We start from the raw sequence: 144179 nt of genomic DNA, 5'->3' as shown, positions 1-144179 counted from the left end.
CCATCGGTGTACAGGGATTGTGTCCTGGGGGGGGTGCAACGGCACTCCCGACTTTCTCTTCTGGGGACAACCCCTGGGACTTAACCCACTCCGGGGGCACATTGGAGACCGGCAGCAGAACCCCATACGTTTAGTCATCAATCCCATCAGAGGTAAAAGGTCACATATCTTCTGGGGGGCAGATCTCGGCACCAGTTTGGCTGATTGACGATCTTGTCCTCTTTTTACTCCTGGTGGCCAAGCCCTAGCCACCTGGAGCAATCTCCTGTCTCCTGGCCTCCCAGAGGATGTACTCCGCAAGGGGCAGTTTTCACTGGCTCCCTGCACCAGACTTTCATCTGGTTTCCTTTTCTGGGCTTCTCTCCTTGCAGAGAAATCCAGGATTTTCCTCATTGGTCCTGGACTCCCTCAGAGGAACAGTCCACATCCTTGTGACTGGGGGTTCCTCCTTCCAACTGCCCATGGCGTCAGCCTCTAGTACAAGTGTTCCTCAGCAAAAACACCCCAGAGAGCTCTGCTTCCCAGCAAAAGCCTTTTAATGAGAGGCAGAGGATGCTGGCAGGAATGCACCTCCGGCCATCCTGTAGTGCCACATAACTTCTCTGTTCCTGCTCCCACCTTCCTGCACAGGTCTCTGGGATACTTCTATATGGTGTCTTCCAGGAGTCCCCTACCACATGGTCTCTGAAAAGTCCAGTGTTCCCACTCGCTGACATCATGGCCTTGGCCTGATGCCTGGCACCATGGGACAGCTGCTAAATAAGGCCCTACAGCTTCACCCCATATCTCCTTCCTGGAGATAAGACCTTGACCCTGGGGAATCTTCTGTGCTACAACTTGGGGAGCCAAAATGGCAGGGTCACACAAGGCCTGGGCTCTGGTTCAGAGGTGAGTCAGAGGAACATGACATTTTTTGATGACCCATAAGTGGTACAGTTTTGCTTTTGGGCATAGCAGAATGGTTCTCTTCACACAACTTACAGTGTACTTTTGTGCATGTCTGGAGTTTGTACCTGCCAGTGCACCTGGTCTCAGATGGTGACCGTCGACCATTTACTGCTGCCATTAGCATTTCTGCTCCCCCTCCCTATTTGTTGACCAAGTGGTTATCCATCTGCCCTTGTTTGCTGAAAGCTATTTCTAAACTTGTTCCTTCCATTTCTGTACACATGCTTACGTTGCATAAAAAGAGTATATAAGGGCGATGGTCCGTGAGTTCAAGTGTACTACCTCCTGCAGCACTTGAGAGTGTTGTGTGGACGTGGTCCCACTCATGAGTGATTAATAAACGTGTTATGTTATTTCAACTCCAGTGCCGATCTCTATTTTGTTGGTCTTTGGACCCGTGGGCAAGAGGGCGACCCTGCACCAGTGTGCCCACTTTTAGGCACATTTCCACAGTTGGCGCCCAGTACGCGGGGCCCCATCAGAGACGCGGCTGTCCGAAGGAGTGGTCTCGACGGAGGATCGAAATATTACTGAGGATGCGCACTGCATGAGGAGACCCTTGTCTTTTCAGGCCGATGTGACTTTTCCGGTTTTCCCGATTTGACCCTCCAGTTGGTGGCCGGTCTCGACTGGGGTTTTTTATTTGGCGTAATTCTGCAGTGACCATTAGGTCGACCAGAGATTGGCAGGTGGACGTTGGAGACTTCTGTTTGGTAAAGTCGCTGAAGCGGCATTCTTGATTTGTTTTGCTTGGTTTTTGGTTTGGTTTTTGTATTCACTCTTTGCAAAGATTGAAGGCAGGTAATGTGGAGATTTTTCTCCTTTTGGAATATTTGTTTGGAGTAGTAATATTTTACATATACTTGTGAAACATGCCTGTACTCAGCACACTCCGTAAGTGGTGTTGCTGCTCTTGTGGTACCAAAGTTAGCTTGGAACAAAGTCAGCCGGCTCCTCCAGAAGGGACACCCAATAGAGATATGTATGTTAAACATGGTATTTCTCCCATAATTTACGGTTCATTGTAGAACAAATACACAAAGAAAGAGTCTGATTTACATTGGCCAGTGAATGGGTCATTCGATTTTAAAAAGATTCAATATGTATAACAGTGTTCATTTAAAAGAAAAAGTAGACAGGATATGTTTTATTGTGTGCGTATGTGGGATAAAGAAGTACGAGAGAGAGTGAAGAGAGCAGAAGCTATAGCAGAAAAAGAACAGCAGAAAATGATATATAAAAAAGCGTTAGAATAAAAAAATAAAGAAATGAAGGAAAAAATAGAAAAAGAAGATAGAGCATGTTGATTAGAGGTAAATGGCCAGTACCCTATAAGTGCCCCTGAGGATGAGGCTTCTGACGAGGAGCATTATTCTTCAGAGAATAAAGATAAAGACAGGCAATCTGGGTGACAGACCTGCTCTTCTTTGACTAAAGCAGAAAAAGATACATTTAAAACCGCTGCTAAAGAGGAAACTCGTCGAACTACTACAGCGACGATCCTCATAAATGTGGTTCAACCTTGAAAAGATATAGACCAGTTATATTTCGTAGAAACGTTCTGTTGGGAGGTAATATATGGTTGGCGGCATATTTCTGACGAAACAGAACCAGCTGATCTAAACGTTGATTATAAGCGGTTGGTAGATGGGACTTACCTTTTTTCAGATATACCTGATACAATTAGGCAAATAGTTAAATTACGAGATGAAACATTGCGTTTACGGAAGTAGCAAGAATTAGCTATAAAAAATAAAGTTGTGGAAACAGTTCAATCTCAGACAAAGAAAGTAGATGCTTGGGTAGATACGAACAAACCCAGTAGTAGTGAAGTTGCACCCCTGTATGTTCCTCCGAAGGGTGCGGGTACAAATGATGATAAAACTTCGGATGATGCAAAGGAATATTTTATATATAATTGGTACTACACTCCTTGGAGCAGAGCAGATGTTATGCCTCTTAATAGTTCAAAAGGACAGTGGTCTGGTGAGGTCAGAGATCCTCATGTAGCGGAGCTACAGTTATTGATTTAAGAAAACAATTCAATGGTATTGGTGATATGTAGAACTCAATTAGAAAACGTATGCAAGGACACAAGAAAGTAGAGGAAGGCATCACATTTTATTCAACATCATAAAATGGAGTCGCTTCCATTCCTACCATTTTTTGCATTTTAAGAAAGTGTATATTCTATATACAGTGCTCACACATACAAAAGTGAGGGTGCGTGAAGTGAAGTGCTTAGTGACAATAAAAACATTTCATCGCATTGTTAAGCAGGTCAAAAAGAACCCAATTGGTTTAAGCAATGTTAAGGGAACTTTGAAATTGAGGTCGACGGCGTTTCGATCTTAATGAGTCAAGATCATCATCAGGACAAAGTAAGTGCGAGCACGTTAGATCTAAAATGGGGGAAAAACAGTCAATTACTGGTGTGTCCTAGATATGCATAAATTACCAAGGTGGTACGTGTTGGTAATAGCGCAATAAGGCGTGTAGACAGAAGGCAACATCAAGGCAGTTAATGTGATGTTGAGTAGGTCGGGTGAATGACAATTTTGAACGAGGAATTTATCTAGGGAAGGAGGTGGTACCGCCGTTGCTAATTCGTGAAGTATTGGTGTGTCCAAAATCAGACGCGAGAATGAGTGCAACCGGTAGTGATGAAGGAGAGAGAATTACTGGTGGCGCTTGAGGAGGGGACTAGCAGAGTGAAGGAATGAGTCCAAGGCGCATGGTAAGACGCGACAATGGAGTGAAGACCCCCGGATAGGAATCAATGTGATCATGAGCAGCTCAATGCAGGGAACGAAATCGGGTGTTCAGAAAAAGGAAAGTGAAGTTCTCAGATTAAAAAAACTCACGATGGAGAAATGAACTTACTACGTGAGACCGTAGTGATAGAATCCAAGACCTGCACAGATGGTCGAGGAGCCCAAAATTCGGGAGAACGTCCGTGTTGGCAGTGGCACGGAAAGGGAGGAAGGTCCCAAGGCGCTGGATGCGGGAGCAGGAAGGGCGGAAAGGAAAATTAATTAATATGGAATGAGGCGGGGGGCGCGAATTCCAGAGCGGCAGCGTGAGTGGAGAGACTTACTTGTGTGGGCACTAATCACGAGAGAAAAGAACGGAGTGAAGCCGTTGCCAGTCCGTGTTCTGCGGCGTGGTATTAGATCCTAGGCGTGTGATTGACCCGGGAGTTGCGGCAGGCGAGAACGTGAATGTAGCAGTTAAAATTCTGTAAGGGGTTAACCAAGGGGGGGACTAAGTGGCAGCGTGAGGGGGCAGACTTACTTGGCAAGAAGCTTATTCGAGGTAGAATGAATCAGTTCAGGAGCGTGCTGGCAACAGTCCGGTGCGGGCTGTGTGTGCGTTCATCAATGGGAGATAAGTACGTTTGGGGAGGAAGAAGGCGCATGCGTGAGGCAACGCACGTGTGGACCGGGAGTGGTCATTACGTACAAGCGGAGTAAAAAGGCAGCCATGTTGAGTGAGGGGTGGTGCACGCAAGTATGTATCTACAATGCTGTATTCAGGGGTAAAAAATAAATAATAAAGCAAATCTGAAACAATATGAATAAAAAGGACATTTCTACAATAATTACTGTAAATTGTGTTAGCTTGTAGAAATATGCTACATACAGGGAAGACGGACAACATATTCAATGATAGAAATAGAGCTCTATTGTCATGCGAGTGAAGGCAGAGACAGCCTGAGTTCAGAAGCTTACAGTATCATGTTCCACTCGTCAATGCTATTGAGACCATGTTCGATTGAGCGACAGTTGAACATCCATTTGCATTCTAATCTGTTTAGAGTGAGAGTCTGGTCCCCACCTCTGCTGTTGGGGTGGAGCATGTCGATCACTAGCCATTCGAGATCATTTTCAGTGTGTCCTTTTTCAATGTAATGGTTCACCAAAGGGGCTGTTGTAACCCGGCAACGTATTCGGCTCCTGTGTTGTCCGATCCTGGCTTTGATTTTTTGCCTCTTAAGGCTGCTTTACCTGACCCCCCAGAAAAATCCTGCCGCCTTTTATGAGGAGGTGGAAGGAGCCATCAGCTCCTGCACTATGACCTTGACAGATATTGATATGTTTCTGGGCTTTTTCTGCCCCCTGATATGTGGAGAACAATACGTAAAATAAATGATGGTACGGCATTTGGTGACACCTGGGCGGAATTAGAACGAATAGATATGGAAAGGGAACCATGCTCAGAAACCCCAGCAGGCGATATTAGATCTCCCTAAAGCTATTGTGACTAAGACCCTCATACCCTTTAAGAAAATAGATTGGACTACGTTAGCATCCTGTAAACAGAAAATGGATGGGTTAGTTTCTGATTTCTTGTCAAGATCTGAAGAGACATTCCATGATTTTAGTGGTCAGTCATTGGCCGATGACATGGGTAAGCATTTGATTGTTGATAAATTTGTCGCTAATATGTTACCAGAAATAGCTAGTCGCTTAAAGGCCAGCGAGAGTTCTTGGACCACATCTTCCCCAGTTTCCCTTTTGACTATGGCCCGATATTATGAGCGGCAGGAACAGGAAGCGAAAGGCAGGGAGGATAAGAAGGTTAAAGAATTAAAGACAGAAGTTATGTTGGCTCAAGTCTATGGTCCACCATTTAGGGGAGGTGGAAGAGGCGGACGTGCAATGTATACACCTGGAGTGCCCCCCCTTCCTCGAGCAAATTTGTCCCCTGATCAGTGTGCTTATTGTAAATAGACTGGGCATTGGCATTCTGAGTGCCCACTTTTGCGAGGTCAGCAGTACCAGCGGGGAAGGGGTAGTATGAGAGGACGCCCAGGGAATTCAAGAAACAGGGGAGGTGCAGGAGCTCGTCCCAGGTTTGAAGCAGTTGAACAAGGAACAAATTACTCTAATACTTTTGATAGACCAAATCAATACCAAATGTCTGATTATTCTGCGGATGCACTTGCAGATTCCGATTATGCATAGGGATGCCTAGGATGGAGTAAGGGACCAGTTGAGGTGCCAGTAGATCAAATGGGTCCTTATGTTGATACAAATGTCTTGGGATCTACTGATCAGTTTCTGGTTGATACAGGGGCTACCCGTGGTGCTGTGTCTAAAAGATTCGTTCCCAGGGCTCCCCTGTCCGGCACAACGATAACATCGATAGAATTAGATGGAACACCTACACCTAGCCCACTTTCACAACCACTTGAATTAGGACTTGACAAATTCACTGTAGCATGTCCATTTTTGCTTTCCCCTAACACGCCGGACAACATTGTGGGTATCGATATGCTTTAAATATTTTTGTGCTACATTACGTTGTTCTCCGGAAGGTGTGTGTGTTATTTTAAATGACAATCATCCAATGGTCGAGAGATCCTGTCTTATCAAAGAGGATGCCGCTCTGGTGTCCTTGCCTTGCACTCTGTGGGCTAGATCAGATACTGAGGTGGGTCAAATGGTTATTCCTCCTGTAAAAATTCAAGTGAGCGAAGATACCCCTGAGCAGTGAAAAGAAGGAACACTGTTATTGTTATCATTTCTTGCATCACCTAATCACAAATTCTCGCAATATTGTAGACAGCAGGTTACCTATTTAGGTCACCTCCTGTCCAAGGAGGGACGTGTACTCATACCAGATCGTGTTCAGACCATTTTTAGATACTCTTGTGCCCCGTACTCAGAAGGATGTCCGTGCACTGATTGGCCTTACTTCTTTTTGTAGGCAGTGGATCCCCAGTTTTCTGCACATTATTATACCTTTGTTGTCCCTTTTGACTAAAGACACTCCGATGCCCCTCCCATGGACTACTGAATGTCAGAATGCCTTCCAATGTCAAACTTTTCACCAACAGCCAGTACGCATTTGGGGTGGCACACAATTTTGGTCGCTTGTGGAAAGAAAGGGGCTTCCTTACCTCACATGGGACACAGATAGTACATGGAGAATTAGTGCATAATCTTCTTACTGCCCTAACCTATCCTACGAAAGTGGCAATTGTTAAATGTAGTGCACACAAGAAAGTGATTGATAAAATAGGAGCAGGTAATGCCTTTGTAGATCACACAGCCCGAGAGACCGCGATGCAGCGAAGTACCACATCTATGTATGTGGTGAAGTCACAAGCTGACCGTTGGCATGATGCCAGGCAGGAAGTGCTGGACATGCAACAATCTGCCTCTGCTAATGAACTAGATCAATGGTCTAAGGAGGGAACATTGGATGATGAGGGCTGCTGGAGGAATCACAGTTAACTGACAGCTTGTCTTCTATTTATCAGCAGGTGCGGGAAGCTCTTCCTTCATGAGCCCTGCTGTGCTGACAGATCATCGCAACATTTTGGTCACCGAGACAGGATGAGCTGCGTCACCTGAAGGGCCTGAGGAAGTCTTCCCGGACCACACAATCCCTGATGCATCTAGATATCTGCTTCGATGCAGGAAAAAAGACACTTCATCACAAAAAGAGACTGTCTGAGCCACTGTCCTGGGTGGTTAAAGACTGACTACAAAGGGGGGTAGCCTTTTAGTGACTACTCGTCTCAATGTTAGTGAAGAAACCAAAGCCTGCCCAGGACCTTAGGGCACCATCTGTTTTGTTTCTTGTAGACGAGATGAACATACCTGAGGAGAAGAAATCAAATGCTGCAAAGATTTGTAGCGGCTGCACAATGTTTATAACTGGATTGACTTTGACTGCTGTCATCATTGCTAAAATAATATGGGTTGTGGAGGAAGTAACTCCGGCTCGAAATTTACTGCCTACTCCTGTCCCCACGGAACATTATTACTTCACACTTCCCTATTGTGAAAAGAAGCACCGAAAGGCATATCTCAATAACACTTTCTTCAAAGGTTGCATTAGACACACCAGCTAAGCAATGCTACTAACTGTGGGGTTTGTAGCAAGATTCCTCCTCATCAGAACATAAAAGGAATCCCGTTGTCACCGCTGCCATTCTCTCACAATGGCTCATGCCCAGCTTGGATTCAAACTTCTATATGCCTCTAAGTATTTAATCTCTCAGAAACATGGGATGTGGGTGACCTCAATGCCAAACTGAACAAAGTCTGTTACCCCAACGAAGATGGTGACCCACAAGCAAAAGGGACTGCTTAAGTAATGGAAGAATACAGTAAAGGAAGTGCAGCAACAAACTATGTGTATCCAAATTCTAGGTCGGCTAAAGGAAATGGACCCCCTGATATCTCTGTTGCCATGACCACTGGCCCCCCTTTGAGTACAGGCAATGTGCCAGTGGGCCAAAGTAACTGTACTACAGTGTTGCAGAGGTCTACGAGAGGCCGAAGCAGCTTCCTTGCATCACATCACACTTATTTTGTTAGTGGAACTAAGGCATACTACTTCCTACCTCCAGGCTGGTCTGGTACCTGTTACATAGCCTTCCTTCTACCACCTGTGTTTTTAGCTCCCCCAACCTACCACCAAGATTTGCAATTGTTCGATCACCAAGCTGGTAGTAGGGGAAAACGTGCAATCGATCTCTCTGTAGTCGACCAGACAGAGACCACATGGGAAAAATATACAGACTTTAACAGAGGATTCTTCTTCTTTGTTGGCCCAGTACAGAACAGTAAGCTGGTCCGTCGCCTCACCCGTACAGTGGAAGTAGCGATCAATCAGACAACTGCGGCCTTAGGGAACTTGACAGAAGAACAAGCATCGATCCGCATGGTTGCTTTGCAAAATAGACTTGTTCTAGATGTTATTCTGGCTGATCGAGATGGAGCATGCCGTATCATTGGAACCAGCTGTTGTGTCTTCATATCAGACAATTCACCTTCTGTATATGCGGCCATCTCCAAACTACATAAGATAGCCACCGAAATACATCAAGACCCAGGAACATGGACTTGGACTGGATGGTTCTGGAACATATTTTCTGTATGGGGTCTAAAAATATTGTCGGCCTTATTCATAATTATTGCAATACTCTTCTCTTGTTGTTTATGTATTCAGTGTGGGCCAATGCTCTGTTCCCTCTGTATTTCCACTTGTACTACTTGTGTATCGTCTAAAACGAATGTCCAAAATGCAAATGCCCGTTCAGCAATGGAACGAGAAATCTGTGATATAATGTTAATTGACATCCAAGATGTTTATCGTACCCCTTTTGAAGCATTAGAAAAAGTCTTAGCTTATGTTAAATGGGTCATCCGCGGAAAAGTGTAATATTTTACTTACATTAATCAAAAGCCATTTTGACTGTGGTGTCCATTTAGTTTCCTTCGTAATTCATTCATACTCTGCTGTTTGCCTTTTCACTCTGCTTGTGTCATCTATTTTAGCTGACCTCCTGACATGGCTAAGCAATGTACGTGCTGGGGGTTTGTAGCTGCCAGTGCACCATTTACTGCTACCATAAGCATTTCTGCTCCCCCTCCCTATTTGCTGACTAAGTGGTTATCCATCTGCCCTTGTTTGCTGGTAGCTCTTTCTAAACTTGTTCCTTCCATTTCTGTCCACATGCTTACATTGCAGAAAAAGAGTATATAAGGACGATGGTCTGTGAGTTCAAGTGTACTACCTCCTGCAGCACTTGAGAGTGTTGTGTGGACGTGGACCCACTCATGAGTGATTAATAAACTTGTTATTTTATTTCAACTCCAGTGCCGATCTTTAGTTTGTTGGTCTTTGGACCCGTGGACAAGAGGGTGACCCTGCACCAGTGTGCCCACTTTTAGGCACATTGCCACACCAGGGTATGAGGCTCTCCCACAGTAAAAGGCCAAAAATCAGGTGATCAAAAAGCAAAAAATCCAGGAGGCTCAGATGGTCAGAACCACCAATACACAGTTGCAGTCAATGGGGAAACATCACTAGAGACAATAGGTCACCTGCAGGTCGAGTTGCATAAAACCCACTGGGGGTTAAGGTGATGTGGTCCCAGGACCAGGCTACGACAGTCAGTTGAATTTTACCTGGCTTGTAGGGCCTGGGTGAAGAGCTGTCCTGGCTGTCCCTGGTGCTGAAGTAGTAGAGGCGGGGGGTGGCTTTACTGCTGAGACGATGTTGGTGATACAAAAAATCGACAACAGAGCCACTGAGGTGGCGAGTTGGAAGATGCTGCGGGATTCCCTCGAGGCGCAGTGTCGAACAAAGGTAGTGGTAGCTGGACTACCCACCAACCAGCCTTGTCAGCGGCAAGCTCCACTTGGAGTTCCTTCGACATCCTGGGGTGGTGGGGAATGGTAGCCACCTGAAACTTGCTGGATGTCAGGACTACTTTTCCCATAATTCTCTTGACCATTTACTATCGGGCGATCCCTCAGCAGGCCCAATAGCTAGTGATTCTTTTGTTCCAGGAACGTGCTTTTACCTGAGGGCTGCAGGGATTAGTGCCACTAGTCCAAGGAAGTTCTGGAGATGCCTTCAGCTTTCAGAGGGGTTCCTCATTCATGAGGAACCAGTCTCTGGTCCGGGTAGAGTCGCAGTTGTGAAATTGCAGGGTGGTTGCCACATGTGCAAAGTATCACACCTTTGTTTTGTGCAGGTCTGAAAGTTGCAGGCGCAGGTCTCTTTGCCCTCAGATCTGCGGTTCTGTTGCCAAGGGTGCCTCTTTTAATTCTAGATTTAGGGGTCTGGGTGAGAGTAGCCAATGGGTTAGTAGCTCCAGCAGCTAATCTGCCCCATAGTTGACTAAATCTGGGGGTGTGAGCCACCTTTGCTACCCAGAATCCTCTATTCAGCCACTTTAAAAATGGCAGAAACCTTCCTTGGCTGTGCAAAGCAGGTAGCCGACCCTAGGTGTCCAGTTAGCCTTCTGGGGGTGTACAACTCCTGACTTCATAATTCTCGTGCCTACCCAGGAGCCAACGTGCCTGGGAGCAGCAAGTTGGCCATTTCCTCATTTGGGAGGCAGCCTGGCTGCATATCAGAGGCGGTAATAGCTTGAAGCTCACTGCCTTGATGTGCCACTTGACTACCCATCCTGTCAGGGAGGGAGGAGTCACATCCTTCTTGGCCGGGCCTTTGTTTCTGACTCCTGGGAGTGTTCACCCTCCTGGCAAGAGGTCAGATTTTGTCTTGGACGCAGCAGCAGCTGCAAGCTGTCAGCCAGGGCACAGGAAAGGCGGGGGCAACCTTTAAGATAGTTACCTGGGTGCATGTCAAATCACATCCGACATGAGAATCATGTCAGGTTTGAAGAGACTAGTTGCTTGATAGCAAAAATGACCCTTTTCAGTGGGTCCATAATGGAGCTGACAACCTCAGGGTGCCCAGATGCCAGCCCATCTTATTCTAAAGCCCCCTGAACACTTAAAGTAGCCGTTGATAAAAAGAGACTATTAAAGAGACATATAAGCTTGCACCTGTGTGTCCACACCTTTAATAAAAATACACCCTGCCTCCTGGGCTCAGGAGGCCTACCATAGGAGAGACAGACCTTCTTTAAAAATAGTGTTGTGACCTTCCCACTCATGGTGAAGGGAAAGGCGAGTTTGCACTGTTCATGCAGTCTGCAATGGAAGGGCTGCCATTATCTGTTTACTTGAGTCACTCAGGGTGGTAGATTCAGTGCTTCAGGCCCTGGTGACTCCTTTAACTCACATGCCTTGTGTACCACTTGCCAGGGACTTATAAGGGGGTTAAAGTCCTTGAAAATTAGGTTTGAAAGTTCACATACATCATATTTAGGGAGATAGCACTGGCGCTGGGGCTTGGTTAGCAGTCATAACCATCAGCACTGGAGCAAAAAGTGTGGAGGTGACCATACAAAATGGGCACTTTCCTACAACTGGATGCACCCAACCTCTGAAGATGCACTGTAACCAAAGTGATCACATAAACTCCCAATGGGCACCGGAAAGGCCAAATGGTAGCGCCACAAACTTGAAATACTCCTGGTCCTCTGTGAACTACAGATTACTCCTGTTGACCTGCAGGACAGTAATATGGAAATAGGTGTCATGCAGGTTCAAGGCTACCATCTAATATCCAGGACAGATCAGGCCTAAGCCAGTGTGAGTATCCTGAATTTAGCCTTCCTCGGGAAGGTGTTGAGAAAAACAGCACAGCCAACCCTTTTTATTACCTACAAAGGCTTCATCAGGGCTGCAGACATAAAATAATACACACGTAAATCATAAATCGGACCACATATATACATGTCTATTTGCAAACAGACAAAATGCTGTTTACAAATACAAGACAAACATCAACACGTACGTTAAAATGTTATGTCTGCAGCCGTGATGAAGCCTTTGTAGGTGAAACACGTTGACTGTGCTGTTTTTGTAAACATACAATAAAAGAGTCTCCTGACGATCAAGTGCCACAAGCTTTTGTTCTATTCTAGTGTAACCTGTGTTCGTTGCCTCTCTCTTTTGTTGTAAAAAAAATATTTATATATCTCCTTTGTGGTCATTTACAGAGCAGAACGTCAATGCAGATCGAACAGCGCCACCTACCAGCACGCAGGAGTACTGCCAGATCCAGTTTAACACCTGGGGAATATTCACAAACTGAGAAATATATGGTTAATATCGATCACGTAATTTTAGGCAATTCCCAGCAAGTGAAGGGCAGCAATCGCATCTAAAAAATATTTCGCTTTTCTATTCATGTCTCCCCCCTCAACATCCACTTATCTATGTGCATCTGTCCCACAGGGCGGTCCACACCTCACAGATCTATACTTTCATTTTTTTCTTCATTTCACAATTCAATCACTCGATACAAGAAGTAATTTCCATGGCTGACTGCTGATTCTTTTCTCCTTCAAGAGTTTGGAATAGATGATGTCTGGTATATTATTCAGAATAAAGTACTGTGGATAGAAGATAAATTAAAGATTCAACAGAATGTAAACAGGTCCCTGAAGATGAACACTCCTAGAGATTAAAAATGAGGATCCCTGGAGACAAGGGAATCCCAGCTACTGTGGTAAGAGAACTCTGTAGAAAAGAGGTGGCCTTAGAACATAAGAAAGGAGCCTTGAAAAAGGGAATTGTGAAATATGCTGTAATAACTCTTTTTAGGTGGAGCCTATTAAAGGGCACAAGCTTTCTGGTTGCAAAAGACCTATTGTTAGCTTACCAAGATCTTTCAAAGGGCATTTATCCCAACCATTGGGTGACTGTCACTCATTTGCTTGCTTTTCATTTTATGGCTTGCCTTATGACTGACTGACTGAATATTTGTAAAGCGCGCTATTGCCGAGGCGTCTTGGCACTGAGAAATGTGAAAAAATGGAACAGCAGGAAAGATTAGAGTTGCGTAAAGAGCCAGGTTTTTATGTTTTTCATAAACAGCGTCCGGCAGGACTGAAGTCTTACTTGGACGGGGAGGGAGTTCCATAACTTAGCTGCTTGGAATGAAAATCTTTTTCCTCCTATCTTACTCTTTTTATCCTCGAAAGATGTGCCAGTCCAGTGTCAGTAGATCTTAGGAAGCGCGGTGGAGCATACCGAGGGAATAGAGAGTGTAGGTTTATTGCCCCTCCTCCATTATCAATCTTCTGTTTGTTCCCTCCATGTAGCATAATCTTTTCTGGTTTCCTTCTAGTGCTTACTTTTAGGGAACTGCTGGCTTTTTCTTGCTTAAACATGCCATGCGTTTCCTAGCCGTCTCCCTCATGTGCTGCTCGCCACTCTATGTTGCTCTCTCTGGTCGATCTGCTTTTTTTTTTAACCCTGCACTGCTCTCGCTTGACTATGTGCTTAAGAACTCCATGAGTGCATGTGTTTATCCAGCTGTCTTAGTGTGCGCTCAACTACCCTCTTCAGCTCAGTATGCTCTCTCAGGTCATTGTGCTCTCTTCACACCCCATATACTAAGCGTTGCCCTCTCACAATATGCTTCTGTGGTGTTCTCTGCCTGGTCCTCATTACACCCCAACCTCCAGAGCCCTTTTTGTTCCATTTGCATTTGGTCCGACTGCAAGGAACTGCATTTTAAAAGTTATTTTTGCAAAGTGCATATTTTTAAGTACTGTATGTTTTGGATATATAAAGATATTGGATATTTTTCTAAACTGGTGTGGTGTCCTTTTGTAGTGTTTTCACTGTATTACTGTTGGTTATGTGCAAATGCTTTACACACTGCCTCTGAGATAAGCCTGACTGTTCTTGCCAAGCTACCAAAGGGGTGAGCAGGACTTATTTTAGGAGTGTAACTCCCTTACTCTGACTAGGAAGAAGGGTCCCTACTGGGTCAAAGGGGTAAGCCAGTAGTTCCCAAACATTTTCTGACCAGCGGCTCTCTTGGCTACGGCTCCCCTTTATGTTCTTTTTTTTGGCGGGTAGGAGGAAGTAAGGGGGGGGGATTTAAACCCTGCCTCGGGAGTACCTCCATTTTTCTCCCTGAAAATAATTGGGATGAAGCCGATGAAGGTATTATAATCATAGATTTAACAAAATAAAAATATAACAGTTGTTTAATAAAAAAAACTTTAATTGGTTAAGTCAGAAACCATACTCTTCAGCACTGGGGTTTGCAGATGGAATTTTTAAAACTATTTTTTGTTTTAAAAAACAATAAAGTGAAAGTGGTGATGGCTTCGCTCTTCATCCTGAGTGAACAGTCCTCCAGTGGGAACTGTGAGGATTCAGATTCCAGCTATAATTTTTGTGCCAAAGCCAAGTTTCAGGCCAACAGGGGTAAATCATTCTGGCTGTGTCCAAGAGCTGAATGCCAATATTCAGACACATGCAGGGCAACTACTTTCAGGAAGTGCTTCTTGTGTGGAGATGTAACCTTGCAGGTGGTTTGGATGCTCTCTTTCCCACTACAGCCCCCAGCCAGAAATTCCTCACAGCATTGACAAGGCAAAATTTATTTTGTCCAAGTTGTGTCCCATCTGTGAACAGGTGCTGGGGGCTTGCCATCAGTGTATGTATGTAAACAAATATACACTCAACCATTTATCTATCACATCATTATTAAAGGCATTGATTTTTGGCACTCATTAATAATGGTTTACTTACTACTACTACACAGTGGAACCAATTTAATCAACCTTAGAATGGCAGTCAAAATTAAAACGTACATGGGCTGTAACTTTTTTTGGGGCAGTTTTATGTAGCGCATAGGTATTGGAGCGCTTTACACGAGCTTCTGTTACATTGCACAAAGACACATTAATTTGAGTGTTTTGATGCCCAGTAAGAAATACTCACCAGATCATGTCCAAGTGTCTTCTTCATAAAACCACAATTTGAAGCGTACACATTTCAGTTTTTAATTTACTATTTGGTACTTGTAGGACTGATTCATCATTATCAATACGTGACTACGAATCCCATAAGGCAAGAATATTGGACTATATGTCTTGCTAATGTGTGATGTTAGATAACGTGAAATTTCAGTTCTCTTTCTTTGGCTACTCAAAGACTCACTGCTCCCTGTTGTGGCCGCAAGGGAACTTGCATTAATATAAACATAATCGCACCAGGGGCAAAATTCGTCACTCTGGAGTTCCATTCTCTCTCAGAAAAAACACTGGAAAGTTGGTTACAAGAAGTAATGCACTCTTGTTTTTTTCTCGAACAGGTGTGCATTTTGCAGTGCACTCATTTAAGTAGTGAATTTTATCTGAATTTTCTGAATTGGAGTTACTTCAAACATTATTAATAATATAAAATAACATTAGCACCATTGAGAAAAGCGATACATTTGTTTTGTTCCTAATCACAAATATTATACTAGACGTAAAGAACTACACTGCATGACTTCACTGTTTAATAAAGTACACCCACAGCAAGTAATTCAAAGGGAGTGGCATACAAAGGTGGTTTCAGGGTTATGAGACAACTATCCACATGAATGAAGTCCCTGAAAAGAACTGGGTGGCAGAATTGTGGCCTCCTTTCCCAGAAGACTGGAAGGACACTTTAGTGGCTTTGGGTAAGGGGTGTAACCTCACCTATGCGGACATGAAGGAGGCCCTTCTCACCAGGTATGGTCTCACTCCAGAAAAATACAGGGATTAGTTTTGGTCCAGTAATAAAACTGATGCACACACTTGGTTAAAATGTGTGGATTCGCTCTGCAGGTCACTGGATGGCTCGGTGAAGTGCAGTAATGTGACAGATTTTCAGAGGCTCCACAGTATGATTGCATGGGAGCACTTGTTTATGTTTTGCAGAGCTGCACCAGCACTTACACCTGGAGGCTTGCTATGGAGGTGGACCGCTGGGTGAGTACCCAGGTCAACAAGAAAATGTTTGGGGGAGACTCAGCCAAATGAGCACAGGGTCCCCAGCAGAAGAGTTGGGGGGAAGGGGGGGGGGGGGGGACAAGGGTAAAACACAGGCGTTCTCGAAAGGTCCAGAAACCAACACCCAGGGTAAAGGTCCCCATCCTCCAGGAGACAAGAAAACAGTGGTCGCTTCAGGAAAGCCTGCAGAGACCGGCGCCTGCAAGGTGGGTCACTTCAAGGGGGATCCCCAAGTGTCCCAAGATGGCACAGCCACCCACCGGTGGGCAGTCCAAGGTGCAGGCTAGTGTAGCGCTTGGGGAGGAGGGGTACCCACAGGAGGGTGGGGATCCTGCAGAAATGACCCATGTCTCACTAGAAGGTCCATGAAAGCCAGGTGCCTGCTAACACCAAGAAATACAGCGCCTAGGTGACCGTCAATGGGAGAAGGGTAGAAGCTCTCATAGTTACTGGAGCCAGCATGAGCTCAGTCCTGGGTCACCTGGTCTCTGAGGAGCAAGTAGTCCCCGGGGCATTCAACCAAGTAGTTGCTGGGGACATCGCCATAGTCATTCCTGACGGCTACAAGATTACCCGCAGAGACCGCACTAACAGAGCAGGAGGAGGAATCGCCATCACCTACAGAAACATCCTCAGAATCTCGACCAGCGCCGACGACACCCTTAGCACTGCCGAACACCTGCACTTCCAGTTCCACATCGACTCCAACACCACCCTCAGAGGAACCCTCATCTACAGACCCTCCGGCCCCCAGTCAAAATTCAGCTACTCCATCACCGACTTCGTCAGCACGCACACCCTTGCGTCCTCGGTGACCTGAACTTCCACCTCGAGAACACAGACAACAGCAACTCCACCACCCTGCTCGACAACCTCGGACTCAAACAGCTCGTCACGACTCCCACCCACTCCGCCGGACACACGCACGACCCCATCTTCTCCGCCAGCAACCATGTCACCTTCTGCCACACCACCGAACTCCACTGGACCGACCACTGCTGCATCCACTTCACCTTCGAGAAGCCCATCGAGCACCACCACACTCAACGGGCCCCCCGCCGCTGCTGGAGCAAAGTCACCGAAGACCAGCTGAACACCACCCTCGCCCGAAACCCACCTACTAACACCACCGACACCGCCGCCCGCAACCTCAGGCAATGGATCGACGACTGCACCAACACTCTTGCCCCGATCAAGAAACCCTCTAACAGACACACCGACAGAAAGGCCACCTGGTTCACCGCCGACCTCCAGGCTTCCAAGCAGGCCTGCCGCAGGCTTGACAAGAAGTAGCTCCATGTACAGACTCCGGACAGCAATGCAGCCTACAAGAGCGCCATCCGCAGACACCACTAACTCTTCCGAACCACCAAAAGGACCGACTTCAAAGAACGCATTGACAACAACACACACACAACAGCAAAGAGTTCTTCAACATCGTGAAGGAATTCTCCAACCGCAGCTCCAACATCATCCTGCCATTGCAAGACCTCTGCGACTCCCTAGCCACCTTCTTCCATCGCAAGATCGCAGACATCCACGACAGCTTCAACAACCAGGCCCACCCAACAGATTCCAACACCTCAGACTTACCGCCCCTCAGCAACACCGACCCCCTGCTTTCCTGGACCCACGTCAACGACGAAGACACCATCAAAATCATGAACACCATCCACTCCAGCTCACCATCTGACCCCTGCCCGCACCACATCTTCAACAAAGCAAGCTCCACCATCGCACCCCATCTCCGCAAGATCATCAACAACTCCTTCGAGACCGCCACCTTCCTGGAGAGCTGGAAGCACGCCGAGATCGACGCCCTACTCAAAAAACCCAAGGCGGACCCCAAGGACCTCAAGAACTTCAGGCCCATCTCCCTACTCCCGTTCCTGGCGAAAGTAATCGAGAAGATTGTCAACAGACAACTGACTTCCTTCCTTGAAGAGAACAACATCCTGGACCCGTCCCAATCCAGATTCCGCAGCAACCACAGCACCGAAACAGCTCTCATCACCGCCACCGACGACATCAGAGCCCTGCTGGACAACGGAGAAACCTTGCCCCTCATCCTCCTGGACCTTTTGGCCACATTCGACACAGTCTGCCACAGCACCCTACGCACTCGCCTCCACAACGCAGGGATCCGCGACAAAGCCCTGGACTGGACCTCCTCCTTCCTCACCGGCAGAACCCAGAATGTCCGCCTCCCTCCATTCCGATCTAAAGACACCAAGATCATCTGCGGTGTACCTCAAAGATCGTCCCTCAGCCCGACACTCTTCAACATCTACATGGCACCGCTCGCCAAGATCGTCCGATCGCACGACCTCAACATCATCTCGTACGCCGACAACACCCAGCTCATCCTCTCCCTCACCAAGGCCCCCACCATCGCCAAAACCAACCTCCACGAAGGTATGAAGGCCATCGCCGAATGGTTGAAGAACAGCCGCCTGAAACTGAACTCCGACAAGACGGAGGTCCTCATCTTCGGATCCACCCCCTCTGCCTGGGACGACTCATCGTGGCCGGCCACACTGGGAGTTGCACCGACCAGGCACACAACCTGGGGGTCATCCTGGACTCTTCGTTGACTATGACCCAGCAAGTCAACGCTGTCTCCTCCTCCTACTTCAACACCCTCCGCAAGATCTACAGATGGATCCCCACTGAAACGAGGACGGTCACACAGGCCCTCGTCAGCAGCAGGCTGGACTACTGCAATGCCCTCTACGTGGGAACCTCAGCCAAACTCCAGAAACGACTACAACACATACAGAACGCCTATGCACGCCTCATCCTCTACATCCCCCGCCACAGCCACATCCCAGCCCACCTGAAAGGCCTGCACTGGCTCCCAGTCAACAAGAGGATCACCTTCAAGCTCCTCACCCACGCTCACAAAGCACTCCACAACGCTGGCCCAGCGTACCTCAACGAACGACTCACCTTCCACAGATCCTTTTCCCACCTTGCCGCCAAGACTTGGAACACCCTCCCCCCTACGACAGACCCAGAACCTGCTAACCTTCAGGAGACTTCTCAAGACCTGGCTGTTCGAGCAGTACCCTTCCCCCTCCGCACCTTGAGACCCTCACGGGTGAGTAGTGCGCTCTACAGATCGTCTGATTGATTGACATCTCAGAGCACCGGTGTATGGTGGCGCAGGCTCCCTTTGAAGGGGGGGGGGGGGGGTCTCAGGTCCCTTGAGAGTGGTTGTGAGCCCTACCATGCCTGTAGATTGTCTGCTAGGAAACTACCTGGAGCAGTGCTTGTGGAAGGATTTTGAGCTCAGGTCTCACGTGGAGACACCTGGGTTGCCAGAGTTGGCATGCGTGACTACTCGGTCAATGGCGGACAGAAAGGGTGATGTGAAGGACCTAAAGTCTGAAACAGTGGCTCAGGTTCCTGGGCAGAGGGCACAGGAAACACGCCCAAGGTTCCTACGGTCCGGGAGGAGCCTAACTTTGAGTGGGACGCCCAGGTACCTACTAGGGGAGCAGGTAGCTGAACTGGGGGAAATTATCTGAGCTGACCCATTGGCAGCAAGAAGGTGGTCCCACCAGGGAAGAATTCTGCAGGGAGCAAAAAGAATGCTCTTCTCTAGAAGGTTTACGGCAGCAGGCTGGATCACACTGGATCTACTAGGAGAATGATCACCTGTACAGCGAGCCTATGGTCACTGTGCCAGCGCATGTGCTGGTAGTACCCCAGTGCTTCAGGACCTTTCTACTGGGTCTGGCTCACGACGTGCCTTTGGCAGGACATTTGGGGTGGGACAAGATCTTTGACAGGCTTGTCACCCACTTCTTTTGGCCCCAAATGCAAAGTCAGTCAGATGGACATTGCCTGTCTTGGCAAACTTGCCAGGCAAGTGGTAAGAGTAGGTGGAAGTGTAGGGCTACTCTCCAACCTTTTCCAGTTGTTGGAACCCCTTTCGAAAGGGTTGGGGGGTAGGACATTGTGGGGCCATGGATCCCAAGACAGCCGTGGGCAATAGGTACATCCTAGTCTTGGTGGACCATGCCACTCGGTACAGAGATGCAATCCCTCTCACAAAAACGCAAATGGTTGGCCAGGCATTAATGGGACTCTTTTCCCGTTTGGGTTGCCCCAGAGAGGTGGTTTCTGGCCGTGGGACCAATTTCATATCCAAGTATATGACATCCCTGTGTAACCTCCAAGCTCACCACTCCTTACCACCCACAAGGTATTGGTTTGGAGGAGAGATGCAACCAAACCTTGAAGGGCATGATCATGGGTCTAACAGAACCCATGAGGCATAAGTGGGACGTCCTCTTGCCATGCCTTCTCTTTGCATACAGGGAGGCACCGCACTCTGCATCGCCTTGCTTCACCTCGCCGCCCTGGTCTCACCGACGCCGTTGCTGCTCTTCAACCGCTTCGCCTGCACCGCGATCTGTCAGCAACGCATCAAGCAACGCCCACCCCACTTCACAGCACAGCCCTGGTCACACCGATGCCGCTGGATGACCGCCATCGAGCCACTGCCTTCATCGTGACCGGAGGACTCCGCAAGGCACGCCACTATGCTTCGTAACAGCGACTGTTGCCACATCCTGCCACAATGAAAAAGGTACTGTTTATGAGTCTGTCGACCCTACCACTGACCTGCTCTGACCCGGTCAGCATGAACTATTGGATTCTGACGTTTTCAGTATCGCGGTAGCACCGGACGGAGCTACCGACTCCAAGGAACTGATTCTTGCAAAGTGCATATTTTTAAGTACTGTATGTTGGATTTGTGTCGTTTTGGGGACACATAAAATCATTGGATATTTGTCTAAACTGGTGTCCTTTTGTAGTGTTTTCACTGCATTACCGTTAGTTATGTGCAAATGCTTTACACACTGCCTCTGAGATAAGCCTGACTGCTCATGCAAAGCTACCAAGGGTTTGAGCAGGGGTAATTTTAGGAGTGTAACTCCCTTACCCTGACTAGGAAGAAGGGTACCTACTTGGACAAAGGTGCAAGCCATTGCCAGTTAGAGACCCCCATTTCTAACCCTAACAATAGAATGACGCAACAGACATGTACCTTTTTGTAATCTTGATGATGCTGTACAGCAAAGCAGATAGGCTCCAATGGGGAGACCTATAAGCGTCTCCAATGCTTGCTAATACAGACAATACTTGCAACAATAAATATATCATTGCAAGTTTTACCTGTACGTCCCGATGAGTCATTTAGATGTCAAAAATACATAACATGCTGTAATGTCATATTAATGGTGGTGTGTGCTGTACTAAAGCAAAATAACAATGAAGATACAAGTCATGGTCACATAGGAGCTGTAACAAAGAAATGTTTTCCAGATGAACACCACAATTGACACTAGAGAAAATCCATGGCGCACAGCTAGCACTTCACCAACAATGTTGCTAACTCCCAAATCACCTTCCACACTTGGCATTCTCAGACGACATTTCCATTCCATCCATCCATGTACGCATACCAAGAAGTCTAGACAGAATACAACTCAGAATATTCAAGCACTCTGTTTAGTTTAAGAAATGTATCTCCAAAAATGTAAGGGGGAGAAAGAATGAGCTGAAAGAAGAGTAGACGTTAAAAAGGGCTACATCTCCAGGTCAACGTGGGAAAGTAGGGGGCGTGGCCAAGATGGCAGCAAGAGCAGTCGCACTGGTTTGAGCTCCGCTTCGAGCCCGCCGCAACAATCCTGAGAAACGGTGCCCATACGCAGCAAAACATAATATTTTGGTGCCAGAGACTCCCTGGGACCGTTCCCATGCACGCTGTAGCTGCTGCTGGGGGCTGAGAGCGGGGGAGCTGTGTGGTGATTTCATGAACGCAGAGCCCGCACGGCCTGGGACTCCAATCGGACGAGAGCCGCACCGGCGCCCGCGTTAATTCCATCGCTGCTTTCCCTCGCTGGTAGCGCCGGCCCCCCTCTGGCCCCGCTGGTGAGCAGTGCATAATTACTGGGACTCTGCGTGGAAATAGAGTTCATCGAATGGAGGGTTGCAGACCCGCTGTTGAATGGCGTGGGGTGGATGACGCTACCCTGGCCTGAAACACCCTGGAGGCCTCAGCGTGAAGAGCAGGGACTGTGCGGAGAACCAACGCAGGAGGTGGGCGCATATTAGAAATCTGGCCTCATCGGCCCCTAGATCGGTAGAGCGGAGCTGCTTGCTGTGATCTCCTAGGTACATGAGATCAACGCTGCCTGGGCCTGCTGGCGGCCCGAGGAAATTACTGAGATGGTGCAGAGAGAAGGCGTATAAAAGACACTGCAGTGCTCCCTACGTAGGCCTGGTGTGAGTTACCTGCTAGTGCTGGAACAAGGTAATAAAAACTGAACAGGCGTCTGGGACCCCATTGTTGGTGCCGACATCGGGAGGGAATTATCCTTGGCCCGCCGTCCACTCCTCCGTCCCTGTGGTTCGGCCTGGCTGCGGACACACGGCGAAGGTCCTGAGACATCACTGCTGGCCTGCCCACATTACATTGGAGAGTATTCTTGTGGAACTGATAGAGAAGTGGTGGGATCCTTACTTGGCTCCAGTCGGTGGAGGCGAGCCGCATGACCATCACCTCACAGATCGCCATAACTACAGGCTCGTCATCGTCTTTCAGGTGGAGCACTCACAGGACAGGCCCACCACTACAGGGACGGGGCACTAACTCGGTCCCTTAAAACATCTCCTTTACACACATTGGAGAGGCCGGAAGCAAGACCCCTCAGTGGCGATCCACAAAAGAACCCGGACCCTTGTACTAAGCCCATCGATACACCCATACTCATTCAGCGACATAATGGGCAAACCTAGGATGGAGAAGCCCCAGACCCAGCCTCCTGAGACAGAATTGGTGCCCCCGCGAGAGACGGCTGCGGAATATCCGGGGTCCTCCACCTCCATGGACCAGCACGATCACTCGCATATATTCGACGAGTTGATGGTAGCGATCCTGGATATAAAAATCATCCTGGGTACAAAGATCGACTCCCTGAGCATCAACATGGGTTATCTCCGGGAAGACTACAAGAGATTGAAGGGCAGGGTTGAGGAATCAGAATCTACATTGGCGTCGTTACGCCCCACGGTGACCGCAGGGACCACCCAGTTGCAGTCCCTCCAGCAAGAAGTTGAATATCTGAGGGAGCGTGTGGATGATCAGGAGGGGCGCTCACGCCGTAACAATATATGTATTGTGAGACTTCCCAAACGAACGGAGGGCCCCAATATGGAACTTTATCTGAAAGAATGGTTCTCGCACGACATACTACAAGGCAAAATATCCAAGTTCTTCTCTATATAACATGCCCACAGGGTCCCAGGTGCCCCCCCACGACCTGGCACTCTCCCCAGGCCGGCAGTGGCGAGACTGTTCAACTACAGAGATAGACAACAATTCTGCAGGTCACCCGGGGCCCATGGCAGGTCGATAACTCCATGGCCCACATTTACCCTGACTACACTTTGCAGGTGCAGCGCCGTCGCTCCTCGTATCTGGAGGTCAAGAAGTGCCTAGGAGACAATGACATCCAATACTCACTCCAATATCCATCACGCCTCCGTATTCGCCACAAAGAGGGCACTGTGTTCTGCAGTACACATGAGGAGGCAAGGGCGTGGCTGGAGCAGCAGGGCTTGGGACACGGGCTGCGGGCGCCCTCCACAGACACTGGTCCAGCCTGGAAACTGGTTGAGCCTCGCAGGGGCCGCAGCACGAGACGGAGCCGCCGACCGACAAAAGCCCAACTGGCACAAGAACGAGCTCAGGCCATACAGACGGTGGAACATATGGACAGTCCTGCATTCTCCCACAGATTGGATTCGGACTCTGATGCGACAATAGACCGAACATTGCCTCTGACACAACAGGAGGCACTGTCGGGGGCGGACCTGCTCTCACTCCGCAGACTGCAAACACCTTGGGGTAAACACTTTGGGACTATGGAGACGTTCTCTGCGTGAACCTTCTGCCATACGCACATATGCAAGCTGCCAGGTTGAGTCATGTGTGGCGGCACGCCGAAGCCACGCTTCATCCAGCGAGCAATAAGTAGCTGATACAGCATCACAAAAAATATTTTTTATTGTTACTTTTATACGTTTGAATAGCATTTAAGTGCGAATGGCCTATTGCCCATTGGCAAGTCGGCCTGGGGTGGGATGTAGGGGATTCTTTTTCTTTAATTTGTTGAATGAGTCGATCTTCTTTACCATTATTGTACTGAAGCAGGAGACGTGGGTTGCCAAAGCCTTTGCATTTTCTCTTCTTATAAATGCTATGTATGGGGGGGGGTGCGGGGGGTGGGATGGATTGAGTGGTGGGGGTTATATTGTGGCACATGCCCTCTTCAACGTTGCGGGAGTGATGTCAGAGAATTACAGATTGTTGACTTGGAATGTGAGGGGTCTGCCGGGATGCGCTAAACGGCACAAAGTATACCAGTACCTACGAACACACAAGACTACGTTTGCAATGCCCCAGGAAACGCACCTCACCACACAAACACTTGCATCACTTAGTAAGCGCTGGATCGGCACGGTCATAGGCACTGCATATTCGGGATATGCTAGGGACGCGCTGATATGGGTGGCTCCAGGGTAGATACACAGGGCAGATACGTTGTCATGGAGGGTCAATTAAATGGGTCTCCATTGGCACTAGTCTCTTTATAAGCTCCAAATTCGGGCCAATCTCGGTTCTTACAAACACTTTCGCCATCCTTGCTAGTGGACCCCACATATTGGGGTGGACACTTTAATGGGGTATCTAACCTGGACTTGGATCGCTCCCGCCCCCCTGTCCTGGGAGCACAGTCCATTAAGCTGGCCCAATGCATGAGGGACTGGATCACAAACATGCAAGTCCATGACGCATGGCGTAGTAAACACCGACACGTACATAGTCGCATTATTCAGCAATGCACGCATTATCCACTAGGATAGATGTTATATAATGTTCAGATAATGCCCTGCATAACGTCATTCGGGCAGAGTATCTGCCGCGTACACTCTCAGACGATAACCGGTTAGCGGTCAGCCTCTCCTGGGGTGCAAAAAGACCTGATATATCGACTTGGTGACTGCCACGTGAGGCGCTTGCCGACTCATCATACCAGGCCACTCTATAGAACTCCACTGACTCATTTCTCAACGAATGCCGGTACTGCCTCTTCTAGAGGTACTGAATGGGAGGCTTTTAAGGCGGTCCTTCGAGGCCATGCAATTAAAACTACATAAGGGGTTCGTAAATCAATGACCGATGTACTCCAGACTCATGAGACAGAAATACAGAGATGTGAGCGTCTCATTCTCACTGACTCTCAGGTGGGCCCGTCCTTGGCCCACGCCCGACTGGTTTATAAGAGTGCAATGGACGATCGTTGAACGTTGGACAAGACATCTAGCGCGGCGACATGCAGAGGGGGACAAAGCAGGTAAGCTACTAGCATGGTTAATGAAATCAGATGCCTCTCAACCCACCATTACTGCCATACGCCCGTCCAACGGCGCCCTTGTCAATACACAGCAGATTAACCAATCCTTCCTAGCATACTACATGACGACGTATGCAACTCCAGTCGTCCCAAACCCTCCCCATATACACGACTTTCTTGATGGGCTCCACCTCCCGCAAATTATACCAGCGCATTACGATGCCCTGGAAGGACCAATCACTGTGTCTGAGATAGAGGAGGCATTCGGGCAGTTAGCGACCGGAAACTCGCCGGGGACAGATGGCTGGCCATCTGAGTTCTACACCACGTACACTAATAAGCTGGCACTACGATTGGCTGACATGTATACTGAAGGCTTCGAGACAGGTTAGCTCCCGCCCACTTTGAGGGAGGCCACAATGCTGGTCTTACCGAAACCGGGTCGAGACCATCTCTTAATGGCCTCATATCGACCGCTATCAATGTTAAATGTAGACTACAAGACTCTTGGCAAGCTACTGGCGAACAGGTTGATCGCCACCGTCCCCTTGCTGGTCCATGAAGACCAGAATGGTTTTATACCAGGGAGGAACACAGGATTGAATCTGCGACGTTTATTTACATTGCTGGAATGGGCGAGGGGTAGAGAGGCAGAAATGCATTCGATAGCATCCCTCGATATCGAAAAGGCATTCGATACATTGAGTTGGGACTATCTGCTGACGGTGTTGTCAAGGTTCAGTATCGGACCCAATTTCTTGAAATGGATACGATTACTGTATTGTAGTCCACAGACCAGGGTGAAAACGGGTCGAGTTTATTCCTCACTTTTTGCGATAGCGCGAGGTACACAACAGGGTTGCCCCCTGTCGCCGATACTTTTTGCCCTGGCTATGGAACCACTGGCATGTAGGCTACGCCAACGGGTGGCCGAGTGGGACATATTTGTAGACCGCCAATGGCACATGGTGTCACTTTGAGGACGACGCCCTGATTTATTTACGTGGCCGGACTGAGATACTTCAGCAGATAATGGACCTGTTGGACGCTCATGCATTGGTCTCGGGGCTGCAGGTTAATTGGTCCAAATCGGTGGTGTTCCCGATGACACCTATGTCAATAGCCCATAGACAGACCGCGTCACAAACTGTACTGGAATGAGCGTTTGATACATTTAAATACTTGGGGATATAGATATACCACTCGGGGACGGACATTGACGGCAACTTAGGGCGAGCCATTTCTAGAGCCCAGTCGACTATTCCATTCTGGTTGAGCCTCCCCTTGTCCCCAATGGGTCGAGTGGCGATATTCAAAATGCTGCTCTTATATTTCTTTCTATGCACTCCCCTATACCCTGCCACGAAAACTTTTCAGGGATCTGGAATCTCTTTTAATCTCTCTCATCTGGGGACACTCTAGAGCCAGGGTGGCTTTACATAAATTGTATCTTCCGCTATCGGAGGGTGGTCTGGGCGCCACAAACTATGAGCGTTATTACGCCGCAGATCAGTTGCTGTGGCCAATGAGATGGCTCGACAAGAGCAATCTTACAGAATGGATAGTTGAAGCCATTTCCTGGGATTGCCCAAAACTTTTGGAATGATTGTTGGGCGCCACAACACCAATCCAGAAACATCAGGGTAACATACTAATGATGGCGGCCAGACGCAGTTGGTCCAGATATACGCTCCCTAAGGGTTGGACTGCCCCATACGCCTCCAGCTTGCCACTGGAAGTACTTCCTGACACACTCATTTGCCATGAACGATCGGAGCTCGCCTCTTAGATGGAGAGAGGGTTGGACACGTGGGGAGACATGTTCGTTGACTCACAACTGCAAACGTATGAAGAGCTGGCAGATCCATACGGGATACCACAGGGTTCCTTTCTCCTATATGCCCTCCTTACTCGCCACTTCTTACCAACATGGGGTAACGATCGGACAGAAAGAGCACTGGGAGGAAGAATTATCCACCACCATAACTGACAAACAATGGGCACAATGCCTTGGACATACCAAAACGGTCTCAACCAATGTTAGGTTGGAATACACCCAATTTAACTACCTACACCATACATACCTTACCCCTCACGGGCTAGCCCGCATGTACCCAACATCCATTGATAGGTGCCCCAGATGCCATACCCCAGAGGCCACATTCACGCATATGGTATGGACTTGCAAAAGTATACAACGAAACTGGAGCGCAGCAGCAGCCATGCTCACAGAAGCAGTAGGGGCCCCGGTATCAATACAACCCATTCACTTCCTGCTCGGTGTCACAAAGCGCTCCGCGTCGCGTAAAGCTCTGAACACATTTCTGGACCTAGCTCTGGTACTCGCCAAACGTAAAATAGCCATGACGTGGAAAGCCTAAGCGGCCCCAGCGTACACTCTTGGCTGTTGGATCTTAGGAGGGCACTGGTATCGAAGCACACGAATCATCTAGCACAGGCCTCGCGGGCGCTGGCGCCACCGCGAAGACCAGTTGCCCATTGGGGCGGGAATACTGGTTGTTGATTGAGACCAAGTTAGCGGAAACTGACCCCCCCCCATAGGTGTGACCCTCCTCCTCCGCCCCCGTCAAGGCCCCCCACCACGCCCTTCACAACATGTTACATCATTCTCTTTTCCTCCTCATTCCATATCCTTGCCTGCTGCCCTCCCTCCCCCGTTTGTCCCGTTACCCCCCCTCGTAGCTCTCCCCATTGATGCACCCACGATGGGTGATGCATTGCGCACGCTTCTCCACACCTGCGACACCCTTTGACACGCTCTATGGTCTGGTACAATGGGCCCGGTACCCAAAGGTAGAGTTCGACTCATCGTTAGTTTTCTTTATAAATTGTTTTATATTGATGCCTGCCTGTGAAACTGAGACGGAATTGTATCGCTTTTACACGTGAGACCATTTGCTGAACAGCAATTCTGTATGCGATTTTGTAGGTAAAGGTACTTTAACATGCACGTGTATAAAATTATAGATTATACAAGGATTCATCCTTAAATGGTGACGGGAGTTTTCCGGGCATCCTACCCAAGCAATTCGAGTTAGTGTTTTTGTATCATCAATATACCAAAAAATTAACGGTTGTAATGTGGAAGTTACTAATGCTTTGTTGAGGAAAATCAATAAAAATCATTTTTAAAAAAAGTTTTTTTTTTAAAAACGTGGGAAAGTACTATCTTAAATAACCTGGGGTCCACAGTTTATTTGTTTTCGTTTCATACTAAATAAAACTTGGATCTAAAATGCCACTGCTTCTGAAGGGAATGATTTCTAATAGCATTGTTTCATTAGCAACATTCAGTTCTCCGATATCGACATCATAAACCGATGACTACCTAAACAGCTTAACCCAGCACTGCTTTGTCAATCATCTCCACTTCTGAAAATCTTTTTAAATCTGCCAAAAAACAAAGATTAAAAAGAAAACAAATGGCATACAAACAATCTTTTTTTTTGTAAACAAAGATGAATCCACACACATGGCACTGAATTTTTTAACAAGATTTACATCAACAAGGATGTTTTAAAGTAAAAGTAAGAGGCATGTTTTTATTGTATATATTGTGTTACAACGCATGTACTGAAATATTAGAAGTACACTTTGGCTGTAGAAGACATTTTTGGAGTCATTAATTAAATCTCAAATTTTGATCTTTCTATCTCTGATCCACTTACTTTGGAATACTTCAGTTGATATATATTCACAGATTTAAGAAGCAACATAACCCTGTAGACTATTCCTCTCCCTTCACAAAAGAGGTAATCAAACCATTATTTGGTGCTAGCGAAGCAAGGGGGGTACATTAAGTCACTTCAAACAGGTTAACCAGAGAACAGTATAGCATTATATCCCAAGGGGCTATTATGGTTATCAAAGGTCCTCTACCAGAGTTATAAGACTCCGCCATGAAAGGGGTCCAATTCCATAAAAATGGCCGTAAAAAACCAAGGTAGCCCAAGGAAAGGGTTCTAACGCTATTAGAACACTGCACCCACTAAGTGTAGAATGTTCTGAGTTACACTAGGGAAAACAGAGAAGCATTGGAATGTCCGAGCAGAAGGTCCATACCACTCACTATTGGCACTTCAACAACACCACTGTCTATAAAGGAGTGTTTGGCATTCCAATGTTATAATTGACATTAATGCTTACTTATCCGCCTGTGCGGGCAAATTTGTGCTTTTCCAATCAAGGTATAATCCTTCATTCATATCCTTAGAATAATTTTCAATTGCTCACAGTTTACTGTAGCAACAAGTTTGAAAATTCATCACAAAAATCAAACCACCTCCCCACCCATAAAACATGTTTCGGGCAGAAAACAGCACTTCTTCTGGGCTTCAGGATACAATAGTGGCAAACCAAGCCAGCCTCCTCATGAGAATTAATTACACTTGTAACGCAAATAAATCACTAATGATAATAACTTAATGATTCAATAATCAAGCTCATAACCATTGCGTTGAAAGTAAAGCAGGTATGTCGCTGGCTCTCATTTATCATTCCACCCTTCATTTGCAAGACAAATCAATGTATGTGCTGCTCCATGTTCATTCAAATTTCTCAGCTATGATTTAGGAGACAGTCATGTTATTATTTTGCAGAGTCATCTGTTGAATTTATCATTAAAACAGGCTTAGCTTCACTCTTAACTATCCCATATATTCCAGTTAAGGCATCCTAGTACACAAGTAAAAACCATTCTGGTGTTGACATGCATTCAAAAGAAAGAAAGGGATGGTCATATGAAACTCAAAACTTGTAATCATCTCCGAGACTGGTCTTTCGAATGCTGAAAGAAAAGAAAATATTTTGCCAGAGGCAGCACAAGCAGTCTGTTCCTGAAATGAGCTTAGATTGCTGAAAAGGAAATATAATTTGGACTACTGTTTGACAATAGTGCACTGTAAGGCGACTATACAAGATCTAGCTTCAATACACACAAGCAATCTGGAGAACGACAGAATATTTGATGAGTGCACAATAAACAAAGTTTGAGACCTCTTTTTACAACATTTAAAAAGATTTACGACCTGTGTTTGTTTTCGGGCCCAAATCGCTCATGGATTATACGTAGACACTGCTATACACATATGTGCATCTGCTGCAGACTATGTCACGGGAGTCTGAGTGTTACATGAGCTCAGGAAATTTTAACGATGGTTTAGTAGTTGGTGTGCATTTTAATTTTTATTTTAAAGCACCATCTACATACTGAAGCATGTGTGGCCATTCTTCACATTTACCAGAAACCAGTCTTTGCAATGGCTTCCCAATCAGTAAAACACGAAGCCCAAAAAAACGATGTGTCAAGGCACTGTCTTCTTCAAAAAAAGTTGTAAGCTGTAAAGGAACATTAGAAGGATGGTGTACTTTTAGTTTATAAAAATATACAGTGGCTCTTGCAGCTCGTAAAACAGCAAACTGTCCAAACTGCTCAAGGCATAGTTCTGAGGCATGGAGCAGCAGAAGTCCAGCACACTGTGCCTACTTAACTAGTTTGCTCAGCCTTTTTGGCTTTCTTCGGACTTGTCGCTTCTTCTGCCGATGTCTTTTCGCCACGTCTTTTCTTAAGGCCTTTTACTTTTCTTGTCTGCAATTTACCCAGGTCCTGTTTCTGCATATGGATTCGACCATAAGTTGTTCCTAATGTGTCACGAGATATATTTTTCTTCTTCTTGGCCTGCAGCAAGAAAAGGAAAATGTATAAGTTGACTCAAGAGAAATTACTTTGTCTGAAGAGTTGGCATAGGCTACACGCCTCACTGAGTTGCACTTGTGTATAGCGGTTAAGGTAAGAAAAATGTTGAAGTGTTTGAAACATTTAACAGCCTAGAGCAAATGGAGAAATGTCACGAGGGAAAAGCATTAATAAAGCAGGACTTCTAAAACACTTTACTGCCAACTGCTTGTGACACTGAGTAGCAGCCATTCCACATTTTACAATTCACCAGCAAATTCCCTTTCAGAAATACACAGCACCTTTCAGTGCATACCTACAACTTTTCAATAATTGAATGGCACTATCCCAGCCAGGAGACTTCCACTAATGAGAATTGTGCAACGTTTACTACTTTCTTTTTTCATATTGAGCAATGTTCTCTAGCAAAGATTGAGCTGAAGCAAAAAAAACACATTCATCTACATAAACGACTAGCTTGCACCTCCCGCAAGAGACAGCAGCTAAATATTTTAGAACAAGCATTGGGTCTGGGCTTAATGTGCTAACACAAGACTTCAGCACATTACACTGAGACAGACAGAAGGGAGTAGCAGGAACGGGCATAGAGGGCTGTGGAGTAAAGCATCATGCAGTTCACTTTCGGTGGAGGTTGAAGGCTACACAGTACGTGATGAATACACCACTCGTCTAAACCAAGACGTGAAAGTCTCAAGACAACAGAGGAAAGAGGCAGATCAAAGAAAACCGATGCGTCAAAGGACAAAACGTCTACTCTACTTATACTGTTAGCAATAGGTCACCTTGACAACTGCAGTTAGAACCTAGACCTAAAAAGAGCTGTGCTGAACACAAAAAAGTACATGTACATTTTAAGTGAATAAAACACGAGTGCGTAATCATGCAATCAAAATTATGGAAGAATGTGTGTGATGGTCTACAGTTTGTTATAGATTTTTTTTAACAGATGATTCATCCCTAGACAAAGGAGTTAATGATGACAAAGCAGTAGTTTAAAAAGTAAGAGAGAAATGACACGGTAATGCAGATTTTGAAAACTTTTAGAATTCTCAATAAACAATTTGCGCGTTTAGTTTAAAAAAAAAAAAAAAAAAACTTGGTTGCCCAGAAGGCAGTTGTTCATAATGCTATAGTGCTTCCACGATTCTGGGACTCGACTCATCGTGGTGTTCTGAAGAGCAACATCGAGAGAAAAAGAAACGATTAGCCCTTTAAATAGTTTAAATCTGAATAGTTAATATTACAGTAATTAAAGATTTAGTATAGGTGGTTTTGGATGACGGAACATAATTTATTTATCTATTGATTATTGAGTGTGAAGCTCAAGATTTAGTTGTCCCCCTCTTCTCACGATTCTTAAATTTGTTTTAAAATGTTTAATCTAGATATAAAAAAAGAACTTTTAAAACATCTGGGCTGACTTCACTTTACAATTTAGTCATTTTGAGCGTTTGAAAAAGAGAGTTTCATTCCTTGTATATCCAATCCTACGGATACCCAAGATCATACAGTACGCCATCCATCACGGATTCTAAAGCAAATTTGGGGTGCGCTCAAATGCAGGTTATCCCAAAAAGGTAATACCAGTTTGACTGCTCACAAAATAGAAATAAATAAGCTACGGCAAAGCCAATAGGTCTTGCCTTTGCTATTGGATGCTGGCCTTTTGGGTTTGCCAACGTGTTTTGCCTCTGCCCACAGATGCCGTCACATGTGTGAGCACATGCATATCAACCATCTTGTTATGGAGGTTTTTATGGTTCGTTTGATACACTTACAAGGTATACCATAAAACATAATGCAGCTATCTTGCACTGGAGTTTCTAATAAACATGAAAACTACATTACAGGATGGCTGCTGTATATGTGCTTGATTGCACTGCAGCCATTTTGGATTTTCCCAATCCTTGCCAACCACGGGAGGTTGTGAGAGGAGGGAGGGTGTCCCATTTTGCACTGTGGACACTTAACAAGAACAGCGTGCATGGAGGGTGGAAGTGCAGTGGAGAGGTTATCAGAGAGCACCATGCAACAGTCCACAAAATAGCCTGGCTTTAAGGACCGCCCGCCCAGAAAATGACAACTAAAAAAGAAATGCCAGCAGACAATGGCTGAAGGGTGCTGACCTACAGTCCACACTTTTGTTCTGTATTTATGTGAAGGTGTACTGATAACCTGAGGTCCCCAACAAAGAATCACAGCGGTCTGTGGACAAGAATTAAAAAGGGATGGCAGCCATTGCTTACACTTTCTGCCAGGCTTCTCAGAGTGGCCCATGCAAAACTATCACACCTGGAGGAATCTGGTTGGAGCATAAAATGCAGGCTATATTTTTTCCTCAAACCAGCACTTTGCCAGTGTCTTGTATTCGAGGTGTGTTTTTCATGAAATTTCACAAAACAAAAGTTCACATGCAGCACAAAGAGCTAAGCCAAGATGACATATTTTCGTAGGTGAAGTGGACATTTGGCCTACCTGTGGGATCAGAGTGCACAGAGGGTAAAGGCCATTCACCATACCGGAGAATGGCATATTCCGGGGAAACAAAAGGGTCGGAGGACGGTCAGAGCAAAGGCATTTTTGTTCTATGCACATGGTGACGGAGAGGGTGTTCTGAAGTGTAGAAGCTTGGACTAAAAGTGGCCATTACCTACATAGTCATCCTAAAGGATCACACAGCCAGTGAACAGTTGAAGGACCTTACCAAGCTGATGGCCTAGAATGTTTTACAGAAATTTGCACCAACTAACCATAGGCACAGTGTGCTTGATGAGAGGGGCGCAATGACTGGTATTTTATCTGGCTTTCGCCAGGAGTCAGAGATGAGCAGAAGAGGTGACAAGTTACTTACCTTCGGTAACGATACATCAGTAAGAAACATTAGTTAGTTATAGATTCCTTACCTTTGAATTAAGGTGTCAGACTGGATCTGGAAAGTTTTTTTTTTTTTCGTCAGCAGTACCTTTGCGCGTTGGAAGGTGGCGTCGGTCGGCTTAGCGTCAGTCGTTGGCATCGTGGTCGCCAGGATGACATCAGAGCAGCTACTTAGACGCCGCCCTCGTGCGCGGACATCAGTTCTGTACTCGACTATCCGCGCCAGAAACGCAGAGCCATGCAAGACAGTGACCACTGGTGCACAAAACTAGGGACCTGAAGGGATGTCCTTAACTCTAGAAATCAGCCTGCAGAACGGGGAGGATGGGTGAGGCGGTAAGGAATCTATAACTAACTAATGTTTCTTACAGATATATCGTTACCGAAGGTAAGTAACTTGTTCCTCTGAAAGAAACATGTTAGTTATAGATTCCTTACCTTAGAATAGATACCCCAGCAATACCAACCCCAGAGGTGGGTCTGCGAACCAAGATCACACCAGAAAATGCTGGAGAACAGAACAGCCAAAGAAGCCGTCCCTCCGGACTGGACTGTCAAGGCAGTAGTGTTTGGTAAATGTGTGCAGCGAAGCCCAGGTAGCTGCCTGACAGATGTCGTTGGGAGGCACTCCTGGCCCCAAAGCAGTAGTTGCTGCTGTCGCCCTGGTGGAATGGGCGCGCAGCCCCACTGGAGGCTCCTTCTTTGCCAGAGAATAGCAGGCTTTGATAGGAGGTTGTGCGCTTGTGTACGGCCCTACCTTTCTTGTCAACCACGTACCTGACAAAGAGCTGGTCATCCGCCCGGCACGGTTTGATGCGATCGAAATAAGAAAGCGCACGTTTTGGGTCCAGACGGTGGAGCCTCTCTTCCTCCTTCGAAGGAGGCGGAAAGAAGGTGGGCAAAGGGACGGTCTGCCCGATGTGAAAGGCAGTGACGACCTTAGGCAGGAAGGATGGACGAGTCCCGAGGACAACTTTGTATGGATGCACAGATAGAAAAGGAGGCTTAGAATAGAGCGCCAGGAGCTCACTCATCTGTCCGGCAGAGGTGATGGCCACCAGGAACGCAGGTTGGAGAGTTAAGAGCCTCAGAGGACAGTTGTGAAGCGGCTCAAAGGGAGAGCATATTAAATAAGTTAAAGCCAGGTTTAAGTCCCACTGAGGCACAACGAAAGGAATAGGAGGAAAGAGATGAGTTCTGCCTTTCAAGACGCGATTTACTACCGGGGACTTGAAAAGAGAAAGCTGATCTGGAAGCCGAAGGAAGGCAGGCAGAGAAGGCCGAGAGATAGCCCTTGATAGTGCCCTGCTGGGCCAAAGAAAGGAGAAAGAGGAGAACATCAAAAAGAGGGGCAGAAAGGGCATCCACAGCCTTTGCTGTGCACCATGACACAAACTTGTTCCACTGGCAGGCGTATACCGTCTTAGTGGAGGGACCCCTGGCTGCCAGAATTACATTGCAGACAGGTCGAATGACGTCAACTGCCGCGGCTCAATCTCCACGCAAGGAGGTGGAGGCTGGACAGGTTCGGGTGGAGGACCGTCTCCTGTTGCTGCGACAGAAGATCCTCCCGAAGAGGCAGACGTGTCCGAGGATCGATGGCCATGTTGAGCAGTTCGGTATACCATACTCTCTGTGCCCAGACCGGAGCCATAAGAATGACTTGGGCCCAGTCACGCCTTATCTTCAACACTCTGGGCAGAAGTAGTACAGGCGGAAAGGCGAACAACAGACCGCAACGCCACTCGCAACAAAAAATCGTCGCCTAGCGGGTGCCGCCTTGGAAATTTCAAGAATTGCTGACATTGCACGTTCTCTTCGGTGGTGAATAAATCTAACCAAGGCTCTCCCCACTGTCGAAAGAGACCTTGCGCCACCTCAGAGTGAAGATGCCATTCGTGATCCATCATGCACCTGCAGCGGAGTTCGTCAGCCCTGGCGTTCAGTGAACCTGCCAGGTGTTGAACCACCAAGGATATGCCCTGATGCTACAAACATGTCCAGAGGCGGAGGGCCTCCAGACATAGGGCCCACGACCCCACCCCACCCTGTTTGTTGCAGTACCACATGGTGGTGGCTCTGTCTGTGAACACCTGCACTACTCTTCCCCGGACAGAGGGAAGGAATGCTTTGAGTGTAAGACGAATCGCCCAAAACTCCAGAAGGTTGATGTGGAGCCTGGACTCCGCCAGAGGCCTCTGATCTCCGTCTCTCCCATGTGGCTGCCCCATCCCAGAAGGGATGCATCTGTGTATTCTGGTTGGGGAAGGAAGAGGGATCTGCCGTTGACCCAAATCCTGGTTTGTGAGCCACCACTGCAATTGCCATGCAGTGCCCTCTGAGATCTGGACGCAATCTGACAGATTCCCCTGATGCTGCGCCCACTGGACCTTCAGGTCCCACTGCAGAGCCCGCGTATGCCACCTGGCATGATCGACTAGCAGGACGCAGGAGGCCATGTGGCCCAGCAGCCTCAGGTCAATCTGACTGAAACCCGGGATAGAGACTGAAATTTCGGAATCATAGCCTGAAAATCCCGGACTCGCTGTTCGGGAGGATAGATCCGAAACCACGTTGTGTCCAGAACTGCTCCGATGAAGAGGAGCTTCTGAGAGGTAATCAAGTGTGACTTCGGCACATTGATGGAGAACCCCAGCGAATGCAGGAGGTCGGCCGTAGTCTGGAGGTGGGAGACAACTGCCTGGGGCGAACCCGCCTTCAACAGCCAATCCTCGAGATAGGGGAAGACTGTAACCCCTGATCTGCGTTGATGAGCTGCGACCAGCGCCATCACTTTCGTGAACACCCGAGGGGCGCTGGTTAGGCCAAAGGGGAGCACGGTGAGCTGAAAATGCTCGTGGCCTACTGTGAACCGCAGGTAACGCCGGTGGGCCGGCAGGACAGGGATTTGAAAATAAGCATTCTGCAATACTCTGCCAAATATGACGTTGTATGATGTTTATATAACCAGTAATTCACAAAGTCAATAAAGTGGGACTGCAAACCTAAATCTGTGATGTTCCACAAGCTCATGTACTTCCAGGAATGTCTGGAACTCGTCAAAGACAATACTTTCCAGCACCTTGGTGTTCCAAGTAGTCTGACACTTGACCAGACATGATTGAGAGCATTAGCATCTAATGGAGGCTATATGTTTGGTAATGGGGGATGAGAAGCTTTTGCAGAACCTCTGGATCTATGATACTGCCAAATTCTGTGGTGTGTAAGAAAGCAAAGTGGGTTTATGTTTACACAGGCAGGCCATAAAGCACTAAGTAAATGCCAGACATGAGAGATTTTGCCATTTTTGAGGCAGAAGAGCATTTTTTCCACCTTGAGCTCCTGTGCTGACCAGCTGTTTATGATTCCAAAATAACAAGTCCTATGCTTTGACCTTATTAATAAAGAACTGATAGATCTGAATATAGAGCTGGACTGCTAGAGCAACCATGAAAGGAATGGAGGCTGGCAGAAGATAGCCTTACACTGAAACAGATCTATTGAATTATTGGTGGCTGATACTATGCTCCTGGTCTCATTTTTCAAAAGGTATTGTTTTTCATAGACGACCTAACAAATCTTAAGGGGCCCGATTCACAAAAGGCGGCGACAGCCTGGGAGAGCACTGCGAGGGCCTCCTCCGGACACTGTCACAGCACCTGCGCAACCGTATCCTACACCGAGTGGGAATAACGGCCCAAGAAACATGCAGTGTTTATCGACCGCAGTCCTAAGCTGGCAGAAGAGAACATTTTCTTTCCAAGATGGTCCAGCTTCTTGGATTCCCTTTCCGGTGGAGCCGTAGGGAATGCACTCTTGGAAGTTGGGGCTTGGATTACCAAGCTCTTCGGGGTGGGGTGTTGGGAGAGGAAAGTGGGATCGCCCGGAGCCAGGCGGTGGCGTCTGGCAATCATCCTGTCCACAGGAGTCCCCGTTTTGGGCCTGGATCACGTGCCCAAAAGGACATCGATGAGGGCCTCATTAAACAGCAGCAAGAGGCTCCAAAGGGCTTGCAGCCGGTTGAAGCACCTCTGTCAGGAGGTTAATCCTGACCGCCACCGTAGGAAGCTCACAGTCGAGAACATCGGCCGCCCTACGCAACACCACTGCATATGAGGCTTCCTCCTCCTTAGCCACGGTAGGAGGAGACAACATGCCACGGTCAGGCGAGGTGTTGAGACCACTGGCATCCCCCAGTTCCTCTCTCCAGTCCTGTTTATCCAACTGGTCGGTCAGAGGGTCACCTGACCCTTCCCAGTCCTCCTCCTCATCCTCTGGGTGCCATTCTGGTCGAAAAGGGACCCAGGAGTGAACAGGGGCACAAAAACCCCACTCTGCGCCGGATCCGGCATCGTGAGACGCCAGTCCAGCTGCGGGTCCACGTCAGGAAAGATGCCGGGATCGACGCCGGCTAGGTGGCCAACCAGCGTCGAATGCGGTAGTGATGCCGGAGGAAGCGGAGCAAGTGTGGAGGCGTAATCCGGTCAACCGGCGCCGATCCGGATCTAAGCCTGGATCCAAGGGGGGCCTGCGGCGGAGAAGGCCTAGGTCCCCCAACCGAGTCCGTGGGGCCCTAAGGCACGCCAGCGGGTTCGGCCCACCCAAAGATGGCATGCATCACCTCGTAGAACCTATGAAGCTGGGCGGGAGTCGCTCCGGGAAGGGAGGGAAATGCGGGTTGGCCAACCGACGAGAAGTCAAAGAGTGATGATGCTTCTTCTTGTGCTTAGACTTACCCGACCCCGAGTGCGAAGACTTCGAAGACTTGGACGAATGGTGGTGGCTCCGCGACTGGTCCCTCCACCTCCCTCGTCACCGGGACCTCGAACGGCACTGAGCCGACTGCCGGTGCTCAAGCAGCTTTCGGAACCGCCTTCGGAGCCATTGACCGGCAGTCGGAGCACGACTTGGGGTCGTAGTCGCGCTCCAGGCAAAAGAGGCACAAGCGGTGCGGATCCGTCACCAACATCATCTGATGACAGGAACCGCATGGCTTGAAGCCGGGCATCCCTCGTGCACCAGGAGTCGAAGACTAGAAAAGGAAGTAGACAAAAGACGAGAAAAAAAAGGTCAGTCAAAAAGTGACTGGAGGTACTTCCTTGATCTGCACAGGCTGGCGCGGAAAAAGAAAGAACTGACATCAGCGCGCGAGGGCCGCGTTCAAGTAGCTGCGCGGCGTCATTTCGGCGACCACAACGCCAAACAGACAGATGCAGAGCTGACTGATGCCACCTTCCGACGTGCAGAGGTACTGCTGACAAAAAAACATTCCAGATCCAGTCTGACGCCTGAGGGTAATTCTAAGGTAAGGAATCTATAACTAACGTGTTTCTTTCAGATTGGATATTCAGGCCTTTACATCAATTTTTAAAAACAAAAACAGACATTTTTTCTGTGCACAAATCTCCCAAAATTTTTGGGGTGTACTTTGTAAACAGGTTGCATAAAAATGTGGGTTCAATTGGAGTAGCCCACTCCTAGCAGCTGATCATAACTAAATACAAGGAAAGACTACAGTTAAAACTGCTGTTTTTTTAAAAAGAATCAATTCAACAGCGTCGGGCTTTCGTTCCCAAGACCAATTACTCGATAACGTGCACTGGGGATAGATTCTCTCTAAAACATGAATAACATAATCCTAAAAAGTAATAAAGGGCTTGGCCATTTTAGAGGTCTTTCTGGTAATTAAAACCGACCTACCAATTTCAGAAGCAATACATGACACTCCTAGCTTAACATTTTGGACCCTACACCTATTCCCATAGCAAAGCCTCTACTTTCAAAAAGAAGCCAAACAACAAATCTGTCTGCTACACCAACTACCCAGTCAAAACATCAATAAACTAGACAGAAAAGTCTGCTGGGTAAATTAAGACAACCACTTCCCTCCCAATTGCACTTCAACAAAAACATACCCATAAGTCAACAGTCACATATAGCGCCCAATTCACAAAGGTAGAAGTCTGAGGGCCCAATTCACAATGGTAAATTTAGACTTCAGGTCTAAGTTTACTTTTGTGAATGGGGCCCTTAGACTTCAGGTCTAAACGGACACTTCAGTTACAAGTTTACATTTGTGAACTGGGACCCAAGACTTTACTGGTTGAATCCTGGCAGCCTCTGGGAACCTACACATTATTTCCCTGTAGATAACCTTCACTGGGAAAAAATATTTTAGTCACCAACCCTTTTAACACTCCCCATCTATAATGTGGATTCATAATAATTTTCACAAAATTCTAATTCACAAAGGTAAAAGTAGTACATTCAGTACAGCCTTCTTAACCTTCATTGTCACTTCAAAAGTGTGGGAAGACAAGTGGTTCAGTGCTTCAAATCTATACCTTAAGAGCTTTCGGGCGCTTCATAGCCAGCTTATAAAGATCATCTGAAGCCAAATGTGTCCTCCTCACAGTAAAATCAAAGGAAGGTCCAATTTCTTCCAGTTCAATCCTCGGAGTCCTACAGCCAGATTTCTTCAACAGTGCTCTAGGAGAAATATAGCAAACAAATGATATACGCAAGAACAAGGACTGTTTTCTAAAGCAAACTACTGTCTCACATGTCCTTTTCAGCCTGAGCAATAAACAAACTACACTTTGCAATCATGCACACTAGATATTGAAAATTGGGATGACAATGGTTATTGCAAAAGCGTACTTCGAATAATTGCAACTTCCAGAAATAGTGGTTGCTTTGTTGACATAGTACATCATAGGCCACAAATAATAACACAAAGTTGAGGATGACAACCCACTCAACTTACCTTTAGAAACAAAGATAAAATATTCAAATTAACTGGAAAAAACACATTTAGTTTGAGAAATTCCAATATGAGTATCACCTACACAAAGTGAAATCAGAGGTACTGATGCCTGCAATTATGTAGAACCGCTTGTTTAAATTCTGACAAAAGCAAGGTCCACTGAATACCCCTTTTCCTTTCCCTTTTCATTATTCATTAGTGTTCTTAACTTACTGACATCAACTAATGATTAAGACTGAGTGGAATTATACCATATTGGGCCAAAATGTTCAGTGAGAATCAGTGGTAATGAAGGAGATGCGATCAACTCCTTGAATAAATATAAACTGAAACCCATCAGGGGAAAAAAAGAGCTTTAACAATTAAGGCATCCTAAATGCATTTATTAAATCTAGAGGACTGATAATGAATATTATGAAGTGATATTTACCTGTAGCTCCGCATAAAAATCTTTCCGTCCATTGCTGTGAAATGTAGAACATGCTCCAAGCCAGCCAATCGAATATTTGGAACTGTTGGACCTCTGAAGAAATCTGAAAAGAAAATTACGTACCATTGATCTCACAATTTCCTATGAAAGTCCAACAAAGTTCAACGCTCCAAAGCTGCAAACCTGATTAACAGGTTACAACTTTGGGTTAGAATACTCAGAAAACACAATGTTAAAATTGTTTGTTGGGTGGCGTTCCCTTACAAGCGACAATAGGTGCAAAAGGCCATCAAAACAACAACTATCAAATCCTTCACCCTCACTTGCACAACCTTTAGGAAAGAGTAAAACTGAAATGAAATCCAAGTAGCCACAAAACTCTGAAAAATAGTCCATCTCATCTTGTACAGATGGTTGAAAAAGCTGTCTTTCCCCGCTGCCCCCCCCCCCCCCCCCGGTCATCTCTATTGACCTCCTGATTCTTTACCTGGTATGGTGGGATCCCCCCCATCGGCGCTCGACACCGTCTAGACTGTTTCTCGCCTTGAGTTTTGTTTCCTTGTTTCTTTGTTTGTTCTTTTCTTTTAAAATATTTGTATCCTGCCTAACTTCTGAGTTGCCGAGAATATCTCTTGTAATCCTGCTGCACCTCTGGGGATCAGTCGCTGCTTCGTGACGTCAAGCAATTGACATGCATATACTAGCGGCCGGCCCTGGTGGTTGTAGGCCCATGTTTGTAATGATGGGTTTTGCACAATAAAGTTTTTCCCAAAAAAAAAAGAAAAAGCTGTCTTCTGTGCACAAAAGTCAGATAACTGGTGGCTTACCAATAAGAAGGCTTTTTAACCTTCTGTAGTCTTCGGATACTTCAAACGTATCACCAGCAAATATCAGCATGGGCTTTGTACCTTCTGGACATTTACTGTTCTGAAAGAAAATCAAAAAGTTTTTAAGTAACAACTCATTTATGACCTTGCACCATTTTGTTCCCAAACCAATCTGTGAGAGGTCATTCTTTTACACTGATTCCCCCCCATAGTTTACGGGTTCTACACAATATGAAGTTGTCATCAGGAAGCACTTGGAAATATCTGACTTCCAAGTGGGTTTTTGGCTATCCAAATAAGATAAGGAGTGTTAAAACCGACGGTGTCATTTACTCTTAAAATCACTAGCCTTTATCCAACCCAAGGGAACAGTGATGGAAAAGTCCTCCAATCTAATTCAGTAACCAATGAGAAATTAACTAATGTATTCTTGGAATCAGGAAAAGCTAACTTTTAGTTTTCCTGATACTATCAAACAACAAGCAATGGTGACCGACACTTGCAGAATTTGGAGTCTGTCTTGTGGCCAATGAGTTGATAGGCTTGGAGACGGAGCTGTAAATACACCAAGCTACCTGATAGAGGCTGCCTAACCAACATCTATATCTGGATGTTTCAATACTGCATTTGTGTGAATGCCCTTAAGACCAAAATTAAAGTAACATGGGCAGACAACTGACAAACAAAAATACATGCACTTTATATTCTTCTCAAGTGCTCCAGAATTCAACTACCCAGCAAAATCGTTACAGGGGGCCCCTTAGAAACCTAGGTTTGAGTTTTTGCTTGCAAAAACAAAACCATAAAGCTGCAGCTTTCCTTGCAAGCATTTTATGACAGCCGTACAACTGCTTTGACTCTCTTGTCTCAACTGCTGCAATGCTTTACATATGCCTTCTTCTGATCTCCAAATTACTACCAAGGGTAAAAAACATTACGACAAGATTTTGATGTTGGCAAATATCCTCTTCCAAACACAGCTTCACTAGATCCCTACTTATGTACCCATGGGCTGGTCTCAAACTTTTACATGAAAAAACATCCTGATGTAGCTTAGAGGTAGTCCCAGCAGCAAAGAAAGGTACAAGTGAAACACATCTAATGTACTTGCAATCCCTGCTCACAGATAAACCTTTCTAAAATTACTTCAACTTGCCAATGCTTTATTCATAACTAAATACTGTTTCTTAGAAGGTTGTTGCCCACTTTCACCACTGGCGTGCCCACCACCTGCATGGACATCGTCCAAAGCCTTGAGTGCCCACAATACTCTTGCTGCAAGATGACAGTGTTCCGGTGGAGGCAGGTTTGGGACTAGTCCTAGAGAACACAGGGATCACAGTGATGGCAATAAATTTAAAATCTGAAAAATTCTCACTCCTACAGCCCGAATCGCCGAATTGATTCACACCGAATGTGGTATGAAAGTAGAACTTTAGTTGTAAATCTGTCCAGTGGCTTTTGAGATACTGGCATTTTAAACACTTGCAGAACAAGCATTTAAAGGGGTAACACTTTTGTATGTCTATGCGGTTTAGGCTCACCAGGAATTCAAATAAATAACCAAATAAATAAATAATCTGATAGACACTTTTTTCCTGTTATCCTTTTTGGATCCGCGGTATGAATGATTGTACTGCAGATCCAAGAAATCAGATTGTCTGCCGCTGACACATGAGAAAATGTTACTTTCAGCAGCCATTACAGGCTATGGATCACAGTCCCCATTCCAAACCACCCAAAAAGGCAATATAAGGGCTCACGAGGGAATTCAAAGTTGAGGCATGATTCAAAGCTTGAGCCTTTCCTGTAATTCATAAATCTCCCCCCACCCCCCAAAAAATGAAATTTAACCCTTTAACAAAGCCAGTGTTTCCGGAGCATAACGAGGTCAGGCCCTGTGTCCAACTCCCAGGCGGGCTTGGAAATTAAGTACATTATAAAGCAAAATAAATTAACTAAGTGAACATGTGGAAGAAAAAGACGAGGGTTAGGAAGAAATTGAGTCAATTGCCACCTGTCTACCTTTTTCTCAAAACAGTTGATCTTTAACGATAAAAAAAAGGGGGGCGGGTGGGGGGAAGGGTTAAGGCTACTTACATTTTTAACCATTAATTTTGACATTGTAATCACTCGATACTTAAGGCAGGCTTTACAGGTCAAATTACACATACTTCAAGTCAATAATTGCAAGTTTTGGGGCGGTGTTATGCCCATCACTGACTGAATGGAAGCGAAGCGTGGACATGTATATGCTGGGGGAGAAAACGACCTATCAGGCAAGGGGCTGTCCCAAAAAGTTCTGGAGAATATGGAAGCCGTGGCTTGAATACTATAGACTAACACTTACTGCATCCCAGTGAAGTCCTGGGATGCGCGAGGCAGGAGGTTGGGGGGGGGGGGGGGGGGGATGGGACATATAATTGTCGTCTTGCTGTTTACCACTGTATAAAGACCTTGATGCTGAGGTTAAAACGTCTTCACATTCTTGCTGTGCACGGTTTATCGGTTTATGTAATGCAACTATGAAAAATGCCAATAAATATATATTTTTAAAAATCATAATTGCAAGTTTCCGCTTGTACTCTTGTACTTCCAATAGCGTGTGTCCAATCTTCTTCAAGGACATTTTTAAATAATAGAACTTTATATTTCCCCCTTCCTTGTATCGGTGCAAATAGCAAGCAGGATTTAGAAGTTACATTTTTTGTTTTGTGATCAAAGATCAACTGAAACGAAAAAAGGTCACTCGGCTTTTGTTACATGCATGATACTTTTAATCTATTTTGCGTCAGTTTAGACACAACGCCGTTAACAAATATTTCAGTTATGGTAGAGACGTTAAAATGCAAAAACGTGGCCGCAACAATATCAACGTACTCAAGTTAACAAGTAGACCACTGGATGTCGCTACACCACCATCATTAGGGGCAGTATAAACGACTTTTCAAAGTTTTACCTTAATTTCGCTTAAAGCCACGAACTTCTCAACACCAAGTTCAATCATGTCCAGGACGTGGTAGTCAAACATGCGGCCTGTTGAAGGAAGGAAGGAGGGCACTTATCTTACTTAACACAACCAAATATAGGCAAGCAATTCATAGTTCTTTTTACAAACATGGCTTACCAAAAATGAAGTTGTTTGGCCGTTTCTTGTTGTGCGAACCGAACAAAAACAAGGAACAATCCGATTTCTTTGAAAAGAACTCCTACAATAAGGAAAAAAAGTAGACCTTTGTTTAATAAAACCCAGAGCCAGGTTCTTCTCGGGGAATAGTTCGCATATTTTATTATGCCCTACATCTACTTACCTTACACGAGGGTGCAAGTACACATTTATAATCCACAAGAACTCAGCACCAGCAAATAACATGCCCAAAAGTCATACATCATCAATAAAAGACACTAGGCTACAAAAAGCCATTATGGGGTTGACCCGTGTAAAATTCAAGAAGGGCCCCAACAACCCCAACTAGCATGTCTGACAAAGGGAGATTAAAAATCAATCTGGCCACAATACTGAGAGATTAGAAATGCAGGTTTTCTGCAAGTCTACCATTATTTCATGCTGAGCGACACAGTTAAGCACTCGGTAGCTCTCCAAGCGTCATCTTCACTTTACAGCACACATCTGTAAATGGCTCAGGTTTTCAGTAAGAAAAAAAAGAAATCAGAATATTATTTGATACACCAAATCAAGCTCATACTGGTTAGAGCTTCTAGTGAAAACCATGCGATCTTATATAGGTTTACATCTTTTAGAGCATTACCGAAAAAAACAAAGGATAAACAAGATCATGGAATGAACTCAACTTAATACTGTTGCACCTGTAGAATAAACTCTTGGGCTCATAATCTAACCGCAAGACTTGTTACAGGTCTGCAGTGCACAAGTACACACAGGCGCACAGATGGTGGTGCAGAGGACATGTTCATGCCAGACAATCTACAGCTCATAAGCCAAACTTTATGGTGTGCCTGGCTGTAAACCAGACCTTGTAGGCTCCTAGTTGATCCACAGCTCGAAACCATGCACCACTAATTTTCCCAGCTGATGGCCTGCTCTAAACCTGATCTTGCCCATCTCCTGGCTCTAAGCCTCAATCGACTGGGCTCCCAGCGTTAACCCACATACCACTGAGACCAAGTTTCAAGCTACCAATTACTGAGCTCCAAACTAGACACTTCAACTAACCCAGACATTGCCAGGCTCCCAAGCTCCAAACTAGAAGGTGCTGAGAATCTCCGCTATAAACAAGTGCATGCAAGGCTCTTGGCTGTAATCCACACACTGAAGTGGCTTCCAGCTTCAAATCAGAAAATGCAGAGATTCCCTTCTCCAAATAAGAGACTGCTGAGGCTCCCAGATCCAAATAAGGCAATGCGGAGATTCTCAGCTCTACTCCAGACTCCGGTAAGTCTTCCACCTCCAAATCCAGACACTGTTAAACTCCTAGTTTCAACCCAGATATATGCTCAACTCTCTGCTTGACACAGCCGACCATCAAACTGATAATGCTAAACTCTTTCCAGAAATTATCTTTAAACCATACCCCACTATTCAGGCACCGACTACCATGTTTAACGAAATTCTACTGTGGACAAAACACTCCAAACTTACCATCGATGTTTGATCTTCAAAAGGTCTTGTAATGTTTTTTCTGATGGAAAAGAGAGGGTTGAGTTACATGATAACCACCAGTAAGAACACAAACAAGCGCATGAACAACAATCAGTTGAAAGACTAATTTTACAAAATTATTCTTCACTCTAAGAAAAAGACGCAGTCTACAATGGAATACGGGGCAAAGCAATCAAAACTGTTTAGCAGTAATCTGCAAAGAAGCAATAGAAAATTGGAAAAAAAAAGGGCTGGATTTTTTTAAAAATTAGCTTTCTTTTAATTTCTTTTTGTATGGCAAACATTGCGCCTTCTAAAAATATTATGAAACATTTTTAAAAATTGCTAATTATACTTAATTGGACTCCCTTTTCTTACTTTTCTGAGATGCACAACTTTAGAAACCGTGTCAAACACAAATCTACCAACAGCAGTGTATCTGACATTTTTTTATTAGCAATATTTTCAACGAATTGGACATCTCTTAAAGGAAGAAAACAATGCCCCAAACTTTATTCATTCAATAAAGACCCTTGAAGTTCATATCTATACAAACACCCCATATCAGCCACATATACCATTATAAAAACACTATCTTACCATGCAAAATTTCCTATAATGTGCATTCACTTACTCTAAATTCTGCAAAAAATATGCAAAAATCATGCAAAACCATAGTTTAGCACTATATTTTAGTGAGGACACATTTCACAGGGAAAAAAGGAAAAAAACTCAAAAGAAACCAGGTGCAGCGAACAGTAGCTGCTCACGCTCTGGTTGTAGCGTTGTTACTGTACTCCAGAGCTAAAATAATGTCGCTAACGGAGCGTAATTACACCACAAGGAGAATTTCAGGAATGTCACAAAATTACTTGAGATCACGGCAGTTTAACTAGAATTTCAACCAGTCCTCTTTAAAATCAAAAACAAAATCTTAACATACCATTTGTCCTGAACCAAAAAAAGCAGGCTACCTTTATTAAATAAAGTACAGAATACCTGCTACTGGCCTCATCTACTACAGCCTCTCAATTTTTTTTTAAATATCATTTCAGCATGTACACAAATCTTTCAAAGAATACAGTAACTATGATTTACGTGCAGACTATAATGAGATTAAGGGAGAGGGGACATGGAGTACTTGATACCGGATGTTGAGAACCATAGTCTACTGCAATAAATCCATGCAAAATGTCCCATAGACTAGTCATCTCATCCTCCCATTGCTCGCTCAAACATGTATATTTCGCACATTTCCTCATACCATTGAGATACTCGAAGAGGGTCTTGACATTTCCAACCCTAGCAAGGATTAAGCATGTGTTCAACATTTCCACAAATAACCTCTATTTGAAGCTTATGATTAACACAACAATGGTCCTGATGGATAAAGTCTGTAACTTATTAACACAACAATGGTCCTGATGGATAAAGTCTGTAACTTATAAATCCAGTCAGCTCAAAGACTGACTTACAGAATTTGGGCATAAAGCAAACAAGGGATTCCAATACTTTTTTTTAAAGATCAGCTACTTTTTGATTACACCTGAGGAATCCATGAACTACTTATGCATTCCTAGCCAATGACTGAATGCCTGGTGGAGTGATATAAAAATCTAACAAAGTACAAGACTACTGCAGCCTGTAGTTTGTTACGTTCTTCAAATTGTACGTTATTGTTATAGATGCCTTGTGAATCTCATCAACCCAACATGATAAACCATCCCGAACATTTCTCGAGCTACCTTGCAAATCAGTTCTTACAATCTCTCTCAAGAACTCATACATTGTGGAAATTCCCAATGAGGACTATCTAACATGAATTCAAATAATTGCAGAATATCCCGCGGCCGTTCAAATCCTTGCAGTATCGATGCCAGGCTCCTATACAAATGTTATCCTCAACACAGAGGTACCACTACAGTAGAGTTGCCACTAAAAAGGAGGCTGCTACATCAAAAGGGGTACGTGCAAATGATAAAGCATTATTGCTAGGTTAATGCTACTTTCTTTTTTTGAATTTTGTGGCAATTTAATTTAAAAGTTAAGGTCAGAATTGGAGCAAGGCTAACAATTGCATTAACTTTCATCAATTTGAGGTGTTCCGATTATTAATGGGGCAAATATATATTTTTTTTTTTTTTTTTTTTTTTTTCTATTGAACAATAATTCGGTTACAAGTATGGGCCTACAACCACCCGGGCCGGCCGCTAGGTACATAAGGAAATATACACATATCAAGGCTGCAGTCCGTTCCCAGGGCACTGCCCCGCAGTGGCTCAAGATAGTTCTCGAAGAACAGCAAGCGTCAGTCCAACAGTAACAGAAACAAAAGGAAAAACAATAAAAACAAAAGGCGAGTTACGAGGGATACCAGTGCGGTTCAGGCTCCCCCCGGGAAACTCCAGTCAGAACATTTGAGCAATCCGCTAAAGAGAGGAGTACCGGGAGGCCGGGGACGGAGGGGGGGGGGAAGGGGGGGGGGGAAGGGGGTCAAGGGAGATGAACGTCCATATGGAGTTGTTACAAAAAGCGCCAGGAGCCGTCAAGGGTCAGGGGGACATGGCGATATCAGTGTCTACCAGGGGGGGCGTACAGATGCCTCCGCGATACGCATTCCATTGACCCCAAATTCTACCCCATGCCCCCGGCTTGCCACGGGCCACATACACTGTTTTCTCCCGAAACATACACCAGTCCATATTCTCCTTCCATACTGACACGGTGGGCAAATATTTTTTAATACACTTTAAATTAATTAAAGTTATGAGTAGCATATGGTTACATTTCAGTTACTCATTTCATTTAAAACTAAGAGTTAAAGCTAAGATCGAAAGTTTTAGGTAAGCTTAATTTTTATTTAACAAAATGTTAGGGTTAGCATTGAGGTTAGGGTAATGTTAGTTACTGATTTACATTTATTAAACTTAAAGCTAGAATTACCTTTAGAGTAGAGTTAAGGTGAAATGTATATTTTAATTACAATTTAAATAGTTATACTTTACTTAATGGGTTAGTTCAGGGACAGCACCTGTGTTACTAATTTAATTTCATGTAATTCATTAATATTTTTGTAAATTTAGGATTAAGATTATGTGAAGTTACTTATTTCATTGCCTTGTTCCTTCACTCTGAAAGCTCAAAATTCAATTTGCATCCTAATGTAGTAGTATATAATTGGTGAGACTTTGAAAACTACAGACTGATGTGACATGTGAATTGGGAATAGGAATGAAACAGTTCTGTGGAACAACCTCATTTTTGGAAGAAAACAATTCATAAGCAGAAAGAGGACGGACATTGACGAGGGAACAAGTCAGTAATAAATCAATGCTCCATGTTAATATTCTGAGGCTTTTCAAACTCACATATTTAAATGGACTACCATGATACGCAGACTATATTCAAGATGTAGTTCCATAACTAGTCACAATAGGTGGAAGAGACAATAACATTGAATTCTCATTGTTTCGTGGTACAACAAATAATGTTTTTCACAATATATAAAAGAAGAATGGACGTTTCTCCTCTTATTTGACTGCATGTCTATTTGCTCCGTTATGCCTGAAGGGGGACTTGATCACGCATCCTGAACACAAAAAAAAGATCTTTGAAAGTCCAGGAACAAGCACAGTGCCTGTGGCCTTCTGGCCACATACCCACCACTTTCTCTTTGTGTAGGTTACTTTTCTCTATAGGCATAGAGAGGATAAAGGTTGATTAGTTGAAGGAAGGATGAGAGCTATAGAAAAAGGAGTACAGATGTGTGCTGAGATATTCCAGTCTCACGTTTTGCAAAAATAAAGGAAAAACGTAAAAAGGTTTAGAAACGTCCACTGCAAAGCAGTGATTTATGACAATCCATTGAGCGTGCTAAAGATAATTGACAACATGGCTCAACATCTTAAAAAGCAGATATTTGTTGCAGAATGTGCCCAAAAACCCTGTGCTGGCACTTACGTGGCTGGTTTGTCGATCATACCTAGAGGAATGAATGTGGTCATGCACTCTTGGCGAGCACTGTTTCAGTATGAGTAGAGTTAGTTAGGATTCACCCTATGTTACCTAAACAACAACAAAGACGGCCTAACAAGAAAAAAAAACACTGAGGCCCAACAGTCACATTTAGGGCAGCCACAAGTAAACTGTCTGGGTAAACTAGAATATTTCCATATTCTTAGGAAAACCAGAAAAGAATCATAGGTTTAAAAACCCTTGACAGTATCCCATTGTATATTGCGCCAGAGACTTGAGGAGATAAAGATCTGTGGACGAGCCCATCACGGTTCTCAAGTTTTTAACTGCTCCCTCCAGACCGCCACATTTCCCAACAACTGGAAGTGCGCCGAAGTCAAACCCCTGCTAAAGAAGCCCTCCGCAGACCAGTCGGATCTCCAGAACTTCAGGCCCATCTCACTGCTCCCTTCTGCACCCAAGGTCATTGAAAAGGCTGTCAGCACCCAGCTAGCACACTTTATCGAAACAAACATCCTAGACATCTCAATCCAGATTCCGCAGCACTGAGCCCGCCCTCCTCGCTGCCACAGACGACATCCGGGCTCTCCTCGACCAAGGCCAAACGACAGGCTTCATCCTTCTGGAATTATCAGAAGCCTTCGAAACAGTCTCCCACTGCACACTAGCCACCAGAATCCATGACGCCGGCATCCAAGGAAAGGCTCTAGATTGGTTACAATTATTCCTCACAGGCAGAACACTGAGAATAAGGCTACTGCCCTTCCTCTCAGAACCGACAGAGATCAGATGCCGAGAACCCCAAGGAAGCATCCTCAGCCCCACCCTCTTCAACCTCTACACGGCCCCCCTCGCAACCATAGTCCAAAACCACGGGCTCAACATAGTCTCCTACGCTGATGACACCCATATCATACTCTCCCTCAACAAGGAACCAGACATCACCAGGCACAACTTCCATGAAGGAATGAAAGGAGTCACAACCTGGATAAGGAACAGCTGCCTGAAACTCAACTCAGAGAAAACAGAAGTCCTCCTCCTCGTCTTCACACCCTCTGCATGGGACGACACCTGGTGGCCCCCCGCCCTCGGAAACCTACCCACCCCAATGGACCATGTGCGTAACCTCGGCATCATACTGGACTCACCACTCACCATGAATTGCCTGATCAACACAGTCTCCTCCGCATGCTTCAACACCGTCTGCATACTACGCAAGACATTCAATTGGATCCCCCCCGACTCCAGGAAAAAGGTCACTGACGCACTTGTCACGGGAAACAGTGTTAAGATCACATGCGATAGATCGCATGCCATTACAACGCGGTTATTAAAAGAACAGCATTGTAACATTGCGAACCATTACATCGCAAGTTGTTACCTTCCCTGCTGTTGACCACACTGGAGTATGAATAGTAAATAATACTATTCTTAAGTCCAGCGAACCCCCTACAGTGTCATCGTAACGACGTTGTAATGGCATGCGATCTATTGCATGCATAGTAAAGAGTCATCAGCAGACTGGACTATGGCGACACCCTCTACACTGGAATCAACAAAAAACTCCTCTGCAAACTCCAGACCGTCCAGAATGCAGCAGCCAGACTAATCCCACAGCACAACCACATCACCCAACACCTCCGCGACCTCCACTGGCTCCCCGTCGAAAGAAGAATAACTTCCAAGCTGCTCACACACCCCTACACGGTCAGCCACAACACCAGACCCCAATACCCCAATGACTGCACCTCCTTCCACGCCCCCAAGAGAAATCTCCACTCAGCCGACCTCTCCCTAGCCACCATCTCATGCTTCTACAGGACCACAGCAGGTGGAAGGTCCTTCTCCTACCTGGCAGCCAAGACAAGGAACGATCTTCCCCTTCACCTCCGGTGAAGCCCTACACGGCACCAATTCAGGAAGGACCTCAAGACCTGGCTCTACGAATAACCTGAACGGAGCAGCTCACACCCACCACTCAGTGCCTTGAGACCCTAACGGGTGAGTAGTGTGCTCTAAAAACCCAGATTGATTGACTGAACGCTCGCTGACCAATAATCTCAGACCCTTCCACTCCCAAACCATGGAGCTCATCAAGAGAGTGCCACAGGGTTCTCGTCTTAGCCCCACATTGTTCAATATCTATGTGGCACCCCTTGCGAAAATAATAAAAACAGAAAAAGTAGATTAAGTTTCAAAAACACAAGCTCTGCAATATAAAGTAGCTCTGACGCCACTCAAATGACAAACATCGCCTCCCATGCACCAATTTAATGTTACTAAATGGCATAGTTGAAAACTGATTAGCCCATTAACACTAAAGCCTGCAAGGCAAAACAAATTACAATCCCTCCCAGAATGGAGTCTCCCATTAAGACGATGAAAGTAAAACCAGTGAAATGTAGCTTAACAGCACTCATTTGAGAATCAATCCTCCTGGCCAGGGACCTGCTGTCTTCCTCTGCAGCTCCGCTGCCCTGGGCAGTGCTCAGCGCAGGTAGGTGTTCGCGCCGCTGTCTGGATTGTGTTAAGCTCATTTTCTGTCCCACTGTAGTTGAGCAATGGATTTTCATTATTTTTTTATTGTTGTGCCATTCTCTGTATTTTGGTTGTTGTGCCTTTCTCTGCGTTTTGCTCTTTTCTGCCTGTTCCCATTTCCCTTCCTGTCGCTGCTGCCCCGCAGCCCCTCCCCTCGGCCGATTTCCGCCCCGTCCGTCCAACTGCGCCTCCCTCCCCACTTATCTCTTAAATGGCGGCCGCGCAGATTGTGTGCCAAAGGCAAGCCCGTCTGCGCCCATCTGCGACTCGACCAGTGCCCGGGACCTTGATCTCCAACCACCCACCGCTAGGACTAAGCTGCCCTCCTTGTACTCAACCCAGGAAGGAGCAACAACTGCCAGCTGTCCACGCCGAGCACCACCCACGGCCAGTTCTCCTGCCATCACACCTTCACCAATGTCCGCACCATTACGACTACTGCCCACACGCCGAACGCCAATGCCTCCGAACCCCTGAGGCGCATCCTCCTCAACGTGCGCTCCATGCACAGACACGCCATAGAGATCTGGAATCTCCTCGACACCCTCTCGCCAGAAGTCGCCTTCTTCACAGAAACTTGGACCAACTCCACCTCCGCCCGGACATCGCCACCGCCATCCCGGACAGATACAAGATTCAGAGGAAGGACCACCCCAACAGCCCAGGAGAAGGACTTGCCATTGCATACAAGAGCTCCCTCCGACTCACGACCTCCAGCTCAAGCGACAGCCCACCCACCATCTAACACCTCCATTTCCATATCCAGACCAGCCGCAGAACGACCCTAAAAGGCACCCTCACCTACAGACCTCCCGGACCTCGAACAGCGTTCACCACCACCATCGCCGACCTCATCGCACCCCACTACATCGCCTCCATGGACTACATACTCATCGGAGACTCAACTTCCACCTCGACAACCTCAGCGACCCCAGCTCCACCACCCTTCTGGACAACCTCACCAACCTCGGAATGAAACAACTCGTCACCAACCACAAGGCAGGGCACACCCTCGACCCCATCTTTGCAGGAGGTAACAACATCCACTTCAGCCATACCATGCAACCCCCATGGACGGACCACCACTGTGTAAACTTTCACATCGTCAAACCCTCGGCGCTCAAACTTGCAGACCGCCTTCCACGAAGAAACTGGAGCAAGATCACTGAGGAGCAGCTCAACGCCATCCTCAACCGCGATGCCCCCGCCACCTCGACCGACGCCAACCTCGTAGTCAAAGAACTCCACGAATGGATCTCCAACTGCGCAGACGAGCTTGCACCCCTACGCAACCCAGACAAACATCGCCCCAGGAAGGCCACCTGGTTCACCGTTGAACTACAAGAATCCAGGCACACCTGCAGACGTCTTGAGAAGAACTGTAGAAACACCAAAACCTCGGAAGACAGTACCACCGACAAGAACGCCATGACAGAATACCACCAACGCATTAGATCCACCAAAAAGACCTTCATCCAGAACAAGATCCTCGCCAACTCCAAGGAACTCTTCAGCATCATCCAAGAATTCACCAAACCCCCAGCAAAACTACAGACATCACCCCCTTCCAGGACCTCTGCAACAAGCTTGGCTCCTACTTCCATTGAAGAACAAGGGCCTCTACGACAACTTCAACAACCAGACACCTAACTCCGAAACATCTCCATCCTCCAGCAGCGCCAGCCAGACCACCATCTCCTCCTAGACCCCAGTCACCACCAAAGACCCCGCATCGACCATAAAAGGTATCTACTCCGGCCCCCCTGGACCCCTGCTCCCTGCACATCTTCCACAGAGCCGCCGCCATCACTCCAGAACTATGACGCACCATCGTCACCAGCATCTTTCTCGACGACTGAAAACATGCAGAAGTCAGACCCCTACTCAAGAAGCCCTCAGCAGATCCCACGGACCTCAAGAACTACCGACCCATCTGCCTCCTCCCCTTTGTGGCAAAACTCACTGAGAAGACAGTCAACATACAACGAAATTCATTGAAGAAAACTCCATCCTCGACCCCTCCCAATCCAGATTCCGCAGCAACCACAGCACCGAGACCAATCTACTCGCCGTCAAAGACGACATCCGTACCCTCCTCGACCCAGGACACACCACGGCCCTGATCCTACTCGACCTCTCTGCAGCCTTCGACACAGTCTCCCATTGGGCCCTAACCGCCAGACTCCACAAAGCCGGCATACAGGGAACCGCCCTCGACTGGCTCAGCTCCTTCCTTGCCGACAGAATCAGGCTTCCGCCCTTCCTCTTCAACCCCATGGAAATCAACTGCAGAGTACCCCAAGGATCGTCGCTCAGCCCCACGCTCTTCAACATCTACATAGCCCCCCTCGCTGATATAGTCAGACAGCACGGACTCAGCATAGTATCCTACGCCGAGGATACCCAGCTCATCCTCTCCCTCACCAAGGACCCCATCACCACCTGAACTCGGAAAAGACAGAGGTCCTCTGACCCTCCCCTTCTGCATGGGACAACTCCTGGTGGCCCAGCGCACTCGGCAGGCCCCCCCCCCCGGACAACGCCAGAAACCTCGGCATCATACTCGACTCCTCCCTCTCCATGACCAGACAGGTCAACGCGGTCGCCTCCACCTGCTTCAACACCCTCCGCATCCTCTAAAGACCTTCAAATGGATACCCCGCTGAATCAAGGAAGACAGTCACCCATGCACTCATAACCAGAAGACTGGGCTATGGAAGCGCCCTCTACGCCGGGATCAACAAGTCTCTGCTCCGCAAACTGCAGACCATACATAACACCGCAGCCAGACTTGTCCTCGGCATCCCTTGACACAAACACATCACCCAGCACCTGCGTAACCTCCACTGGCTCCCCCTCGAGAAAAGAGTAACTTTCAAGATACTCACCCTGGCCCACGAATGCCTCTCCAACACCGGACCCCAGTATCTCAATGACAGAATCTCCTTCCCCGTACCCAAGAGAAACCTGCGATCTGCCGACCTCGCTGAACCCCACGCATCCGCAGAGCAACAATGGGTGGAAGAACCTTTTCCTACATCGCGGCAAAGACCTGGAACGAACTGCTGATCAACATCAAGCGCGCCCCCACCCTGCACATCTTCAGGAAGCCCGTCAAGACATGGCTCTACGACTGACCGTAGCTGCTCCCCCCACGCTTTGAGACCTTCACAGGTGAGAATTGCGTTTAAAAATTCCCTGATTGACTGAATTGCTACACGCTTCAATTGTTAACACATAAGATATTCAAATGCCTGACCCTGATCAAATTGATAACAAAAAAAAGATAGAACTTCAGTACTTTCCAGCAATAGCCCAAGATTCCCTACAGGTTAGCTCCCCAGTAGCCAACTCAGCAATGCTTAGCACTAAGCCCTTCAATCGGTATGAAGGATCGTGCCTTTGTGAGGTAGTAGAAATAGGGAAGGGGCAGTTATGCAGTACAAGGCAAGCACCAAAAACTGCAATGTGTTGGGCAAACAGGGAGATACAAAGACTGCTTTTTACTAAATCATTTTAAGGTTTAGAGGCACTAGCATGCAAAGAAATGATTACTGCTACCTCATGATACAGAAACCACTACCAGTCACCAGATGGATGAGCTTGAAACTGCACATGTATTGGCCTCAGAATGACTGGTTAACTTTAGGTGCTTTTCAAAGCCACCAAGAAAAGCCATGTGATCTTTTCTTCATCGTCGCAACCTAACTCACTTAGGCTGAGATTACCAGTGAAGAAATACCCACAGAGGCAGCTCAGCAAAGAAAATATGATTCCACCAAGCCAAAACCGACTTCCTACATCAGGTATTCACAGAGCTTCGTGTCAAAAGTACACAAAATCAGGATAGTTCACACAAGTGAACTGGACCGAACTCAGAGCAGACGCACTAAGTGGACTAGTCTACTGACATCCCCCTATAGGCTTGATTCATTAGATTTGTGGTCCCTATGATGAGAACATTCCTTTTATACTCAATCAAAAGTTCAGTTTGGAAGATATCAAACTGGAAGCACACAAAAATATGCAGCAACAATTAGAAAATCTTATGTGCAGCCCTGTACGGAACAGACCTAAGCAGAATGAGCTTTTCACTAGATATAAATACCAATGACAAAGACTGTGGGAAAATATCTTTTCAAAATGAAATGAGCAAGCATGCCTTCATAATTAAAGTATTGTTCAAATATGTAAAATTGACAACTTTTCCCAAATAAACAGGTTTCCACACTTGAAGTTAACCTAAGAAACACTGGTTTGCTGCCACTTATACCCAACTGGATAGCCAGCTGTCCCAGCCAGAAAAAGAAAAACATTTCAACGAAAACTAAGTCTGCTCAGTGTAGTGCCAGTTTGTAATAGCCACAGCCAAAGTTTATCTGCTTCAGCCCTGGAGGAGAGCTATAAAAAATATAATTAATCATTCGGGAGGGATCACAGTCATGTGCATAATACAATGCCCGTAAACATTTTCCGTGGAGGATCTCACCATAGGATTTTAGAAGGAGACAATTACGTTAATTTATAGGGATTAAAACTGGAATCAACATGAAAAGCTGAGCTCTATAGAAGCATACGGTCCATAGCAGCAAATTCATGTGATTTACAACAGGGCTGGAAGAACCACATTCTATCTACTGCAAATCTTAGTGAGGATATGATAAACTCACCGTGAAGCTGCATAATGAAAAGTGAGAATAGAAAAGAAATCTCCCTATGTACACTAGTCTTTGTATGTACAGAACATGTGTATATTGAACAAGAAAGTATGGAACACCGGACACAGTGGCTGCCTTTGTCAGCTCTTCTTACTATAGTAAGTAGAGCTGCAAACGCAGAAAGGAGAGGCAGACACCAAGAGTAAGGTGTTACAGTGGAGAGGGAACGGATGCTGTGGGGAGGCTATCATGGAGGCTAGAGCAGTGAGGAGAGTAGCAAAGCTGAGAGTCAGAAGGCGAGAAGAGGTAGGACTGGAATCCTATAAACAAAAGTCATCAGCTCCTACTCACAAGGCTTTCTTTTACACATATTTGACTAATGTACTACAACTCCCACATGCAATACACACAACACTAAGATTAGGAAGCATTACTTACTTTTTATAAAGAACAGCATTGGGTTTTTTCAATGCATACTGCAAAACAGAAATGTGGGTGTTAGTTAAAAAATAAAAAGGTTGGTAACATTTCATCCATCCAGTCCATTTGAGATCCTCTCAAAGTTCACTATTCAAATGACATCTTGTATTTCTAGCATGCAGATAATCAGTAGTTCTGCTACAGCCAATGCTTCTGCTCTCTCAATTTGTTTAGCACATGGCCTTGATGTTCTGTTTGTTACAAGATCTGGTTGCCATTATGCTAGATTATTTTATCCTCAATTGGCATGCTATCATGAGGGCAAACAATCTACTAAGGGTGGTGGCGGCCCGCCATAATCATCAAGAAAATCTGAAGTTGAATCCTCACAAAGTGCCTCTCAACGCATCATCATCAATAGAACTACACATATCCAATAAATACACTCTGCACAGAAACCTTTTTTATACTTGCCTCTCTAAAAATAGGCTGTTCAGACACTTTCCAAACTTGAAGCTTCATTTCCCTCATAAAAACATTCAACTTCAGTTTTAGGAAAACTGTTTAGTCTTAGAATACTTAGTTAATTTTGGCAATATGCACTTATTTGCTGGCACACCTACATATTCATTGAAGCATCATGGTTTTGGAAGAACACGTCCATCTGCAGACAGTTGGATCAGGTCCTTCTACAGTTGTCCTCATCTTCAAATACTAGAAATCAATGTCATAAGAGTACAACTATCACCTCAAATGGTGACATCCGATCAACTGTCCTAATCCTCTTTCACAACATTTATCAGATTATGCGATTTCTGATCCCAACGTTTGTCTCTGCAATTTCAGTCAACAGCCCAATCCATTGCAGAAGATTGCTTGATAACCATTCAAGTCCATCATATTCATGGTACACAAATGTTAAGGCGTGAACCTTAGTCAGCAGCAGACAGAAGCCATGGAAATAAGCATCTGATATCAATTCATATACTATGACAAAGTGCAAGATATTTAATATGCTCCTGAAATCAACTCTATGTCCTTACACAAGGTAGATGGTGAACACTTCACGGGTGTAAGACGTAATAGTTTATGTAACTACTGTTCTTGCCTTGTGATATCTCGCTCAGCACCTTTTCTTCCAATCACTAGCTTTGCCATCATGCACACTAACATCTCAGTGTAAAATGTAACTAATCACCCATATGTGTGGATTGCCGAGATGCTCAGCAAACAAACAAAATTAGCATCAGAAACTATTTCACCCTTCTTGCCATTCGTCTAGCTCAGCTCGACTGTCCTAATAACATGCTTGTTCGGCCAAGAGATGAGCTATACAGCACTATAAAAAAGCAGCTCTTGAAAAGACATAGCACCCAAGCCACGTTTATTTTAAAGCTCACATAAAATTCTGCCATTTGCTGATCAAGCTTTACGCGGCAAAAGATGATCTTGACAGAGTTCTTCACCACATGCTTAATGCAAGACAATTATATACGCGAGCTATTTTTTAGTTTTACATCTCTTAGTCTTGTACTGCTTGAGGTTATAGGCTAGGTCTAGCAAACCTTGAGTTAAATGGAATTGTTGGAAGGTCTCTTCTAGGAGTTCCATTAATATATAGTACATTTTCATTTGCTGCTATCTTGGCCGACGATGTTATGACCTTTTTTCAAGCTTCAAATGAACAAGTTAGACAAAAAAGTCTTCCAACTGTAGACTATCTACACCAGCCTTTGCCTTACTCAAACTGAAAAACTACACAGCCGATCAGATTGAAGTGCTGGCTGTATAGGTTATCCTGGAACATGTTCTGATCACCTGACATACTTACAATGTCTTTCAGAGCTTGAGTCACTGTTGAGTTTGCATTTCCACCTTTGATGAGCATGGCATTCTTGATGTTTTCTATGAGTTTGGGCTCCCTCTTCTCCAGGAATCTTTTGGCCCTTTTGGTTTTAGGTTTCCTATGTAAAAAAAAAAAAGTCCCCATTAGCAGAAATTTAAGTTCCCCCCATATATAAAGTCAAATCAGCTTTATTTGGTGCAAAATATACCACCATAAAAGCATTCTAATCAGAAAAACCATTAATCATTACTATTTTACAATATAACACAGTTAAAAGTAGAAAACATATTTTTAAGTCCATCAAGTTAGAAACAGCATATTTCATAATCACTCAATACATTAGGGTTCAGTGCGCATATATATAATATACAGTAATTTAAGTGCAAAATAGCATTCATTCATCATAGAGATACATAAAGTGCAAGGTGCTGGTAAATATCCGGATAAGAAATAGATGATATAGCTAGGTGCAATCATCTGGTTTTTCATATAATAGTGAATCCAAGTGTGAATAATCATTTCTTCTCCTAATTGCCAATTGTATAAACAGGATGAGAGCATTCATGATTTTCTCATTTTACAGGCTACATACAAAGTTAAAAGCATGTTTATAATAAAAGAGCGTATTAGATAAGAATAGAGGTTTTAAAACTGATTTCCGGATATCCTTATAAAAAAGTATGAAATGCAACGTAGACTGGGGGGACTTTCCATCACACGGACAATTTAGAAGTTTGTGACACCACTTTTCCATTCTAGGAAATGCTATATTATATAGTGAAGTGTGCCAAACCTAAGCCTCGTTAGGTAGAATCTATGTGGGATATTTCTTACCAACGTACGGTATGTTTGTATGCCCCTCACTAATGGGCATTCATAGTAAGAGATAATACTATGTTTTTGACTAACTTCAGCCTCTCTTACGAATTCCCTAGCGTTAATATATGTTAACTTCAGGTCACTTTTACTGTGATCACGGATGGATACAAGATACTTTCTATCAAAATCTACCTTACAGCATGTTAAAAGGGTATAAATGTGCTCTAGCCAGGGAATTTTTCTGCTATGATCGAGGGCCAAGCAATCCATGATTATGTCCTTTGTAAATTTTGTCTGGTCTTTGGCCCAGATCCTTTGCCAAAAAGTGAGGCCGGCCATATTTACTTGATCACTTAGGTACGGTACAGATAATTCTTTATGTACTATGTAGTTGGCTGTGGAGTTAGGGACTGACAACACTCTTTTTAGGAATTTGTTTTCTTGAATTTGTAAGGAGGCGGTGTTGGCTTTCCCCCATATAGCTGCCCCGTAACAGACACCTGTAACACACGTACTCCTATACAGGGCAAGAATTTCTCGTATGGGTTTATTTCCTATTTTTGCAGAGATTCTAAAAATAGCCTCCGTAGCTCTTAGAAATGTTTAAGTTGCAAGATTCTATATGTGTGTTCTAGGAGCCACTCCTGGTATAAAGCAATCCCAGATATGATATAACAGGATGTTGTCTATTCTTCAGCCTATGGCTCCCGCATGTCATTCCAAAAGTTTTTTTAAAGATGTAGCTGGAGGTTTTTTTCAGACATGTACAGCGCAAAATGTTCCATTAGATGTTGCAGGCCATTCGCTGTCCTTGATGCCACCATTACTACACTCTAGCAGTGATGGTAAGGGAAGGTACAAAGTTTCCAAGTTATAGAGAGGTGGTCCCAAGGTGCCTAAAGACCTCACAATTTTTATGATTTGTAATATAGAATGAAGAACTAATCAGGTGCTTATGAGAAGATGGGTATCTATTACAGGAAACAGTGGTCCCTGGAAGCAAAATATAGTTAGTCAAACAATGAATATAGCCAAGATTGGTACTATATTTCAGCCAATGTCCAGCCGGACAAGGCACCTTTAATAAGTAGAGATGATTAGCAATAATAACTGGAATGTAAGTGGAATCTTAGTGGGACACAAGCCTGTATCCTTGGACTTACATTTCGCGAGGACAACATGTGAAAAACATGCAGGCAATTTCAACGATGTTTCTAGTATGAAAAATTCAACAATAGCGAAACATCAAATACAAATACTGCCACCTTCACAGTACATAATATACAGAGAATTGAGTGTGTAAGGTGAACAATTATGTCGACGGCGTTTCGATCCTTATCAGAAGAATATCGGATCATCATCAGGACTGAACAAATAAATTGCCCATAATCAGATGCCTGAAATTACATAAAATAAACAATAACACACAAAAGTTTGGGAAAAATGCAGGGAGAGAAGGGGGAGGGAAAAAACACATAGTAGTTATTAAATACGTATTCAAAGTGGAAGAAAAAATAGCGAGTCAGATCAAGCGGCTATCTACATTTTCATGAATTAGAAATAAGATTCAGTTATGATAGTGGCACTGAGGACAGCAGGCGTCCGAAAGATCTTTAAGAAAATATAGGAGGAAAATGAAGTTGTGAAGGTAAAGATAGGGATGAGAGCTTGGAACGTGATTAGAACCACATGGGGTTTAGAATTTAAAAGAATTAATAATTAATGCATGTAATTGTGATGGAAAAGGAAGAGTAGTCAAGGATATATTGTGAGGCGGAGACATGCCGTAGGAATATCCAGCATTGTGATTGAGGGCATGCGCGCGCTTGACAGAATTGCGCCGTGATGAGAAAGCCGCGGGGCGAGAGAATTACCTTATAGGTAAACGGAAGGGCGTCTGTGACGGGAAACACAGTGAACGCGCTTACTAGGTACAATGCCTGTAAAAAGAAGGGGGGGCTGGGGTGAGGTGAATGGAATGGAAGCGGTGAATGAGGGAGGAGAGAGTGAGTTAGGCGCTTACCTAGGACAGAAAAATTTCGAGTGTGCAGACCACGGTGATATTTCAAGCTTCGTCTGGGAGGGAAAAAGGAAGACGGGTCAGGGAGGTGGGTGGAATGGAGGTGGGTGGAATGGAGGCGGTGAGTGAGAAGGGGTAAAGCGTGTAATGCGCTTACCTAGGATATTTGATTTTCGGATAAGTAGACCACGGTAAAAATGAAAGCTTCGTCTGGAAGGGAAAATCGAAAAACGGGTTGGATCAGGGACCGTGGCGAAGACATACAAGGAGGGCATAGGAAGAGTGATTGCGAACCTTACCTCTGGATTGTGAGAGAAGGCAATTCCGTGGCCGCGCATGAAGCGTCTAATTCGGACAATGCCGGAACGGTGGTGAGGAGGAAGTGAGACTCCCGTCAGAATAAGAGTAGGGGGAGTCATGTGATCGGCCGTGTGGGCGGTCATGTGATCGGCAGAGCGGGCTTGTCAGTGAAGCGAGGGTGATGGGCGTTTGAGGCGCCATGTTGGGAGGGTGTAAACGTAACGAGTTTAGATGGGAGCCAAGGAAATAAAGGGATAGAGGTGAAAAGAGAGTTGATAAATAGTACAAAAAGAGTATCGAGCCTCAAGATTAAACATTTTAAGGAGTTTAAGTGAGTGGTAATGGAAGCGGTCACGCCATATCGGTAAACATTTAAGTGCATGCAAAGTATTGCCACAATTGAATGTAATGTACAATAGGTTATGCAAAGTGTTGCCACATATGAGACACAGAAGTGGCGAATTGCGGTAATAATGGCAAACATTTGAGAGTTAAGTGCATGCAAAGTATTGCCACAATTGAATGTTATGTACAATAGGTTATGCAAAGTGTTGCCACAATTGAAACACAGCGGTGGCGAATTGCGGTAGTGGAGACGAGGTGTTATGGTTAATATTCAGGAACGTAGAGTTAATGGGCCAAAAGTGTTCATAACAAAGAAGTCCAATCCTCAAGGCGGTTCAACCCTCTGTGTATGCTACCAGTTTTCAAAATCCACTTCAATTCCTCTTTGTTCAGCAATAGAGAGAGATCAGCGCCTCTTGGTGGGATTTTTACAACAGAAACCACTCTCCAGCGTATGTCGTCCTCAGAATGGCTTAGGGCCTCAAAATGTTCGACCAAAGGTGCATTTGGGGTTTTACATCTTAATCTGCTCCTGGGTTGGCAGATTCTGATCCGGATTTTTTGCGTGGTTTGACCTATGTAAATCATATCACAAGGGCAGAAGATGGCATAGATAACATTACAAGTATTACAGTTGCTGAAATACTTGTGTACATTACGTATATTGGCAAATGCAAAATACGTATATTGGCAAATCCAAATTCTTTACAATCGGAGGTAAATCTGCACACAGTGCAATTACCACATCTGTTGTGACCAATCAAAGGTGGAAGGGCCAATGTTCATGGAGGGTACCAGTGTTTATTGTACTGGGGAGTGCCGCTCTTACCAGGTGGTCTTTAATGTTCTTGCTTTTTTTGAAAGCAAAGAGGGGTCTTTCAAGGCTGAGTATTCCTGCGTTTACTACATTACAGTGTTTGAGAATGCTTTTACGTAATTTGTTTGAAGAGAGGGAGAAAGTGGTGACACAGACTATATGGTTCTGTGCTGTCTTTGGTTTGGGTTCCAAGAGAAATTCCCTTGGACAGTACCATGCTCTTTTGAGGGCACTACGAATCAATCTCTTTGGGTAGCCTCTGGAGGTCAGTTTGTTGCTCAGTGTTTTGGCTTCCCTGAAGTAGTCCTCTTTGAAGGTACAATTACGTCGTATGCGTAGGTATTGAGAATAGGGTAGAGAGTCTCTTAAAGCTCTTGGGTGGTTACTACTATACTTCAACAGAGTATTTCGTTCAGTGGATTTCCTGAAGAGGCTAGTAATCAGATGTCCATCTTTGTGTGCAATATTGAGGTCAAGGAATGGTATGGATGATTTGTGATGTGTGAATTTGAGACCACCACAGTTGTTGTTGAGCCAATGGAGGAAATTTTCAAGCATGGTTTGAGTGTCATGCCAGATCAAAAAAATGTCGTCTATGTAACGTTTCCATAATGACATGGAGGAAAAGAAAGGGTTCTGTTCGACCAGTATGTGATTTGTTTCAAGGGCATTCATGTACAGCATGGCTAAATTTGGTACAAAAACTGCTCCCATGGAAGTACCCTTGGTTTGCTGGTAGTATTGGCCATCAAACAGAAAAAAAAAATTTGTAAGGCAGATCTCCAGTAATTGTAGAATTAAGATGGTGGGGACTGCATGTGGTCTAATACGAGTGTCTAGAGTTGCCTCAATGATGTGTAATGCGTCTCGTTGGGGGATGTTTGTGTATAATGACTCCACATCGAGAGTACAGAGTGTGTCAGTAGAGGGGCTGAAAATATGATTCTCTACCAGAGTAATCATTTGCATACTGTCTCTCACATAGTAAGGAGTAGATGGGACAAAGTCTTTTATGAAAAAGTCTACATATAGACCAAGTGGCTCAAGAATAGAACCGCAACCCGAGACGATGGGGCGCCCAGGGGGGTTCAAAGTGTCCTTGTGGATCTTGGGGAGAGTATGGATTACTGGCATCCTGGGTGCCTTCGCATTAAGAAACTGATATTCCAATTTAGACAGGAAGCCCTGGTCTAAGCCAGATGTGGTTACCTGCCGGATGATTTGCTTTAACTCATTAGTGGGGTTGGTGGAGAGTTTGCAGTAATGATCTGTATTACCTAGTTGTCTTAGTATCTCATTTTTGTAGGTAGTGATTTCTTGTAGCACTATTCCGCCGCCTTTATCGGCGGGTTTGATAACAATCTCATTGTTGGTCTTAAGAGTTTGGAGTGCTGATTTTTCTGCCAATGAGATGTTGTACGGGATAAAGTGGTGTTCTGTGGCCAGCTGGGATAAGTCATTTAATACCAGTTTCTCAAAGGTGGCAATTTCTGGCGGAACCATATTGGCCGAGGGAGAGAATGTAGACGGAGGTCTTAAAGTAGTGTTGGATGGTTTAGGTGGCAGTGGATTCAGTAGGAAATAGCTATGTAGTCTAATTTTGCGGACGAACCTCAGGACTTCGGTTTGTAAATCAAGAAAGTTGGTCTGAGAGGTGGGTACAAATGAAACGCCCTTACCCAGTATAGACAGCTCAGAGTCATGAGAAGATGGGAGCAATAATCATTTTCTATTTCAATCAAATGTTTTTCACACCTCAGGGGAATTGTCAGGGTAAGCAAAAGCAAGGGCTTTACCTCCAAGAGGCCAGAGGGAGATGCAACGTGCATAGAAAAACGGATATGTGGATCACCATAAGTAACTGCATTAAAGGCATTTTCATTTTCTCAGATAATCGAAAAGAAAACATCCAACCCAATAGTTTATTTAACTTACTTTGGGGGAAATCCTTGATCAAACATACATACAAATTTAGTTAATTACTTACAAATTCCATATTAAACATCATAAACTGGAATAAAATCTATAAAATCAAACAGATCCAGTTAAAATGAATTACTATGCCCCAGTGCCTCCCTTTTCATTTCAAACAGTGTCTTAAACGCCATGCTGAATATAAAAACATGAGAGCAAAAACAATGAATTCATTGTTATCCAACTTAAATAAACTAAAGACAATTTGGTGTTGTCCAACTGCCAGTCTACAAAAAATAGGCAGAATCCATTTCCTCCTGATTGCGTGATAGGCCTTGCAACAGGTTTGCCTCGGTTTCAGAATGTGTCTCACAAGACAGCCAACTGTCTGAAATTGCTTAAATTATATGATTTGCAACAAAAGACGTTCCTACTCTGAATTTTATGAAAAGATTTCTTGCAAAAGCATCGTGGCTCAAATTTATGCAAAAACATCTTTTGAACTCCAATGTTGGTTTAAAATCAAGAACCATCTCAAGTCAAATTTCTTGGTTTAACCTCCTGGGACAATTGTTCAAAAATAATTTGCCAATACTTCGATTTTACAAGGGCCATTGAAAAGAAATACTTTTAAACATTTCTGTAATACAGACAAGATCACACAGTGTCACATCTGATTTCCCAACATTTAGTGTCTGTAACTATATCATAGTAAGTTGTGGAGGCACAGCTGCAGAACAATTAATGGGATTACCATTTCACAAAGTCCCAATAGTTATCAAATACTATAAAGCATACCCAGATAAATTAAATGTAAGGAGTGGAAGATAAGAGGGCAGCGGTTTATAATTAATCTACAGCATGCAATTATCCATTTAGATCGAGCTTCAAAAATCTTTACCCCACGTCATGACCTGTATTCATCCTATTAATAAATCTGCACTCTAGATGTTCTATGAATGTCAAATGAAAGAGGCCTTGGAGGCAAGAAAAAAAATACCGTTTTCTTTGTTTTACAATTGCATTTTTATCACACTGTAGTGAAAACTGTTAAATGAAGTTTTGACGTCATGTGTCTGCTTTTTGTAGTCTCAACCAATAGTGTCTGGAGTTCTTTGTAAAGCAGTCAGTATAGCAAATCCCCATTTTAACCTTAAAGTCAATCAATCAATCAACTGGATTTGCAAAGCATGGCTCATCACCTGTGAGGGGATCCAGGCTGAGAGTCTTGCTGTGGAGGCTCAGTTGGACAGCGAGGTCTCGAGTCCTTTCCTGAAATATAGCAGAGAGGGAGTGGTCCAGAGGTGGTGAAGGAGGTCGTTCCAGGATCTGGCCACCCGGCTGTAGCTATGGCATATCAGAGGGGTCTGAGCGAGGTAAAGGGAGGCAGAGCGTAGGTGTCTGGTGGGTTGGTGCAAGTTCAGGCAGGATTTGAGCTACTCTGGTCCTTGGTTGTGCAGGGCCTTGTACGTGTTGATCAGCATCTTGAAGTGACATCTCTTCTGGATGAGGAGCAAGTGAAGCTTTCTGATGTCGGTGGTGATATGGGTCCACTTGGGAGGTCGAGGACGATAATGGCCACAAAATTCTGTATTTGCTGTTGTTTCTTCAGGAGATGTGATTCCTGCATAGAATGTGTTGCCGTAGTCCAGTCTGTTGGTGATTATGGCTTCGGTGACGGTTCGTCTGATGTTGACCGGGTGCCATTTGAAGATCTTGCAGAGCATGCAAAAGATGAGGAAGCATGGAGAGGAGACTGCGTTGATCTAGTTTTTCATGGTGAGCTTTGTGTCAAGGATGATGCAGAGGTTGCGGCCATGGTTTGTTGCCGTTGACGAGGGTCCTAGTTGGAGGGCCACCAGGAGTCGTTCCATGGGGAGGTGTTCCCAAAATCAGAACTTCCATTTTGTCAGTGTTAAGTTTCAGGCAGTTGTCTTTCATCCAATTGGAGATGCTCGTCATGCACCTGTGAAGTTTTCCCTCGTCATGGCAGGCTCTTCTGAGAGCGAGAGGATGAACTGGGTGTCGTCGGTGTAGGAAATTATGCTCAGTCCATGTGTTCTGACGATGTTAGCCAAGGGGGTCATGTAGGTGTTGAACAGGGTGGGGTAGAGGGAAGTGTCTTGAGGGACGCCGCAGATGATGATCTTATGTTCAGAGCTGAAGGGAGTTCTTCCGGTGATGAAGGAGGCGATCTACCGGAGGGCATCTCCTTGAATTCCGATGTGGGGGGAACTTCTTGATAAGGGTGTGGTGAGATATGTTGTCTAACACCCCTCAGAGGTCGAGGAGAACCAAGGCTGCAGTTTCTCACCAGTCAAGGAGAGCACAGATGTTGCTTTAATCGAACGGATGTATTCAGAGACATCTCAACCCCAACTTAGTAATTCTCTACTGATTGAAGGTCTGACTCCCGCACCACCAGCGGAGGTGCTGCGCTCACTTTTCCGCCACAGGAGCCCACGCGCCCGTCAACGCCCCTAGCCAGTGTGCAGAGGCCCATTGGTAATACTGGTATTTATACGGTATATTCCCATGCTTTGATTTATGCCCAGATGCCTCCAGCTATATCAAGTTTTTCTTATGTCCATCCCTAGATGGCGCCCTTCCTCACCCCAGCACCCTGTCCTGATGAAGACCCTGACGTAAGGGACTAAACTGCCTACAGTTTCTTAGGGGTCGAAACGTCGACACTTTACCGCAAAACCAGCATAAGACAACAGATATTCCATGCTGTGCTACTGTTGTGACCATGGCTGTACAATATTTCTGTTAAGATTTACACTAGCCTCATATGTCCGAATTGATGTATTTTTTTTTTCTTTACTAACACTGCCTTTCTCAATCACTTCCCTATCCTCACAAAACACCAATACCCACCTCCCCCACCGTGTTCCTCTCTAGGGACATTGTTATTTATAATAATATGAATATGTACATTAAGAGAGTGATGCCCAGTGTGAATTAAAACACTGAGCACAAACAATACCTTTTGTTTTATGCTTTATTTTGAATATTTCTTTTTGATTTCCCTAACTGTATTGCTGTTTTCTGGGACCATTGTCCTTACGTACAGATGTCGTTGGTGGTAGCAATGTGGGCAGTTTCGGTGCTGTGGTTGGTGCAGAATCTAGACTGGGAGCTGTCCAGGAGGTGGCTGTTCTACAAGTGTTCCACCACTTGCCGGTTAATGGCTTTATAGAGGACCTTCTCAGGAAAGTGGAGCAGAGAGATGCGCCGGAAATCCTTGATTTCGCTAGTCGGTGAACGGTTTCCTGAAAAGGGGTCTTACTTCAGCGTATTTCCATTTGTCCGGGATGGGATGGATGCGTTGAGGATGGTGGCGAGTTCTTTGCTGATTAACTAGTTTCCCAGGCGGAAAAGGTGGTTGGGATAGGGGTCCGTAGGTGCTCCAGAGTAGACGGGATTCCTGGTGTCTGTGGTGTTTTGAGCAGTGAGTTGGTCCCAGGTGGTTAACAGATGGTTGGGGGTTGCATCTGTAGGATCCACATGGCTTAGGATGTCTATAGGTTGGCACTCAAAGTTTTTCTAGATGCCAGAGATCTTACCATGCCAGGCTGTCGCAGAGTTTCTGGGAGGGGGTGGTGAGGTTTTCGGAGGCTGAGGGGTTGGAGAACTTCCTAACTTTGCTAAATAGCTCTTTATAGTTCTGGACAGCCTGTTCAAGGTTGGTTGAGGTGGTCTGTTGATAGGAGTTGAGGCAGTTGGTGCATTGGTTCTCCAACACTTTGCTCCAGCTACAGTGAGGGGTGTTGGGGAGGGAGGGTCTGGTGGCGGTGACGGGGGCACTTGGTTGACAATGCTGTGGTCTAATCAGGTGATTTCGGTGACGTGGCTGTACTTGACTCCGTCACTGACCGTGAAGATGGGGTGGAGTGTGTGTTCTGCCATGTGCATGGGGTTGGTGACTAGTTGAGTGAGGCAGAGGGTGTTGATGCTTTCGAGGTTGGCGGTGTTGGTGGCATTCGGGTCCTCAAGGTGAAAGTCGAGGACTTAGAAGAAGATGCAGTGCCTGGAGCAGTGTCGAGCGGGGCATTGAAATCGGGAATGGCATTTCAGAAGGTGGAGTTGGGGACTGGAGGCCTGTAGGTGAGGGTGCCTTTGATGGTAGAGTTGAAAGATGAGATGTTCCATGATCAAGGTGGCTTCATCAGCAGTGGCGGTGGCGCAGTGGATGGTTTCCTTGTGGATGATCTCATTAACAACCAAGGAGGTCGAATCGCAGTCTCTGTGCGTTATCTTGTAGCCGTTGGGTGTTGCTGAGGCAATGCTGGGCGCCGATGCAGGGTTGAGGCAGATCTTGGTGAAGATTGCCCTTTCCCCCATACTCACCATACGTCACAGCCTCTGAAATATGCATGGTCAACTGATTCTGGTGGAGATATATATGTTATTTTTAGGTCTCGCGCTAGCGATGCAGTGCGCAACACTGCTCGCGCAGCGAGAGTCCTTTTGTCTGTGGTTCCGAAACGGACCCAGGAATCATACACGCTTGTGCGTGTGTTTTTACTTTTGTGGCCTGCTATTGGCCTTTGCCTGCGGGTTTGTTTTTAAGCTAGCACACAATAGGCCAAAGGCGGGCGCATTGCTCCGCCCATGGCCTATTGGTGTCTATTAGGCGCATTCCTGCCATATGGTTTCAATTATCGTGCCCAGACATGGGCGCGATAATTGAAACCATATGGCTCGCTGTGGCACGCGTGCGCACCACTCGCGGGCTTCTTTGAAGCGATCACGAAAGTGAAAGCAATCGATTTCCCAGCCGCTTTTTTTTAAAGTTAAGTCAAACCTTATACTTTAAAAGTTTTGAAGCAGGTAAAATTATGATATTAATCTTTACATTAGCAGACTATTTATATTGTAGTAGCAATTGATATAAAATACGAAAAACACTCCAAAATATTAAATATAAAAGAAATTCTATTCTCCATAATAATATTGTTTTAGTTTCAAACTCAAACTTGTCAGACTATCTTTATGCTAAACGGAAAATTCTACCACTTCGAAAATGGCCCCTAAAATTCTAAAACAAGCGGAGCTGTGCAACTGTGGGTCAATTAGTCCTTTTTCTTCCGGTTACTGTATGATAACATACCCAAAATCCGATCCATATCCGTTCCACGGTGCTCTATGAAAGATGGCAACCCTCGCACTTAACAGTGTGAATGGGCATCATGCTATTAAAAACACGAGCATTAACCTGAAAGCTCTCCTCTTTGGCTATCTGTGCAAATGAAATCGTTAACAAGTTTCTCGCATCTTCATTCTACAGCGTGAAATAGTTTACGTTGGCAAAGAATAATATCGAGATGGTCTGGCAGTGAAAGCAAATAGATATCCTAAAATGGCAGTGAGCCCGTATAAGGTGCCTGTTTCAGAAGAACGACGATTGAGGCATTTACTTTGTAAAGTAGCATTTATCCCTTGATTAGCGTGGAGAAGGTGATTAGTGACTCCATCCACAATGGTCGCCAAAACTGTACACAAAGCTATAAGACTGATGCTGCTCTAGCCCTTCTCTCTCCGCAGTAGGCGCCTCAGCTGTCAGAGAGAGTCCAGGAGAAATCCATACCCAGTTACGCTCGTAACTGCGGACATGCGACTGTGGCAGTAAGGACATAAGGGTCTGGCAGAACCATTATGGAGAACTTTGTGAAAAACAACCTGGCCTTGCTACAGTAGGAGAGGGAAGCTGAGATACAAGAGACAAGGTACCGCGTTATCCTTGGAATTTTTAGTATTACTATGTGCTTCCATACAACTAGTCACTTTTAGGCCCTTCGTACAATTTAGAAACCATCAGAGTTTGGTATTTTTTATTCTATTTGTGTTAAATCATGCTAATTATTTTATCTCCCTCTGACCCAAATATAAAAGTAAATGTTAAAAGGTGTAATCAGGGCTGAAAGCAAAAACCCCAGCAATGGCGAGAAGATCATGCTTTGTATATATGTAATATATATTTGTCCAAACCTAATCATATTATAACAGAAACATACTGTGGATCAGTGGGTATTTTCAAACCAACCTAGACAGGAGCTGTGCACGCGCCCAGACAGCCTGGCGATGTGCATTTCCTCTCAGACGATTTCAGCTGCTGCTTGTTATTATACTGTGTGAGGGATGAGGGAACCGTCCCAGATGCCCACAGGCATACTACAGCCGGTCTGTCCATCCTGCAGCCTCCAGCGACCCCTCCCCGGGCCCGCTGTTCTGTACCATGGAGTGGGGTTGGCTGCTGTCCCTCCCCCATTGACCCAGCACCGCACATCTGGAGGGCTGCTGCCAGCCGTGACTTGTGGGTCACTATCACCCGATGCCGAAGTACCGCAACCCACAGATAAGGGAGAAGAGGCAGCTCTCGTTGCAAACGTCCTGCCAAGCCAACACAGACAGCTGCTTTCCAGTGAAGGGCCGGGTCATGGTTTGGTAATCCAAGGCATAGCGAGGCGAATAATGCGGGCAATTTTCAAGAGCCCGATACTTGCAAATCTTGTGATCCATCACGCCAATCAGCCACAAGCGCTTCTTCCGAGCCATCACTAAAGCGAAACGGGCACGGAAACACAATCAGATAAGCCTGAGGCTGGGCGTTGAATTCTATGGCAGGACAGGAGGCTCCGATTATGCTTTCTCATTTCTTTACTAGAAATGCTCAGCAGCCAATAAAAACACAGTATATGCAAAGCAAAAAACTACAATACCCATAAACACCAGGGTATGACGTGGATAACCATAGAGACCATAGTATAAAAGGTCACATAGCAAGTACAACATCCTCTTTCTTTGCTGCTCAGCAGCCAGTTAAGTGTTTCTTCTTTCATTTTCAAACACATTATCGCTGTTGCTATTGTGCATGCCTTGATATTGTAGCGCATGTTTCACGGGTTTAAACGTTCCCATGGTTACTGTTGACTGATTTCGGTGTTTTTTTTCTTTCCGCTCGCCGCGCTCGTATCAACGTGCGGGGAGCGTGTGGTTCACCTTCCCGGACACTGGCGCTTCGCGCCCGCGTCTCAGTTTACTGTGGAGAGGGAGACAGGGGCTAGGAGGCTCGCGCAAGCGCTGCAAGTGCTCCGTATTTTGAATAACGGGCGGTCGTTACCGCGCATGCGCGGCGGCCATATTTGTTGACACACATCAGGTGTTTTTCTCCTGTCAGAACGGTCGCTTCGCACCGAGAGCCCACAGCCTGTGTATTCGCCCCTCCTTACGCCCATTTGACATTTATATCGTTTGGGCTGCATAATTGTGCATAGGCTTTGCCTAGAGTGCTAGTTTTTTCTGTCAGCAAGCCCTCCCTCCACATTTTGAAATTATTTTATTGAGTGTTCAGATTTGCTAATCTACACTGTTGGCTTGCTGTGGGGTTTTTTCACTCCCCCTGCATTGTGCCTTTGGCCATTATTGATTGTCGTCCTTCCTGTGGGCATTGACTCTTGTTACACTTTGTGTCAGGATGGAGGAATATTATGGAGGAGGACTATTATTATGAGGAGGATCCTTCTGGCTCTTTGGAGCAGGATTTGGTGGAGGCGTTGGATCAAGGGGTGCAACATTCTGTGAATAAAGCGCCTGTTCGCGCTATTAATCCCTTGAAGCGTCATTTATCTCTCTACGCACAGCAACAGGGTTGGTTACCGGCTGCGCGTGCATCCAAGTCCCCTGTCAATCCTCATAAGTCTGATTTTCAGAGGTTGGCTAAATCGCTGTCTTCGGACACGGCTACTACTAAGGGGTCGGCTGGGACCTCGTTTTCATCCCTCCCTGAGACTGATGCTGACGATGCGCATTCCTCCTCTTCTGAATTTGAACCTCCTCCACGTAAAAAGGCTCGTAAGGAGCATTACGTGGACGCCCCTTCTCATCCTCCCATTCTAACTTTTGAACCTTCTGATATTCTGCATCCCCACTCTTCTTCTTGGTTGCCTTCTCCAGCGGTGGCAGATTATGTGCAATCTCATATTCGCCAGCCTTTTGACAAGGATGTCCGGGCCCGCCTGAGATCCGAGTGTCCACGTCCAGATTTGGCGGACCACTTGGCCGAGACCCCGGAGGTTGACCCTACCATGGTCACGTACCTTGAAAAGTACGCCAGAGACCCCAAAAAAGGTCGACAGGTCTTGGCGTTCCTGCCAGGTTAACTTATTGGATTTATTGGGCCCGCTCACGAAAATTTTGGACTTGGGAGTTCTTGCTAAGGAGTCTTCAGCTCTTGTAAATCCGGACGAACTCATTGAATGGTCTCAGAGGGCTATTTGTCAATTGGGCAATGCCAATTGCGCGCTTTCATGTGAACGACGCCGCTCCATTCTTCTTCGCCTGGATCCCAGGCTGGTGGAGCTCTCTTCTTCAGAAGCCGGACCCTTGGCTCAGGGGCTATTATTTGGTCAGCCATTCCTGAAAGAGCTTTCCAATTTTGTGGCCACTTTCAGTGGCCTTGATAATGCCCAAGCCTCGCTGCGGCGGGCTTTTCGGGCAGTTTTTGCAAAGGCCGGACGTCTTAGGGGACGTTCGTTCGGCCGAGGATCTCAGCAGAATTCCCAGCGAGGATTCCAGTCCCACAGTGGGGGTGGTCAGGATTCCGGCTTTACCACCCGTTCCAACTTCTATCCCTCCCGTAAAGGGAGGGGACAGTTCCGGAAAGGTCGCTTCGGAGGACAACAAGGGGGTCATCACGACTCCAACAATTCAGGTGAGGTTGATTCCTTTTTCCGAAGTGGTTTGGGGGGGGGAAGGGGAGGCTCCAATTTTTTCTCCAAAATTGGCAGTTAATCTCCAACGATGCTTGGGTGCTGGACACTGTTCAGGGTTACAAGATAAAATTTTATCAGCCCACGCCTCAATCCCTCCTTCCAAGCCCGTTGATCTTCTCTCTTCAGGATCGGGAGATCATTTCCTCAGAAATAGACTCCCTTCTTGCAAAAGGGGCTATTCTTCGAACTACCCGTCATCCAAGAGGGTTTGTGAGTACGGTGTTTCTGGTTCAGAAACGCGGGGGCGGATCCCGCTTGGTCCTCAATTTAAAGGAGTTCAACGGGGGAGTGGTTTACCGTCATTTCAAGATGGAAGGGATCCATCTCTTTCGAGATCTTCTCCGAGCGGGAGATTGGATGGTTCGTCTAGATCTCAAAGATGCCTATCTGTCAATTCCAATCTTCGGTCCACATCGGCGGTTTCTCCAGTTCCAATGGCAAGGGGACTGGTTCGAATACCAGGTCCTCCTGTTCGACCTCTCGTCGGCGCCCTGGTGCTTCATGAAGCTTCTGAAGCCAGTGGTGGAACACTTACGCGCTCGGGGTCTCCGCATAATTATTTATTTGGACGACATTCTGATCATGGCAGATTGTCCTCACAAATTGATCTTGCATCTCGAATGGACGATAGAGCTTTTACAATCCCTGGGATTTCTTGTGAATCCTAAGAAATCTGTTCTCATCCCATCTCAGGTGATGGACTTTCTAGGCTTCCAGGTCAATTCTCTGACCTGTCAGCTTCTTTCACCCAATCAGAAGATTCGCTACATCAAACAGGAGTTGGTTTCGATTATCTCCAAACGGATTGTATCATTGAGATCTATAGCTCGTGTAGTCGGTCTTTTGGCTTCTTCAATTCAGGCGATCTTACCGGGACCTCTGCATTACAGGGCATTACAACGGTTGAAGATCCGTCATCTCCAGAATGGCCTTCGCTATTCAGATCAGATTCCTCTTTCGGAGGAGGCGAGGTGCGAGATGCAGTGGTGGCTGGACCACATGGAGGCCTGGAATGGGCGAGCCCTGTTCGGTTCTTCCCTGGAGATGGTGATAGAGTCCGATGCCAGCCTGTGGGGCTGGGGAGCCCAGTGCGGTCCAATTTCAACGGGGGGTCGTTGGTCCCCTCAGGAGTTGTCTCTCCACATCAATTGTCTGGAACTCCTGGCGGGGTCCTTTGCGATCCGTTGCTTCACGCCTCTTCGGTCCAATTGTTGCATTCTTCTCCGCATGGACAATGTGTCCGCGGTTCGTTATGTCAACAAGTTGGGCGGCACGAGATCCAAGATATTAGCAGAGATCGCCAAAGATTTTTGGCACTTTTGTCTGCGGAAGCAGATCACTGTTATTGCCAAGTATCTTCCCGGCCGCAACAATCAGATTGCGGACTGGCATTTGCGTCATCTTCGGGATTACAGCGATTGGAGGCGTCATCCTCGCATCTTCCGCTACCTCCGTCGGTTTTGGGGGCAGTGTCACATCGATCTGTTTGCCTCTCGCCTCAACACGCAGCTTCCCCGGTTCTTCAGGTGGAGACCGGATCCGGAAGCCCTGGCCACGGACGCCTTTCTCCAGACCTGGCCTCCCCTTCTGTGCTACGCCTTTCCCCCGTTCATGATGATTCCGAGAGTCCTGGCTCGCACAAAGCGTTATCAGTCAGAGCTGATTCGGATTGCTCCTCTGTGGAGGGCTCAAGCTTAGTTCCCAGTTCTCCTGGAAATGTGTTGTGCTGTGCTGTGCCGCTCCTTCTTCCCCAGAAGTGGAATCTTTTGCTGGACCCTCTCGGCAAGCCGCATCCCCTGATCCAGTCAGGCTCTCTCCGTCTTCTGGCTTGGCGACTTTCGGGGACCGTTGGTCGGTCCCAGGCCTTTCACGAGACGCTTGCAAATTTATCAGTGGATCTTGAAATGAAATGAAAAAAATATTTGATAAAGCGCACTGCGGCCAAGCGGCTTCCTGGCGCTGAGGTCCTGATCAGAACTCACAGAAAGCATCCCAAGGGGCTAGGAGGGAAACGCCTGAAGGAAAAGAAAAGTTTTGAGGGCCTTACGAAAATGAGAATAAATGGGAATCGAGCGAATAGAAAGTGGGAGACTATTCCAGAGCTGAGGGGCCAGGACTGAAAACCGTGTGCCCCCCGTTCTGGATTGGCGAAAACGGGGAGTGTGCAAAAGAGACAAAGAAGAAGAACGAAGAGTGCGACTGGGGGCATGAGAAGAGATAAGAGAGGTGATAAAATGAGGAGCGGAACGGGAATGAGCCTGGAAGGCTAAACAAGCCAATTTAAAGAGAGATCTGAAACGGACAGGAAGCCAGTGAAGGGACTTAAGTACAGGTGTGATGTGAGAAGATTTGGGGAGAGAGAAGATGAGACGGGCCGCTTGGTTTTGGATGGCCTGAAGTCTGCGGGATTCAAAAGCGGGTATGCCCGCATACAGGCCATTTCCATAGTCGAGGCGAGAGATGACAAGGGCCAGGACTATGGTTTTAAGTGCGTCGGTGGAGAAGAACCGCGATATCTTCCGGATAAGACGGAGGGACAGGAAACAGGAAGACACAACAGAGCTAATCTGGGTGTGCATGGATAAGTCATGACTGACTTTAATACCAAGGGTGCGAACAGAAGGGACAGGCAGAGGGGGGGGGGGGGGGAGCAAAGGAAAGGGGCCAGTGTACCGGAGACCAGGGATTGGAGGGGCCACCAGTGAGGACAAGTTCCGTCTTGTCCGGATTGAGCTTCAAGTGGTTGGCACTCATCCACTCAGAAATAAAAACTAAAGTGGAGCAGAACTTAGAAAGGGAATCAGGGGAAGAAGACAGATCAAAAACGAGCTGAAGGTCATCAGCGTAGTTATACACAGAGACCTTTAAACAAAGGAGAGGGGGCTCTCACACCAAAGGGATGGAGCACCCAGTAACTGATAAGTTAAGAAGAGTTTTCCCTTTGGATGAATCATGCACTGACCATTTCTCATTCATACATACATATCCAACTGTGGACCATATAGTTTACACAGACAATTGATAATTGAGGCACTTATCGACCAACCACACTCTCGTAAAAATATCAATTTTCTTTAATCGAAAATATATCCATATAGAATACTCATATGAGTTCATTCACATTTAAAATCATCAAAAATAGACAAGCATTGGCTAAATAAAACATATATTGCGAAAAAAGATTTTTCACAAATACAAAACAATATAATACAATATAGAACAATATAAAATTAGGAAGAATACAAAAAGAGACAATATACTATGTCATTTACAGCGTTAATTTGGACATTTGCATAGGCAGCAACAAGCATGGGTCTAAATCCCCTGTCTTAAACTGTTTGCTGACTTCACCAAATTTAATCGCGTATGTAGGCGTCGACGCGTTTCGATGGTGTAGTATCAATAAAGACCACCTTCTTCAGGACAATATTTTTAGTCTTCCTCAATGGTTAAAATGACCACATCACATATAGGCCTTATAAATTCATTCCTTATATAGGTATCAGAGTATTGGAGTCAATTTCACAGTAGGCCACTTCTTATACAGGCCATTGTTCTGTGTTTTATTTCCAAAGTGCGAACCGCATTGCAGTTTGCTTTATTTGGATCACGCCCTCCGCCCCTTTAACGGATAGTATGTTTCACGCGTGGATCTTTTCTATTAGATCGCTTGCTCGTGGTTTTTTTAATCCGGCGAGGTCAGCTCTTAAACAGTGTTCACCGCATCTACCGTCCGCGTTCTATTAGCCGCGTCTACCGTCCGCGTCAGGACGGTAGACGGAGAAGGAGAGGGAGGAGGAGGGAAACAAGAAAAACTGGAATGAGACACAGAAGGAATGTTGGCTTTAATCTTCAAAATTTTGTCAATAAAGAAATCATTAAGTGAGGAACAGAGAGACTGAGAGGGGACAAGGCTGGGGGTAGAGCGATCAGAGGAGGCAAGATTGTGGACCAGAGAAAAAATTTCACGGGATTTGTTAGCGGCAAGAGTGACTCTCTCAGTGAAGTATGAGGTTTTAGCCACTAAGATCGCTTTTTTGTAATCCGTAAGGAGTGATTTGTATTTGACGCGCAAGGAGGAACTATAGTTCCGTCTCCAGTGGCGTTCCGACCGCCTAAGATCGAGTTTTAGCGCTTTCAGCTCTGGAGAGAACCATTTGTGCGCGTCATAGGGGCAGACCGCTTTGATCTTTCTAAGCGGGGCAACTAGGTAGCAGGAGGAAGAAAGCCAGATACAAACAGCATCAGCCTGGGATTCAAGAAAAAGATCATTAAGGTCCGGGGCGGAGGAGGCCAAGGTGAGCGAGAGGGAGTCAAGATCTGTCTGATTCCAATTGCGGGCTAACAGGTTTTTCGGAAGGGGGGGTTTATCAACCGAGCCCAAATGAATAGAAAAAGAGATAATGGAATGGTCCGACCAGACACAGGGAGATGAGATGACAGGGCATGTAGACCAAATTTGGTCCAAAATGTGACCCTGAACGTGGGTAGGGGTTGTAACATAAGGTGTAAGATTCAAACACTGAAGGGTGGCAGAAAAATCTTTAGAGGAAGAGTCTTCCCTAGGGTCGCCCGGCCAGAAATTAAAATCGCAGAGCAAAAGGACAGATGAATTATTGACCACCAGGGTGGCCAAGAGGTCCTGGATGGAAGCTACAAAAGAAGGCATGGATTGAGGGGGGCGGTACACAAGAACAACAGTAAGAGGGGCAGAAAAATTAAGAGAGCGGGCCACCAAGTAGTCCACGTTAGGTATGGGTGGGTGGGTAAGAAGTTGAAATTTGAGAGACGACCGAATAATTATCGCCACACCGCCCCCAACCTTACCGACTGGACGGTCAGCTCGGAGGGAATAGTAGGAGTCGGGAAGAATAGCCAAAAGATCAGGAAGGGAGTCAGAAGAGAACCAAGTTTCGGTCAAGAACAGAAAATCAGGGGAATCCGAGGTCAAAAGATTGAAAAGTTCCGTCTGATGCTTGACTGCGGAACGGGTATTAAGTAGATAGGCAGAAGCTAGAGTAGGAACAGAAGAACGACAGGGAGCAGGAGAGAAATCAGAGGAACAGGGAAGGGGACAGTGAGAGATAAGTGCAGGGTGAGAAGGGGGGTTGGCAAGTATGCCAAGTGAATCAAGGTGGTGCAAAATAGAAAGAGGGACAAGGAATGGAACAGAGAGGGCAGCGAGTTGAGCAGACGTATAAGCCGCAACAGAAGCAGGGTGTGTGGCCCCTGGTCCCGGCCCGTCGCGGACGGGCGCAGACGGGCTTAACTTCGGCGCGCCTTCGTCGCGCCCGCTGCGCTCGTCCGCTGCGCTGCCGGGAATAAGTGGCCATATTATAGGGACACATGAGGGAAGAGGGTAGGAGAGGCGTGGCAGGGGGGGGGGGGGGGGGAGGAGCCAGAGAACTGCAGCGCGGCGGCCAGACCCGACCAAGATGGTGGACCCGCCTGTCCCACTCCGAGAGCCAGGTGAGGAGGGGGCGGTCTGGGTCGCGTGCGGAAAGGAGGCGGCCAGAGGGGATCCAAGAGCGCTGTGTCAGAAGCGCTGAAAGTGCAAATGCCGATAAGACGATTAAAAGTCAACAAATAGTCACTTAAAAAGAGCGTTGCTCCCGGAGACGCCTCGGGAGGTCAGGAGGTAGATGCAGGAATCTTGGGCACCCAACACTCACAAACGCTACTCAGGTTCTTGGAGACGATGGTGTGATTGGTGTGTTCAACGGGAAGCTGATCCCGCTACAGCGGATGTCTCTGTAATTATTAACTTTTTAGCGTCTCTTGCTTCTTCAGGTTTAGCTTATCGGACGGTTAACAATTTCCGTTCTGCCATTTCGGCAGGCCATAGTCCTCTTGATGGTAAACCCGTGGGTGAACACCCTTTGATTACTAAATTGCTCAAGGGTATACGTCTTGCGACTCCCCCTTGTCCTAAATACACGTCTTTATGGGATGTATCCATTGTCTTGAAATTTTTGGACGCCTGGCCTTCCAACTCTTTGCTTTCCCGCAAACAATTGTCAGCCAAACTGACAATGTTGTTATGCCTGCAGACGGGTGTCTGATGTTCGTGCATTAGACTTGGCTGGTCGTAGTTTTACCCCTGAGGGTGTCACTTTTCGTCTTTCTCGACGTACCAAAACAAATACTTCATTGATTACCTATCCTTCTTTTCCTCTCCATCCCAACCTTTGTGTGGTCCAATGCGTCAAGGATTACGAGGTATGTACTGCTCCTTTACGTTCAGATATGCAGGGTCAACTATTGATTGCTTTGCAGAAGCCCTTTCGCCCTGTTACCCCAGCTACTTTAGCTCGTTGGGTTCGCTGGCTTATGTCTGAGGCCGGCATTGATGTGTCCATTTTTGGTGCTCATTCGGCATGGGGAGCTATGGCTTCTTAAGCATTCTCGATGGGTGTTACTTTGTCTGACATTATGAAGGCCGCAGATTTGTCTTCTGATTCCATGTTTAAATATTTCTATTACAAACCTAATGATCATGTGGCTTCAGTAGTGGTGGATAAGCTTTGAACAAGCATAATCGGAGCCTCCTGTCCTGACATAGAATTCAAAATTTGCGAACATACGTGACAAGAATTTTCAATTCTATTAAGGACAAGGAGGCGAGGATTATCCCACCCATTGTTTTTTCAGATGTACATATTTTGGATTTATAGTGATGTTTTTGCATATGCATTATATTTCTGATAATTCATTGTTCTCTGATATCTCCCCCCCTTTTGTATTTTACTATATATTGGATGTTTGTTACGGCAGTCTGTCTCTTTTCAGGTGCTGACCCGAAGTGACGAGGTTACTGCTTCATCTGGTTTTTTCTTCTGCATCCGATGTCCTTCTGTTCCCAGGGTCCTGTGGCCTTCCAGTGCTGCGTTCTTCCATATGGACTTCTGCTGTTGCTGATGGTTGTTCTTCCTGAGGGTCATCGTGATTCTTGAACTGTTTCCTTTTATTTGAACTTCTCTCCTCACCAAAGAAAGAGGATGTTGTACTTGCTATGTGACCTTTTATACTATGGTCTCTATGGTTATCCACGTCATACCCTGGTGTTTATGGGTATTGTAGTTTTTTGCTTTGCATATACTGTGTTTTTATTGGCTGCTGAGCATTTCTAGTAAAGAGATGAGAAAGCATAATCCTCGCCTCCTTGTCCTTAATAGAATTGAAAATTCTTGTCACGTATGTTCGCAAATTTTGAAATATCCCTCTGTACCTTACACTAAATAACCTGATGTATGTCTTTTGCTATGATCAGACACAGGATAACATCGTATATATGTGCACTTTATTTCCCGCCCAAAGTAGTCGGTTTCTTTGTCATAGATTAGTACCTTTGCAGGTTTCAAAGAATAAAGCGACTACAAAAGACGAACCAAGTAGCCATCTTGGAATGGGGAACTAAGGGTATGGTATCCTTTATTTCTAGAGAAGAAATGCCCATGTTTTATAGTCCACGAAAACACCCTAATAAGAAGTTGTAGTTTTCAATGATTAACAGACCGCCCCGTTAAAACGGTTACCCATCAATATTTTTAACATCGAATTTGCTATACGCATCCTACACATAACCTGTTACTGCTGTATGCCATATTTGAGAGAGCCTTTGAGACACTGATGTATGTGACAGAAAAGTTTGTCTCTTCTGAATGCATTCCCACTTCACCGGTTTCACATTACAGTTCATGAGAATATTCCGCACCATATTCTGACATTTTAAACACTTTGTCTTCGGTTGATTCTCCGCCGCAACGCCCCTTTAGCCGTTTCTGTACTTTGGCACTCACATTGCCAAAACCGATTGGCTATGCCAATACTTGTTATATATTATATATCCGTTTCCTTCAAATAGACAAGAGCATGTTTTACACGAGTATTTCAATATTTTATGTTACTCATTCTCATTTGCAATGCCGATTTCTCGTGGATCCAGCAACAAAAAAAACAAGCACTTGCAATGCAATAGGTCTCGCATTTACGCGAGTTTGAGCTATTGACATTGCAAATGACAATGCCTTTTATTTTTGTTTTCGTTTTTAAAACATAAATAAAAGGAATTGTCATTTGCAATGTCAATAGCTCAAAGTCGCATAAATACGAGACCTATTGCATTGCAAATGCTTGTTAGAAATTGGTGTGGATCTCCTTATTGAGTAGTGTGCATCCTTTATTCACTGTGTGTGTATTTTGCAGATGTTTAGCACTTCTCTCTGATAAACCTATGGCTGCTTGACCAAACTACCCCCAAAAAGAGCACCTTGTGATTGCTAGAGCAAGCCCCGGTCCACTCAAAAGGAATACCTGGACTCTTCTCATGGTATACCTCTTCTTGGTATAAAAAACATTTCGCTAAACCACTGTAAAATTTCAGGTACCATTTCTTTGCAGAATCATTTAGTAACAAGTGTTGATGCATGCTAGTATTTCCCAAAAATATTTGTAATGGAAAATTGGTGGTCAGATTTTAAGTTTTATCAATTTGTGAATTGCTTTGGCATGGTTTTTGTAAAACCTTATTGGTGTGGGAACTGCCGTGCCCTCACCATTATAACAAACACTGGCATAAGCAAAGAATTGTTTTTGGTCTCAAAAAGCCCACACTGCCACAGTAGTTACTGGCACTGAACAAAACTACTTTGTGTGTTGATTTGCTCATTGTGAAAGAGCAGAACGCTGTCACTCACAATGAAGCCAGCCCATACAGAGAGACACACAGAAGTTTGATAAACGCAAAAGGTCATTGTCAACGCCAGACCAAATTAGGGGTCCAATTATTAAAGACTCTCAAAAGTGCACCCACTGTATATGTCCTTGCATTAAGTGCAGTTATATGGCTTTCGTGAATTTCCAAGAATTTACAGGCGCAGGACAGAAGTAGGTCAAGAAACAGTACTCCTAGAAAATTTGTGAAATGCATTTTAGCATGAGCAAATATGCATGTGTAGATTTGCTTATGCAAAAATCTGAGTGTTTGCAAGCTCACTTTCCCTCCAACCACTTTTTCCCCCAACTCTGGAAGAAGGTTTACGTCTGCCATTGTCAGGAGTAAATTTCCAACATTTCTCAGTATTAGAGAAGTGTTGTTGAAAACCCTTAAAACATGCAAGTTAGTAGGTTTGCACAGACTCATAAGGTCATTCTAACCCTGTAACTATTGCTTACCACTAACTTCAGCCCCAGCATGTAGATCTGCGGAAACGTGGCAATATAAGGGGATTGCAAGTATTCAAACACTACTATGGTATGAGACCTGGTATTATCAGAGGCTATATCAGAGCTCTTATATAATGAGATTGCTGCCATATTTTGTCGCCACACTACATGGCACCAAAGGGACAAGTGGATTTTGTTACAGTAGATTTATTAAGCAACCTGCCCCTTGGACAAGTAGATATTTTATTAAAATTCCAGACCCCTGTTATATGAGTCTTTTACAACAAGTATAATTATTTTTGAGTATATTGTAATGGTTTTAATTAACTAAAAACAATAAAGAATATTTGATTGATTGAAGTTCCAACTCATCCACTAAGCTTCAAAGCCCTCCAATTGCAACAACTTGCCCATGGAAAACCTCAGAAGCGAAATAAATGTTACTGCTACGTCGCAACAACAAGGTGAACCAGAGCAGCACCTTCATTATGGAAATAGTACTCTTATGAACTAAGCAACCAAGAAAATCTACTATAGCGCTTCAAAAAAAAAAAAAAACGATAACCTTGCTGTTCAACTTTCTTTGTATTTGATAATCCTGCCTGTCGTTTCTTCTCTTTTCCACTTCATTCCATACAAAACTTTGAAGCAACAATGTTATAATTGCTGTGATATTTACTACTGCTTTTCCACATGTACTTTCTCATCCCAATTTTAGTTTTCTGATTTGTGGTTCGGTTTTAATCTCGCACTCACCCTCTGTACTTAAGACAAACGATGTAAATAAAAAATAACGATAAAAATCTAAAAACCCAGTAATGACTCCGAGCATTCTTGACGCTCAAAAAATACATATAAATCAGAGCTTTTTAGGAGATTGCGCTAAGGCTGCAAGACATAGATCATTTTACTGCAATTTCTCTTAACCTCAATATACCAAAAAAACTCTAAATGATGAATGTATACATTGTCCTGTTACTGCTCAGGAACTACCATCCATCTAATCTTATACATGTTTTATTAACTCCACCCAAGCCTGCTAATGGCCTAATGTACCGTGTAATACAGTTGACCTGTACAGAATTTTGTGGGTCAATGGTTAGTGGTGAAGCAACTGGGTCTTCTTTGCAAAGGGAGCACAAAGTAGTAACTAGGAGTCTGAAAGGATCCAACTAAAGGAATTGACACATGTAGGAATAGTCAAGTCAATGTCTGAATCACCGCAAAAACCCTCACACATGCGCACAAATCCAAGGCATGCACAGATGGGCTCACCTAACAAACGCTTAATTCAGTTATACCAAACAATGTGCAGCTTCAAAGGAAGTCACCCGGTAAAAAGAAGTGGAAAAAACTCACTCGAGGATGCCAACATTAGAATTAACACTCTCGCACAACTTTAATTTCCGCGCCACAAGAACTTAGTAAAACAAATCTTTGGGGTGTCAGTGGAGGGGGGAGAACAAAAAAAAGGGGGGCATCCAACTGATACAGAAAAATCTACGTGACAAAAAAGTAGTCTTCCTGAAATAAGGAGTATTACACATTTCTCAAAAATGTTCCATCTCATACCTAATTAATACATCCATTCTTCATTTTTTTAAATTTAATTTTGGAATTTGTAGTACTGCATTTAAGAACAAAGACCAAGTCTCAGAATGCAAAAAATACACCAGACTGCTTCAGGTACACATATCAAAAGCGGATAAAATAAATGCTCCAGGTGACTCCGAAAAATATGACGTATAACCCTTACAGGCAGTGCTCCTCCCAGAGAACACGAGTGACACATTTTGCTACCCAAAGCAGACCCAGCCCTCCAAAATACAAGGGGGCAGATTTACAAGCCCCTTGCGCCACTTTTCCCATGGCGGAAGTGCCTTGTAAATAAGCCCCAATGTATGTAAACGACAGAACGGGAGCGACTGTGTTTTCCCCCACCGGACCACATCAATCGGGCAGGGGTCAGTTATTCAGTAGTGTCCATAGTACTTACACTACACGGTCCAGTGCCGAGGGCATGGTGACAGTTTAGCTTCCGTCTCGGTAGTTGCTGGAGATCTACGCACGTGTAGGAGGAATGCCAGCAGGAAAACTTGGCTGTCGCATCATAATGACGTAACGAACTCTTAAACCAGTCAATTCTCTGAGACTAACAGGCTACAGCAGCCAATAACGATACACCCGTTTAAAGATGGCAGTAATACGTGGCGGCAGTTAGAGACTGTGTCTGCTTATTAACAACACGCTCTCTACATTTTCTATTAGAAGCGACTATTGTTGTGCTAATGCTAAAAGAACATGAAACTTACTGCAAGCAAACAATTTTTAAACAAAGTAGCCGGGGTGAGTTTAGAACAGATGGCGATTGTCGTTAGTTCACACAAAACCAGATTTATTTTGAATTTCTTTATACTTTTACCTGGTTTCGTTACAAATGAACAGCTTTTTTTACAAATTAGAATAACATGCTGCTGCCAATGCCTCTAGGTCGTTATATTTGTAGGGGCTTTCTCTGAATTGGTAGGTCTACCAAGATGGCTGCCCAAAAGATACGCGATATATTTAAGGTTACAGAACTGCAGCTGGAAATTAAGCAGCACATACACAACACACAAGCCAGCCGTCTAGAACAAGCATTTGCAATGCAATAGGTCTCGTATTTATGCGAGTTTAAGCTATTGGCATTGTAAATGACAATGCTTTTTATTTATGTTTCAAAAACAAAAACATAAATAAAAGGCATTGTCATTTACAATGCCAATAGCTCAAACTTGCGTAAATGCTTGACCTGTTGCATTGCAAATGCTTGTTTTTTGGTAGGCATGGAGAGATTAAGGGATTTGCCCAGACTCACTGGATTTTGAGCCCATACCTAGACTCGAGCCTGGTTCCACAGCTCCAAATGCGGCAACTCTGGCCGTGAGGCCACATCCTGTCCCCCACTGGTAAGAGTGAGGCTAGCATTCCTAGCACCCAGTGTGTAAAGATGCATATGGAAGGCCTGGATTACAAAAAAAAATGTTGTGAAGGAAAGTCAAGAAAAGGTATGGAGTTCAAGTTGTATGTTATGATTAAGAAATGGGTAAGAAGATACATGGGCATAAGAGCTGTGTGATACGGAAGTTTATAGTGATCTTTAACATTACTAAGAGGAGCCAGAATGTTTATAGTCTGTGCCTAATGTAGTTGCCCTTCTTTCTTTCAGAGTCTTAATTTTATGACTACATTGCAGCTGCATTGTGTGATCTCCCTTTTTAAAAAGTCTTGTAAAATGTCCTGTATGGTTTCTCTACGCAGGCTATGATGAGACCTTGACACGGCTTGCTGCTATCCTTGCCAAGCACTTTGCCGACCCTTGAATCGTTGGCACTGGAAAGTTCATTGCCTATCAGTATGAGAGTAGCGAAATAGTCTGCGCACATAGGGGCACAGTGGATTTATATGTAAAGGCAGGAACATTACTACCCCAGCTGAGAGATGCTTGGTGTTTTGTGTTCTGTCTGGAGGTGGGATAACTGGGCTCTTCGGTAGCATTATAGTTTGCTGCCGAGGGCTCTAAGGCCCTTAAAGGCCCAGAGTTTCTGACTTGAGCTGCAGGCAAGCGCCTCCATCTAGGGCACTTTTAAGACTGGCATAGCCCGAGACAAAGGGTAATATTACAGGCAATGGGGTAGAATGCGGCAATGTAACAGGAAGGCAAATATTGAAATGATTAAGGAGGCCAATACCAGTAATTATTGACCCTCTACCGCTGTACCTTCAGTGCTGCATCCAACATTCCAATGTGGAAATGTATGTCTGTGTCTGGCAAAGCAGGCTTATCCATCGCTTTATGGAACGTTGGATAGGAGCACTAGGAACTGTAGACGTCAGTATGTTACTTTAGGGTTTGCTTGAAATTTCCAGTGCCAAATAGAGCCCGATTTGTGAATTAATTAAAAACTGATATACAATCTAGTTGCTTTGCATATTTCCATGAATATTAATCGACTGAAAAAATAAAGTTCACTTCATAAATAGATACTTTCGATTATGTAACTTCTACTTCTTAATGATAGACTGCAGAGATTAATTTGTTTGAATAAAAAATACATCTGCTTAGCTGCTAAGAATGAAATAGCTGACATGAGCTTTCATCCCTTTTCTAATACTTTTATTGTTTTCTTTTTAAACTTTATGTGTCGTTTTATACAACAAATACATTCAATGAATCCAGAACTCAAATATAAAACAATAATGCATGTGTGGCATCACAAATTTACTAGGCAAGAAAATGATGCAGGTAAATACAAGGGCAAGGCGAACAAATGATACACAGGTTACACTTCAAAAGCAGACATAGCGCATCGGGGCACTTCGGAGCACAACAGGAGAGTGCCTTATACAGCAGGTGACAGATAACGAGTGTTTAACTTTCCATTTTATCATCTGCCGAATTATCAATGGACAACAAGTCGTCCTACAGGGGTTGCCAGATATCTTTGGGCCTGGAAGTAACTAGTTGCAGGGAAGCGTACAATTCAGAGATAATATCACAATAGGACAGATCTTTCAGCTAGGCTGACACACAGCTCGGAGAGTGTAAGCAACCCTGTGAAGCGGGATCTGCTGTTTCACTAGGAGTAAGGCAATAGATGTAAAACAATGTAATCCTAATGGTAATGGCCTAACGTACCCTAGCAAAGCAATCAGGGGGTCGGGTAGAAGAGGTTGTTCAAGCATGAGAGACAAAGTGGAATAGATATCCCCCAATAGGATGCTATCATCCCACAGGCAGTGGCGGCTGATGATTTTTCACAGTGGTAAAGCGTGGGGTAAAACCGCTTGCTGTCACATAGTGGATAACTCATGTGGAGTGGGGCAGATCAAAGCATGCAGAGCCCATTATCTGTAACCAGAGTCGCAACTAGAGCCAAATTTCGGGGTGCTAAGAAAAAATTTCGGGGGCGGCTGAATCTTTTAAGCCATAGGCAAAGTGGAACTGCAGGGGCTCTTAGAAGGGGTGAAACAACAGCAAGGCCTCATTAACATACAAATGGTCTTTTAAAGACCTGTGAAATGCTTGGGCGCGGCTGTGTGCGTGCCCTGGACGCTGTCTCATCCCGGGCTGCCACACACGAGGGGGGGGGCGGATGGCGCTGAAGCCCTTTGAGTCCAATGGGTGTTGCGCGCCTGTCTGTAACTGGGATTTACGAACACTTCAAAGTGGTTCTCGCTAGGGTCTTAGCTCTTAGGCAAGCACACGGGTGAATTAAATTTGACACCACTGCCCTGGTTCCTCCTTCGGGGCTCGGGACAGCGGATAACCTGAAAACGTAATGTTGACTCTGATGAGAAGGCAGCCCAATAACCCAGGCTTGGGACCCCACCACCCCTCCCCCTCAACTGCATGAGCTGTGCAAAAACCGGGAGTTTCTTTTAATGTTGTAAGCAGACTGGTGTGCATCCAAGCTCCTTCCCACATCCAACTTTAAGGATTAAGTCATTTATACACATGTAGCTGTCTGATTTAATGCATGATACCTACGCCAAAGTGACACTAAATATTTTCTGTGATTTTTCATATTTTTGCTTCTTTTTACATTTTGCCATGATCTGCTCATACCCTAACATTCCCATTACAGAATCTTACTCTATTGGCATGTATAATATGCAATACATTTTAAACCCAAATGTAAGTGTATACACACATTCTATTACTGGGTCCTGTGTATTTTTCCTGTACAAAGAGAGTGAAATGTGTTTGCGGTGGGCTGTAGGGTGGCATGTAGCTTTTTGTTCCATTTACTCACCTCACCACCTGTCTCATGGGTGTACTCCTGGCATAGCAAGATAGCGCAGGAGGTTCAGTACTTGCTGCTGACTTCTGGTGCAGTCTATACCATGATTTTGAATACCGACAGGTCAGCTCAGACGTTCATCCTTCTAAGGCGGACAGAGTGAGTACTGTCACGTTGGGTAATAATAACTCCTCTTCTTTACAGCGGTTAGAAATAACTAGTTCATCCGGGGGATGGGAGCCCACGGCAGGTCCAATAAGCAGCGGACTCGGCGGCTCTTGATCTCAGCGTTGCACATATGCATTACTCATAGGGAATGAGGTAATGCCCTGCACAGTCCGGAGAGCCAGCCCTCTGCTCCAAGTGCTGCGCGCGCTGCTCTCTGGTGACGACAACAAGCCCTCCTCAACCCAAACCTAATTACGAACAAGAGCTCCGATGCTTTATTCAGCCATGAATTCTAATAGGACAGAGAGCGACTGGCAGGGGCTGGTCAATGAGATGAGAGACTTTAACAGTGCAGAGGGGGGCGTATTGGGGGTAAATGTGTAGGCGTGATGCGTTTTTAAAATGATGTGGCTGCATTTTACGTAACCCGAAAACAGGACTATGGTAAAAAAAAAGATATCAAGGCAGGGAGTGGCACAGTGGTGCGGGCCGCAGTTGTAAAAGGCAGGGAGAGGGTGAGACTGAGAAAGGGAAAGATAGGGATCAAAGGAAACAAGAAGGGGGTGGCAAATGGTGTGCACTTTGATGTCCTCAGTGGCCGCGCGGCTCACTGAGGACATCAAAGCAAGTGATCAGGCAGTGCTTTTCAGGCTGCCAAATGGTGCGCGCGCCCGGGGCACATGCACTGTATTTGGAGGCCTGAAAAGCCACTGTTTGCACTTCCAAAACTCGCTTACTATAAGTCTCGCCAGAGCAGCGCTAAAGCGCTGTCTCAGACGAGACCTAAAAAGCATTGGCAAAGCTCGCTTTAACAGTATTGGAGCATTTACACATATATGTCAACATTTTAAAAGAGGAAGTGGGTGATATAAAAAAAAAATCGGTGGAATGTATTCCTCCCATTGACTACCATTTAAGAAGATGCAATTTCAGACGGGAAACAGCCAAAATAAAACAATTTTTGGCTTCAAAATTCGTGAGTCTCCCGCCTGAATCTATTCCATTGGCATGTATGTTTATATAACACTACATGAGTGGCACGCTACACCATGTAGGGTTTGTGGTTAGAAGGATGGTTTTGTTTTGATTCTAAGTGTTTCTATGTCACATACATGCCAACATTTCAGGACGGAGTGGGAGATTTGAAATAAAAAAATCGGAGAGTGAAAATTCCCCATTGACTTCAATTGTAGAAAATGCAATTTCAGGTGGGAGACAGATAAAATAAAGCCATTTTTGGCTTGAACAATCAGTAGTCTTCCGCCTGAATCGGGTATATTGGCATGTATGCAGACATGCCAACCCTCCCGATTCAGGCGGGAGACTACCTATTTCAAGGCTAGTCTCCCGCGTCCCGATTCAAGCATCCAGAAGCCCGATTCCTCGGAGTTTCTGTTGACAGGGCTTGGTATTGTGTAACGTGCTAATTCTTTCAGCAATAGTCAGTGGCGATGCAGGGGCTCTAGAAGGGGTGAAAAACCAACAGCGCCTCATTAAGAAGCGAACGGTCTGCCGCTGACCGCGGCCCCCACAGGGGGCCACTGGAGCGGTCGGTGCCCTAGTGTCGCCTGGGCACCGGTCACCCCTCCCCGCCCCCCTTCCTGAGGGGCAGGGACTCCGGCCGGTGTCCCCCTCCTCTTTCCTGCCTGGAAGTGACGCGAGGGGTGTCACTTCTGGGGCTCCTTTGTGCGAAGGGGGAGGCTATATAGCCATTCCCCACCATGCTGGCGACCTCTTGATCGCCTCGCACGCCGCATGGATTGAAGTCACTGTTCTTGACGTCATTTGTCTGTGTCCTTTGGCCTGGTCCGGGAGGTGAGAAGATAGCGCGGTGAGTGTGCCCTGATGCAGCGCGGAATGCAAAATCCCTCCCTCCGACACAGATCATAGATCATACTCATTCACTAAATTTGCTGGTGGGGCCCATAACACCAACCTTCATCCTCTATTAACCTGTTTCCAAGGAGGCGATTGAAAATAGCCTTCCCTATTCACTTAAGGTCTAGACTTCACCCTTTTCGGTACTCCTCTCATGGATAGGCCATGGATCAGCTTAGCTGCTGGTTTAAATGATATCAAATGCTTAACTTATTTACATAAAATACATTTTCATAATAATGACCCAACACAGTTCTTGTAATAATAATAATAATCTTTATCTAATAATTGCAAAATAAATCATTGTTTAATCAAGCAGCTGACCATCATATTTACCTATTCTGGCTAAAAGTCGTCCTCTAAGTCAAGATCTTGGTCATCAGTTCATACTGTTAGAGTCTTTGGAAACAGCTGTCCTGCAGTGTCACTGTCCTCTCCGTCAGTATAACGTCAGGAAATTCAAATTGCGCCCAAGCATCTGCGATGCCACCTCTCTATTCTATGCCATTTTATAGTAAATTTGCATTCCACAAGTATCAATTCTTTATTTTAAATGATTCCTGATTGGTTGTTTGAGTCCGTTCTCCACAGTTCTCACATATTAAATGTTTCTTTAGATGTAGTCCATGTTTTGGTAAATTCATATGTATCCTTTTATTGTCCTTTCGGAGCAGCTGGCTGGTAGCCCGGTGCGTCCTTGGTGGGCACAGTCGAGTTTAGGGTCGCCCGGAGGTCACTACTGCTGATGGTGACGCATGCGCACTTCACCCAGAGACTTTTCAATGAAGTCATCTCCCCAATAGGGATGTCGGCCATTTGGTGGCCACCGAATGGTCAACTTAAGCAAAGAAACACAAAAACGTAATTAATACATGGAAATGACTAATAAAATGTTATCCCCTTTGCTAATACCCATATGTGTGTGTATTTATCTAGCAAAAGCAACATTCAATGCAGGTTATACTCACATTAATAAAGCACAAATCACAAATACATCACAAAAGCAACACATAACATGTATTATTCTAATTCTCTTTCATTAATATGCGTACAAGATTTAGTTTACGTATTAGTCAGGCCATGCAAATGCAATTCCCACGTGTATTCTTTATTTTAGTAAGATTGATTTAGCTCCACTGCAAACCCATTAATGCAATTACTATTAATCAATTAATCTTATTAATCTAAACATGCAAAATGGAGAGGGTATATAATTTTTCTTAATTAAGCCCGCTCCAGCAATCCCCCCATTGGTGATTTTATCACCACAACCACACTAAATTTATTTACCCCTTTTACGGAAACTCAAAATGTATTCTTGCTCTTATTCATAATTCAGTTTCTTCTTCATCTCTTTTTGCCTTTTTATACTTGCTTTTCTTCCACTCTTCTAAAGCTATTTCTGTTAAGTCTCCATCAGGATCCTTTCCTTTTCTTTTCAGTTTTTCTCTTTTTATTTTATTCTTATTTTTCTTATTTTTACAACACATACAACCTAATCTTAATATTAGTAATATGAAAATGACACATGTTAATGGAAACAATATTTTACCTATAAATGTACTACCTATTTTAACTAAGAAGTTTTTAATAGCAGCTATTTTCTTACCAATCTTTTCCCAAACACCTTCAACCTCCAGTGGTGCAATCTCATCATGCATTTCAGTAATATTTTTAATATAAACTTTCAGATCTTTGCTTTCGCCAGGAATGTAAGTGCAACGATGTTGAACTTTCAGCATTCCACAGACTCCACCCTCTTTTGCCAATAATATATCAAGGGCAAGTCGATTTTGCATTACCATAGCACGCATGGCAACCATTTCAGTATTAACCAATAAGAAACCTCCAGCGGTGCTTGTTGACAAGCGATCTACTACTGTTGATAATCTTCTAATTTTGTCTGCATTCAAAGATATTCCCAGTGCTGGTATCAATGCTCCAAAGACATCACCTATAATCTCTGTCCAAGATTCTCTTTTACTACATACTAAATGATTACTTAAACTATGTACACCATCTTCTCCTCTGTCCATGTGAAAGATTTTTGGAAAAACCAGGCCTACATAACATGTGCCATACCAATGGTCTGGCAAACGATAATATGCCCTGTTCCCACAGATAAAATATAGTCCAGGGAAAACTGGATCTCTTCCACCTTTAAATCCCCATCCACCCATGATTCGGTATGTAGCTGGTGTCCCTTTTCAGATGGTGCGACAGGTTGTGGACCCAGAGGGGCGGTATGTACTAGTGCAGGGCAGGCTGGACGGGCGGGACCTTACCCTGGGTAGTGTTTACGCCCCAAACGTTGGGCAACAGGCCTTCTTTGACTCACTGTCCAGTAATCTTTCCTCGTTCTTAACTGGCCCGCTTATGCTTGGGGGTGATTTTAATTCTGTGACAGATATAGCGCTTGACAGGTCCCACCCGCCGCTTTTGATAGCGCCGTCTGTCGGGGCGGCCAGGGCCCGTGGTGCATGGCAGACCAATTGGGGGTTGGTAGATACTTGGAGAGTGCACCACCCGGATGAGAGGGATTACTCTTTTTTCTCCGCGATTCATGACTTGCATGTGCGGTTGAATGCAGTGCTTTGTTCCCCTGATCTACATGTGGCAGTCCAGAGCAGCGAATATTTGTCCAGAACCCTGTCAGATCATAATCCCCTGTTGTTGCGACTGTGCTGGGCTCCACGGCGCCCGCCCGTATCTGCGTGGCGGCTCAACCCGGAACTCTTGGACGATCCGGTTTACCGTGCTGCGATTGGTGAGGGGGTCTCTCAGTACTTCTGAGAGAATGAGGGCACAGCCTCCACGCTGGCGGTGGAATGGGACGCCTTCAAGGTGGTGGTGAGGGGGCTCTGTATCGCGCAGAAGATAGGGGTGCGGAGGGACCTCCTTAAGGACATTGACGCTGCTGATCAGCGTCTCCGCGTCCTAGAGCGCGACCGCCCGGAACATCCGGAGAGGCAGGGGGTCCTATTGGAGGCCCGCGAAGCGGTGGCGGTGGGGGTGGAGAGATTACGCTCTTATGACCATAGGCGCTACCTGACTAGAGCTCATGCGGAGCGGGATAAGGCTGGTGCGTTGTTGGCATGGCTTGCGAACCCCTTGAAACAATCGAGCCCTACATTGGCGTTGATGGACCCAGCAGGGGGATTGTGTCATACCCAGCAAGGTATTAACTCCATATTCGCTGGCTATTACGAGTCGCTGTATACCAGCAGAGTGGACTTAGATCCCATCCGGCTGGACCTTTTTTTGGCAGGTGGCGATTTACCAGCTCTCACTAGAGGGGAGGCGGACGTCTTGGGCCAGGAGGTCACGCTTGGGGAGGTCCGAGGGGCGATTAAGCAAATGGCACGGAAAAAGTCCCCCGGGGTGGATGGGCTCCCTATTGAATTTTACGCGGCTTATGCCGAGGTCTTGGCGCCTAGGCTGGTATCCCTTTACAATCAGTCACGGGCTGAGGGCAGGCTCCCTGCCACGATGCGGGAGGCGTTGATCGTGCCCTTGCTGAAGCCGGGGAAGTCCCCCTCTGAGGTGGCCGCTTACCGCCCGTTGGCAATGCTCACCGCCGATTATAAAATCCTAAGTCGGATATTGGCCTCCAGACTCCTGCCCTATATGGCTCGACTGGTGCACAAAGATCAAGCAGGGTTCATCCCCAAACGCGAGACAGCCGGCAATGTCCGGCGTCTCCTTCGGGTACTAGAGGCGGTTTCGCATAGCTCCCAAACTGCTACCATCTTCTCGGTCGACATGGAAAAAGCCTTCGACAGCTTGGAATGGCCGTATTTGTACCGGGTCCTGCGCGCCTTCGGCCTGGGTGATCGCTTTGTGTCATGGACAGAGCTGTTGTACAGGGGCTCCACGGCCCGTACTCGAACGGGGGGACTGGTGTCTCCCCCGTGCGTGGTGGGCAGGGGCACACGCCAAGGATGTCCCCTCTCGCCGCTGCTGTTTGCCCTCGCCATAGAGCCGCTGGCGGCTCAAGCCCGTACGGGCAGTTGGTTCAGGGGCCTCCAGGTGGCCGACGATACCCACTACATCGCGTTGTACGCGGATGACCTCCTCCTGTTTTTAAGTAATACCCGGGGCGATCTGGAGGGAGCCAAGAGATTGCTGGGTTGTCTGGAGGACTTGGCAGGTCTGAAGGTAAACTGGACTAAGTCGTGCCTCTTCCCCGCTTCCCGGACGACTGGAGGCCCTAGTACTACGGAGGGGGTCAGCTGGGAATATAGCTGCGTCACATACTTGGGGACCCGCATTTACCATGACCACGCGGACTTGGTGGAGGGCAACATCGGCAGGGCGGTGCGGGGTCTCCGAGGCACAATGGACTTCTGGCAGACGCTGCCACTTTCCCTGATTGGACGAGTGGCTCTACTTAAGATGGTGGCACTCCCTCGGCTGCTGTATTACTTTAGGACGCTGCCAATCTGGGTTCCGGCGTCGACATTCAAACGGCTCCAGCAGATGATCACGGGGTTCTTATGGAATTCGGGCCGGCGTCGAGTAGCCCTGCACAAGCTGATGAGGCCGCGGGGGGAGGGTGGTCTGGCGGTACCCGATCTGGAGACTTATTATTTGGCTGCTCAATTGCAGTGGCTGACCCAGGCTGTGGCCCGAGAGTTCCGGGGAATTGGCGAGGGTGCGGGAGGGCGGATACCGGCCTCAATTCTGGCAAAGATAATCCTGCAGCAGCCGCTTCGAGTGGGGGATTTGCCTGCTGAAGTGCAGACTTTTCGGCGGTGTTGGTCTTGTAGTCAGCAGAGAGCGCGGGTCGTTCGTCCCTATGCGCCCGAGATACCGCTCTTGATGTGCGAGCAGCTCCCGCACGGGGGCGACTGGGCGGCGTTATCGGGGTGGAGCGACGCGGGTCTGTCGACGATAGGGGACTTATACGAAGATGGTGTGCTCCTGCCATACGACTCAGTCCGTGGGCGTTATGAGCTGCCGTGCGGAGATTACTTGCTTCACACGGCTCTGGTGTCGGCCATTCAACGTCGGTGGCGGACCGGTTTATCGGAGCCACAGATCTCCGCATCTTGCCAATATGTGGTTTTAGCGGCGGGCACACTAAAGGCGGTTACATGTTTATATGGGCGGATGACGATGGAGCGACTGACCCCCCTTGACAGGTTAAAGCAGCACTGGGAGGAGGATATTGAAAGGGAAATTCCTGATAAGGTGTGGGCTGAGTTGCTAGAGCGTCCTTGGAAATGCTCTAGGAATGCTCGTTTTCAGCAGATTCAATTTTTTATTTTGCACCGGGCTTATCTCACCCCAACCAAGATCCAGAGTTATTTTCATACTCTCACGGCGCTCTGCCCTCGCTGTCGGGCGGAGGGTGCCGACCTCTGACACATGCTGTGGGGTTGCCCCCAGATTAGGGAGTACTGGCGGGAGGTGTGGACATTGCTGTGCACTATCACGGACAGGGAGATAGATTTTGGCATCAGCCCGAGCTTATTACACTGGTTCCCCCACACCTCCCGGAATAAACTGACTAGCAAATTTATTGATCTGGGGCTGGTGTTAGCTAAGCGGGAAATAACAGCTAACTGGAAGTTGCAGCGGGGACCACGTTTGCAGAAGTGGAGGGCGGAATTTACTCGATGGGCGGACTGCGAGGCGGTCCTTCGAACGCAGTCGGCTGTGATAGGGCGATGGAGTCGGCCCGAGCTTGGGGTGTGCTGGTGGATCTGCTGAAAGTGGCTGACCCTACTGTGGATGAGGCCTCTGAGGCGGAGGTCGGGCAGGTCCCGGCCTCTCCTGCATTTGCTTAGGGCAGAGAGTAGCGATTGGGACATAGCACAACTGGGGGGGTCGGCGGGCCTGGATTGGGAAGGTCAGGGATATAGAGTTCTCAACTTTAATGTATCATCAGGTATCCTGTCAAGCAGTCATGCCGGAGGGGGGGGTGGGTGTAGGGGGGGGCGGTTGGGGGAGGGTCATAGTAGGGGGTGGTTGTTTGAAGTTTGAACTTTGTTTGGCTGCTCCAATTTCACGGGGGTACTATCTGTGTGGGGACCCCGCACCCTGCGAGTCTATACTATGCCTACGGGGGGCCGCCAGGGGGCGGGCCTCTAAGGATTATCCTGCAGGGTGACTGGGGGGAGCAACGATTTACCCATGTACTGTGGACTCATAGCTGGGAAATTTATGCGATGGAAATTGTATTTCGACATGCCCAGGCGGGGGATAGTCGTTGATTGTATTGTTTTCTGAGTGTTTAAATGCCAATAAAAATATTCAACAAAAAAAAAATGATTCGGTATGTATCATGGCACTGTTTCCTACAAAATAATTGTCATATGCAGTCTGATTCCTTCTAATACACAATTTCCCTTTCTGAGGCCAATCTAAAGCCAAAGTTGGATTAGACTCTCCCTTCATATGTATTTCTACTTCTACATCCCAGACTGTTTTCTCCCCTTTTCCTTCAGATGCCTTTCTTTGCATTTTCAATCTCCTTTCCTCGACCATGTCTAAGAATGTCTTTTCTTCTTTCTTCAAACTGCAAGTCAAATTATTTTTAAATATACCTTCTAATGTTAGTTCTTTAGTTTCTAAGAAAAATTCACCTAATACCTTAGCAGGTTTTACTTTGTTTAGTTTGTTATTAGCAGGTACTTGCGCAGAAATGTTATCTATATCTGAAAAATAATATTCTAATTACCCTGTCTGATAAAATAAACTAGCTATCACACTACATGCTATTCCATACGTTGCTGGAAGGTGATGATAAGTCACTCCCTCTGAAACAGATGCAGGTAACTGCATGCATACGTAGCAGTCCCTTACTTCCATAGTCTTTACATATTCATACAATAACTTTGAAAACACATTATTTGAAAAATCATTAATAGACCTATCTTTATGTAAATAATTATTATCTATTCTAGTCGGAACTACTTTTGGAATTTTCTTTATGTTAGTAATGTTCTCAGTGTGTCCTTCTAACGTATCTATAGTAACCTTAAAAGAAATCAAAAGAGCAAGTATGCTCCATAGAAGCATTAAGAATCCTGAACAACAACAACACATTTGACACCATCTCTTCATGAATGTACATCTACTTTTGCTATTATCTATGTTAGCCATCTTTGTTAAATTGGACTGTGTCTTTTGACTTAGCCTCTTTTACTTTTACAACTAGTTTTCCTAACCTTTAGGCTCTAAGCCCTACTTGGTTCTACCAGTATCTATCTTTGACTCAATTTGTTATTCTTTTCATCAGTAGTTTTCTAGATTTTCTCAGTTTGGCATTTCATCGTTTTTCACTTCTTTTTGTTCCTGATCTTCCGTTTCGTCTTCTCCGATGTCGGATAAGATAACTCTCAGGATTCCTGCTTCTTCTTCTTCCTCAACCACTTTCAGTACTGCCTCCTCTGGATTTTCTTGACTATCTGCCTCTTCTTCTTCAGGCAGTGCCACGTACGTCCATTCCGGTGACTTATACTTCTGGTTAGGTTTCCTTGTTCTTTTACTTTCTTTATTTTCAGTTGTTTCCTCTCCTTTCGATTTTCCCTGGCTTGTCACTTCATTCACCTGCTCAGCTCTTGGTGAATTTACTCGTGTCAGATGATATCTCAATCTCTTTACTTTGTTTGGCCAAACTTCATCCTTTTTAACTCTTTTCTGTTTTCCTTCTTTATTATTCTTTTCTTCTCTCCAAGCCCTTTTTCTTAGGACTCGATCTTCATGTATCTCGTTTTCACTCTCTTCAGATTATGTTTCAACTTGCTTTTTCTTTTCAACAATTTCTTTATCCACCACTTGTTTTGTTTTCCCTACTTCTGTCCCTCCTCGGGTCTCCGACACGCAATCTTCCTGCTGGCTACTTGTCCCTTCACCTAGCTGGATGTTGCAGTTCCCTACACCTCCTCGGGGTCTTCTGCAATCTGTCCCTCACTCTCTGTACCTGTCCCTTTTTCTCTTTGATCTCTTATTTCAGGTGGAATTTCTCTTGGTCTCTCATCTGAAACTTCCTCCTCTCGAATTTCTTTCACTGCTTCTTCATTGCCTTTCTCTCTTTCTTTCCTGTGTTCCTTTTGAGGACCTTGTGTCCCTTGTTCGTTTTCAGAATCTGAACTGGTATCAGAGATCTGCAATCTTCTTCTCAGAGAGATACTTCTGGGGACAACATTTTGATTCAGTTCTGTTTCCCCCCTTTCAGAGTTCTCTTGTGTTTTTGGCTCTTCGTTCTCAGATTCAGTACTTGACTCTGAGTCGTCATAGTACTCTTTATCTTTGTTGTCCACTGGATCTGGTATCCTCAGAGTATGACTGGCATGGATCCAGTTTTTCAATCCAGCACATTTCACAGCTGTTGTAGTGGTCAAAATCACTTGTCGTGGTTTTCCCCACCTTGGAACCAAACAGTTTCTTCTTCTGTGGACTTGTATTCTTTCCCAGTCTCCTGGGCTCAGATCATGGGCTGGCTTCCTTTCAAGGGTGGTGGCATCCGCTCCAACCTGATGAAACACAGAATGGACTGCGTCAGCCAGGCCTTTACAGTATTCCAACACCATGTCATCAGTTATTGTCATCAGCTTGTTGACTGGAATGTACACATGCCTCATGGCTCAACCTAAAATTATTTCATGTGGACTTAAACCTGTAGTTCTGTCTGGTATCGCCCTGATTGTCATTAATACTAGAGGCAAGACATCAGGCCATTTCATACCTGTGGCCAAACACATTTTCCCACTTCTGTTTTTGATTGTACCATTCATCTGCTCAACCACACCAGAAGCCTCTGGTCGGTAGGCACAATGCAATTTTTGTTGTACATTCAATGCTTCACTAATCAATTTTATGATCTCATTATGAAAATGACTTCCTCTGTCTGATTCAAGGGTTACTGGGAACCCGAACCTGGGAATGAACTCTCTCAAAAGAAGGTTAGCCACTGTCATCCCATCATTTCTTCTAGTTGGGAATGCTTCCACCCACCTGGAGAATAGGCAGACTATGACCAGAACATACCTCAATCTGTTACATGGAGGCATTTCAATGAAGTCCACCTGCATTCTAGTGAAAGGCCCTCCTTCTCGGCCTATTGTTCCTAGACTCACCACTGTCTTCCTTCCAGGATTGTATTGCTGACATATTAGACATCTCTGACATAGACTTTCTGCTACAAGTCAGAATTTTGGATTGTACCATGTCTGCTTATAGGACCTGATCATGGCATCTCTCCCTACATGTCCCTGGCCATGATCCATCCGTGCCATGGTAGACAGCATGCTATCAGGCATTACTGGTCTTCCATCTCGATAGACCCACACACGGTCCTTTTCTCTTGGAGCACACCCTGCTTTTATCCACTGTTTCATTTCCTCATCTCCTGACTTTTCCTGCAATTGTCTCACTTCTTCCCAAGTTCCCACAACGTTAGTAAACATTACTGAGCAAGAAAACATTTCCTTTTCCTTTGCCCGATTGACTGAATACTGATTCCGTGCACAATACTGTGCCATATCGTTAGCATACCTGTTTCCGGTAGTAATGTAATCACTACCCTGACCATGGGCAGCACATTTCACCACAGCCAATTGTTTAGGCAGCTGTATCGCCTTAATTAATTTTCCAACCACTTCAGCATTCTTAATAGGGGTTCTACTTGAGGTCAGGAAACCTCTCTGTAGCCAAAGTTGGCCAAAATCATGGACAACCCCGAAGCCATACTGGCTGTCAGTTATCACAGTCACTCTCACACTCTTCCCAATTTTGCATGCTCTAGTCAACGCAACAAGTTCAGCTACTTGAGCTGATCTCACTCCTTTCAGGTAAGATGCTTCCATCACTGCTGCAACCGTGCATACTGCATATGCTGCACTTAATACTCCTTCATCTGTTCTCAAGCATGACCCATCAACAAACAACACAAAATCACTTTCTGACAAAGGTACATCTTTTATATCTGGTCGGGGTTTTGTGCAATACTCAAGCACGTCCAAACAATCATGATCCACGTCATCTCTCACTTCCACTTTCTCAGCATCTGGCAACAAAGTTGCAGGATTCACATTCAAACACCTCGCAGGGCTCACATTTGTTGCACCTAATATGACCTTTTCATACTTAGTCAGCCGACTATGTGTCATATACTGAGTACGACTCCTTGTTAAAAGAATCGCCACATCATGAGGTACAAACACTCTCAATGGATATCCCATCACGATTCCTTCACTCTGCTCCAAACTTTGACGTGTTGCAGCCACTGCCTTCAAACACCCAGGTAAAGCTGCAGCTACTGGGTCAAGCATTGATGAAAAATATGGAATTGGTTTCCTCAACCTTCCATGTTTCTGGATCAACACAGAAAGTGCACATCCGTTTCTCTCACTGCAATACAACTCAAACTCTTTCTCATAATCAGGCATGCCCATTGCTGGTGCTTCACACAAACCATCTTTCAATTGTTTGAATGCGGCCAATTCTTCTTTGTTCAATTCCAGGGTATCTTTTACATCACTCCTGGTTAAATGCACCAAGGGCTTTGCGATCAGGGAAAAGTTACTGATCCACTGACGACAATACCCTACCATTCCCAGAAACATTCTCACCTCTCTTTGAGTCATGGGAGCTCTCATTCCTTTTATGATTCTGATTCTGTCTATCGTTATTTTCCTCAGTCCTTTCTCAATTTTATGTCCCAAATACTGTACTTCCTTCTTACAATACTGCAATTTTGCTGGTGACACTTTTAAAACCCCACATCTGCCAAATGATTCAGTAGTGCTATAGTGTCTACTTCACAAGCTTCACGTGTTTTTGACGCCACCAAAAGGTCGTCGATATACTGAACTAATACTGAACTTTCGGGCATTTGCAGACTTTCTAATGACCTTTTCAACAATTGGTTGAATATTGAGGGGCTTTCTGTATACCCCTGTGGGATTCGGCACCATGCCAAAATCCTCTCTCCAAACCGAAATGCAAAGATTTGCTGACTGTCATGACGTAATGGGATAGAAAAGAAAGCATGGCATAGATCAATTACTTTATACCATTCTGCATCATGGGGAATCTGGTACAAAATTACTGATGGATTTGGCACAATGGGACAACATGACACCACAATTTTGTTTACCTTTCTCAAATCCTGTACTATCCTGATTTTTCCATTAGGCTTTTTCAGTCCCATTATCGGTGAATTGCATGGGCTACTCATTATCTCCCTTAAAATTCCTTGCTTAATCATTTTCTCAATTATTGGAGTAATTCCTTCAATTATCTCAGGTGTCAATCTGTACTGTGGAACATTTGGATACATTACTCCTTCTTTTACAGTTATTTTAACTGGATCTACATTTCTCATTAGTCCTACATCCTCTCCAGTGAAATTCCAAACCTCTGCCTTTACAGAGTTTTTCAGTTCCTTTGGTAATTCATCAGGGTTGAATACAGCATAAGTCTCAGTAACCTCACTTTCTATGTTTGCTATCGTCATTTTATATAGTACATCCTCATCTGGTGTTTCAAATGCTATTCCATCTGGAGTACAGAAAATGGTGCAATTCATTTTGCACAACAGGTCCCTACCTAACAAATTTACTGGACTGGTGTCACACACCACAAATCGGTGCATTTCTGAAAATTTCCCTATACTAACCTTTACTGGTTCTGTCAAGAATGTCTTTATCTGTCTGTTGGACACACCAACTACTTGGATTGTTTCATCCAAAAGAGGAAGATTCTTAACATCAGCTGATCTAACAGTTGATCGAGTAGCACCAGTGTCCACGAGGAACTTGATATCTTCATCATTTACCCTCCCATCTACAAATGGTCCTGTCTGGTCTACTTCTAGAGTTGCGCCAAGTACGCACTCTTCTTCCTCCCTTCGGCACCGTCAATAGCTTTCTTCTGAGTCACTCTCATCCCGTTGCAGCCAATACTGCGAAACAGCGCGAGCGCGTTGCGGTTTATTTACCTGTTCTTCATTGTAGAATCCCGATTCATTACTATACTTCTGTGTGTTTCTGCTCTGCGGGAAAGGTGGTTTTGGCACCTGATTCTGTGAGGTAACCACCTGCTGCTGTTGCTGCAGTTGACCACTCACCTCATTCTGCACCTGTGGATTCAATGATGGATTTTCATTATTAGTACTTGGAGGAAATTTACAGTCGGATTTCCAATGGCCTAACCTACCGCAGTTATGGCATGGGAACTTCTTTTTAGCTTCTTTCTATATTACCTTTCCCTTTTCCTGGGCCAAATTTCGGTCTAGTTCCTGGGTTATTCGCTTGTTCGACCAACTGAGCTTCCTGCCTTTCAGCTACCTTCATCTGTGCCCACATTGCTTTTTCCTTTAATTTTCGCTGTTTGGCCTCAATTTCGTCACTGAAATATTTAGCATGTCTCAATACTTCATCTATTTTCTTATTCTGCCAATCAACCGTATGCTGTTTTATCATGTCACCAATTTCTGGGCGTAAACCATATACAAATCTGTATACAAAATGACTCAAATCCTTGTCACTTAGATTCTCATCTCCACTGAACTGCTTAAAAGCCTGAATTAGCCCATCATAGAATGCATGTACTGATTCCTTTCCTTCCTGATGGGTTCGATCAATTTTTACCCAATCTGTCTCTTTAGGGGGCACTTTGTTTTTCAAAAATACCATAACCTGTTCATACTTTTTCATTACCTCAGGGACCGGAGCTCCTGTCTTAGGATCCCTAGGGTACTCTTGAGTTGGCCAGTTGATCATCAACTTGCACTCTGTCCACAAATCTGCCGGTACTATTATATCAAATAGACTATTCAAATCTATCCATAGTACTTTCGACAATTTCACAAATCTGTCTACCTGCCGGTACCACTCGACGGGCTTTTCGCGTAGTCGAGGGAAATCATTCGTAAATGACAAAATGTCCTGTCTTGTCCATGGGACGTGTACATATCCTCCTCCTAGAATCTCCCTCATGGGGTATTCAACTACTGTCCTTTCTTTCTCTCTAACAGGGAATGCCGAAACTGTCTTTTCTGAGGCATCACTACGTTTTCTATACCATTTTCTTCTCCATTTATCCACGTCTCCCTATTTTCTCAATAAAGTGATTATGTCCCTAATCTGACCTATCTGTCCTGTGGCGTTCAGATTTTCAATGTCTTTTTCTGTAAAATCAGCTCTATAGGGTTTCTGTAAGGCTTTTACTTTATCAATGTCTATACCCATTTCATTCACAACTTCTCCTAATCTTTCATGTAGATTTTTCGCTCTTCATGTCGCACTTTTGCACAAAAATAACAACTCCTCATCCTGATAATTTTTCAATTTTTCTACAGGTATTGTCCCTACAATTAATTCTTCTAGTACCATCCGTAACTTTGCCACATCTATTGACTGGGATTCTCTATCTTGTTTCTGTAACCCTCTTAACCATTCACTTAGTTCTTCCACAGAAGGTCCTACTGGGTTTTCTATGCTACCTTGTTCTGGATTTCTCTGGGGTTCCAACAAAGTTCCTACTGTCGTTCTACTCCTTTCAGCATAATTCTGATTTAAAAATGGATTATTTGAAACATTTGGTTCAAACATATTTATTGTCTGTCCCCATGGATTCTCAATTTGTCTCTGTTCTTAACTCTCAACCAAATTATGGTTCCGGTATGGTACCGTCAAACAATGTTCGCTATCCTTTTGTTTCTCAAAAATGGGCATTACTGGACCTGTGGTCACTGGAACTGTTACAGCTTCTAGATTCTTAGTTAATTCTCTTATTTTCTCTGTCAATTCTAGAGTTGTTTTGGCCAATTCTGCTGAATTTTCACTATTTATCCTATTCTCTGACTTTTCTGCTTCTCTAATGGAGTTTCTCTTCTCTAAATCTGGTGACATAGTCTCAGTTTTAATAATTCGTAATGTTTCTCTCACTGGGGCACTTGGTGTCAACATTTCTGGGTCTGGTCGGTACGGTGGTGGATTTTTATAAAACACATCATCCAGCACATCATCATCTGATTCATTTTCTCCTACTGCTCTTACAGGAAACTCACCCTCAGTCATTCTTGCATTCCACCATCGTTTCATTCGATCCTCATGCGTTTCATGTCCATATGGTCTACCGAATAGATGCCTATAACCTCTACCATTTCTTTGTCTTTCTCGTTCATGCATTTCGTCTTCCCATTCCGTCAATGCCTCAAACTGTGTCGGTCTAGGTCTCGGTTGTAAATTTGACATTTTTTTGCGCAAATTCCTTAAAACGCCCAAATTAGAGGAACCATGTTCTGGAAATGCCAAGACTCCATCGTCCTTGGTGTATTTTACCCAATTGTCTAACCAAATACAAGTATGGAACCCATATTTCGCAATCATCAAAGCTGCGGGGGTTTTCGGTGGAGGAAGTAACTGTCCTTCCCTAGTCTTGACCTGTTTGTCTTTCTTAAACCACTTTGTTATTTTACCAAACCACAACTTTTTCTCCTTGTCTAGCAGTTGATAATACATTTTCTTGGTTTCCGTGTATCGCTAGTCTCTCTGTAACTGTACCACTATTCTGTCCACTCACAGCGCGACTCACACTAACGCACCAATCAGGAGCGTCTACGTCACTGTTTCTGTCTTCAAATCCCAGCGCGACTCACACTAACGCACCAATGGGAAACGTTTACGTCACCCTGTACTTCTCCACTCCTAGCACGGCTTTACACTAACGCACCAATGGGAAGCGTTTTACAGTTCTAACCCACTGTCCAATCCCAGCGCAGTCGTTCTGACGTCAGCAGCCGCTGCGGCAGCTCTGCTCCTGTCTACCCCTCCTTTACAAGTCCGCTCAGTGAACTCTTTATTGCAACTTTTTACAATTCTATTTGTAACAACACAAAAACATCTCCATTGTCCGCTCCGCTAACCAAAGAACAGCAATAGACGAGAATTCCGTCTTTCCCGAGAGCAGCGCTTACCTCTGCCCTACTACGGAATCGTTACTTCCGTTGATAAAGTAGCACATCCCTCTACCTTACCCTTCTAACAAGCATTAGCTAACCGTTTCTCTAGTATTTAAGAAATAAATCCAGAGTTTTCACAATTAACCCGAATGCTATTTCGTTCGCGCACTTTCACACAAGAAAATGTAGTACATTCACACAGAATCCTGTCTTTCCCGAGAACAGCGAACAGTCTGTCCCACTACAGAATTATAACATATGTTAACAAAGCAGCGCTTACCTCTACTTTGCCCTTCTAACAAGCTCAAAGAATACCTGCTACCTTTTCAGTGATAAGCGTTATCGGTATGCCATTTGGTTTCCTGGTACTTAAAGACCAAAATTTCACAGGTAACATTCGCTAACATTCATACTTCTTTTATACAGGAAATATTTCTAGTGGCAACACACGACGATGCTACCGAATCGAACCCAGACAATGCGACGTGCAACTTCAATCATTACACGTTTTCCCGTGTACCTACGGGCAATCACAATTCCGTCTTTTCCGAGAGCAGCGCTTACCTCTGCTCTACTACGGAACTGTTACAAACTTCCGAATCCCTACATCCCAGAAGCCGTGCAAACAACATAAAACTCGACGCGACTCAACATAGAGTGCTAGTACATAAACCAATACCAATCAATAATCAAAATCAATAAGCTATTTACAAGCAATGATCAAACCAAAACAGTAGCTAACCATATCTCTGCTACCAAGAAAAACTGATGCAGCGCGGAATGCAAAATCCCTCCCTCCGACACAGATCATAGATCATACTCATTCACTACATTTGCTGGTGGGGCCCATAACACCAACCTTCATCCTCTATTAACCTGTTTCCAAGGAGGCGATTGTTCCGATCGCTGTAAAAGAGAGAAAATACCCTTCCCTATTCACTTAAGGTCTAGACTTCACCCTTTTCGGTACTCCTCTCATGGATAGGCCATGGATCAGCTTAGCTGCTGGTTTAAATGATATCAAATCCTTAACTTATTTACATAAAATAAATTTTCATAATAATGACCCAACACAGTTCTTGTAATAATAATAATAATAATCTTTATCTAATAATTGCAAAATAAATCATTGTTTAATCAAGCAGCTGACCATCATATTTACCTATTCTGGCTAAAAGTCGTCCTCTAAGTCCAGATCTTGGTCATTAGTTCATACTGTTAGAGTCTTTGGAAACAGCTGTCCTGCAGTGTCACTGTCCTCTCCGTCAGTATAACGTCAGGAAATTCAAATTGCGCCCAAGCATCTGTGATGCCACCTTTCTATTCTATGCCATTTTATAGTAAATTTGCATTCCACAAGTATCAATTCTTTATTTTAAATGTTTCCTGATTGGTTGTTTGAGTCCGTTCGCCACAGTTCTCACATATTAAATGTTTCTTTAGATGTAGTCCATGTTTTGGTAAATTCATATGTAACCTTTTATTGTCCTTTCGGAGCAGCTGGCTGGTAACCCGGTGCGTCCTTGGTGGGCACAGTCGAGTTTAGGGTCACCCGGAGGTCACTGCTGCTGATGGTGACGCATGCGCACTTCACCCAGAGACTTTTCAATGAAGTCATCTCCCCAATAGGGATGTCGGCCATTTTGTGGCCACCGAATGGTCAACTTAAGCAAAGAAACACAAAAACGTAATTAATACATGGAAATGACTAATGAAATGTTATCCCCTTTGCTAATACCCATATGTGTGTGTATTTATCTAGCAAAAGCAACACTCAATGCAGGTTATACTCACATTAATAAAGCACAAATCACAAATACATCACAAAAGCAACACATAACATGTATTATTCTAATTGTCTTTCATTAATATGCGTACAAGATTTAGTTTACGTATTAGTCAGGCCATGCAAATGCAATTCCCACGTGTATTCTTTATTTTAGTAAGATTGATTAAGCTCCACTGCAAACCCAATAATGCAATTACTATTAATCAATTAATCTTATTAATCTAAACATGCAAAATGGAGAGGGTATATCATTTTTCTTAATTAAGCCCGCTTCAGCATGGATTGAAGTCACTGTTCTTGACGCCATTTGTCTGTGTCCTTTGGCCTGGTCAGGGAGCTGAGAAGATAGCGCGTTGAGTGTGCCCCTCCCCCTGGGCAGGACACCAGGTTGACCTCGACCGGCGGGGCAGCTTACCCGGACCAGTGATTGGCCTGCTATATCCCCTGCGGCATTGTGCCTTTAATTGGTGGCACAAGGCCCGGGAGAGCCACAAGAGAGCGTGGGCCACCCGCCACGGCGCAGAGGCTTCTCCCGCACTTGCGGGCGGCCATGTGGGGGCTGCAATGGGGGCGGCCCACCAGATATCACTGGCCCAACCGGCCTCGGAACAAAGCCGCTTCCGCCATAGTGATTAGATGGGGGACCCCACGAATAATACAGGGACAGGGTGTCACTCCTCGGCCTTGCATTAACTCCGGAACCCTCCCTACTGGGCACTACCAAGGGGCGAATATTGCCTTGGGGATAGACACAGTTTGTATGATACTGCGCCCCTTGCATCAGGTACAACAGAGTCTCCGATATAGGGTGATCCCAGCCGTGGGTCGCATTTCCACTGTGTGGCCACACCTGGTGCTGCAGCATGGAATTTTAAATCCTCCCTTCGTCACAGGACAAATATCACACTAACACATTCACTCAATACATTCATTGGTGGGGCCCATAACACCAACACTCACACTTCATTGATCCGTTCTCACGGGAGAGATAAATTGTCCAATCGCTGACATGAAAGGAATACCTTTTCAACTAAAGAACTTAATTTACTTGAACCTACATTAAGTGCCTTTATTAAACTCAGAACCTCGAGATATTCCCTCCATTTAGTCGATGAATCAGTTAGTTGATATTGGATATTTGGGGACTCAATTCTTTAATCTACATTTAAATCTTATTCTAATTTCTCTAAATAAATCACCCGACACATTTGTTCGTTAGAATAATAATTTCGTTTATCTAATCAATTTAAATTTTAATAAGTCATAAACCAAATCACCGAACATCATATTTACCTAATCTGGCTATTAGACGTCCTCTAAGTCAATCAAGTCGTGTAAAAGTCCTAATTCATCAAAGTCAGGCAGCAATTCAGTCTTTCAAAGATTCAGGATAACAGCTGTCCAGCAGTGTCACCGTCCTCTCCGTCAGCATAACGTCAGGAAAAAGGAAAGGTTCGCTCTCAGAGTCTGACAGTAGAAGGATCCTAATTCGCTTTGTCTACCAACTTTTATAATGAAACTAACATCAAAATGTAACAAAAATCAGTTTTAGGCAGTCCTGATTGGCTGGTTTGGGGTCATTCGGTAAAGTTCTCACAGAGTCCGTTAGGTTAAGTCATCACACTTGCTGGTTCCGGTTTTAAAGACAGTCCTTTGTTTCGTGAATTTGGCGATTCTCCCAGTGTGACCTTGATGGGCACATCTTGCCTGGGGTCAGGACGAGGCCACTTGTTGCTGGCGGTGGCGCAGGCGCACTTCACCCGAAACCTCGTGAAACGGTAGTAGTCGCGTCGTGTGTCTCGGTCAGCCATCTTTTCTTAGTCCCAAATGGTCAACTTAAGCAAAACAAACACAAAACGTAATTAAAACATTGAAATGGCTAAAAAAATGTTAAATCCTCACTAATTCCCCTATGTGTAAGTAATTATCTAGCATGATAGTAACATTCAAAGCGTTTATATTCACCCAGTGATGTCGTCTGGTGCAACTTACAATTACGTCACAAAAGCAACATATATCATGCAATATTCTAATTTTCTACCATTAGTATGCGTACATATATTAGTATACAGTTAGTTTAGCCATGCAAATGCAAATCCCACGTGTAATTCTTTTGTTAATAAAATTGGTGAGTTATCACTTCAAACAGATTAATAATATTACAATGAATAGATTATTCGGATTAATATAAACATGCAGAAATAGGGGGGTATACACAATTTTGTACTACCCGCTCCAGCAATCCTCCCTTTGGTGATTATATCACCACACCATCAAAATTTTGTATCCCTTTTACGGAATTTCTTGTTTTTATTCATAATTCAGTTTCCCCTGTCTCTTCTCTTTTTGCTGATTTGTACATACTCTCTTTAATTTCCTCCAATTCTATCTCATCAAATTCTCTCTCTTGTTTTGTGTCCTTTCTCCTCAAATTTTCTCTTTTTGACCTTTTCTGGTTTTTAGTCTTTTTACAACAGATACACCCTAATCTTAGCATTAATACTATAAAAAATTACACATGTTAATGGAAATAATATCTTACCTAAAAAGGTACTACCTAAATTTACTGAGAAATTTTTAATAGCTGATATCTTCCTTCCCATCTTTTCCCATACACCTTCAACCTCCAGTGGTGCAATTTCATCATGCAATTCTGTAATATTTTTAATATAAATTTTCAAATCTTTACTTTCTTCAGGAATGTAAGTACAACAATGTTGAACTTTCAGCATTCCACAGACTCCACCCTCTTTTGCCAATAATATATCAAGGGCAAGTCGATTTTGCATTACCATAGCACGCATGGCAACCATTTCAGTGTTTACCAATAAAAATCCTCCAGCGGTGTTGTTGACAAGCGATCCACTACTGTTGAAAGTCTTCTAATTTTGTTTGCATTCAGAGATATTCCCACTGCCGGTATCAATGCTCCAAAAATATCACCTACAATTTCTGCCCAAGATTCTCTCTTACTACGTACTAAATTACTACCTAAGTTATGTACACCATCTTCTCCTTTATCCATGTGAAAAATCTTCGGAAAAACCAGACCTACATATCATGTGCCATACCAATGGTCTGGCAAACGATAATATGCCCTGTTCCCACAAATGAAATATAGACCAGGAAAAACTGGATATTTTCCACCTTTAAATCCCCATCCACCCATGATTCGGTATGTATCATGGCACTCGCTATTCCCTACAAAATAATTATCATATGCAGTTTGATTCCTTCTAATACACAATTTCCCTTTCTGAGGCCAATCTAAAGCCATAGTTGGACTAATTTCCCCTTTCAAGTGTTTTTCCATCTCTACATCCCATACTGTTTTCTCCACCTTTCCTTCTGAAGCCTTTCTTTGCATTTTCAGTCTTCTTTCTTCAACCATATCTAAAAATTTATTTTCCTCTTTCTTTAAACTGCAAGTCAAATTGTTTTTAAATATGAATTCTAATGTTAATTCACCTAACACCTTTGCAGGTTTTACCTTATTTAACTTGTTAATTGACGGTACTTGTGAAAATATAGTATCTACATCTGAAAAATAATATTCTAATTTTCCTGTCTGATAAAATAAAATAGCTATTACACTACATGTTATTCCATAAGTTACTGAAAGGTGGTGATAAGTCACTCCCTCCGATACAGAAGCAGGTAACTGGATACAGACATAGCAGTCCCTTACATCCATTGTTTTTACATATTCATACAACAATTTTGAAAACACATTATTAGAAAAATTAGTTATAGACCTGTCTTTATGTAAATAGTTTTTATCTATTCTAGTCGGAACTACTTTTTGAATCTTCCCTATATTAGTTATGTTTTCACTATGTCCTTCTAATGTATCTATAGTAACTTTAAATGAGATCAGGAGAGCAAGTACACTCCATAGAAGCATTAATAATCCTGTACAACAACAACACATTTTACACCACCTCTTCAAAAATTTACATCTATCTTTTCTACTATCTATGTTTGCCATCTTTGCTAAAATGGACTGTGTCTTTTGAATGAGCCTCTTGGACTTCACAACTAGTTTTCTAACCCAAGGCTCTAAGCACCTACTTGGTCCTACCAGTTTTTGTCTTTTTCGGTATTTTATTGTCTTTCTATCAGTTGTTTTCTTGTCTCATTCAGTTTAGCATTTCATCATTCTTCACTTTTCCTTCGTGATCGGTATACAGAATGTCCTGAACATCCGCTTCTTCTCCAATATCGGACAAGATAACTCTCAGGATTTCCGATTCTTCGTCTTCCTCAACCACTTCTGGTACAACCACCTCTGGATTTCCTTGGCTATCCACCTCTTCTTTTACTTCAGGCAGGGCCACATACGTCCATTCTGGTGATTTTTACTTCTGGTTAGGTTTTCTAGTTCGTTTGCTCTCTTTAATTTCAGTGGTTTCTTCGTCTTTTGATTTCACCTGACTTGTCACTTCATTTACCTGTTCAGCTCTTGGTGAACTTACTTGTGTCAGTCGGTATCTCAACCTTTTCATTTTATTCGGCCAAACATCATCTTTTGCTGCTCTTTTCAATCTACTTCCTTTATCATTCCTTTCAGTTCTCCAAGCTCTCTTTCTTAGAACTCGACCTTCAGGTATTTCATCTTCGCTTTCTTCTGACTCTGTTTCAACTTGCTTTTTACTCTCAACAGTTTCTTTTTCCACCACTTCTTTAGTTTTCCCTACTTCTGTCCCTCCTCGAATCTACGTCACGCAATCTTCCTGCTGACTGCTTGTCCCTATTTCTAACTGGATGTTGGAGTTCCCTACACCTCCTCGGGGATCTTCCGCAATAATCTTTCCCTCTCTCTCTGTATCTGGCACCTGTTCATCTAAACATATTGTTTCAGGTGGAATTTCTCTCAATATTTCATCTGGCACTTCCTTCTCATGAATCTCTTTTATTGTCTCTTCACTGTCTGTTTCTTTGGTTTTCCCTCGTTTTTCCTTTGAACACTTCGCTCCTTGTTCAGTCTCTGAGTCTGAACTGGTATCAGAAATCTGTAGCCTCCTTCTCAGGGAAATACTTCTTAGACCATGTGTTAGACTTTGTTCTGCTTCCCCCCTTTCAGGGTTTTCTTTTGTTTTTGGCTCTTCGTCATCTGACTCTGATTCATCAAAATACTCCTTCTCCTTGCCGTCTTCTGGATTTGGAATTCTCAAGGTATGGCTTGCATGGATCCAGTTTTTCAATCCAGCACACTTTACAGCTGTTGTTGTGGTCAAGATGACTTGTCTTGGTTTTCACCACCTTGGGACCAAACAGTTTCTTCTTCTATGTACTTTTATTCTCACCCAGTCCCCTGGGCTTAGATCATGGGCTTGCTTCTTTTCAAGGGTGGTGGCATCCGCTCCAACCTGATGAAACACAGAATGAACTGCTTCAGCCAGGCTTTTACAGTATTCCAACACCATGTCATCAGTTATAGTCATCAGCTTGTTGACTGGTATAAACACGTGCTGCATGGCTCGTCCCATGATGATTTCATGGGGGCTTAACCCTGTAGTTCTATCTGGAATTGATCTAATAGTCATGAGTACCAGAGGCAAGACATCAGGCCATTTCATACCTTTGGCTAAACACATTTTCCCTATCCTGTTTTTGATAGTACCATTCATCTGTTCCACCACACCAGAAGCCTCTGGTCGGTAGGCACAATGTAGTTTTTGTTGTACATTCAATGCTTCACAAATCAGTTTTATGATCTCATTATGAAAATGTCCTACTCGGTCTGATTCAATTGTCACTGGGAACCCACATCTAGGGATGAATTCCCTCAAAAGTAATTTTGCCACTGTCGTCCCATCATTTCTTCTAGTTGGAAATGCTTTTACCCATCTAGAAAACAGACAGACCACAACCAAAACATACCTCAGTCTGTTACAAGGTGGCATCTCAATGAAATCCACTTGCATTCTGGTAAAAGGCCCTCCTTCTCGACCTATTGTTCCTAGACTCACTACTGTCTTTCTTCCTGGATTGTTTTGCTGACATATTAGGCATCTCTGACAAAGACTTTCTGCTACAAGTCTGAATTTTGCATTGTATCAGGTTTGTTTAAATGACCTGACCATAGCATCTCTCCCTATGTGTCCCTGTCCATGATACATCCGTGCCATGGCAGACATTATGCTATCAGGCATAACTGGTCTTCCATCTCAATAGACCCACACATGATCGTTCTCTCTGGGTGCACATCCTGCTTTTACCCACTGCTTCATTTCCTCTTCTCCTGCCTCTTCCTGCAATTGTCTTACTTCTTCCCATGTTCCCACAGTGTTATTAAACATCAAAGAGCAAGAAATCATCTCTTTCCTTAGCCCGATTAATGGAATTCTGATTTCGTGCACAGTATTGTGCCATGTCATTTGCATATTTGTTGCCAGTGGCGATATAATCACCACTTTGACTATGGGCGGCACACTTCACAACAGCCAATTGCCTAGGCAACTGTATCGCCTCAAGCAATTTTCCAACCACTTCTGCATTCTTAATGGGATGTCAAAAAGCTTCTTTGCAGCCATATTTGACCGAAGTCATGTACGACTCCGAATCCATACTTGCTGTCAGTCATCACAGTCACTCTCATACTCTTTCCAATCTTACATGCTCTAGTCAAAGCGACAAGTTCAGCTACTTGTGCCGATTTTACTCCTTTCAGATATGATGCTTCCATCACTGCTGTAACTGTACATACCGCATAGGCTGCATTTAACACTCCATCATCTGTTCTCAAACAAGACCTGTCCACAAACAGAACAAAATCACTTTCTGGTAAGGGTACATCTTTTATGTCAGGTCGAGGTTTTGTACAGAAATCAAGTACATCCAGACAGTCATGATCTGCTTCATCTCTGACTTCCACATTCCAGCATCAGGCAGTAATGTTGAAGGATTCACATTCAAACATCTCACAAGACTTACATTCGTGGCACCTAGTATAACTTTCTCATACTTAGTCAGCCGACTATGTGTCATATACTGAGTGCGACTCCTTGTTAAAAGGATTGCCACATCATGAGGTACGAACACTTTTACAGGATATCCCATCACAATTCCCTCACTCTGTTCCAAACTTCGGCATGTAGCAGCTACTGCTTTCAAACACCCAGGTAAGGCTACAGCTACTGAGTCCAACATTGATGAAAAATATGCAATTGGTCTCCTCAGTTTTACATGCTTCTGTATTAGCACAGAGAGCGCACATCCATTTCTCTCACTGCAATACAACTCAAGATCCTTTTCATAGTCAGGCATACCTAATGCAGGTGCTTCACACAACCCATCTCTCAATCTTTTGAATGCTGCCAATTCTTCTTTGGTCAAATCAATGGGATCTTTCACATCACTTCTTGTCAGTCGCACCAAAGGTTTCGCAATCAACGAAAAATTGCTAATCCATTGACGACAATATCCAACCATTCCCAGAAACATTCTCACCTCTCTTTGGGTCATGGGTTCACTCATTCTTTTTATGATCCTGATTCTAGCTATCGTTATTTTTCTCAGTCCTTTTTCAATGTGATGTCCTAAATATTGTACTTCTTTCTTGCAAAATTGTAATTTTGATGGTGACACTTTAAGTCCTCCATCCGCCAAATTATTCAGCAAGGCTATCGTGCCAAGTTCACAAGCCTCATGGGTTTTTGACGCCACAAGAAGGTCGTCGATGTACTGGACTAATACTGAATTTTCTGGACTTTCTAAACTTACCAAAGACCTCTTCAATAGCTGATTAAATATTGAGGGGCTTCTGTATACCCCTGTGGAATTCGGCACCAAGCCAAACTACACTCGCCGAAACGAAATGCAAAGATTTGCTAACTGTCATAGTGCACTGGGATGGAAAAGAAAGCATGGCATAGATCAATTACTGTATACCATTCTGCATCATGGGGAATCTGATATAAAATCACAGATAGATTTGGTACAATGGGACAACATGACACAACAATTTTGTTTATCTTTCTCAGATCTTGTACTATCCTGAACTTCCCACTAGGCTTTTTCAGTCCCATTATTGGTGAATTACATGGACTACTCATTATTTCTCTCAGAATACCTTGTTTTATCATTTTTTCAATCACAGGAGTCACTCCTTCAATTATTTCAGGTGTCAATTTATATTGAGGGACATTTGGATAACTTACTCCTTTTACTGTTATTTTTACTGGATCTACATTTCTCATTAATCCCACGTCTTCTCCTGTGAAATCCCAAACTTCTGCCTTAACAGATTGTTTTAATTCTTTAGGTAATTCATCAGGGTTAAATACAGCAAAGGTTTCAATAACCTTATTTTCTCTGTTTGTCATTGTCATTTTATACAGCACATCTTCATCCGGGGATTCAAATGCTATCCCATCCGGGGTACAAAATATAGTGCAGTTCATTTTGCACAACAAATCTCTACCTAACAGATTCACAGGACTGGTATCGCACACGACAAAGTGGTGCATTTCAGAAAATTTCTCTATGCTAACTTTCACTGGGTCTGTAAGGTAAGTTTTAATCTGCCTGTTGGATACACCAACTACTTGGATCGTTTAACCAGAGAGAGGAAGATTCTTAACATCAGCTGATCTGATCGAGTAGCACCAGTATCAACTAGGAAAGTAATGCTTTCATCATTAATCTTTCCATCTACAAATTGGCCCAACTGGTCTACTTCTAGAGTTGCGCCAAGTACGCACTCTTCTTCCTCCCTTCGGCACCGCCAATAACTCTCTTCTGAATCACTCTCATCGCGTTGCAGCCAATACTTCAAAACAGTGCTAGCGCGCGGCGGTTTCTTGACCTGTTCTCCGTTGTAGAATCCCGTTTCACTACTTTACCTCTGGGAGTTTTTGCTCTGTGGAAAAGGCGGTTTTGGCACCTGATTCTGTTGGGTAACAACCTGCTGCTGTCGCTGCGGTTGACCACTCACCTCATTCTGTACCTGTGGATTCAATGATGCATTTTCGTCGTTAGAACTTGGGGGAAATTTACACTCGGATTTCCAATGCCCTATTCTACCGCAATTATGACACGGGAATTTCTTCTTAGCTTCCTCTATATTTCCTTTACCTTTCCCAGAACTAAATTTTTGTCTTGATCCTGTATTATTTGCTTATTCTGCTAATTGTGCTTCCTGTCTCTCTGCTACCTTCACTTGTGCCCACATAGCCTTTTCTTTCAATTTTCGCTGTTTTGCTTCAATCACATCACTGAAATATTTAGCATGTCTCAATGCTTCGTCTATTTTCTTATTCTGCCAGTCTACAGTATGCTGTTTTATCATCTCACTAATTTCTGGATGAAGACCATATAAAACCTGTATACAAAATGACTTCGATCCTTTTCACTTAGATTTTCATCTCCACTAAACTGTTTAAAGGCCAAGATCAGCCTCTCATAATATGCATGTACTGACTCTTTGCTTTCCTGATGTGTTATGTCAATTTTTACCCAATCTGTCTCTTTAGGTGGAACCTTATGTTCAGAAAGGCAATAACCTGTTCGTATTTCTTCATTACCTCGGGGTCTGGAGCCCCTGTTCTTGGATCCCTTGGGTATTCTTGTGTTGGCCAATCTATCATTATTTTGCACTCTGTCCATAGATCTGCTGGTAGTATTATGTCAAACAGGCTGTTTAGATCAATCCATAATACTTTGGACAATTTCACAAATCTGTCTACCTGTCTATGCCACTCGACGGGTTTTTCACGTAGTCGAGGGAAGTCATTTGTGAATGACAAAATATCTTGCCTAGTCCATGGGACATGTACATATCCTCCTCCTGGAATTTCTCTCATAGGGCATTCTGTTACTACCTTCTCTTTTTCTCTAACAGGGAAAGCTGAAAAGGTTTTATCTGAAGCATCATCTCGTTTTCGATACCATCTACTTATCCATTTATCCACATCTCCCCATTTTCTCAACAAAATAATTATTTCCTTTTAATCTGACTCATTCGTCCTGTGGTATTCATATTTTCAATGACCTTTTCAGTGAAATCTATTCGACATGGTTTCTGTAGGGCTTTTACCTTTTCAATATCTATACCCATTTCATTTGCTACTTCTTCTAATCTTTCATGGAGACTTTTTGCTCTCCAAGTTATGCTTTTACACAGAAATAACAACTCCTCATCCTGGTAGGTTTTTAACTTCTCTGTAGGTATAGTTCCTACAATTAACTCTTTCAGTACCATTCGTAGTTTGGCCACATCTATTGACTGAGATTCTTTGTCTTTCTTCTGCAAGCTTCTCAACCATTCACTTAATTCCTCTGTAGATGGTCCTACTGACTTCTCTACATTACCTTGTCCAGAATCCTTTTGTGTTTCTAATATTGACTCCACTGTTGTTATATGTCTTTCTGCACAATTCTGACCTACAAACGGATTATTCGAAACATTTGGTTCAATCATACTTATTGTCTGTCTCCATGGATTGTCATTTTGACTCGGTTTTGGCTGTTCAACCTGTTTATAGCTTTTATAAGGGACCGTTAAACAATGTTCGCCATCTTTTTGTTTATCGAAAATAGGCATTACTGGACCTATCGTTACTGGAACTGTTACAGCTTCCAGATTTTTGGTTAATTCTCTTATTTTCTCTGTTAATTCTAAGGTTGTCTTTGCTAGTTCCGCTGAATTTTCACCATTTATTCCACTTCCGGACTTCCTTTCTACCTCTCTAATGGAATTGTTTTTTCCCAAATCCTGGAACTCTGGTTCCGATTTTATGATTCGTAAAGTTTCTTTCATTGGGGCACTTGGTGCTAATATTTCTGGTTCTGGCCGATATGGGGGTGGATTTTTATAGAACATGTCATCAAGAACATCGTCCTCTGATTCATTCACTCCATACCCTCTCGATTCCACATTATGTCTTTCTTCTGCGTATTTTCTTCCTTCATTCTCTCCTGCAGTTCTTACGGGAAACAAACCCTCAGTCATACTTGCATTCCGCCACCTTCTCATTCGATCATCATGATTCTCATGTCCGTATGACCTACCAAACATGTATCTATACCTTCCGCCACTTCTCTGTCTTTCTCGGTCATGCATCTCGTCTTCCCATTCTGTCAATGCTTCAAATTGTGTCGGTCTAGGTCTTGGTTCTAAATTCATCTTTTTCTCTCTTAATTTTCTCAAAACTGCCAAATTAAATGGACCATGTTCTGGAAAAGCCAAAACTCCGTCATTCTCAGTATACTTGACCCAATTGTCTAACCAAATCCAGGTGTGATATCCATATTTCGCAACCATAAAGGATGCGGGGGTTTTCGGTGGAGGAAGTAATTGTCCTTCCCTAGTTACAATCGGTTTGTCCTTCTTAAACCACTTTTTAATTCTACCGAACCAGGACTTCTTCTCCTTTTCTGGCGGATCGTAATACATTTTTCCTGTATTTTCGTGTCTTACTCTCTAGTTTCTCCTCTCGACCGTACCGCTTTTCTGTCCAATTGTAGCGCGACTCACACTAACGCACCAATCCGGAACATCTACGTCACTCTGTAATTCTCCAATCCCAGCGCGACTCACACTAACGCACCAATCCGGAGCGTCTACGTCACCCTGTGATTCTCCACTTCTAGCGCGGCGTACACTAATGCACCAATCAGGAGCGTTCTACGTTTCCGACTGACTGGCCAATCACAGCGCGGTCGTTCTGACGTCGGCAGCGCTGCTGCAGCTCCTGCTCCTGTCTACCCCTCCTTTACAAAATTCACTCGGTAAGTTTTGTTTCAAATTTACAATTCTGTCAGTAACAACACAAAAACACCACCATTGTCCGCTTCGCTAACCAAGGAATAGCAATAGACCTTTCTCACGAGATTTCCGTCTTTCCAGAGAGCAGCGCTTACCTCTGCCCTACTACGGAATCATCACTTCTGTTGATAAAGTAGCACATCCCTCTACCTTACCCTTCTAACAAGCATTAGCTAACCGTTTCTCCAGATTTAAGACACTTGGTTGGAGACCCAATGCTCCTGAGAAATAAAACTAGAGTTTCACAATTAACCCGAATGCCTTCACATTCACGCACTTTCACACGAGAAAATGTAGTACATTCACACAGAATCCTGTCTTTCCCGAGAACAGCGAACAGTCTGTCCTACTACAGAATTATGACATACGTTGATAAAGTAGCACTTCCCTCTACTCTATCCTTCTAACAAGCTTAGGGAGCACCTATTACCTTTCTAGTGATAAGCGTTATCGGAGTGCCATTTGGACTCCTGGTACCTAAGACCAAAACTTCACAGGTGACCTTCGCTACCATACACTTCTTTCATACAGGAGTTATTTCTAAGGGCAACACACGACGATGCCACCGGATCGAACCCAGACAATGCGTCGTGCAACTTCAATCGTTACACGTTTTTCCCTGTGTACCGACAGGGTAACAACAATTGCGTCTTTCCCGAGAGCAGCGCTTACCTCTGCTCTACTACGGAACCGTTACAAACTTCCGACTTTCTACATCCCAGAAGCCATGCAAACAACATAGAACTCGACGCGACTCAACATTGAGTGTTAATACGTAAACCAATATCAATCAATAACCAATAATCAATAAGCAAATTACAAGCTATAATCACCAAAACAATAACAACCATCATTCTGCTACCAGAAAAACTGCTGCAGCATGGAATTTTAAATCCTCCCTTCGTCACAGATGAAATATTACACTAACACATTCACTCAATACACTCATTGGTGGGGCCCATAACACCAACACTCACACTTCATTGATCCGTTCTCATGGGAGAGATAAATTGTCCAAACGCTGACATGCAAGGAATACCTTTTCAACTAAAGAACTTAATTTACCTGAACCTACATTAAGTGCCTTTATTAAACTCAGAACCTCAAGATATTCCCTCCGTTTAGTCGATGAATCAGTTAGTTGATATTCGATATTTGGTGACTCAATTCTTTAATCTACATTTAAATCTTATTCTAATTTCTCTAAATAAATCACCTGACACATTTGTTCGTTAGAATAATAATTTTGTTTATCTAATCAATTACAATTTCAATAAGTCATAAACCAAATCACCAAACATCATATTTACCTAATCTGGCTATTAGACGTCCTCTAAGTCAATCAAGTCGTGGAAAAGTCTTTAATTCATCAAAGTTAGGCAGCAATTCAGTCTTTCAAAGATTCAGGATAGCAGCTGTCCAGCAGTGTCACCGTCCTCTCCGTCAGCATACCGTCAGGAAAAAGGAAAAGTTCGCTCTCAGAGTCTGTCAATAGAAGGATCCTAATTTGCTTTGTCTACCAACTTTTATAATGAAACTAACGTCAAAATGTAACAAAAATCAGTTTTAGGCAGTCCTGATTGGCTGGTTTGGGGTCATTCGGTAAAGTTCTCACATAGTCCGTTAGGTTAAGTCATCACACTTGCTGGTTCCGGTTTTAAAGACAGTCCTTTGTTCCGTGAATTTGGCGATTCTCCCAGTGTGACCTTGATGGGTACATCTTGCCTGGGGTCAGGACGAGGCCACTTGTTGCTGGCGGTGGCGCAGGCGCACTTCACCCGAAACCTCGTGAAACGGTAGTAGTCGCGTCGTGTTTCTAGGTCAGTCATCTTTTCTTAGGCCCAAATGGTCAACTTAAGCAAAACAAACACAAAACGTAATTAAAACATTGAAATGGCTAATAAAATGTTAAATCCTCACTAATTCCCCTATGTGTAAGTAATTATCTAGCATGATAGCAACATTCAAAGCGTTTATATTCACCCAGTGATGTCGTCTGGTGCAACTTACAATTACGTCACAAAAGCAACATATATCATGCAATATTCTAATTTTCTACCATTAGTATGCATACATATATTAGTATACAGTTAGTTTAGCCATGCAAATGCAAATCCCATGTGTAAATATTTTGTTAATATAATTGGTGAGTTATCACTTCAAACAGATTAATAATATTACAATTAATAGATTATTCGGATTAATATAAACATGCAGAAATGTGGGGGTATACAAAAGTTTGTACTACCCGCTCCAGCACTGGTTCCAGGTCCAGAGGCTGTTCTGGCCAGGGGTCGATTAGGAGTCAGGACGGCCCGGCGCTTTTACCAACTAGTGTAGATGCTCCCCCTTGACCCATGCAGCCTCCAGCCCAGGCCTCAGCCAAGCACAGCCTCCAGTCTGACCGGGTCACATGTGCTGGGGCAGACGGTGTGTCGGGGCAGATGGTGTGTCGGAGGTGAGCAGGGGGGGCTCGACTAGACGTCTTTGGTGAAGAGGATATGGCCTAGCGGCTAGGGTGCTTGACCTCAGATGACCTGGGCTCGAGTCTCGGCATCGACCATCAAATTCCTGTGGTCCTGGACAAATGCTGGTTGCCCTGGTTATCGTCATGGAGCCGATTGTCTCGCGGGCTGAGATGAGTGCTAAATCAGAGTTGCTGCCTGGCCGGTTGCTTCAAGCCCGCTTCACTCTCTATCGTAGCGGGTGCCACCATCGAGTCTCTGGTTCTGGTTGGGTCTGGTGGGCGTGGGGGCTGAGTTGAGTTGTGACAGAGGTTAGCTGGGGCCGGTGCGCCTTCCCACCCGCGCCCTGTTGATACACCAAGATTTACCTGCGACACTGCGGTGCAGTCTTTTCGCCGTGAGTATGAGGTGCACAGCGGGTTTAATCTCCCTAGGGGGCCGGGCAGATCCGTGACTGATCTGCGGCGCTACTCCTAGTCGCACGATGCACGTTATTTGGGGGGAAGACAGAGTCGAGTTCCTGCTAGCCTGGTGCTAGGATAGCACGGTGAGTTCCTCCCGTAACGGTATTTAAGGGAAGATATGGCCCCCTCCCTGTTCCAATTGTATGGTCATGTGCGAGTTGCTGGGGTGTGTGATGGAGCTCACCAGTGAAACATGTGCAGGCCTGGGGGGTGCTTGGTCCATTCCAGGTCCCGCCTTATGTGCAGAAGAGTGTGTCCGGGGGCTGTGTATCGCCGCCCAGACCGTCGTTAAGTGGGTGCTGCATCTGGACACGCTGTCAGAGGTGCAGGTCTGGTGTTTGCAGAGCGGGGGTTGCACCCAGGTGCACTCTCTGTCGTGTAGGTTGCGTCGGTGACCGGCCTATTCGGTTCAGCAGTGAGTTTGGACCCCCCCCCCAATCTGCGTGGTGGGGGACAGCCCCATGGGGGCGGAGGTGTCGCTTCATGCGGTGAGGGGAGGGTCTCACGGTCACCGCTGCCTGCAGCGTCATGTTGCATTGTGTCGGTTGCAGAAGCAGCGTTTCGGTGGTTTTAGGGGAGTTTGGGGGCCATGGCTCTTGCCCCCTGGGTGGCGCCTTTCCGGTCTGTTGGTCCGTTTCCCTGGCGGAGCGGGGGCAACTGTTGTGGTACCAGCGCCCAATGCGGGGAGAGGGAGAACAATTTTGAGCAGCGGGTTGTTGAGGCCAGCGCAGTTCCGGGTATGGCCAGGATTGGTAAATGTATGCTGATTCAGTGAGCCGAGCCCCAATGCAACGGACCGATGAATGCCCGTCAGTATGGCCTGTGTGCAGCATGCCCTACTCTCGGCAGTGAGATGAAAAGAGATATTGTGCCCAGGATCGCGTTTCTAGACACCCGCCCTCACGCTGTAGTTGGGGGTGACGGTGAGGTCAACCTTTCTTAAAGTTTGTATTCCTGACGTGCGGGTTTGTGGCCCGCGAATACAAATCCTGTCACAAGACCGAAGGTAGCTCTCACCTCGCGGTGATGCCCGTGCGGTACTTACTCTGCCCCAGCTGCGTACCCTGTGGGCCGGCCCCGCAGGAGGTCCGCCGGCTCGGTGCTAGTCTGTGCAGCTGTGTTTGTGGCCCGGAGCGGGGGCAGAGTTGAGAGGAATTTCAGCCGGCCCCTCCCCGATCAGGTGATCCCAACTCCAGCGCGCGGTGAGCAGGCTGGCTGTGCTTCGCATCCCCAAGCAAAGAGGTTCACTTAAGGTGCATAGTACCGAATTGAGATGTCCTCCCTTGATCTGGTTCGGCTAGAGGTGTCGGTACACACATGTACGGCCTGCGGGTCACGGGTTCGAGCCCCGATGGGCCAAGGTATAATTTCTCCCCACCAGCCACAATCGCACCGGGCGCACGCTCACAGATGTGGCCCCGGTGTGCTGGGGGGGGGCAGCGAGCGGGCAATGCCGAGGACTCCGTCCAGCGAGCCAGCATTTGCAGGGAGAGTGCCAGGAGAGCCCTTGGGCCCTCCCCGGACCCACAGACAAGCTACTTTCGCCCCAGCTTCAGCATGCTGGGGCGGCTTCGGAAGTGCGGGGTGCCCAGTTCAGTGAACCGCAGCAACCTCGGTTGATTAGTCACGGTATTGCGGGTGGCAAGGTCGAGGCATCTGAGTGATATTAATCACCACCGAGCCTATGCCATGAGTGGATCACAACAGGGCCCATTCAGACCCGCATCTTGAGGAAAGCTGTAGGGAGGGACTATGTTGGGTAACCGTTACGTACCGGAATTAGACCCTGTGGGTGTATGTTGCGGCGAGCCCGGCTGTGCTCTGATGTGCCAGGAATTAGGCTTGCCGGAGAACTTTATTACTGGGACGCACAAGTTAGGCAGCCCCGACACCCCAGGTAGAGTTCTCCCCCGACAAACGCAGCGCTAGGCCTGCACACCCTGCCAGCTACTTATCCATAGCAAATGGCGATGCGAGTTTCGGCAATCAGCAATGGGGGTTCAGAGCATAGAGATCTTGGGGCGCACATGGCTGCTCGCAGTCACCGGAGGCAACAAGCTCCAGACCGCCTGTTACGATGGCGAAGGTGCGGGGTCACGGCACAGGGAGGCCCACACCAGCCGCTCCAATGTTGACCGGCAATTGTGACATAACACAGCAGGGAGCATTGTACAGTCACAAATTTGAGAAATTTAGTTCTTATGTGCAAAAAGTCTTGGGGCAAAAATCTAGCACACAATTTGTAGTCACTGCAACAATGCCCAACAGCCTGGAATCCTGGGCAAATCACTTAACCTCCCCCTGCCTTACAATATGTAAGGTCCTCAGGTTACGGAACTGGTGCTCATGTAAAGTGCTGCTTGGTGACCCGACGTCTCGGGTCGCAGTTCGCGCCATATAAAAACTCTATAAAGGATTTAAGTAAACAAATAGTCGTAGTCCAGCCCTGTGGGCATACTAAGATCCAGTGACCCAGCTGCCCACAGGAAAGGCAGTGCTAGCACACAGTGGATACATAAATGCAGGGGTTTTTATGGTTCCAGTCAGGGACCTTAATGTATGCTGCAATTTTGCACTGGCCATTCGCCAAAGCGCAAAGTGAGACTAAAGGCAGCTACTTTGGCTCTGGTGCGTTTAACATGGCATTTTAAGGTTTGAGGCAGGAATGCCTACTTGCGTACTACAGCATATGCGGTAGTATTAGCAGCTGCCCTTGGTAAACACTTAATTGAGGGCCCCTGTTTGGGAGGAGTGTTGGTTTTGATAAAGTCCAGCACCCCTTTTATGCCCACTTAAGGGAAGGTACTGACAGTACATGGGCACACCCTTCCAATTTCTAAAATGAGTTTGCATACAATATTCAGGGTGGTGGCGCGTTTTCAACATGGTTACACAGCAGCAGCTCACTATTAGTACAGAAATAATAGGTGACCCTCCCACTTAGCATATAGGAGGTTCTGTTTTACCAGTGAAACCTGCTAGGGATGGTAAGTGTGGAACACATGGCCTAAGCAGCGCAGGGGGAAGCTGTGCAGGTAGGCATACCGGGGTCGTTAAGTGAAGCGCTGTGGGTTGGTATTGAGACCATTGACGTTAGTTTTGCTCCCACAGGTGAGAGGATCGAACAGAAACCAGTTCTTGGTTGGCACCAACGTGATAAAGGACTGCGTCCTTTGCAAGCACAAGGAGTGGCTAACCAGTGGGTGGCTACATACAATTAGGGGGGGGGGGGACATCCACGATGGGGGTAATTCAAAGGGTAGTCCAAGCAGACTCATGCATCATAGGTTTAAAGCATTCAAAAAGGATATTAAGGGACCAATTTGAACATGCCCTGATACCCTAAAGGCGTCAATTGTTCGCAGGAATTCAGCTTTGTGAGTACAATCTCCTGGAGCTGCCCCGGTCCACTGGTCTTCGGTTAATAAGCTTTCATGGCTGCAGCCCCAGGGTTTTTCAATTTCTGTAAGGTTCAGGGATAGCTCTCCACCAGCCAGGTCACATGACCGCAGATTATGTGAAGGCAGGTAATGAAAGCACCTTATGTTAGACGTGAAAACGTAAAAAATGTTGTTCCCACCAGCACAGGAGCTTTATGAATGGGTGCTGTCATTCACCAGGCTGGGAAGATGTGGTTAGAGCCAACTGCCCACAACTACCTGTACGGTTGGCTTCTCTATTTCAGAAGGGGCAAATGTTGAGTATGTACACTCTGTCCTCTTATCCAAGTACGTTGGCTAACTTCTTGGCACGTTGGGATACTGTGGCAAAAGTGTTATGGGACACATAGGCTGGGTGAGGGACATACTCAAAATCTGTCTTATGCCCAGGGTCTGCCTGCCTTGCCACTGGTTAACAGCCTTACGGTGGGAAGTATAATTGCACTCTCACTCTGGTAGTTACAACCCAAAGGGAGGCGCTGCGAAACGCCGAGCGGCATTCGGCACGAGGGCCTTATTCAAACATCGGCTGGCACCAAATAGACGAATACCATGTACTTGGGTGGGCATCCCTCTGCAACCATGGGTAGGTTTTGGGTCACCCCAGAAAGACATATTTACCCACGCTTTAGCCAGGACAGCAGGCGGTGGTGGTCGTGCCATCTAACAGGAGTGCTGCAGTGTGTAAAAGTTAGTAAACACTGCGTTAGAGCCTATTGGCAACAGGGTACTAATGACCTGGCATTACCGTTATTCCGGAAAAGGGCAAGTAGTTTCACAGAAGGTTCCCCGTCTGTCTCCCACAGACTTGCCTGCCCCCTGGGTTCGCCTGCTATGGGCTGAAGATTGGAAGGGCACCTCTTGTGACTGTTATCACTAACACAGGAATAGTCAACGCCGGGGTAGATATACCATGAAGGGCATGATTACTACTTTGGTTTTCCCTAAGTTTTGGGGGTCAAACTAGGTTGGAGCTTTTAATCCACAGTCCTTAGGAAGCACCTCGCATTCCTCCAATCCAAGCAAGGGCAGTTGGCGATAGATAAGTAACAGCAAGGCGGGTAACAGACACCGGCTGGTCAGTGACAGCGGGCCCCGGGGGCACGCGCGTTTCACAAAACCACAGAGCGGCAACCAGTCGGGTACCAGGGGGCAAAAACCAGGTAGATAGGTGGAATATATATGTCTCTCGGGCCTTGCAGCTAGGTGGAGGTGGTCCCATCGCAGGGTACGCACAGGTGAAAACGGTGTGCTTCTCAAGGTACTCATGACCAACACGGTTTGTGGTAGCACACCAAGCTGATTGATTAAGGTCATCCTGGGCCGCATTTACACAGCCCAGTAGGAGCACTTCAGCTGGGGGGAGCCAGGCCCATTTAGAGGCACGCCGGGGGGGAAATGCGGGGCTCCCTAAGTTTCCAATGACCTAGGTGGTGCGTGGCATCTCCCGCATCAAATGTTAGGCACCAAAGTACAGACAGTGCGCCCTGTACTGAATCAGACAGACTCTCCATGCGGGTATGCCTAGGGGGCTCCGCAGAGGGAGCTGAGCGGGCGAAATTCCCTGCAGGGATAAGGGTTGCAGGGCAAGTGCAGGGGGCAGCTTGGCTCATTGTCACAGTACGCTTAGTCATGGACATTCCTGTGCGCCGTCATTTGGCAAGCACAGCGACTGTTCAAAGGAAGTCATTCCTCCTTGCCAGAATAGCCTTAGTAGGCAGGCGGGCCGGGGAGTAGTCACCTAGCAAGTAGTAGTCACCTAGCAAGTGGGCTGCTGTCCCATAGATGGGCACGCTGGTGTTCAGACACACTCGGCGCTAGTAGGGCGGCAGCTAGGTGAGATCAGCAAATAGATGGGGCTTTGTGAGCCTGGGTGCCGTTATCGCCCCTTTCCAGACTTGGCTCGGGCCGAGGCAACTGAAGCAGTGGAACTTTCCCTCATGGGGGTGAATAGTTCTCGGCACAACTAACCAGGCCTAACAGGTCTTTTGTTTCATCAGACACTACCTGACCCAGGCTAGCGTCAAGGGCTTTGGAATATAGATGGGACCATCTATAACCAGAGGGATGCTTCCCTTTCATCTAGATTGCAGCAAGCTCTAGACTGGAGAGGTTGAAGGTAAGACTATAGCGGTTTTGGTGGGGGGCTCTGACGGCGATTGTGGCCGCCTCCAGAGCTGTGGCGGAGTTACAGGGCGATCTGGAAGCAGGACGGTACCAAGGCTACCTCTGCGCGGCACCATAGGGGGTGCCAGAGCCAAATCCGAGGAGCCTCATGGGAGGGTCCTGGAAGCCGTGTCGGCGCCCCGCTAGTCCTTCGGGCGGTTGTGGGCCTGAACAACCGGGGGTTTGCTATGCGACGCTCCGCCCCGGGAAGGGGCGTGAGTAGAAGTTACCAATGGTTACGTGATCCTGTAAGAGAATCACTTGGACGGCAGCAAAGGCAGGGTTCGCCGCAGTGCTGCCCGGCTCATCAGGCGGGCAAGCGGCCCAGTTGGTTGCCTGCCCTTGGATCGCCCGTAAGATAACCCACCTATTACATAACGGTGTATGTAATAAACCTGCAGCATTTTGTACCCAATCAAACAGTTTGTGTGTGTTTTATTATTGGGTAATGTATATTGTTGGAGGAGGGACTGAGGGGTGCCAATGGCGATACTATTTTAAAGACCTGTGAAGTACTCGGGGCGGCTGTGTGTGTGCCCGGGAAGCTGTTTCAGCCCGGGCTGCCACACGGGGGGTGTATGCACTGCCAGCAACCTGCCAGGCCAGTGCACAGCACTTGCATCACCCTCTCTCTGCCTGCCATTGCGCTCCATGCTTCTGAAAGGTAAGAAAAAAGTGTGCATTTGCGTTTCAAATGTCCGATCCTGCCTCAGCACACTTCCAAAGCCCACACATGACAGTAACCCAATTCAAGGCCCTATTCTCCCGATTTTTTCGAAAAAATCTCCCACTTTGCTCTTCTGAAATGTTGGCATGTATGTGTATGATGTCATACATGATGAACACTGAGGTGGGTACACGCCAATAGACCAAATTCAGACGGCTGACTCCCGATTTTCTATGCGAAAATGGCTTTATTTTAGCTGTCCCCCCCCCTAAAATTGCATCTGCTTTAATATGTCAATGGGTAAAATACATTCCCCAAAATTTTTCCTCAAAATCTCCCACATTCCTGCTCTCAAATGTTGGAAAATATGGAGGTGTGGTTATTGTGTTATGGGACAGAGTGCGTAGCAGTGTGTTGGATGATTAGTGTCCCAACATAGCTGCCAAGGTTTCAGATTTCTATGTGTGACATTTTCATAATTCCAGGGAAATTATGAGTGGCATTTCACTGACTATGATTGACACTTTCTCGCGAGCAAAATCAAGCAAGGAAGACTAGGAAAACATATAAATATCAGCAATTGCACCCATTCGAGCAACAAGACTCTCTAAGAAGATGTTAAAACTGTTGGAAATAACCAGAAACTGAAGCACCTAGTGCCCTTCTAAGCTGACCATACTATTAAACAAAACGATGACTCGGATATACACCACTCATTGACAGTCCGCACCGCGCCACTGCAAACAAAAGAAGGTTTCTGTAAATTTCAGCAAAGTGAGTTAATGTAGTAGGGTCAGATTATCTGTTGCGAAACCGGCGTAATGTGCCTGCCACTTGCTCACCTCAAGTACAGAGAAAACCAAAATGACTGCTTATAGAGGGGGAGGGGGGGGGGGAAGAAAAGAAGGCGATGAGGACTTTTTTCCAGATTGGGTCTCATCACTTGAAAGCACACATCATCGCGTTTCACTTACTTACTTGGATTTGAGGCAGGCTGGTACATGTTCTCACAGCTGCAGGCAGCAGCCCGAGTTGCTGACCCCTAATATGTGGGATCATGAATATACCACACTACGCACTCTGCACAGAGCACACAGCGGGCCAAAAGTGGCGACCTGTAATCTCTGCAGTGCTTAAGGGCGGGCAGTGGGCTCACAACGGCTGGTCAGCAGCATCTAAAACCGGAGGGGTCGGGTGAGCTTCAGAGAGGCCGAGGCAGGCCCGTGGTGGTGCGAACTGTGGCGTACTCATCGCCTCAGCTGCCCCGGACATTTTATAATAATAATCTGCTCCTGCCTCGTGTTATGACTGATCCAACCAGTGAATTCCAGTGCGCATTATTGGGGGGGGGGGGGGGGGGGGGCACCAAAATAATGAATGCGGTGAGGCAGGCAGTGGCAAACGAAAGAACAAGCATTGGCATAGCCAACAGATCTCGCCTTTGTGTAAAGAACTCCTGTACACTGGATGCGGATAGCAAACAAGTTCTTTATTGTATTCGCCAACACAGCTTCGAACGCGGAGCGCAAGTAACAGCAGCCGCATCGGATCACCAGCTGTCAACTGTCACATTCCAACGGACACCTGGTGAGGAAAGCAGCGATACGGTGTCCTCGCAGGGACATGTAAGTATGGCAAACACTACGGTGTCCACGGAGGGCCACACGTATAAACCTAACACATCTTCCCCCGAAAGAACAAGGAGAGAAGAAGAGGAAGGGAATGAACGGAGAGGGGAAGAGGATAATGGGAGAAAGCACACAGTACATTGCATTGCATACCAGAAGCTTAAGCACAAACATATTCAGAGTTTGACCGGGGGCAACACCCTTCTACCATATCTGCTGGTGCTGACATGGGGTGACTCACTGTGCCCAGGTGTAGGGGGCAATACTCTGACTGCTCTACCAGGGTTGGTGCCCATGGGGGTAGTACGCGTCACGTCCGCTGGTGTAGGTGCTGTCTGGTTGGATGACTCATTGCGTGATGTGAGTGGATCGTTTACAGACTCACAATCAGATGAGTCTGATAGGGCGTAGTGGTGCTTGTTGGAACAGGTTTGTCCACTGCCAGGTGACACACTGGGTGTAATGGTATGGTACTCTGTTGTGGGTTTGCACACAGAGAGGGCAGAGAAGTGCCAAACCTTACCATCGCTCAAGAGTGCGGAGTTGCAATATAGCTTGTTAACGGTTAGTGGTGGGGAGAACTTATCTTGTCCCTTACCTATATGTCCACTTCTCTTGACCTTTACAGTGTCTCCTACAGAAAGTTGCACCGGTTTACAACCGTGTCTGAGGTCATATCGATTTTTGCTTTTGTGCTGCACTTGCGCAACTCTCTTCCTGACCTGGTCAGGAGACCAGTGTACTCTTTTTGCGGCCAAGATCCAACCCACATTGTCCTTAGTGAGATGAGTCCTACCTCGCATGAGTACAAATGGGCTGTGGCCAGTGGTGTCACTCGGTGTGATCCTGTAAGCCCACAATGTTTTAAGGATCTCTTTTTTCCAGCTAAGCCTGTTGCTGTTGGCCAGCTGTATGATACCCTTAAGTACTCGGTTGAAACGTTCCACCGCGCCGTTCCCGGCTGGGTGGTACACAGATGTGGTTTTGTGCACAATTTGGTTTCTTGATGTGTAGGCCTTGAATATGTCTGACATGAACTGTGGTCCATTGTCGCTGATAATATGTTTGGGTAGCCCTTCCCGTATAAATACTGCATCTAAAAACTCAACTACAGTTTTAGAGTCTGGCCTGGTTGTAAATTTAAGTTCGGGCCATTTTGTAAAATGGTCAATGATGACGATAATGAGCCACTGTTCATAATATTCCAGCACCGGGCCCATTATGTCCACCCCCACCCTTTCCCATGGCATGGCGGGACATGTGAATGGGTGAAGAGGTGGTCTAAGGGTCACTTGGGTTTTGTCACAGTGCAGACACATGCTGCAGTCTCTAACCATTCTTTCCACATCAATGCTGACACCGGGACACCAGTAGCTTTCTTTCACCCTGTTTTTACATTTTACAATTCCCAAATGTCCTTCGTGGCATAACTGCAGAATGCGTTTTCTCAAAGTGACAGGGGAAACCACTCTATCGCCCCTTAACAGTAAATCATTTTCATGTGACAGTTCATCCTTTACCTCGTAAAAATGTCTTAGTTGGTCGGTGAGTTTGTTTTTGCTTGTCCACTCCCCTGTTAACACTTTGATTACTTGACAGATGTCCTTGTCCTTTTCTTGTTCCGAATGCCATTCTTCTTTTGAAATTCCCTGTAGGCAGTCTTCCAGGATGGCAATGCAATACTCCTCTACTTGTGCAGGATTGTCATGCTCTCCGGTTTCAATGGGTAACCTGCTTAGGTAATCTGCGACTACATTTTTCACCCCTGGTACATATTGAATGGAGTAATTAAAATCAAAAAGGCGAACAGATAAGCGAGCTAGCCTTGGCGATGCTGTATACAAGCCTTTCGTTGTGAACACCTTTGTGAGTGGCTTATGGTCTGTGCATAGAGTTACTTTGCTACCCCATACAAAGTGCCAAAAGTGCTCTAAAGCCCACACACATGCCAATGCCTCACGTTCGATGACGGAGAATTTTTCCTCCGTTGGTGTTAAGGACCGTGATGCAAAAGCTATTGGGTACTCAGTACCTTCGTTGTCTTTCTGTGTTAGGACTGCTCCTAGTCCTTTTGAACTCGCATCAGTAGTGATGATATTGTGAGCATGGGGTCAAAACTTGCAAGGGTATTGCATTGTACAGATCTTCTTTAAGTGAGGTGAACGCTTCCTGACACACGATGTCCCACTCAAATTCTCTCTTCATTTTAAGTAGTTGTCGCAGTTCATAGGTTTGGTCAGAGAAGTTCTTTATAAACTTTGCGTAAAATTCCACTAGTCCTAGGAACGACCTCAACTCTTCCTTGTTAGACGGTATTGGTGAATTCTTTATTGCCTCGAGTAGGTCCTTCTTTGGGCTGATACCATTTCCGTTGATTTCGTGTCCCAGGTAATTCACAGATTCACATGCAAACTTGCATTTGCTGTACTCTGCCGTGAGACCTTTCGTCTCCAAGATTCCTAGCACCTGTTGTACCTTTTCATTGTGTTCCTCTTTTGACCTTCCATGACAAGGATGTCATCTTGGAACATCAGTATTCCTTTAACTCCCTTGAATATGTTGTTCATAAGTCTTTGAAACATCGCTGCAGCGGATGCCAGCCCAAATGGCACCCTAGTAAACTGGAAACACCCAAAGGGTGTAATGAAGGCAGTGAGTTTTTTGCTTTTGCGATGTAATGGTACCTGGTGGTACGCTGATTTTAAGTCAATTGTTGAAAACCATTTGACTCCCTTTGTGGTAGCTAGCATTTCACTTATCTTTGGTAGTGGAAATTGTTCAACAATAATGTTTCTGTTGAGGTCTCTCAGGTCTATACATAACCTCAATTTGCCATTGGGGCGCTTGGCCACGACTAATGGCGCAATCCATTCGCTAGCCTCCACCTGTTCTATGATACCTTCCTTAAGAAGCTTGTGCAGTTGTGTTTTTACCTCATCCTTTATAGCAAACGGAAGATTCTGTGTCTTGTGTACTACAGGTGTGGCCTGTGGTTTTACTATGATCTTGTGCTGGTACCCTTTAAGTGCTCCGATATTGTCACTAAATACTTTTGGGTATTTTTTTAAGAGGGAATGGCTGTAGGCGACTGAGTTTTGGACGACAAGGACGGGGTCAGATTTGCTGGGATCAAGTATAATGCCCAAATGGCCTTGGTCCAACCGTCCCAGTACTGAGGGTCCTACTGCAGACACATACAGTTTTCCTTCTGACTCCCTTCCTTTATACACAAAGCTTAGCTTTCTGTATCCGCATACGTCAATTGGTTCACCTGTGAACGATTTTATAGATATGTTATTGTTATTGTTATTGTTATTTTGGATTTATATCGCGCCCAATCACCTGCAGGTCTCTAGGCGCTCGAAATCTCTAGTTACAACAATAAGCTTGGCAGACATTGCAAGAAAACACTCCCTGGTCTAGCTGACACTCAGAATCCTTCTAAACATCAGTGTTTTTAGCATCTTCCTAAACCGCAGGAGGTTCCCTTCCCTGCGCAGCATCTCAGGCAGCGTGTTCCATAGCTGAGGGACTAACACAGAGAAGGCTCTGCCTCCCTTGGTTACTAATTTGTAACGGGGGCAGACCAGTAGCTGAGAATCTGAAGATCTAAGTGTTCTCACTGGGCTGTACACAACCAAACGATCTGCAATGTAGGCGGGAGCCTGGCCATAAATTGCCTTATGGGCCGTACATAGGCTCTTAAATTCCACACGCTCTTTAATGGGGAGCCAGTGCAGGCTATGAAGCAGAGGGGAGGCCTTAGTTCTCCGTGGGAGTCTAAAAATCAGTCGTGCGGCGTCATTCAACACGACCTGTAGTCTATTTGTCAGGGTTTTGGGGAGTCCCAGATAGAGGGCATTCCCATAATCTAGCCTTGAGATAACAGTTGCTGCTACGATTGAGCGCATCATTGATTGAGAGAGGACAGGGGCTAGCTTCCGCAGTTGACGGATCACATTTATGCAGCTTCCCACCACAGAGGAGATTTGACTGGACATTGAGAGATCACAGTCCAGTTTAATCCCCAGACTCTTTACATTCAAACTTGGTTTTGGAGCAAGACCTAACTCTGCTGGCCAGTAGAGGTCATTCCAAGGTGAGGCGGTAGATGGAATCACCAATACCTCAGTCTTGTCTGGGTTAATCTTCAGCAGATTTTCAGTCATCCATTGAACAGTATGCCTCAAGATGTTCTGGGCATTAAGTTGTGCAGTCCTTGTGTTGTCGACACTCAGTACCAGCTGCGTGTCGTCCGCATAATTAAAAACTCTACAGCCCATGCAGGCCAATGATGCAATTAGAGGTTGTAGGTAGAGGTTGAAGAGGAGTGGGGACAGGGCGGAGCCCTGTGGCACCCCACATTCTAAAAACCCCACCTCAGATGTTTCATCCCCTAGTTGTATCTTTTGTGTCCTACCCGAAAGGAAGGATTGCAGCCATTTAAATGCTAAGCCCTTGATCCCAAAATCGCTCAGCCTGTCCAGGAGAAGAGCATGACTGACCGTATCGAACGCCGCTGATAGATCTAGCAAGATCAGGGCGCTCGGTGTCTTACAGTCAGCCATGCCTCTTAATTCATCCAGCACCGAGAGCATCACCAACTCGGTGCTGTGATGAGCTCTGAACCCTGCCTGTCGCTCATGGAGTAGTTGATGAGACTCCAGGTACAAAGACAGGGACTTTAGTACATGCTGTTCCAATATTTTTGAGAAAAAAGGCAGCTGGGAGATGGGCCTGTAGTTTTTCAGTATTGCAGGATCCAGACCAGGTTTCTTCAACAAAGGCCTTACACGAGCCTCCTTGAGTTCTAGCGGTAAATACCCTGTTTCCAAGGACCTATTGAGGAGGGAGATGATGCATTCCTCCAGTACCGGACGGGCTACCCGAAAGACACTGGGTGGGCACGGATCCGCTGGAGAGCCAGATTTAATTTTATCCATCAGTTTCTCCAGGCTGAACGTATCCAGCTCTGGAAATACTGTAATCGAGCAGTCAACTGGTCCGAAAGGAGCCAGAGTTATAGCCGTCCCAGTAACCATCCCACCCCTTATTTCCTTAATGATGTTCTTCACTTTCTCTAAGAAATAACCTTGAAAGGAATTACAGTCAATAAGGGGCTTGGTGTTTTCGGGCTTACTGCTCAGTTCGGACAGAATTTTAAATGTCTCTTTCTGAACGTTGACTGCTCTACTCAAGCGCGACTCATAGTAATCTGCTTTGGCTAGGGCAATAGCCTTTTTATATAGGTGGAGGGAGGCTTTATAAAGATTCCTGGCAGTATCCTGCTTAGTTTTCCTCCAACCTCTTTCAAAGGCTCTAAGCTTCCTTTTATGCTCCCTAAGTGCTGATGTAAACCAGGGAGCCCCTTTACCCAGTCCCTTTATCAGTTGAGATCTTACTGGCGCTATCTGGTCGATGGCCTGAGTTAAGTTCTGCGTTAGATCCGCATATTCCCGATCTAGACTGCGTTCCGGATCAAAGGACTGGACAATTGGGGGTAGCGCCTCGGTCAAATTTATTAAATCAACCTCTGCCCATTTGCGGGTTCTCCTGATTTCCGACGATAAATTATGTATATGGCCATGAATACGTATCTCACAGGACACTAGATGATGATCTGACCATATACATGGGACAACATCTTTAAGCGTGACAGTTGTACCTGTCTGTCTGCCTTTTCCAGGTGGTTTCCAATACATGGTGAGAACTTTTCTTCCCATACCATTCTGTTCACTATCGTGTAGGGTAAGCCTGAATCGGCGACAATGTTTATATTCACACCCCCAATGGTCATGTCGCAGATGGGTTTTTTCTTTTTAGTGGTCTCAATTGCACTGACCTCATTTACTTCTTCGTCTTCTATGCTGAGGACACACATATTTGTTTCATTATCAGATTTATCAGGGTGGTACACTTCTTCTTCATTAATGATTTTGACAGTGCGTGCATTGCGCCTCCTGCACACTTTCTGGAAATGTCCTATTACTCCACAGTACATGCATTTCACTCCCCTAGCAGGACACTTCCTGTCGTCAGCCCAATGCGAGTCATCGCCGCATCTATAACAACGCTTCATTTTGCTATTCATTCCTTTGTTGTATATAGGTTTGGTCTTTTTGTTGCTCCATGTCTGTTTCGTTGTCCACTTAATATGTGTCACTCTGCTTACTGTACCACTCTCTTTTTTTTCATTGTTCTCGGCAATAACTGCTTTAGCACAGCGACCAGTTAGCTCCGCCTTCCTTGCAACGTCTATTATGTTTTGGAGAGGGTACTCCCCTTTAGCCCATAAACTGTCCTGGATATGTTATGTTGTTATGTTATGTTTACGGGTCTTGTAAAGGTCTTGTAAAGCGCCTGGTTACACTAGGAACAGTGTGTCCCCACGCATTTGACCCTTGCATCACGATTTGATCTCTGATGAATTCATCATGCAATGCGCCAAAACGACAGTTCAATGCCAATTCTTTGAGTGCGGACACATAGTTGCATAAGTAAATACTTATAAGGTCCCAAAAGCGAGACCTATTGGCTATGCAAAGCGGCCGCGAAAGGAAAGCAATCACGGTAAAGCACGTCGCGCGCGCCCGCGCACCTGCACTGTAGCTCTAGGCTGGCCTGGTAGCACTTTTGGCAGCCCTCTCAATAAGTCTCGCCAGACCAGCGCATGCGCTGGATCAGGCGAGACCTAAAAAACTGCTGCTCGCCCTGCCGCACTCTCACCGAGAGTTACGGATACAGTGTTTGTTGCAATCACGTGACCTCACCATGTCACGTGATTGCCGGGGGTACCCCTGGCCGGCCGCAGTAGCTGGGCTAATTATGAATGCTCATTCCTGCAACCAGAGCAGCAGTGAGCCACCAGTTCTGCGCAATGCTTCTGACCTGCCATTAATGAGTAGACTTTGCACACTACTACAATCACACACTCTGCCAGAGCAGAATGCAGTCCACACTGCTTGCTCGTCGGGAGTGCACTGTTTGGCCAGGGCATCGACTTCCTTTGCACCTGTGGTGGTGTCAAGGAGGAAATACATATGCATGACTTTGCATTTTCGTGCGGTGATGTGGATCACTGCACAAAAATGCGTTAGTATCACGCCTGATGCGTGATACTTGTCAGGGCTGTACCATATCTGAGTGTTTATGTGAGATGTAAAGAAGCGGTCAGATTGCATGACTTGCAGTGAATGAACTATATGAAAGTCCTCAAAAATTGTCCAGTAATGTGTGACAGTTCTCTTCAATTATTCCATGTCTGTTCATTTGGTGATGTTTTGCGTTTTGGCTGCACAGTGCTGGTAATGGACAACCCTCATACCAAATATGCGTACATGCCAACAGACCCAATTCAGGTGCCTAAAATTGATTGCGCTTTAATAGAAGTCAAGGAATAAAATACGATCTGATTTTTTCTTAAACATCTCCCACTGTGCTGTTCTAAAAAGTTGGCATGTATGGATATGTACTTAGCTGCCATGTTTTCAGATTGCTTATATGTGACATTTCCATTGTTTCAGTGCAGTTAATACTGACATTCAACAGCCAATGTGTGACATTTAGAGTGACCTTTTTTTGCGAATAAAACTAAGCAGGGAAACAGACAAATATTATAATTTACACCATTATGAGCAATGACAGGCTATAAAAAATTATTTGAAACTGCTGCAACACCCCTGAAATAGAAAGTCAACATTAGCTTTATAATGAATCATAATATCTGGTTGTTTTGCGACAGCCTATCTTGCACAAAGCAATATGCTTGCTCAGAATGCTTTCACAGTTATAGGCTGTGACCTCATAGCACTATAAATAATACAGAAGTCACTATTCCCCACTGGGCCAACAAAGATTTTATTGTGCTTCTCTCACATTACACATAACATCCCTGCAGTGATTGGTTTTTGTATCATTGACATAAAAGAATGCATTTCTCATCAATGTGTTTAATTTGTATGATTTAACATTTTTCGTTTAGATGTGTGGTTATTTTAAATATAGTCCCTTAAAATGAAAGAAAAATTAAATAGATATTGAATCTTTTTCTATGTTTCTGTTTCGAATCGATGTGAGACCTGGGCTGCATTGGGTGCTCAAGCCCATTTCTGCCTAATGACCTCAGTAGTTTCTACTTTCACCAGATAGTTACAACTGGCTTTTGCGTAGAGCACCCGAGCATAGAGCTGGAAGTTGCCAAACATCATTGACCCCAATTTGAATTGTTTAATTGTTAAGAGGGGTAAAAAGGTAAAGATAGATTCATTTTAGCTTGAACATAAAACAAGAGCTTCACATCTAAATCGAAAGTGTTTGAGTCTCTGTGGGGTGTTCGCCTGTGCAGCTTCTCTACAGAAGCCCGAATAAGGACTGCAATACCTTAACACCCACACACATTCCTTGTACTCCTCAGCAGGAAATTGCCCAAAAAACATTAAACCGCATTTGAATTGTTTAATTGTTAAGAGGGGGGAAAATGTAAATATAGATTCATTTTATTGAAAAAAACCAGGAGTTTCCCATTTAAATCGAACGCGATTGAGTCTCTGTATGGTGTGCTCCTGTGCAGCCTTCTCCGCAGAAGCCAGAATAAGACTTGCGATACCTTAGCACCCACACACATTCCTTGTACTGCTCAGTAACTTCATTTTATGAGACTGGCAGAGGGACTTTTTTTTATCCTGGATTTAACTCTTGGTAGACACAGCATATTATGCTCTTGATCTGTTCAGTGAACAGCCTCTCTATTTTTCGAATATATGTCGTTACTACGCATTCCGTTGCAACACATGCCTTTACCACGCATGCGTTACAACGGAATGTTTTTTCTACGCATTGCCTTTACCTCGATTTTTCCTTTACCCCACTTTTTCTTTTTTGGGGGGGGAAACCCCCCCAAGCCCCCTTTTGTCTTTTTTTTGCCTTTTTCTCACGTCTTCGCCGACACTAAAAAAGGACTGCCGCTTTTTTTCGGATGAGGAAGAAGACGTTCCGTGATGACGTTGCTTGTGTGGTAAAGACGGCCGTGGAAGCAATACGCGTTGTGAAGACGTTTACGAGGTAAGTGTACCGTTGTAAACGTAACGCGTAGAAAAGCCTTTGTGGTAAAGGCTGTTTCCCCTATTTTTCATTATCGCGATTGTTTAAGGTGAGAAGACCTCTGTGGGTCCCCACTCAGTGGTGCCAAACCTTGCGACAGCTGGCTGATTAATGCGAACACTTCCACACTGCACTAGGATATCGAGCAACATGACAACACTTAGATCAGATGTTTTTCTAACCTATATAAACTACTTTAAATGTAATGTAAAAGGCTAAACAGGCATTCCTAAGTCCCACACCTGTCACTACATTGTCTGCTCTGTGGGCTGCCGGGGGCCGATTAGACACTGCCTGGTGACAGTGGGGCAGGCACCTTGCCGGAAAACAACGGAAGCCACTGCCCCCAGATCCATATGAAGACACTGTCTGTAGGCGGGTCCGAATTATGTTTATGGCCACTCACTAGACTGAAAGAACGTGATGCGTGGTCAACCCACTCCTAGCTGAGCGGACGGCATGGCATCTTTGAACTGCCTGCTGATAATGAATTCCCTGGTCCCTGATGTCTGGCGGCTCCTAACAGAATGTCGACGTTGACTTCATAATAATAAATCTATGCGAACTTGTATATACTTAACCAGGCAGTGGATAACCATGCTCCCAACATTGAACTCCTCTCTCTTATTTACTTATAAAAATAAGAAAGAGAAGGTCAGTGTTGGGAGCATGCAGCTCTCCTCTGAGCAGCACAGCGAGCTTGCTGCTTAAATGCAGCCCCTCATAAAGAGCGCCTCAATGCTTAACCAAAGCATTTAGTGCGGCCATGCATACACCAGCACTAAAATGCAGTATTCTAACCCCTGAAGAGTGGTACTGAGTGGTGCTGTATGGATTTAATAGGTATACATGTTACAATTTGTTGCTGACTGCTGCATATTATGGTTTCCGTATTATTGTGGGCCATAATAGTTATATATGAAAGTGCAAAACTTTATAATTCCATAGCGAACCGTAGGCCAGTCCTTTTTTGCTTATCTGCATAACAAAAGCAGTTTGCTGGCTGCATTGTTTGCATTTTGTGGGCTGGAGAGTGTGACTTTGTTGCCTGGATGCTGATGGGAAGTTATCTAGGAAATAGCCAAGTTTTCAACTGTCTTCGAAGTGTAGAGGCTCCTGGGTGCTTCTAATGCTGGCTGGTAGTGAGTACCTCCACTTGGTGGCTTGTACTAAGGAAGCAGTGCCTCTTACAGATTTCTTATGTTAAGGTGGTATGATGATAAGTGGTGCAAGCCTGGAGCAATGTGTTCTGTTTTGTTTATATTGCTCGAATTTAACTTGTAGATATAGCGGTCCTTTTCCCTGGGAGACTCTCTGGTCAGTGCAGATTGCCTTGAACATTGCCCTTCTAGCAATAGGTAGCCAGTGAAGCAGTTGCAGGACTGGGACCATGTGTTTTCTTGAGTGAAGGTGGAGAAGAAGCCTTGTGTCAGCCTTTTAGATGAGTTGTATTTTGTGTACCATGAATGCTGGTGCGCCAAGGTATAGGCTGTTGGCTAGTCAAGCTTGGAGATGATTAGTGTGATGGCTTGCAGTTTTTGTTGGTATGGAAGGTATGGGAAGATGCGATGTAGTGTTTTAATTGTGTAGAAGGCTCTCTAGTTAGCATGAGGCATTAAGGATAAGTCTGAATCCGTGGTTACTCCTAGGTTTCGAATCTCTCTTGATGTTGTCGGAAGGGCTTCAAATTCCAGCATAGACCATTTGATGGCAGGCTTGTAGTTTTTCCGTTGTCCACATGTCATAATCTCTGTCTTTGTGGTATTGAGCTTTAGATGGTCATTCATCATCCATGTGTTTATGGTTATGGCATGAAGGCAGCCATCACATTTGGACTTGTAGGTTTTCGGGCTAGCCATTTAAAAAATAACTTGAGTGCCATCTGCATTGTTGTAACAGGTGAGGTCGTCTGATTTAATCAGATTTGGTAAGGGCGTTAGGTAGATGTTGAATAACAGAGGGGAAATGCTGGCACTCTGAGGAATGTCACAGTGTTGTGTGTGTGGAGGTGATATTTAAAGGGGCTAGGTGACTACACTTTGTATGTCTGTGAGAAGAAGCAATCAATTTAAAGCATTGTCACAGATTCTGATAATGTTAAGTGTTTTCAGTAGCATGTTGTGGAGGACAGTGTTAAATGCAGATGATAAATCAAGAAGTGAAAAGGCAGGTGTTACTGTCTACTGTGAGTTTTACATCATCTCAGATGGATATGTTGGCTGACTTTGTGCCTCTGTCTGATCTGAATCCGGACTATTGGTCTGACAGTGAGCCACTATATTCGATGAAATTAGAAAGATGGGTAAACACAGCTCTCAAACATTTCTCATAAGAGTGGTCCATTTGATATGGGCCAGTAGTTTGCTGGGTCGAGGTTTTTCATTTTGAGGAGGGGTCTGCTGTGGGAGGTTTTGAGCTCAGGTGGAAATGAGCCTTTGTTCCAGGGACTTGTTGAGTAGGCATCTGCCACATCTCCTGCACAGGTTAAGCAAAGGGTATCTATAAAGATTCTTGGCGGTGTTGGGTGTGATGATGAACCCGATGGTCTAGTTGCAATGATAATTTTGAGGAAATCTTCATGTGACAGGGTATTGCAGGTATGAATTGATGGATGGTTATTGGTGTCTCTTTCTGTGGTGGTAGGGTCATACATTGTGGCGGTGTTGCCCATGTTCTCCTTCAGGTCATTTTCAATCTTTGTAATCTTTTTAGATCAAAGAATTGGAAATTTTCTCACAGAAGTCTTGTGATTGTGGTGTTTCTGTGTTTAGATACTCTGGACTGTGGAATTCTGTTAGCATTTTATGGAGTTCTTTGAAAGGGCAGTCTGCTTCAGTGATGCACGGGGAGTAGTGGTATCTTTTTGTGGTTCGGATGGCTCTTTGTAGGCTCTGTTATAGTGCCTTAGCATGTTTAACTGTTTCATTTCCAGCTTGTGGATGTTTTTTGGAAGTGAAAGAGAGGTTGTTTGGTTAGAGAAATATGGACTTTGAGATATGCATTTGTGTGTGGGGCTTTTTGTGGTGGGTCATGGTGTTGTAACGTCTGTGTTGTCTAGTGATTTATATAGAGTGTGTGGGTTGTGGTGAGAAGGTACTGTCAGGGAACCTTGTGATCATACGTACGTAACTTCCCTTGATTTTTAGCTTCCTTCTGGCAAGAGGTATTGTTTTTGTAGGTTATTTGGGTTGTGGCTAGTGAATGTTGTTTGCAACAGGTTGTGATTGTTTTTGTTTAGAAAAGTTAACCCCTTCGCGGCTAGGCTTTTTCCCCCCTGTGCTAAGCCTTTTTTTTGGCTATTTGGGGTAGTTCACGCTTAGGCCCCTGTAGCTTTTTGACCACATAAGGTATCCATGCTAAATTTGCTTCCTTTTTCCCCAACATCATGGGGATTCTAAAGGTACCCAGGGTTTGTGGATTCCCCTGGAGGGGACCCAGAAATTAGCCAAAATACAGCTTAATTGTGTTTTCTTTTGGAAAAATGGGAAAAAAGGGCTCCAGATGAAAGCGTCTGGTTTTTTCCCTGCAAATGGTATAAAAAAAGGGGTTGTGGTGCTGAAATCACC

The 144179-nt window shown here is 45.2% G+C and overlaps 1 protein-coding gene across 1 annotated transcript; it reads right to left on the bottom strand.

The window, feature by feature from the left end:
- Nucleotides 1-29086: 29086 nt before the first annotated feature.
- RPF2 (ribosome production factor 2 homolog) lies at nt 29087-86522 on the bottom strand. Its single transcript, XM_085612134.1, has 10 exons — nt 86376-86522; nt 60208-60340; nt 58395-58432; nt 46786-46825; nt 45292-45373; nt 45124-45200; nt 42165-42264; nt 41338-41440; nt 40486-40630; nt 29087-31249 (listed from the first exon to the last, which is right to left on the bottom strand). The coding sequence occupies exons 1-10, from the start codon at nt 86399-86401 to the stop codon at nt 31058-31060; spliced, it is 936 nt and encodes a 311-aa protein (XP_085468260.1). The 5' UTR covers nt 86402-86522; the 3' UTR covers nt 29087-31057.
- Between the last annotated feature and the right edge of the window lie 57657 nt (nt 86523-144179).

Source organism: Triturus cristatus, chromosome 6 (genome assembly GCF_964204655.1).
Source record: "Triturus cristatus chromosome 6, aTriCri1.1, whole genome shotgun sequence".
Classification (NCBI taxonomy): domain Eukaryota; kingdom Metazoa; phylum Chordata; class Amphibia; order Caudata; family Salamandridae; genus Triturus; species Triturus cristatus.
This window is presented reverse-complemented; position numbering and strand designations above follow the sequence as displayed.

What these genes read in the sequence shown, in the direction of transcription:
- RPF2 (XM_085612134.1), bottom strand. Translation starts at nt 86,401, where the DNA reads ATGCCCTCGGCACTGGACCGTGTAGT. An exon ending in GCCAAACAACTTCATTTTTG is followed by an intron (nt 45,201 to 45,291) that starts GTAAGCCATGTT and finishes TTCCTTCAACAG; the next exon opens with GCCGCATGTTTGACTACCAC. An exon ending in ATTTTTATGCGGAGCTACAG is followed by an intron (nt 40,631 to 41,337) that starts GTAAATATCACT and finishes TATTTCTCCTAG; the next exon opens with AGCACTGTTGAAGAAATCTG.